The sequence below is a fragment of the Gastrolobium bilobum genome, unplaced genomic scaffold (assembly GCF_033153095.1).
Source record: "Gastrolobium bilobum isolate Gb01-03AN ecotype WA unplaced genomic scaffold, APGP_CSIRO_Gbil_v1 utg2184, whole genome shotgun sequence".
NCBI classification, from domain to species: Eukaryota; Viridiplantae; Streptophyta; class Magnoliopsida; order Fabales; family Fabaceae; genus Gastrolobium; species Gastrolobium bilobum.
Genome location: NW_026899222.1, coordinates 341,033 through 457,484, shown reverse-complemented (window position 1 = coordinate 457,484; position 116,452 = coordinate 341,033). Strand labels below are relative to the sequence as shown.

The 116,452-nt window shown below is 33.9% G+C and overlaps 9 protein-coding genes and 1 non-coding gene across 16 annotated transcripts; 5 read left to right on the top strand and 5 right to left on the bottom strand.

Moving 5' to 3' along the window:
• The first annotated feature begins 8,667 nt into the window (after positions 1-8,667).
• LOC133288496 (GDSL esterase/lipase At5g55050) lies at positions 8,668-12,258 on the top strand. 2 transcript variants are annotated; one of them, XM_061486269.1, is made up of 5 exons: positions 8,668-8,975; positions 9,794-9,933; positions 10,940-11,170; positions 11,321-11,567; positions 11,774-12,258. In XM_061486269.1, the coding sequence occupies exons 1-5, from the start codon at positions 8,726-8,728 to the stop codon at positions 11,992-11,994; spliced, it is 1,089 nt and encodes a 362-aa protein (XP_061342253.1). In that variant the 5' UTR covers positions 8,668-8,725; the 3' UTR covers positions 11,995-12,258. The 2 variants fall into 2 exon arrangements, with proteins under 2 accessions (XP_061342253.1, XP_061342252.1); XM_061486268.1 differs by having other exon boundaries at positions 10,937-11,170; positions 11,774-12,257.
• TRNAF-GAA (transfer RNA phenylalanine (anticodon GAA)) lies at positions 10,828-10,900 on the bottom strand. Its single transcript has one exon. It is a non-coding gene; the product is annotated as a tRNA-Phe (tRNA).
• Positions 12,259-19,308: 7,050 nt separating the features above from the next.
• On the bottom strand, positions 19,309-35,617 carry LOC133288500 (DNA mismatch repair protein MSH5). The gene is made up of 34 exons (XM_061486275.1): positions 35,582-35,617; positions 34,109-34,140; positions 33,191-33,285; positions 32,874-32,954; positions 32,727-32,799; positions 32,086-32,149; positions 31,678-31,832; positions 31,452-31,553; positions 31,351-31,378; positions 31,239-31,270; positions 31,085-31,142; positions 30,799-30,885; positions 30,041-30,097; positions 29,088-29,189; positions 28,966-29,010; positions 28,315-28,392; positions 27,991-28,041; positions 27,802-27,883; positions 27,082-27,155; positions 26,899-26,998; positions 25,452-25,548; positions 25,290-25,379; positions 25,145-25,209; positions 24,977-25,035; positions 22,874-22,950; positions 22,703-22,789; positions 22,374-22,435; positions 22,202-22,263; positions 21,154-21,207; positions 20,979-21,064; positions 20,355-20,386; positions 20,251-20,274; positions 19,533-19,648; positions 19,309-19,433 (listed from the first exon to the last, which is right to left on the bottom strand). The coding sequence occupies exons 1-34, from the start codon at positions 35,615-35,617 to the stop codon at positions 19,335-19,337; spliced, it is 2,442 nt and encodes an 813-aa protein (XP_061342259.1). The 3' UTR covers positions 19,309-19,334.
• Positions 35,618-44,177: 8,560 nt separating this feature from the next.
• LOC133288494 (uncharacterized) lies at positions 44,178-52,031 on the top strand. Of its 2 annotated transcripts, none has more exons than XM_061486265.1 (14): positions 44,178-44,603; positions 44,804-44,889; positions 45,498-45,698; positions 46,051-46,148; positions 46,404-46,597; positions 46,739-46,917; positions 47,484-47,828; positions 47,909-47,973; positions 48,488-48,536; positions 48,649-48,805; positions 49,517-49,601; positions 49,691-49,760; positions 51,111-51,251; positions 51,711-52,031. In XM_061486265.1, exons 1-14 carry the CDS (start codon positions 44,507-44,509, stop codon positions 52,029-52,031), a joined length of 2,088 nt encoding a protein of 695 aa, XP_061342249.1. In that variant the 5' UTR covers positions 44,178-44,506. The 2 variants fall into 2 exon arrangements, with proteins under 2 accessions (XP_061342249.1, XP_061342250.1); XM_061486266.1 differs by having other exon boundaries at positions 51,724-51,867.
• Positions 52,032-52,185: 154 nt separating this feature from the next.
• Positions 52,186-52,977, bottom strand: LOC133288495 (uncharacterized). Its single transcript, XM_061486267.1, has 2 exons — positions 52,637-52,977; positions 52,186-52,452 (listed from the first exon to the last, which is right to left on the bottom strand). The coding sequence occupies exons 1-2, from the start codon at positions 52,882-52,884 to the stop codon at positions 52,323-52,325; spliced, it is 378 nt and encodes a 125-aa protein (XP_061342251.1). The 5' UTR covers positions 52,885-52,977; the 3' UTR covers positions 52,186-52,322.
• Positions 52,978-72,172: 19,195 nt separating this feature from the next.
• Positions 72,173-80,025, top strand: LOC133288454 (dihydrolipoyllysine-residue succinyltransferase component of 2-oxoglutarate dehydrogenase complex 2, mitochondrial-like). The gene is made up of 15 exons (XM_061486209.1): positions 72,173-72,268; positions 72,567-72,662; positions 72,774-72,851; positions 73,773-73,830; positions 73,934-73,961; positions 75,807-75,868; positions 76,472-76,546; positions 76,648-76,703; positions 76,818-76,862; positions 76,987-77,247; positions 77,340-77,434; positions 78,310-78,400; positions 78,486-78,596; positions 78,829-79,023; positions 79,575-80,025. Exons 2-15 carry the CDS (start codon positions 72,612-72,614, stop codon positions 79,764-79,766), a joined length of 1,398 nt encoding a protein of 465 aa, XP_061342193.1. The 5' UTR covers positions 72,173-72,268; positions 72,567-72,611; the 3' UTR covers positions 79,767-80,025.
• An 842-nt stretch (positions 80,026-80,867) lies between these two features.
• LOC133288451 (uncharacterized) lies at positions 80,868-81,784 on the top strand. The gene is made up of 2 exons (XM_061486204.1): positions 80,868-81,150; positions 81,560-81,784. The coding sequence occupies exons 1-2, from the start codon at positions 80,868-80,870 to the stop codon at positions 81,721-81,723; spliced, it is 447 nt and encodes a 148-aa protein (XP_061342188.1). The 3' UTR covers positions 81,724-81,784.
• Positions 81,785-84,323: 2,539 nt separating this feature from the next.
• LOC133288458 (GDP-L-galactose phosphorylase 1-like) lies at positions 84,324-87,333 on the bottom strand. Its single transcript, XM_061486212.1, has 7 exons — positions 86,585-87,333; positions 86,330-86,448; positions 86,121-86,180; positions 85,756-85,998; positions 85,470-85,655; positions 85,104-85,352; positions 84,324-85,026 (listed from the first exon to the last, which is right to left on the bottom strand). The coding sequence occupies exons 1-7, from the start codon at positions 86,706-86,708 to the stop codon at positions 84,697-84,699; spliced, it is 1,311 nt and encodes a 436-aa protein (XP_061342196.1). The 5' UTR covers positions 86,709-87,333; the 3' UTR covers positions 84,324-84,696.
• Positions 87,334-107,523: 20,190 nt separating this feature from the next.
• Positions 107,524-108,072, top strand: LOC133288474 (uncharacterized). Its single transcript, XM_061486229.1, has one exon. The coding sequence runs from the start codon at positions 107,524-107,526 to the stop codon at positions 108,070-108,072; it is 549 nt and encodes a 182-aa protein (XP_061342213.1).
• A 3,341-nt stretch (positions 108,073-111,413) lies between these two features.
• On the bottom strand, positions 111,414-116,339 carry LOC133288484 (ribonuclease 3-like protein 2). Of its 5 annotated transcripts, none has more exons than XM_061486239.1 (8): positions 116,197-116,339; positions 115,929-116,093; positions 114,877-115,393; positions 114,386-114,762; positions 113,533-113,715; positions 112,907-113,417; positions 112,418-112,794; positions 111,414-111,849 (listed from the first exon to the last, which is right to left on the bottom strand). In XM_061486239.1, the coding sequence occupies exons 3-8, from the start codon at positions 115,366-115,368 to the stop codon at positions 111,672-111,674; spliced, it is 2,118 nt and encodes a 705-aa protein (XP_061342223.1). In that variant the 5' UTR covers positions 115,369-115,393; positions 115,929-116,093; positions 116,197-116,339; the 3' UTR covers positions 111,414-111,671. The 5 variants fall into 5 exon arrangements, with proteins under 5 accessions (XP_061342223.1, XP_061342227.1, XP_061342226.1 ...); XM_061486243.1 differs by having other exon boundaries at positions 112,907-113,408; XM_061486242.1 differs by having other exon boundaries at positions 116,004-116,093.
• Positions 116,340-116,452: the final 113 nt, after the last annotated feature.

The following is a 116,452-nucleotide window of genomic DNA, read 5'->3' as shown; positions in this document are numbered from 1 at the left end:
TTAGGTAAGATTTATAAAATCTATGTTTGGTTTGAGGTAAAATATAGATGGGAAAATAAGTGACAATTACGAAAATATCCTCTTATTAAAATTTTTAAAACAAAAAAGAAAAAGAAAAGAAGATAGAGAACAGAGACAATGGAAAAATATCCGTTGGCGAAAATATCCTTGTAAGCAAGTGGCGACGTGGCGTGCCTCTATATATATGCCTAAACTTCCAAACTTCACCGTGAACGTCCTTGGCGATCACCGTCTGAATCGGTGGTTCAGTCGAGTAATCCAGCCGCGGAAAGATGGTTTCCACGCAGTACCTTGGAACAGAGAACCCCCCACCATTGTTTGCATCGGATTGAGTTAACGTCTTGGTAAAAGATGCAGGCTTTTCTGAACTCTCGGAGGCATCACCGTCAAGACCACCACCATGTGATTGAAGAAGAGTGTTGGCTTCCACTGTGATACTCATACTATAGACACACAATCACTATCAATCAATCTAAAGCATAATTAACAAGTCAATAACAACGGTAGTTAAGGAGAACAAGAGGAAAAAAAAGGAATACACAGAGGAATGAAGTCAAAAAAGGAAGATAGTAGAATTAATAGGAAAAAAAAACTGAAATAAGAATGAACTCATGGGATCAAAATTAGTGGGCTGTAAACTGTGAAGTGCAAAGTACAAAATACAGCCCAAAGAGAGAGAGAGAACAGAGACAGATACGTGCATGAATCAGATCTGTGACAAAGGAGGGAGGAGAGAAGAAGTTATGTTGGAACCAAACCAACAGAGAACATGCATGAATTAATAGAGGGCAAACAACGATCAGTAAGTTGCTGGAAGTTCAAAACAGAGGTGGGACAGTGGTTTTTCAACGAAGGGACATGATACAAAGAGGGGTAAAGTGGGTTTTTATTCGCCGGACCAACATTAGAACAAATTCAAATCACAAAAATTTGAAGCTCTTGTAAAAACTTTTGCAACCAGATTCTTCAAAGCAGTGACACAAGCCTAGCTAAATGGCACAAAAGATGCGTCTCTCGAAAGCAAATCAGAGGGTATATTTGGTAAGATTTGTTGTGGTCCATGTGATTTAGCCGGTTATCATCAAAAAACCACCTCCCCCTTTGCTTTTTAAACAGTGCATAAGCCTAGCTAAATGGCACAAAATTGAAAATCCTATGCACTGTGCTTCCCTAGGTTTTGAGCCATTTCTCCCTCCTCCAAACGCATGCTTCCCAAAATCCCAACATCATTTGCATAGGATAATTTAAAAAACCCCTCAACCAAACACCACCTAAGGGTTTTATAAGAGTTATGTTGTAGGAAAAGTGATTGTGTAATGTTATAGAGATTCGTTTTGCGTGCCTTAATTTTTTATTTATTTTTTTGTTTTAAAAAGTGTGGGCCCCGCAAAATGTTGTGAGTGTAGGAAAGTTTGTTGTGTTATGTTAAAGGATAAAACGAAAACCCATGTTTTAAATGTATATATTTTTAGGGAATTGTTATATTAACTATATATTTAATCTTTCTATCTTTATTACCTTTCTATTTAAATTATATTTAAATTAATAGTTGAATGAAAGAAAAACAAGCGAAGTAATTAGTTGAAAAAAATAAGGGGGAGAAACAAAATAAAAAAATTATTATATTTGAGACCATTGATTTAAATATAATCTAACGATAATAAAAAATATAGTAAGGGTAAGAAGATTGAATAAGTAGACAATATAATTGTTCCCATATTTTTTAATTTTAATGGGAATGGTTATATTGCTTACTTATTTAATCTACCTACCCTTACTACTTTTTAGATTGTACTTAAATCAAGGGTTGAAAGATAAAGAAACAAGATATGTAAGTAGTTGATAAAATTGAAGGAGAAAGAAGCAAAATAAAAAAAAAATTACTATATTTTAAATCGTTGATTTAAATTTAATCTAACAATAATAAAAAGACAATAAGAGTAGGAAGATTAAACAGATAAATAATATAATTCTCCCCTAAAAAAATTAAATTATCTAATTATACCACTATTAGATGCGGCATGAGGAGCCAATGGCATGGTACCATCATTATTGCATTAAATCAATCAAACCACAATAAGTAAGTTTGACATTATATATTAACCCAAAATTTTAAGATATTAAATTTATAAATCATTTCATTAATAGAGTTCTCAATTAATCTATTTTTAGCCATATAAAACTTCATTACTTGTACTTTTAATTCCCTAAAAATATGATTCTAAATTGTTTGCCTATTCAACTTTGATTAGGCATTTAATACCAACAAATTAATTTATTCTTCTCAACTAAAGGAGATTCTAGCTAACCCAAAGGCGTAGCTCAGATGGTAAGTGAACTGTAGTTTAAGGGTCGGACCAAGTGTCTGACGAAGTTATGGGTTCGATTTATACGAGAAATACTTTGAGATCATTGGTAAAAATTGTTACGCTCCAAGCCACAAAAAGATTAGTCTCATTCTATAAGGTGAGGTCAGCCTTAGTATACTAAAAAAAGAAGAAGGAGATTCTAGCTTAGCTCTTTAAGGGTGTGTATGACAACCATTCTGTTCTCTGACACTGCTTCTGAAAAGAAATAATTATTTTCTATTTCTGTGCCTTAGAATAGTTTCTGAGAAAAAAAATGTGTTTGATAACATGTTCTATTTTGATTCTGAGAATGAGAATTGTGTTTGATAACATAACAAATAATATAATAAAAAATCATTCCTATTAAGCATAAAAAAATTTGGATCATCGCTTTTCTTTCATGTGTGTGGTGGTTGTGGAAGCGATGGTGATGGTTGTGGTGGTGACGGCAGTGACGATGATGGTGGTAATGGTGGTAATGGCGGTAGTGATGGCGATGGTGGTGATTATGGCGATGGCTGCGACGATGGTGATGGAAATTGGTGAGGTGGTGGAGGTGGTAATGGTATGGTGGTGGTGGTGGCGGTGACGACAGTTGTTGCGACGATGGCAGTGGTGGTTGGTGACAACATGTGTGATAACCCAAGAAAAATAATAATAATAATAATAATAACAATAATAATAATAATATTGTGTAACCTTATGTGTATAATTATATCATGTCAGACATGTTGGGTTTAGCATAAAGTGGTGTTATAAATATTGATATATTTGGTTGACGTTGAATGTTAATGGTTATCATTTAATTGATATTATGAATAGTTATTTTCATTTAAATATGACCTTTACAATATATTAAGGATAATTAACGTAATTATGATGACCATTGATCTTACTTGCAGTTTCAATAATTGAAATAAGTATGATGACTTTTGATATTACCATAATTAACATCTCAGTTACAAAACTTCAGCTATAAATAGGGGCTTAACGTAACAAAACCAAATCACTTTCAATCCTCAACATTTCTCCATCTTCTCCTCTTCTTCTCTTTTTTCGTATTTCAAATTTTATTTTGTTATTATTTTTCTGGCTTCCGACTCTGCTTCTCTTCTCTAATCACTTTTCCTTCTAGAAGTCATCAAACACGGAGACCAGGTAATCCTAATCCCTATGTGCTTTTAGGTTAGTTTTATATGAAATTTGTTAAATGTAATCTTAATCTTTAGGGGATTTTAGGATGTTTTCATATATTATACGTAACCCTTAGGGTATTTAAATTAAATTATTTTAACCTCTAGAAATTAATTGGATTAATTATTTGACTTTGGCTTTACTCTAATAGATGTGAATATTTGAATTTTGGTTTGGAAATTTATGATATGATGATTGCATTTGGGTTTTACTCTTTGAATTCTGATTTGGAAAATTATAATACGATGATTGCATTTGGGTTTTACTCTTTAAATTCTGATTTGGAAAATTATGATATAATAATTAGATTTGGGTTTTACTCTGGTAGATGTTGAATATGAACATTATGATATTTTGGATAATGGATTTGAAAATTATGATATTATTGAAAAATTGAATTTGGAAATTATACTATTGATCAAATTGATGTGGAAATTATGAAAAATATTTGAGAAATTTTTCCAATTATAAGCATTGTGATAATATTGAATTTTATTGATTGTGTGTGATTGTAATAAATAATAGTGGAAAGATAGCTTTTGGGATGGTACCTCTTAAAAGTGATGAACACAACCTTTGGACTTTATGCCTTCGATATTACATGATGTGACAATGATGTTTTTCGTTCTTCCCAAAGTGATATCTGGCAACAGGGTTTTCTGGGGTACTTGTAGCAACTTTGGGAAGAGGTGTGCACACTATGATTTGATATTTTGATATGGCCAATTTTGATTACACATGACTGGCAACAGGGTTTTCCGGCTCACAGGATAAACTGGCAACAGGGTTTCCCAGGTCTACCATGGTTCTCTTCTCACTAAATACACTAAATGGATTAAATAAAGATTAATATAATTAATAACGAGTTGATACTTGATTTGAAATTTTGAGTTATATTATTTGATTGGATTATTATGAGTTATATTTTTATTTATTTATTTTTGTATATTGGATTGGGATTACCAGCTTTGCTGACTGTTTGTGTTTGTGTTTGTGATTGTTTTGCTGCAATGATCCTACGGGGGAGCAGATTTTCAATGAAGCGGGTTGCAAAGGATGGGGCTAGTTGCGGGCAGTGAGGATCACAGCTCAGATATTTCTAGCTAGTTCCTAAGTTTAGAAATCTTATGAGATTTAATAAATGCATAAGACATATTTTCCTTATTTAAACTTTAGTCTTTGGTTTTATTTTAATGTAATAAATCTTATGATTGTTTGTGTTTTATTTTCCATAATACAAGTGCGGTAACATTTTTCAAATTTGGTTAATTTAAATTTCCTAGTTATTTATGATTTTAGAAATTTTATGTTATTATAAATTGTTAAAAATTTGGGGGTGTTACAGACAGTGATGGTGATGGTGAGTGGCTGCGGCGATGGAGGTGGTCGTGGTGGTGATGGCATGAGGATGGTAGTGGTGGTGGCGGTGATGACAAGGTGGTGGTGGTTACGGTAGTGGCTGCGGCAATGATAGTGGTGGTGATGGTGACGGTGACGATAGTGGTGGTGGTGGTAGTGGTGGCAATGATAGTGGTGGTTGGTGACGGTGGTGGTAGTGTTGGCGATGGTGATGGTAACAGTGATGATAATGGTGGTGGTGGCGTGGTGGTTGTCGTTTCGGCGGTGGCTGCGATGATGGCGGTGGTGGTTGGTGACAGTGATGATAGTAATGGTGGTGGTGATGACATGGTAGTGGTGGTGGTAGTGGTGGTGATGGTGGCGATAATGGTGGTGGTGGCATGGTGATGGTAGTGGTGGTAACAGTGATGATAATGGGGGTGGTGACGTGGTAGTTGTGGTTACGACCGTGGCTTCGATGATGCGGTGGTGGTTGGTGACAATGATGGTAGTGGTGGTGGTGATGACGACGACAGTAGTGGTACGATGACAGCGGCGACGATGGTGGCGGTGGTCATGTCGAGATGATGGTGGTGGTGGTGATGATGATAGTGGTGGAGAGTGATTGAGATAAGTATTTCTCATTTTGTGCCCGGGAACAAAAAAACAGAATTTTTTTATTTCTTTTTTCTATTCCTCAGCACAAAAATTAAATCAATTCATTCTGTGAACAAAAAAATAATCTGATTTTACCAAACAATTTTTCTATCCATTTTTATTTCCCGAGAATATAAATTAAAAAAATTAATTCCAAAAAAAATGTCATGCACCTCCTAATCCTCCCTGGAGTTGATTTCAATGCATACATAAGGTGTAAAGTATGTTGCTTTCCTAAAAAGTAAAAACAATTGCAAAGTATGATTCTTTAGGTTTTGTTTACTGATTGGAGATTGGTCGGATACCTTTTGAAACCTTTTGGAAGTATTTTACGAAGCTTTGCACAAAGACATTAGGGTCTTTTATTATTTATGTTTTTTAAATAATTTTTTTTACCAATAATCACGTCTAAAAACTTTGGAGATAATCGGATAAAATTTCTTAAAATAAAAAATTCAGAAAAAGAGACTAAACAAATAACTTTTAAAAGAGTAACAAAAATACTTCTTATAAAAAAAAATTCGAACACAACCTTAATTAATGTCTCGTCTCGTGAGTCCTTTTAAGTGCAACAAATGCTAAATATATCTGTGTCAAAGTCTTAGATTCTTAGGGAAGCTTCTAAAACGGCGTATTTTAATTGAAAGGATGAACATGGAGCCAAGCCGAGTAAAACGACATATCGCAAGAGAAATTAAAAAAGAAGAAGAAGAAGAATTTTAGAGAAGATTTTTTTTCCTTGGATGTCAGAGAATGATAGTTTCCTTTTTTCTTAAAATGTCTTGGATGGAAGTTGGTGGGGGATTACAAACGTATCAAGGGAAATGTTAATTTTAAATTTGCATTGCTGCATTAGTTTTTATATTAATTTTATTCAATACAAATTAGTCCCTGTAGAAAAGGCAAAAACAATTTACTTATGCAAAACTCATATCATTTAGGTTAATATTTTGATATTAATTTTTTGGTGAAAAGGTTAAGATTTAAATTTTGATATACTGTGAAGCCTTATATTTAATCAAGTATTATAATATTATTAAAATAGTTTAATCATAATAATAATAATAATCTAAGAAGCCAAACACTCATAATCATATAACAATACAATTATATTATAGGGGAATGTTGTATTTACAAATTTTTTGTTTACAAACTACATTAAGTATGACCAGTCATACTTCAATCAAGAGTGTATGACCGGTCATACTTAGTGTAATTTGTAAAAAAAAAATTTGTGAACGAATCCTTCTCCTATATTATAATGTAAAAAATAATAATCAGTCAGTAAAACTAAATTATATTCAGTGTCTTGTTATAAAATGCTAGATGTAAGATGACTTTGGTGGTGTTTGGTTCGGGACTTTTAGTTAGTATCCTAGCAAAGTGCATGTGAGTAACTGAGTTCTCCACGTTTGGTTGAGGGATTACCCAAAATTTAGCCATCAAAGTTCCTTCCCCAGCTATCTGCGTTTTAGTGTAAATGAGAGCAATTTCTACTGTTGAAGAAACCCTTTTCAACCATGGTATTATTCAATAATACCGGACAACTTGAAAAGGGGACAAATTTTTTGACAAAGTAGCCCCTCATCTTATCCTCGGAAGAAAATCTCAGCCACATGCCAAATCTAACTAGCTGGGGAATTTTGACTTGGTTCCCATTTGTTTCAGAATTCCAAACTAGGCTGCTATTCAACCAAGCATTCAACCGAGGTCTTCAAATCCAGCACATTCTGGCTGGTGGCAAGAAGCATAAGCAGGGCTGAACCAAACCCATGTGCAGCATTTTGTTTCAGACAGAATATCATATAAGAGTTATAGCATACTGAGAAATTTAAGCAAAATTATGTCACAAAGCGTATACCCCATATGAACTGTGTATGGCTTATCACAATATCTGTTAGTTCTAACAATAGCTCTGGGTAAAAAAGGTCGGTTTGTTTATATTTGTTAGTGGGAGAACAATACTTCGAACCAGTGTTGATAAAACCAGTGTTAACAAATACAGGGTTATTTCAATTGGGGGTTCTTTTATAATTTGATTAAATTTTTTCATCTATATTTTATCTTCAACCAAACACACATTCAGTAATTTAACTCAATTTTTCTGGTAAAATTTTGCTCAACCAAACAACATTTTTTAAACTTTCCTATATAACTCATTTTCTCCTCAGATACCTAGTAATTACATTTCCCTGGCAAAAAACATTTCTCTCGAACCAAACACTATCTCTCTGAAAGAATTCTATTGCTTCTTGTTTCCTTAGAACTTCTAATGGGAACAAAATCATAATAAACATATGGAAGTGGGATGAATATGGGGCGGTGAGGGTGCATCGAATGCGAATCAGAAGCATATTTTGGCTCACCAAAACATAAATGGATGCCAGACTGGACTGGGTGAGGGATAGTGGCAAGGTAGTGTTGTCTGTGAAAAGTTGAAATTCCCATCTAATACTTATAGCTTTCAAAACCAAATTATTATTTATTTATTTATTTTTGGAGGGGTAACTGAAATTGAGAGTTTGGCATGGCTTTAAGTTCAGAATATTATTTATAGAATATAGTAAGTATAGAACCTTTTACTTTGTGCTGAACAAAGCTTTAACTTGTCGGATACTGCATATTTTGATGTGGCTGACTCAGGTTTACAAGCCTTTTATTAAATTAAATCGTGAAGAGCAGAAGGTATACGTAAATATCAATTTGTTTTCAAAGGTCATGAACTGATTCCCTTTTGGCCAATCAGATATAGGATGTCACGTGATGAATGGATGATTTATTTGTGTCTTTGATACATATAAGATCATAAAACTTACAACAACATACAATTGCCTAGTTGGGTTATTAAACAAATTTAGCTTCTTAACTTAGGTAAAGAGACCAAAGCACAATTTAAGATTTTACTTTTGACAACACCAATACTTGTCCCATTAACATCTCATGACAATGAAATAAAGTATCAATCTAAGTGGGTTGAGTATCTGGAGATTTCTCTTTTGCTCCACTAACTCTCACACTCACTACCCTTTAATCAAATTTCTTCTTTTCACACATAAACGTGTACCCTTTATCCACTTTTGGGGTATCTTTAAATATCAATCAAACACTTGTTTACCTCCACACACCCACAACCAAAACCAATTTCAAGCAGAGACATACATACCAAGATGAGTTACAAAACTTTCCTGGGGTGTTCGTTTCTCTTGATCTCTGTCTTTATCTTCAGCTCTGGTTTCTCAAAGGCTCAAATGGTTCCGGCTGTTTATGTGTTTGGGGACTCACTTGTAGACGTGGGAAACAACAATTACTTGACTCTTTCCATTGCTAAGGCAAATCATCGTCATTATGGTATTGATTTTCCTAACCAGAAACCAACTGGGAGATTTAGCAACGGCAAGAATGCTGCAGATTTTATTGGTAAGTGATTAAAAATTTACTCTGTTGGCTCTTCATATATTCATAAAATCTTGTGTTGATTACATATATGATTTGAAAATGACAATAGTGTTATGAAAATTCCAAAACCATATATTGGTCCTTTACAATCTTCTATTTTATAGTCTCATCATTAACTTCTGTTTTTCAACATCCAGTTTTGAGAATAGCACTTCCCTTCTTTAAACAATAATTTTTCATTTATTGAATTCTATCTATTGTCCAATTTATTATTTCTTAGTATTGTGTGAGTTATATATATATTTTATGGCGAGGAATAACTGGATATTTTGCAAACTAAATCTCTGATTTATAATTGGCTACAATTTGTTATGGAATTATATATCTATTGTGGACAAATATTTTTGAGCAAACTAAACTCTGATTTGTTTTCTGCAAATTTTCTTCTGTAAGAAACTCGTATGGTTGATGGAATGGCACCCAAAAAACTTAAAAAAAGACACGAACATGTGAATTGACACCCGAAAAGCATAAAAAAATAATAACATGGGTCCAGATGTAGATGGTTTGGTGCACAAACTACGGAAAACTTCATAAAGTTTCTCATTATAAAAATCAAAACTTTTATAAAGTTAACTATGTGGTCATGGCCAAGAGCAAGACAATAGAATGGTGGTAATAATATACAATGTACATAGATAGAGGTCCAAATCTTACTGTCATTAACTTGTCGCTATTTTATTGAGACACACACTAGTAAAATATAGAGACATATATTGATAATAGAGTTTCCGTTTTTAATTATATTTGGCTGAAATGAATGATGGGGTGGCTTGCAGCTGAGAAATTGGGTTTGGCAACTTCGCCACCTTACCTCTCCCTAATATCAAAGGCCAACAAAAACAATGAATCTTTCATGAATGGTGTTAGCTTTGCTTCTGGAGGAGCTGGAATATTTGATGGTACAGATGAACGTTTTGTAAGTGAGCAAGTGTAGTTCCAGTTTTCTTTTTCCCATATATATATATTTTCCTTTTCTTACTTTTCCTGTGTAGAGTAGTCTTCACGGGTTAGTTTGATTCTGGTTTAGTGTAAAAAAATAAAAATAAATCAAACTGGCCGGTAATTTTTTTTAACAAACTTAATCTAGTTCGGATTATTGGATTAAAGCAAAAATACAAATTGTCCTCGCCCGCAATTTTTTTTTCTTTAAACTAAAATTTTGGTTTCTTGCTCTTTCATTATTCAAGATAGTAATTAAATAAATTTCAAATGTTAATATTACATTTTATTAATATTTTAACTTTTTTATCATATTATATTTCTCTTTATGTAAAATATTATGGGAACGTAGATAGTAAATATAACTAAAGGCATTTGGTAATAATTGAGTACTAGGTGAGAGAACGTTAAAATGAATGAGGAAAAGATAGAAGAAGATAAGATATCTAAAATACCAAACTTTAAAGCTTAAAAAGAAAGTGATTGGGTTGAGAGTTTAAGTCTTGGATTAAAAAATTATGAATGTGAAAACCAAGTCCAAGAAAATTCATTTAAATTAAATTTAATGCCAAATAAACTAATTATCTAAATTAATTTAATTTAGATTTTCAAATTCGTCGCCTAGACGCCTACAGTACAATGTGTGCAAAATACACCCCAAATAGGGTTATGGGAAAATGCTCCGAATGGGCCCAAAAAGTAGGTCATGCTGAGAGAGGGTGACCCGGCGATAGAGATAGTAACGTGGTTCCCTTTGTTTAGAAGTGGACATATGATTAAAAAAAACAAAAAAAAATGGACATATTTGAATTGCCCAAACTCGGCCCACAATAATAAAATTGACAAAAACTAAGAAAAAAAAAAGCCAAATTGCGGTGAGCGTGGATCGAACACGCGACCTTCAGATCTTCAGTCTGACGCTCTCCCAACTGAGCTATCCCCGCATTATACTGTTGTTGCTTATATTATTTTTACTCCAGAAGCAATCAATACCGTTGACAAGACAAGTAGACTCCTACTCGCTTGCGCATGAGGAAATGACACAAGAAGTAGGAGCAGCTGCTTTACAGAAGCATCTTTCAAAATCAATTTTCACTGTGGTGATTGGCAGCAACGATCTGTTTGGATACTTTGAGTCATCGGATCTTCGTAGGAAAAGCACTCCACAGCAGTATGTGGATTCCATGGCTTTCTCACTAAAAGTACAACTACAGGTAACACATGACATGATGCTAACGAGTTATATATAACATTGTTTTACCCATCACATCACTTTGCAAATTTTTTATCCTGACTTAATAATATGTTATTTACTTTGTATTTGTTCTTTCGGTGGCACTATTTTTTTTTTTTTTTTTTGGCAGCGATTATACGATCTTGGTGGCCGTAAATTTGAGATTGCGGGAGTTGGGGCAATTGGATGCTGTCCTGAATTCAGGCTCAAGAACAACACGGAATGCTTGGTAGAAGCCAACTACTGGTCGGTTAAATATAATGAGGGCCTTCAATCCATGTTGAAGGAATGGCAATCGGAGAATAGAGGCATAATCTACTCCTACTTTGACACTTATGCTGCCATCAGCGACCTCATTCAGAATCCAGCTTCCTATGGTATCATCGTTCATCGTACTTTCATGTATCTCATTATTACCTTATAATTAGCCTAGACATCACGACTCACGACCCACATGAGGAGGAGTGTAATAGTTTATTTCAACTGCCACATGTTTTATATGATTATTTTTTAAGAAGTATTATTAATCTTTTGTTAATATTTCATGAAATTGAATTCTAAAACGAATTTATATCCCTTTCAGGATTTGCAGAGGTGAAAGCTGCTTGTTGTGGATTAGGAGTGCTGAATGCCAGGGCTCCTTGCCTGCCTGTGTCAAACCTTTGTCCCAATAGACAAGACCACATCTTCTGGGATCAATTCCATCCTACGGAGGCAGCTTCTCGTATCTTTGCTGACAGAATTTTTAATGGTCCTTCAAGTTATACATCTCCTATTAATATGAGACAACTAGTAGCTGCCTGAAATTGGCGGGTAATTTGTCCATTCAAATGACATTTTTTGTGTGTAACTCGTTATCAAAAGCAAATAATGGACAACAGAAACGAAGAAAACAGAACTAGATTCGCTACCACGTAGAAACCCAAAGTAGGCTTCGTGATGCTCACCGGCAAGTATACCGAGTAATATAATGATAAGTAGAATATCGTCTCCACAGGGATTGAGATCGTATATCAAATAATAGTCCTTTCAAGAATGAAAAAGTTCAAAAGAGTTTGTTTGTTACAAGTAATTGGGATTGTGTGAAAGTGAGAATTGAAAATAAAGACTAGTTTTTGTATTTTTAATTATAAGAAAAAGAATAATAAAAAGAGAATTGATTTGTAAAAATGAGAAAAACATTGTAGCTAGAGCGCACTCACCTTATGATCCCCACTTCTTACTTTGGATTGATTTACAATATTCATTTATAAAATTACTCGGATAAATTATTATCTAAAATAATTAGTTAAATCTCAATCCCTTGACAATTTAACCCTTTAATCTCAATTGGAATCCTGATACCTTAGCCACCCCTCATGAAAATTAAGCGATGAACTCTATAATTTAGGCATCCGCAATTCAATACACATCTATTCCTAGCATGCATACGAATTGTTATCCTACCCCCTTTCAGGATGAAAATCCCAATATCCCTATCTAGGGTTCTAACCCTCAGACTATTATCTACTATTAGAGTGATCAATTCTAATAAAGAAAATATAAATTACGAACAGGGTAGAGATAAAGATAATTATATAAACGAGAATTATAAATCAATCCAGCGTAAAAAGGGTTCACATAGGGCTCGTGACCCAAACTACAATAAAAAGTAATTAGCCAGCCACAGACATAGCTGACATACAATTATAAAATATAATTCAAAATAAAATTACTAGGACAAACGAAGAACGATCCTCTACTATTCTCCTCCCTCACGAATCCTTGTTCTGCTCCGTCGTCAAAAAGTATCCCCAAAGGAACCCTCGCAGCGTCTTTTAAAGTTCGAAATTGCCTCCATGCTGAAGTCCGCGCGGGTAGCGCCATTCTGGCACGGGTCTAGCGCCACTTTTTTACACTACGTCGATTTCTCGCGCGGGTAGCGCCATTCTGGCGCGGGTCTCGCACCAACTCTCTGGTCTTTGTATATTTTCGGCGTTGCAACAGCGCCAAAGTGGCGCGGGTAGCGCCACTTTCCTTTTTTCAATTTTTCTCAATTTTCCTATTTCTTCTTGCTTTAACCTGCAAAGATGATATAAAAGATGAAAAATAAACTGAAATAGGAGAACTAACTAATAAAAGTAATTAATATACAGAAAATGCTCTTTTATGACTGATTTCTTTTTATTTTTGGCTTGGAAAACATCACATTCCAGAGGCACATCAAATCATTCCCAGATTTAAACGTTGCCGTCCGCAGCAATGTACAAGACTTAATCCAGGAAACAATCAATTAATCCAACATAACATCGCACAGACAATCAATAGATCACTATGCTAAGTATGACTGAATCAATGCAAAGAACTCCTAACAATGCCTTCTATTCTCATGAAAATATCAAAATCTAGCTTGAACACCCCTCACCAAGATAAACATATAACGCTCAACACTCAAGTGTTTGGGGGAGTAACAATCACTCAATCCATCACAGCAATAACATTACCATAAGCTTGATCATATTCTCAACAATTCTTAAAAATGAAGAATCAAACACATGGATCAATTGATCAAAAGGACTTCACAGGTTGTAACTTGGCCGGGTTAATGGGTAGGAATATATGGAAAGTAGCTCAAACAACAATGAGATTGAAAAACTGGTATTATTTCACTTTAACACATTCAACTCAATGGTTTTGCTCCACTCAGATTCACACAGAATTTCGGGAATTAATTCCTATCAACCACCTTTTCTTTACATTCACCCTTTTTCTTTTTCTTTTCTTTTAAGGGCACAAATGACATTTTACCTCCCCTAATTACTTGACCTTTGTGGAGCTTACCTCAATTTCTTTATTTTATTTTTCAACACATCAGTAATTCAATCTCAATTAAGGTAAGTCACATGGATATGGGCTAAGCCATCAATCAGGAATTATGAACAAAAAGGCTCAGGCTCAAAAGGGTTAGCAATGGAAAAATTCATACAGGTGGGTTATTTTTAGCTAATAGCTGACAAGAACAAAATGCCTTTATCATATCAACCAATGCATGCATCTCAGAGAAACAGAGCAAGTTCTAGAATGCTATCACAGTGAGGTCTCTCAGAATAAAATAAGTGTTTAAGCACAAAACCTCACCAGCTATGATGTCAAGCTAGACTTCCACAAGAAATATCAGGCATCATTAATCATTCAATCACAAAATTCAGACAAACGAGCAATCATGAAGTCAACTCATGCCCATACAATATCATGCCAGAAGTTCATACAACATGCTTCCCAAAATTCAGTCAAGCACATTAACTAAATAAGCACATTCAAACCTGAAAATTGCTTGAAAAACAGATCATTTTTTTTTTAGATAAAAATAAAGAGCACACAAAATACTACAAAAATAACTACGAAAATTAAAAGAGTTAGAATATCTCCCCTGATAGAAGAATTGCAGCAGTTCTAAGATGCAAGCCTACCATTCCCAGATTTAGAGAATTGTTGTCCTCAGCAATAATTAAACCACAAGAAAGAAGAAAAACCTGCACAATGGAACAAACAGTGGCATATAGGATAAACTATAATGCGCACGTTAAAACATCAGAGAGAGATATACTAACACAAAGTAACTAAAAATACGAAACAGAAAAATAAACTAATATACAAAATCTCCGTCAGCAAGGAGATATAATCAACCCTCCATGTCATCCCCTTCAGCAGCGTGGGATGACTCAGCAAATGGAGGATCCGGTGGTACTGGATGCCTTGGTGTATGAGACCACCATTCCCAGATTTGATTCAGACCATGAATCCATGTGAGGAACTCTTTGAAGCATTGATTTTTCCGAGAGATAGAGTCTCGGTGTCTCTTGTCAAACTTTAGCTCCCGGTGTCTCTTCCAACTCGTATCAAAGAGTTTCACCACTTCCTTTCTCATTGCCTTCTTCTTTGTAGGATTACGCCTCATTTGAGGCGTCCTCAACTCTTTGACATCATCTTTTAGAGTTTGAGGAAGATCCTTCAATTTCACTTTTGAGGTACCATCTTCTTTGTAATCATCAGCTTTTTCAGGAACTTCAAACACTACATTCGTTTTTTCCTTAGCAGGAACAATCTTATGCGCCTCAAGTTCTTCATCAAGCTCTTGACTAGAAGATTTCTCTTCCTTCCCCGCTTGCTCGAGTCTAAAACAAGCGCCCTTGCTAGAAGATTGTTTCATAGAGTCAAAGACATGGATGGTAACAGACTCATCATTCATCCTTAACTTTAGCTTCCCATTCTCAACGTCAATCATGACACGAGATGTAGCTAAGAAAGGTCTAAAACAAGCGTCTTTGCTAGATGAACTTGTACACCTTCACAAGAATATCTTCTATTATTCCACTAGGCTTCCTTACAGACTTATCAGCAAGTTGAAGAGATGCCAAAGTAGGCTTCAACTCGGTGATCCCCAAGGAATTACAAACAGAAAGGGGCATCAAATTAATGCTAGCCCCTAGATCACATAATGCCCTGCCAATTTTAGTATTCCTAATTTCAATCGGAATATTGAAACTCCCTGGATCATTAAGGTTGGGTGGAAACTTTTTCTGTATTATGGCGCTACACTCTTCAATGAGTGTTACTGTTTGGCACTCTTGCAACTTATGCTTTCTTGATAACAAGTCCTTCATGAACTTAGCATAATTGGGCATGCAAGCCAGAGCTTCAGCAAAGGGAATGTTGACATGCAATTTCTTGAATATATCAAGAAATCTGTCATAATGTTGCTTCTGAGCATCCTTCTTGAATCTTTCAGGATAGGGTGCCATGGCCCTCACATATTCGGGACTCAATTCATGCTTCTTCTTTTCCACTGGCTTCACCACTTCAGCAGGTTTTTCAATTTCTTTTTCTTTTTCTGGCTCACCTGCAGTGTCTAGCTTTTCTTTAACCTCGGGGGATGGAAGTATTTTTCCACTTCTAATTGTGATGGCCATACAATCTTCCCTCGAATTGGTGACTGTGTTACTAGGGAAGGTGCCTGGAGTTCTATCAGCAATTTGCTTAGCCAGTTGGCCAATTTGAGTCTCCAAATTTCTGATATAAGTCTGTGTGTTCTTGGTATTGGCCCTTGTCTCCTCCATGAAAGCACTAGAGTGTTGAGCCATTTGTGCAACTAACCTCTCCAAATCAAAGGGTTCGTTAGCTGGAATTGGTGGAGGCTGCAGATAATTATTAGACTTGAAATCAAGTCCAGTTCCTTATACTCTCCTCTAAAAATTATTGCCTCCAGAAGGATAATTCTGATTCCTAGGGATGTTTTGTGGCTGAGGTCTCTGATCATACCAAACGCCATTAACATGCACTTGTTGAGGAGGATCATCAGATAGCAAGGTAGGACATTCATTAGATTCATGACCTTCCTTGCAATATTCACAAATAACAGCAGCAACTTTAGTCTGAATACCAGCAAGCTGCATCTTGTCAAGCCTTGAGGTCAAATTTGCTATCTTCTGAGATAACAAATTGTTTTCAGCCAGCGCCGCATCATTACCTTCCAGTTGAAGGATTCCTCTCTTAGGCTTGGATGACAGCACTTCATTTTCATTGGCAGCCATCCTCTCAATCAATTCAAGAGTCGCATTTGCTCTCATTGACTTAATGCTACCACCTGCTGCACCATTCAAAACCATTCGGATTTCCGGTTTACAACCGTTGAAGAAGATCCTGACCTGATCACCATTGGTCATGGGGTAATGAGGACACCTCCTCATTAGATCTTTGAAGCGGTTCCAGGCTGCACACATAGTTTCACCCTCAGCTTGGGTGAAATTGGTGATATCATTCACCATTTGATTGTACCTCTCCAATGAGAAGAATTCAGCAAAGAACTTGTTTGATAAATTCTCCCATGAGGGAATACTTCTTGCAGGTTGCCTCTCCAACCAATTCAAAGCTTTTCCTTTAAGAGCAAAAGGGAACAGCCTTAATCGGATTGCATCATTGGACACTTGAGGATGCTTGGTCGAGTCACAGATCATCAGGAATCGGTTTACGAACCTATGAGGGTCTTCATCATCCTCTCCACCAAACCGAGCTCTCTCCACCAGTCGAATATTATCAGACTTGAGCTCCCAATTATTGTTGCCCACTTCAGGATGGACAATGCTCGCATTGGGTCTGTTGAATAATGGAGTCAGAATGGTATCCATGAGCGGATTGTCCTCTTCATTGTTCCCTGCCATGGTGTATTCTTCTTCTGACAGAATATCTAACTCGTTGAATACAAGGTTCTTCCGAGCAAATTTCCTGTTTTTCTTCTCTGTCTTTGTGATCTCCAAATCAAGTGAAAACTCGGGCTCTTTACCTCGCATACAACTTGGAAAAGAGATTAGTAGCACTTGTTCAAATATCACAAAAAAATCAAAAATTAAAATAAAAGAAAAATCAAATCTTAAAAATCAAAATTAATTGATACAAGAAAGCCAATCCCCGGCAACGGCGCCAAAAACTTGATGCTCACCGGCAAGTATACCGATCGCACAAGTAATATAATGATAAGTAGAGTATCGTCTCCACAGGGATTGTGATCGTATATCAAATAATAGTCCTTTCAAGAATGGAAAAGTTCAAAAGGGTTTGTTTGTTACAAGTAATTGGGATTGTGTGAAAGTGAGAATTGAAAATAAAGACTTGTTTTTGTATTTTTAATTATGAGAAAAAGAATAATAAAAAGAGAATTGATTTGTAAAAATGAGAAAAACATTGTAGCTAGAGCGCACTCACCTTATGATCCACACTTCTTACTTTGGATTGATTTACAATATTCATTTATAAAATTACTCGGATAAATTATTATCTAAAATAATTAGTTAAATCTCAATCCCTTGGCAATTTAACCCTTTAATCTCAATTGGAATCCTAATCCCTTAGCAACCCCTCATGAAAATTAAGCGATGAACTCTATAATTTGGGCATCCGCAATTCAATACACATCTATTCCTAGCATGCATACGAACCGTTATCCTACCCCCTTTCAGGATGAAAACCCCAATATCCCTATCTAGGGTTCTAACCCTCAGACTATTATCAACTATTAGAGTGATCAATTCTAACAAAGAAAATATAAATTACGAACAAAGTAGAGATAAAGATAATTATATAAACGAGAATTATAAATCAATCCAGCGTAAAAAAGGTTCACATAGGGCTCGTGACCCAAACTACAATAAAAAGTAATTAGCCAGCCATAGACATAGCTGACATACAATTATAAAATAGAATTCAAAATAAAATTACTAGGACAAACGAAGAACGATCCTCTGCTCTTCTCCTCCCTCACGAATCCTTGTTCTGCTCCGTCGTCAAAAAGTATCCCCAAAGGAACCCTCGCAGCATCTTTTAAAGTTCGAATTGCCTCCATGCTGAAGTCCGTGCGTACGTCGATTTCTCGCGCGGGTGCCATTCTGGCACGGGTCTCGCGCCAACTCTCTGGTCTTTGTATATTTTCGGCGCTGCAACAGCGCCAAAGTGGCGCGGGTAGCGCCACTTTCCTTTTTTTAATTTTTCTCAATTTTCCTATTTCTTCTTGCTTTAACCTGCAAAAATGATATAAAAGATGAAAAATAAACTGAAATAAAAAACTAACTAATAATAGTAATTAATATACATAAAATGCTCTTTTATGACTGATTTTTTATTATTTTTAACTTGGAAAACATCACATGCCAGAGTCACATCACTTCCTGAGAGGCGATCACCGGTTAGCCAATAGTATAATTTTAATTGAAGATGGTAAAAGGCGTAACATGGGATGAAGGTGTACCCATGACAAAATGCATTTCCCGTAAGAAAGATGTTTTACGAGTATAATCAATGTAAAAGAAATTCTAATACATGGCCATTTATTCGACCATTAATTACACCATATGAATCATGGTCATACATCGAAGCTATTAATGTTTTCATTGATCAGGTAGTGATGACCTATATTAATAAGAGAACGAAGATCCTGTCTTCAAAGAAAAAAAAAAAAGAGAGGATGAAGATCCAACTGCTTCAAGATGAAGAGTTGATACGAATCCAAGCTGTTAACAAAATCAACCAAAAAACGAGGAAAGAAAGGGAAGGGAAAAAAGTTGTCAATAAGAAAAACATAATAATATTCCCATTAAAACTACCAGCAAAAGACTTCAGTCATGATGCTTTAGAACTAGAGAAAATATATCCTCAAAAAAAAGGTTTATGTCGCCTTTGTCAATATCAAATTCCAACAACTTCTCCATGGCATCCTGCATTCAACTCAGAAATATAAATAAACATGTCCAAGATTAGTAAACAATATCCAAAATGTAATATCTGTAATTTGTCTCTTGAAATTAAAATGACACCTTGTACTGATGATCTTGAGCTGAGATATTCTCGTTGCATAACCGCTCCACATAATTGTTATTTGAAACAGCATCCAACACAACTGCTGCTCTTTTTATAATTCCAACTGGCACACCTGCATGAACGTTGTAGCTTGTTCTATCAGAAAAATAGAGTGGAAAAGCAGACTTATTACACCTATCAGATAGTGCGAACTTATGAAGCTGACTGCATAGGTACAACTAGTGATTGTAAAATCAAGTAATGCTTTACTTTCCTTTTCCTCGCTCTTAAAGGCAGCCAATTGAGGCTGATCCTAGATTAGAATCAGTTATAAGACTTTATTTTAGTGTTTTCAAAGTTCATCACCCCTTGCAGAGACAATAGGATAAGGTAGTTCAAATATGACTTTTGACTTTTGAGATTTAAAACGAGTTTAGAAGTCTCAAATGCCACCCCATAAGAGCATTCTTTAGCAATAGATTTCTCAAGGAATTCAATAATTCCTCAGAAAGGGATTACTTTCTACCCAAGTACAGACTTTACCAATACCTCATGTTCCACCCACCTGTCAGTCTCATCCCTACCATTGCTATAGTTTAAACCCAGGTATGGATTTTTTACAATGAAATAGCAACAAACACAAGCATCGATTAAAATATAAAAGAAGGAGAAATATGCTTTACAGAATTTTTTTGATCAGATAATACATTTTTAAACAGTAATCTTGTAAATTACCTGCAAGCAGTGCACAGTGAAGCCCTGCACGATTCCAAAAGCTACCCGTGTCATTTTCATCAATATTTCAATAGATATAAAATGCTAATAAAGCAAAAGCGTACCATAGCTATGATGTGCATACCCAGGGACAAGCCTGCGTAGGATATGACAATCACAAAGCCAAAATATCCTCAGATAGTAGAACCACTTCAATTATATACAAATTTCAATACTCTAAACAAAGTACGAAGAGTCACTACTATCGAATGAACCAAATACTATCATATGTGTAGACTATTACGTATCAGGTAAGCTAATTGGAAGAAATGTATGCTCAAATATATAAATTTTAGCATTCAGATTTCCATCACCGGAGTCTTCGGCAAAAGCCAAAGGATTGCATTTATAAGGTTAATGAATATATATATAGGGGAAAGTACTTCTTATGTGACCGCAGAAGGGAAAAAGTGCAGCAACACTTACTTTTATCAGGATACGCGTCCGAATCCTGTTTTTTTTTTTTTTTTTTTTGATAGAATCCGCACGTGTATCCTAGTGTTAAAAATTTGCTGCAACTTTTCTCATCAGCAGTCACATGAGAAGCGACGGACCCATATATATATGTTAGTAAAATTGACAGATCAAGTACAATAGCCTTTCTATCAAATTCGTCGACAACAAATGATGTTCTGATGGTAAATAGAATTCTTAGCATACTCTGAATGACAGAACCAACAAAAAGATACCTATATAAAAACACAATGTCTTCAATATGTGTGGAATTGTCGTCAGGCCTCAGGATACTCATTGTGTAAAACTTAATATGCTCTGACTGCAATAGTCCAAAGGAATTATGTTCATGATCACTCGAGAGATTAAAAATTTCAACTCCACAATGATGCACAAGCATAAGTGCACAACCTTGGTCAAGGAACGTCCATGCAATAAATCCATTAGATGAGTACACACAAAAACCTACACAATTCACACAACAAATGGCCAAAATTACAACCTCTCATTAGAAAGTGCTTCTTAGTTTTCAAAAAGAGAAACAAATGCATAACTGCATGTATTCATTTCACCAGTTTTGTAATTATACATTTTAATTACAGTTAAACTCTAGAGTTCGAGGTGCTACTTCCTCTACATAAAATTTCCTGGGGAATTGTCTTCAATAACAACATGGATAAAGGAATGAATTTTTAACTTTTAGTCTCATGATTACTGAACATTGATTAGTTCATAAATATACAATCATATGTAATGAACCTTGACAAGTTAATAATAGAAATAACAAAAAGAGACCTTTACAAGGGAAATACACAGTTGTAAGTTTAAAGATGGGATACGAGGGCCAACTGGCAACACAAAGATGTTCATAGCTGGCAGATGCTATGAAAAGATTAAAAGCATGCTGCTAAGAAAATGATAAGTTAATTACTGAAAAGTTGAGTTAAAATATACACACAGTAGAGAGATCTGTATATTGGTAATGTGAAATATAAAAACATTATCGCCAGCACTAAGGTAAAATGGACAGAGGGACTAGATTGTTGAGATTTTGAAGTTTGATGGATTAAATCGATAAAATAAATCCATGAAGAAGGATATATAATTATATATGTGAACTGTGAAGAATGGAAAATAAATTTTATTCAAAAAAAACTAATCAATATGGTAAAAACCATGTCATTTCTATGAAATTGTTCTCACAATTAATGTATTTCCCTTTAAGACAAATGTAAATTTGAATTATTCAGAGGTTGAGTCGATATATAAATATAGCAAAGCCCAATTAAAATTGCCTTCCAGTAAAGAGGCAAAGTTAGACCATAAACAAATATTGATAAGACTGAACATTTCCTAATAGCAAAAGAAGGGCATAATGAAAAATATATCAATTTTTCAAATTTGAAAGAAAATTAAACTGATGTATCATACATATATTCAGGAATCAAAACTCTTAAACCTTTGGAGGTTCATCACACGTGACAAAGTGATTTAAGGTCCCAGCAAGCAGACCAATGCCATCTGAAAGGAGATAGAAACATTTATTCTAAAAATTAGAATCTGCAATACAGACACACACACATTCCATATAATTATGATTTAGGCACTTCATAAACATTACATAAACTGACCTTCGGTAAGAGTACCTTTACCAAATTCATCCATCAAACAAAGAGATCGTGAAGTAGCATGCCTGCAGGTTTCCACCACATTAAAAAAAATAAATTAAAATCTACTGTTTGTGTAGTAAACCACAAATCTCGTGGAACCGTCCATCTATTTAATTGTTCAGATAAAACCATTTAGAGGAACATCTGCGATTATAAAATATGTTAAGTATTATGGAAAAGAGGGTCATCCCACACAGCAATCCAAATACTAGGAGATTGTACAGATTTTGCCAAAGATCACATTTACTTCAATGTATTGGAGCTATCGATCAGCCTTTCTCTGGGTATACCTGAGCATCATCCCCACTTGATGTAGATCAATCATAAATGTTGATTTTTCTGCTGTCATAAGCCTGCTTCCCGTTGCACAAAATATTCTGCAAAAAAATAAAAATATAACATTAAGATTGTAATTCCAAAATATCAACTAAAAAAATACATGGGTTATAAGAAAATCACACCTATCTGTCAGACCCACGGTTGCTGCATCAGCTGGCACAAAACTACCAATGTGGGAGAGGAAAACAATTAAAGCCACCTGTAAAGCACTTTTCGTTAGTTTGTGATCATAGTGCAACAAGGAGCAAGGACCGTAATGTCATGAAGTAGCCACACTTTAGACAGAATGCTAAGGGATCAACTATCCGAAGAACTGTTCTGTAGAAACCAAGAATTTTATTTTTGTTTTCAACAGTCCCTCACAAAAATCTTTTGGTCTTGAAAGCTGGATAAGCACAGGTAGGGTTGGCAAAACGGGCCAATCCGGCTCAATCTGACTCAACCCGTGTTCAACCTGAAAAAACGAGTCGGGTGAAGGTTGGCTCGAAATAAATGAGCAAGAAACTCAACCCAATCCGACTCGAGTCGGGTTAGGGTTGGCTCGAAAAAATGAAAAAATAAAATAAAATTCCATTGATGCTATAATTTCTAAATTTTTTTCCTAAATTATTAATTTATTCAATACAAAGACATTATACAGATAAACCATAGAAAATTTTGCATTTGGACTTGGACTTATTGGCAGTTGGCACCACATTCATACTGTCACACATACTATAAAAAAGGTCCTTAATGCACGGTTTTAGACTTATTGGCAGCTGCAGGGTATTTTTGTTTGGGTCTTTGGAATTGGAATTTTAGGTTTTAGCTTTCCACTTTACCTTCATTAATTTTTATACTTTTATATTAAAAAAAAAAATAACCCGACGCGAGCCAACCCGTTTGACCCGTGGGTTGGCTCGGTTTTTTTCGAGCTGAAACGAGTTGGGCTGACTCGAGTTACTAACTCATTTTCCCTAACCCAACCCGACTCATTTTAGCCGATCGGGTTGGCTCATTTTTGCCAAGCCTAAGCACAGGACCATCACATAATACAACAAATAGACAATGAATGTTAAGTTTTTATTTTTATTTATATTCATTCATTTTACTTTAAGGTAATCATACATAGATAAGATGATATACAAGAAACATTAAATTTTTTTATAAATTTAATTTTAATATAATGTTTGTGTAAAGTAGTTTTACATATTGTATTATTATGTTATTTAATAAGTTTGACAATTCATTTGTTATTACTCACTAGCATACTTATTAGTATCACATAATACTCACTAAATGTGATAACAAATCATTAACTAACAATATAAAATAATTTTATATTAATGTTACATACAAATTAAATTCTTTTTTATTTTGGATAATAGATGAAAATTTGTGAGGGAAGTACAAAGAATAAAATATCCCACTGACGGAAAACAAAAAAATGCAAAACCCACGACCAAAACAGACAAGTTCGCCATTCTCTCTACAAATCCACCATCACAAGTAAACCCCTCCAAAATATCCATTACCTAAAAGGCTAAAACCATAAAGAGCTTAAAAAGACAACTTCATCCCAGTACGGAGGCCATCGAAATATTGAAGAACTACAAACCAAATAAATAAAGGTATTTTAAGTTTGTAAGTACAAAAGAAGAAAAAAATATATTGTAATTCTCCAAAGAGAATTGCACTCTTTACTGCTCCTGAAATTTCTTTATGATCGAAAATGTTCCATGCTCAATGGACAAATAGAACATTCACCAAATGTACCAAAGAACTACACAACAACTATCTTGCAGCTGGGAAGTGAGATAATAAATGGCTAATTGTCTCACAATCTAGAAACACAACACTGACATTACGATAGAGACATGTGTGGCCCGCAAACCTGTAACAAATCATTCAATTTGTATTTATGATTTGTGAAATTCTTATATAGGAACTATTATTTCTACTGGGATGTTATCTCTCATGGTTTGTAACCTGTTTAGGATCTGTAACTTCGTTCTGTTCAAAATTCATGAACTCTTAACAATTATAGTTTGCAGGGATGTAGGACCAGATGAATAATAACAACCAGAATTTGAAACACTTATAGTTCTGAAACATTCTATTCATTTGGAGACTAGAGATATAGGTCATAAATAAGACCTTTTCAACATTATTGCTATTTAAAACAGTAGGACCAAATGTCCTAGAGCATACACATATCCCAGAAAGACAAATAACTAATAACTGACCTGCTTTATATAGATACTCTTCCCAGAAAAATTAGGACCAGTGATGATATTTATTCTTCCTGATGTAAAGAGCAATTGAACAGGGATTAAACAGTATAATTTGATCAAATCAGATATCGAGGACACAAGTTAGCTATTATTCAATCATGTATGTCTACATCGGTTTACCATCATGAAGAATCTTAGTGTCATTAGGAATAAATGTCTCTACAGTCATTTCTTGCAAAACATGCCTACAAACAGAACCAAGTGATTAATCATATCAATAGTTCTCCATTTTCAAGAGGTTCTTTATCAACTTGATGGTTTGAACCTTCCATTTTTTATCTCAAGCACGTTTTCTTCGGTCAATAAAGGCCTGACATAATTGTTCTGCCGAGCAACCAATGCCATTGACAAAAAACTGAAATAAAATTATCAACAATAAAAAAGTCTGCGCAAGCACCAGGTATTATAATGACAAAATTTCTCTTACCAGTCCAGTTCAGCTGCAAAAGTTGCCACCTTTATCAAATGGGTTGAGAACAATAGTATGCGAGAAAACAAGTCTCTGGTGATCGCCCTCTCCATATCTTGAATGACAGTATTCAGAAATAAGACTTGAACCAAGTGTTATAATTATGAAGGCAAGCTGCCAAGTCTTGAATATATATATATATATGGCAAAATGATTTCTGCAGCTGCTGTACTTACAGCAAACAAAGATCCGCGTCCAGATCCTAGGATACGGCAACGGATCCTGAGTTTTTTTTTTTTTTTAAAGCCGTGGGGCCCACTTTTCTGTGTCAGCGGTAGATAACACTATCTACGGCTGCTGCAGAAATGTTAAGCCCTATATATATATATATATATGTGAGTTCGTTTTTTCTGCGTTCATTGTAGAAATATTAAATATATATATATATGAAAAAAGTGTTTATCCTTTTAAATGACATAACTTGTGTCATTTCACTCTCACAAAGAGATGAGACTCACACCTTTATATTTTTTGTCCACTCTCTCTCCTCTTTTATCTATCTCTTTCTCTCACTTAAAATGACACAACTTTACATCCTTTAAAATGATACACACTTTTCCCTATATATATATATATATATATATAGGGTCCGTCGCTTCTCATGTGACTGCTGATGAGAAAAGTTGCAGCAAATTTTTAACACTAGGATACACGTGCGGATCCTAGGATACACGCGCGGATTCTATCAAAAAAAAAAAACCAGGATTCGGACGCGTATCCTGATAAAAGTAAGTGTTGCTGCACTTTTTCCCTTCTGCAGTCACATAAGAAGTACTTTCCCCATATATATATATAGGGATAGGTTATTCTACCTACCATTTTTTCTGCCTGCTTTTGCCTACCACCCTCCAACATCGTTAGATCAGAATCTTAACAAATTTTTATCTTTCTCTCTCCCTAAACAAATGAGATTCTGATCTAACGGTGTTGGAGGGTGGTAGGCAAAGGTAGGCAAAAAAAATGGTAGGTAGAATAACCTATCCCATATATATATATATATATATTTCAGGGAAGGCCTAAACAATGGAGTGGGCCTTGGGGTGCTAAGTGGGAGAGGAATTAAAAAGGCAACGGGGCACTCTCAACATTCTCTGTGTCAACATACTTTCATATTTTTTATTAAGTTCTAATTTCTGTGTCAACACTTAATATTACATGCTCTACTCCCTAAACAAATTATGTAAATTCATGGTATGCCATAACTAGTTTTAATTCATTCTTCATTTGATTAAAAATGGTTTTAAACTAATGTTAAGATTTTGAAATCATAATCCAATTTGAAATTCAAATATTGAGAGAGAAATAAAAGATAAATAAAAATATATATTTCCAAAACAAAATTAAAATAAACACGCCAAAAAGTTAAAAAAAATAAAAATCAGGGAAATATCAAATACTTAAACACCTAGAATTTTATGATAGATATCTCCTAGAAGATTGTCCAATTCTCGTGTCTTTGGTGTCCGATAAAAGTATCTTTTTGTCTCTCCGTCTGCATCACAGAACTACAAGTTTACGGATTAATATATTTCCATCAAAATAGAACATAATCCGTAAATTACTTAACCGAGTGCAAACACCAACATACTGTGTATTCCCAATCTACAAGTTTCTCCAGAGCGGTTTCTTCAAGTTTTTCTTCAAAGATGCACATTAAATATCCTGCAGTAAACAAAAACAATATGCAATAATAACATGTCAAGTGTTCTTAAACAGGCGTCCAATAAATTGTACAATACAAACTACTCAACTTCTATACAGCTTATATGAAAAATCTTTTTTATTTTTGATTCAGACGCTGCGATTGGTGAACTAAAGAATCCAAACACTCAACTGAGTTCATTTGTTCTAAGACCATCAGATTTTATTTACTCTGGGATGCTCTAATCAGCATTTTTATTTTTATTTTGTAGTATGAGGTGTTGGAAATGGGACTTCCAACAGGAGGTCACTCAAAAAGGAATATAGGAGAGATGGCGAGGAAAAATGGAATAGCAGGTTGTGTAGGGATTTGAACACAAAACCCTGAAAAATTGAAAGCCTAAAGACAGTAAGAGACAAATGGTGAATATTGAGCCAAGTCTCCAGCCCTATTTACTTTCAGCTGTACATGCTTTGGCAGTTGGTATGATAATCCAACAAATATTAGTTGCAAGGAAAGTAATGCTGATATACCAATCGCCTTCTATGAATTAGTTGATTGAAAAATAAAAGCTTCTATTAGCGAATATATTTCAGAAAGGAAGAGTAATGAAATGACCCATTAGCACATTTTCTGGATACAAATATAATTCAGAGTCAAAACTACCTATTTGCTGTATATAAACAATACAAGGAACAAGCTTGTCCTTGCATAGAACAGGTAGTTGTGCAAGTTCCACTGATGAAACCTGCAAAACATTTACCGTGATGAAAAATATATATATATATATATATATATATATATATATATGTATATGTAGTCTTTTACTCAATTAAGATTTGCACCAAAAGCTACCTCTTCCAGGAATTCCGGCAGTTCCTCATATATTTGCCTCAGCTCATCCAACTACACAATAACAAATTTATCCCAAGTCCAGAAATTAAATGTTAGCCACAGTAAAGACAAAGTTTACCTCATGAAGGAAGAAGATTTTATGAATTAGATTAAACTTCAACATCTATGGGTTAATTAGTCTGTTAAAAATCTCATCAAGGCACATGCGCGAGAGAAACAATTTGATTAACACGTGATTTTTCAACTTGAACTGCATGAGCATTTTACCTAAATTCATTATTGGCATACTAAAGTAAAGAAAAGAACAAGGAAATTAGGTTTAACCTCATCACAGAAACCTTCTTTCACCACAGTCGTATATCCCTTCTCTTTAGTTCTTGTTACATCAATAACACCAATTACCTGCAAAAGACACTGTCGGTTATAACAGGAATCCAAATATAATACTCATACCCAAACCGCCAAACGTATTTGAAAAGAACCTTGGGATACACCACCCCAAAAGCTAGCTCAAAGGGTGGGAGTGCCCAAGACCTTATAAACTCCACATTAGTTGCACATACAACCAATGTGGGACTATATATCTCAACACGCCCCCTCACACAAGAGCCTATTGGGCTTGAAGAGTGGACAATGCAACAGGCCCAGCCTACCTGTGCTAAGAAACGCCACAAGAGAAAGTGGGGGGCGGCGAAGCTCTGATACCATGTAAAGAACCTTGGGATACACCACCCCAAAAGCTAGCTCAAAGGGTGGGAGTGCCCAAGACCTTATAAACTCTACATTAGTTGCACATACAACCAATGTGGGACTATATATCTCAACAGTATTAAACAAGTTTCTCGATTGCATTGACTTTTAAGATGCTTTAATCCCCCCCAACATATAAAATCAATGCCTTTAAGCATCAAAGCATTATTATAAACAATGTATTTTTTGCTGCTAATTAGTAGAAGAGAAATAAATAAAACTTACTAGCTCATAGACATAAGCAAGCTCTGTTGTTATGCACGAACTTGCCTGCAGTAATGTTTGGCACCAAAAACTCATTTAAGCTAGGACCTACACAAGTGCACTTGAATAGAACGGATCTGTACCTTCTCAACAATATCCAAGTTCAAATTCTTCAATTCTTCTCGAAGACCTTCGGAAATTCCAACTTCAAATATCTTGTTTACATGCAACAGCGCACAAATACTCTGAAGGATAAAAAGAATATAAAAAACAGTGCTAGAGCCCCAAAATGTGATGTTCACTGCAAATTTATACGATGGTAAACAGTTATGAGCTGCACAAGAAAACTTATTGAACTGTTATGAACATTCTAAGAATGAAGGCATCCTCTTGATATTATGCAACTTACATGTGAAATGGATTCATTAAATTAAACAGTACCTTGTCTACCAAAAAAAATAAACAGTACCCAAATGTACTGCTCATCTATTACATTGATCTATCATTTGGCAGTGAAAACAACGTAAGAGTCTTCCTATCATTTAAGTGGTTCAATTTTTTGCACAACTCTTCAGTGACAAGAGCCTGAGCTCAACATTTCCTCCTCACGTTTGACCAATTTTGTAACTTACTCGTTGAAAATTCAAGCCTGAGTGATGAGTAAAGGAACCCCACATTTATTACGAATGGACTAAGTTAGGACCATATTAGTGGAAATGACCCATAAATTTAATTCCTTAAAGTTTTGGATTAAGATGTGGTGACAAGTCTACTTATTGTGGTTTGAATTTCCTACTTAGCCCATTGATAAAGGTCTCCCATGTTTTGGACTCCCCCTAATGACGTAACTTTGTCATTTTTCCAGCAGCAAGATTTCTTCATTTGTCTTCTGAAGTTTCTGTATATTTTTTCCAAGGACATTGGGGGTCATGCAAATATAAATTCAAGGAACAAAACAATATAGATTTCTCTTAACATGTAGAAGCAAACATAGATTTAAACAACACGAGGGAACAAGACAATATTAGAAAGCATTGTCCATTCAAATCAACAAAATTTGAAACTAAAAATGTAAAGGAATGAACGATAAATTTACCTTCAGAAGAGCTGTCCAATCAGAGCTGGTACATATGGAGCTTGGAGAGTCAAATTTCTTAAATCATTGAAAATCAAATCTTTAAAAGTATGAGTACAAACATCATATCCATAACTGTGATAAAACCGACTGGCTATCTTCACATAACAATATGCTCATAGGATGACACATTATTATTGCAGTATGTAATTGTTAAAAGCATCATGCTTGAACAATTAATTATGTTCAATATTTGTGATCAAGATTAAAAACAAATTCCTGCAATAACCAATATTGTAATGAGCATTCGTCATGCTGTTTTTCAATTAATTATATTGTTGAGATATATAGTCCCACATTGGTTATATGTGCAACTAATGTGGAGTTTATAAAGTCTTGGGCACTCCCACCCTTTGAGCTAGCTTTTGGGGTGGTGTATCCCAAGGTTCTTTACATGGTATCAGAGCTTTGCCGCCCCCCACTTTCTCTTGTGGCGTTTCTTAGCACAGGTAGGCTAGGCCTGTTGCATTATCCACTCTTCAAGCCCAAGAAGCTCTTGTGTGAGGGGGCGTGTTGAGATATATAGTCCCACATTAGTTGTATATGCAACTAATGTGGAGTTTATAAGGCCTTGGGCACTCCCACCCTTTGAGCTAGCTCTTGGGGTGGTGTATCCCAAGGTTCTTTACATATATAAAAGAGAGAGCTTCAATAGTAGACAATGGACTTATAGTCAGACGAGTACAAGAACAAAATTTATTAGACAGAGAGAAACATACCTTCAGCAAGTGGGGGATGTCCTTCACAGATTTCAGGGTTTCGCGTAAAGAAGCAATGAGTTCTTCTGAGCATAGAAAGAAAAATATCTATTTTTCGTCAAAGAAAATCAGTAACTTTCATGATCAAATGATAATTCATTGAAGACATGTGGTAAATACTAAAAAGCCATTTCACCTACAAAGGGACAATAAATTTAAAATTTTATCCAATCTGAAACTTATGATTCTGCAGATTAATAAAGCATAATTAGACCATATATTAATATACTAAACTATAAATGGATACAGAATTTAGACGGTAGTTTAGAGCTTCGAGATCCAGTATAGGCCTCAAGAACCAGTTTCTGATACAGCAAAAAAGATGAAAAAAACATCACTATAAGTTCTTACTTTCGAGTGATGTACATGTTCTTAACCTCACAAATATCTATAGTTGCTACCTCAAAAGTCGTCTACCCATTGGAGTCACGCACTGCATACAAGATAAACGATCAATCAAGTGTGGCAAGAAACTGGCACACACTGAATTGAATTTAATCAACTCCAACAAACCTTATTCATCATTCCAAATACAGAAAATCTGCAATTGAGACATTATCTCAGTTAATTACATATTTTTAAAGTAGAATATCTAAGAGTAAGTCAGTAATTACCCTTCTTTTGCTCTACCAATTCCCATGTGGCTTGGGTGCTTGTCAATTTGGAATATTTGTAATGCTTCATGAGCAGCTGCATCAACTTTGAGGAAGTTATTTCTGTATCTCCATTATAAAGAAGGACAATTTTCAAACCCAACATAATCTCCTTTCAAACAGCACAAAGTTGAAAAGTGGAATATGGATTGCCTTTTAGGATTGAGTAAAATAAGTGCAAGGATACAGTGAAATTTCTTCAACAGAATCTATTGTAATTGATGTATTTCCAGATTCCTTTTGCTCAAGAGTATCTACAATCCTCTCATTTTCTAATATTGCAAGAAGTCCACCGCTAGCACGAACTTGTACTTCACTTCCCATGTCCATCATGGAACTCAACTGCAGTTGTAACAGGGAGGTAGAAGGGGGGCGAAGTTGTAAAGAGTATTGCACTAATAATTGGAAGGACAGGAAGGATTGTTCCCATACCAAACTTTATACAAGCAACTAAACATCCACGAACAAAAATATTTTAATACTAATCTAATTACGTTCATTTGTAAGTAATATCTTAAGATGCTTGGACGATCCAATATTATGATATCCCGAGACAAAGATGATAAATTACAATAGTGGGTAGTTTCGGACTCACATAGTAAATTCTCTCCTTGACGTTTAATCCACCATCCATCCCCGCCACCCGAAGGTAAATTAATCTGTAAAATCAGGAAGTAGAAGAAGCAATAGAATTCTGAAATGCAGCACACTTTTTATTTTTCCTTGTTTATTGGATCTAGAGGAGTTGACAATTCACCAAATAAAATATGTTACACAATAGCCTCATTTCAAATAATCACGAAAATTTATGCGTGCTACAACTAAAAATGAAGATGAAAATTATTAAGATCTTTGCTTCACCCTTCCACTGAAGTTGAACAATTGAAAAACAGAAAGTTTTCTAGGTTGAGAAATAGAGGCAATGATGTCGACTGTATGCTGAAAAGATGACCCTAGTACCCTATTTCTAACGGAAGGTAAGTTCCTAAAGCATTGAAACTTCTTGTGCGTGGGTGTGTCTTAGGGCATGATGAGTTCTAAACATTCATATTTTGAAGTGTTGCATGCATTAGATCAACATGCAACGTAAAAATACAATTTCCATCAAATTTTAATATCGAAAATATTAAGAATCTGAAAAATCTAAACAAAACAATGTCTATCAAGAATTCAATACATAATTGACAAGTGCACCGGAAACACTTGGCTTGAAAATTCTTTTAGCAGCTTCAATACCTATGCCATGCTTGCTCATAGCTGAATATTGAACTTTTCACAAGCTTTACTGTAGGAGCCTCAGCTACTTCACCTGCATGGCTTCAATAGGTAAAAGGGTCCCAGAAACTAGTCTTTCATAACTCAACAACATGATGTGCACCATACCACTTCGTTGCAGAGCAGACAAGAAGGATTCTTCACATTTAGTACTTGTGTAAATGACCAAAGGGTTTGCTTGGTATTTCACTGCACCAGTTGTTGAAACCAAGAGACACTCATATACTACAATTCATAACTAATAAGAAAAGTATTCAACTTTAAGTCAGCAAGTGTATATGTAGCACAATAATGCAACAAGTGTGAAAAGAGAACACATCAGCTCTTAGTTTCAAATTTCAACTATTATGCAACATGGCATCAAGGAGGAACATAGGTACTAAAACTTAACTCAAATTCATCAACCACAAGAAAAGAAACCATACCCAGATCAATAACTGGAAAACCTTTGTCACCATCATCCCAAACTTCAAGCACATAAAGTTGGCGAAGGTTGGAATCATAATAAGAAACTCCTATTCTGTAAAGAATGATTTGAGAACTCACTCATCAAACAAAGAATATGTCATTCAATTTCAGGCAGAGATTTTCCCATGTCCGAGGAGTCAATTTTGCTAATTAAAAGAGAAGGAGTAAAGAAACTTAAGTGGAAAACATCAAACAGGAGCAAGCACATTCAGCTGCACGTGCCTTTTTTATAGTTATCTATCCATTTTTTGCCCCCCTGTTGGCACATTACATGTTATTTTTAATTTTCAATGTGTGTGAAACAATTTGCCACTCAATTTCAAATATCTTCCCCGCAACATCAATTTTCACAGAATTTCACTCCCAACACAAGGAAATCTCATTTTTGTTTTAGCACTGTTAGGATCGCCCGTCACTAGGGTGTATCATAGATGCAACCATAGGGTATCAACACCTTCCTAACTCACATTCCGGGAGCATGAAAGGGAGAGTGGGATTCGGTTATCCAGGGGAGGGGACTATAAGGAGGATAGGGAAGAATGATTTAGCAACTTTTGGGAACTAAGGAAATTGGGCTTGAGAGAGACGAGAAGCTCTCTAATTCTTCTGGATGGTTTTACTTGTATTCGACTTTTCCATTATGTTTCAATTCTCTTTTGTTATCAGTCATCATTTTATTTGTGTTATAGAACTATGTCTTGTATTGTTGATTTGGATCAGTTTGATGCTATTACAGTTAAACAATCTAATTTCATTTGATTCCTTTTCAGTTCAGTCATTTCTGGTCCTGGGTTGTAACAAACACCAAACAGTTTTATACAAGATTGGCATGCAATATTGGGCAACAGATATTTGGGGTATTAAAAAAAGCTTACCTGTGACCATTTAGGATGCAAGCCATGTAAACCTACATAAAGTCCAAAATTTTCAATTAGGAACTAAGGTTGCAGCTAACCAAATCTATCAATTTAAGTAAAAAGGTCACAAGAACCAAGTATTGAACCTGAGGAGTTATTTATGCATAATCCTTAAGAAGTTATATATGAACGTATAGGATATATCCATTGGTTCATCAATTACCCGACTAATCCGGTTCAATTATTGTCGGACCTATTATTGGGGGTGACTCTCACAAGACCATTTTTTCCATTCCTAAGGCTCAAACTCAAAACTTCTAGTTAGGGGGACAAGCTCCTTACCACTTGAACCAATGGTTGTTGCACATACAATGAAAGTATTTTCCCACCAAGATAGTAAATATTCAACACCAATCTAATTTGATTTTGTACCAATAAATTTATTCTGTATTCAATTAAAGTTATCTGTGATATAGCTTATCCTATGACAGTGTTCAATTTAATTTGCATTATTATAAAATTTGTTAATCGGACAAGCCAAAAAAATTTAATACTTTCACATGTTAACTTCTAATATGAAACATGTAAACTTCTCATATAAAACCGATTTACATTACATCAATTTATTCAATACAAAAACCTTAAGAAGACTTGTCAACTTATTTCCCCCTTTTTCCTTCCTTCCTTCCTTTTCTTTCCTTCTTTAATTTTTCAAGTTATTAACCTACTCCACTTCTCGGTTATGCTAATTTCCATTGTATCAGCTTGCAATGCATTACAAAACCAAAAAACTTGCTATAGCTGTTGTAGCAAAACACAAACACATAACCATACCACTAACAGTGAACAGATTTGTTAGTGAAAATAAATCACGTCATGAAATTGAAATTCATTCTTCCTAAACTTGTCCATTCTAGTAACTGGTAGACAGAAGCACAACACACAGGGGAAGACACGGCCATGCCTCCGGTCATAGATGGCTAATAATTGTGACTAGTTATTATACACTAAGCTTGAATTCTATTGTTATAACAAATCTAGCTAAAGTAATTTACAGCGAAGTTAAAAGTCATTAAAGAATAGGATATCAAAACGTTACTTCTGCGGAGGTATAAATATAACGATTGAGCATCATCAGAATGTCTAAATACATTCGATTTGAGCTTCAACTTCAGTTCATCAATTTAAACGAACAAAGTGCGTAATCTACAAGTGAATAATCTATTTGTTCAGATTCGATACTAAAAATTGCAATAATCTCGTTAACCGCATAGAACAACGGCGTCATTTAAGTTTTGACCTCGTTAATCCAAAACAAAGTGTGCGTTGTTCCATTGTCTGATTACTAAGAAAGAGTAAATGAATTAGCAGAAACAGATACAAAAAAAGTGTAGTTTGTCGAATTTTCTTTCTCTTTCTACGCGGTCTTCTCGGTAGCCAAACAGTAAGTAAGAGATGAAAAATTTGAAGCAAATTGCGTGAAAGATGAACCTGCGGAACTTCATCGATCTCGTCCATGTCCTCCATTTTCGGCGATCTTGTTCCCGCGCGCAAGTGAACGAGCGAGTGAACTGTTACGTGAACTGCAAATCAAATGCGAGAAAGTCACGAGAATTTGAGCGGGCTAAAATCGAAATGGACGGTCTCCTTTATATAGTGATGTGGAAAATATCGATCTCAGCAACCATTTATACGGCGTCGTTTTTCGTTTCATGAAGCATGGGCTCCTGATGTAGGACCATTCAATGCCCAATTTCACCGATTTAACCCAAACAGTTAGCCTGATGGTCTACGGTCTGCAATAACAGGTTTTCTTCTTTCTTTTTCTTGTTGTAAGACCATGAAGTGATCTCACATTGGCTTTTTCTACATGAAATTAATTGCTTATTATAAATGTAACCCAAGAAAAAAAATTGAAATTAAGCCGTATATAATTCTTTTTTGTGAGTAGTTGTATGTAAATTTAGGCGAGTCCATATTTTATGTGTTCATTTCCCTTGCTCTAAGTCTCTAACAAGGCAAATATACACGCTGGATTGTGCCCAAAACCACGTGTCAATATTGAGGAAATAAAAATTCTACCCAAATATCGTAAAATTAGATTTCAATTGGCATAATTAGATATAATTTAGGTAATTGAGAAGAATAATAATATTTTTTATATAGTAATACATTATTCTATGGGATAGGTTATATTATTAGGGCATGTTTGGTGTGACGTATAAGGCCTGATGGTATAAGCTTATACTATACGTTATGACATTTTCAGTTGTTTGGTGTGACTATTGTATAGTATAAGTTTATACAGCAGAATCTCTTAATACATCAAAACGATGTATAACTTAATCCGGCCTAAGGAAAGGGATAAGGTCTGATAAGAGATTGATGTATTAACATCGTTGACCAGTGTAATTTTAAAAAATTAATATATTATTTTAATATTAATATATTAAAATAAAAATTATTTTTTTCAATATATTATTTTTTAAAATATTGAATATTTTTATTTTTATAAAAATTAATTCATGTTTTGGACACACAGATCAATAAATTTATATAAAAATTAATATCATATGATATTTTTTGAAGAATTATATAAATTCTTTATTAAAGGATATTTTTATTAAAAATATTTATTTTTATCCTAAATAGTATTATACAGTTCTTTACCAAATACTATATGATATTATCTTATACAATATTGTACCAAACGCTATATAGTATTAAAATTCAATCAGGTCTCGTACAATCAAGCTTTATACTATCAGAACTTATACTATCAGACATTATCATATACTATACACCAAACATGCCTTTATATGATAAATGCCAAGACGATAACTAAGAAAATTATCAAAAGTTTACCAAAAAACAAGACTAAGAAAATCTAATGTTGCAAATTTTGCTCATAGACGAGAGAGATTTACTAGAAATAAACTACTTAAATAGGTACTTAGGGGAAGTTTTTTGTAGGAAATCTCATTCGGATATCGAAACATATTGTTATTAGCGCAACAATTTCCTTTTTTTATAAGTGTGAATGAACTTGATTTGCTATTCCTTGTCTATCCTTATTCAAGTTATAATTGTTAGGTAACAAAGTATCACAAGTAAAATAGAATTGGAGAAAAAAAAATAGAATTTCAAGATATTATTAATCACATCAATTGATCAGGTAAATGTAAATCTAATAGAAATCTCTTTGTGCAATGTAACAATAACTAATTAAATAATTACTAAATTTGAAGTTATATTTTTTAATTACTTTTATAGACATCAACGATGTAATTAATTTTATTTTAATTTTATTAGTCAGGATATCAACAAATATACTAATTAAAGTGACACATAAAATTTATGTAGAAGATCTAATTGAAAAAAATCATGGGTAAGACAAAAAAAATTCACTAAGTGGAAGAAATTATTCTATTCTAATTATAAAAAGATAATAATATCACTTCTTTTTAAATTAGGAGAACATACCACACTTAAAAATAGCATTTAAAAGTTTCTATTTAATTTTTGATTATATTTATCTCATTTTACTTGAAAGAAATAATTTTTTAACAAGAGTCGATCTCAGCGGCAGCCGGCTCAAAAATTTAGGTGGTGCCAAAAAATTTGACATATTAAATTATCAAAATATTTATCGTAGTTACTCAAATTTATCAGGAAAAAAATTTACTATGAATTCTAACATAGTTATCTAAATTATGTATTAAATAATGTCACATAATATTGAAAATTCAAATGAACAATTATCAAAGCAAATATATAAAAATGCACTAACCTTTTTAGTAAACATTTCAAACATAAAAATTTCACTTTCCTCCCACAACATAATAAGTAATAAACCACATATTATACACAAATATAATAATTATATGTATAATAAGCATTATCTTTCGTCTCCTCTTTCATTATCTCTATTTCTTAAAGTTTCAATATCTCACTTTAGAAGTCTTTCTAGGTCAACTATTCATTTTTGTGATTAAGTTTAGAAGTCCTTCTTTTTTAAATAATAGGAGTAAGAATAAATAGTATAACTGATTAGAATAAAGCAAAAAAAATATATATATAGGATAAAAAAAAAGAAGAAGGTGAAACACAAAAATAACCATACTATACATCCTTATTATTTGTTTGCATTTACATGATTTGTTGTTACTTTGTATTGAGTATTTGATTTTCTATTTAGGTGGTGCCAAATTATAATTTTTACCTTAGTTAATTATAATTGATCACATAATATATATAATAAGTAAAAAAAAAAAAAAAAAAAAGTGCCAAGACACCTGCTGGCCTTCACGTGGCTACGCCACTTGTCGATCTCAATCTCTTTTTTTCTCTCTCTTTTTACCTGATCTCACTTATTATTTTATTTCTATAATAAGATAACTATTTTCCCCGTTTAATTTTTTTGTGAATTGTGGGATGTTTTGAACAGATGAGAAGGGCAGTGTCTCTAGGGAAAAAAAGTTTGCTAATGTACTGTAGCTTACTCGTTTCCACTCTATCGCCGCTTTTTGCACATCATCTTGTGCAAACAAATCTTCGCATAAACAGTAACAGTTGAAACTTTCATACAGTGGCTTTGTCATTGAGCATAGTCGTATGTATAATGCCAGAATAAATATATTGCATAATTTAATGTATGATTTAGAATGCCCAACCAAATGCTGGACAATCTCCCTCTTCATGTCCTTGCTATCTCTGCTAACAAGCGTCTTTTTAAAATAAACCAGCAATGATATTCCAAGCCAGTTGGAATCTATGTGCATAGATGCGTTATCCCCAATCAGCTTCTATCCAATTGTTTTCCAAGTTTATAGAATTGATTAACTAAAAGGATAGATAAATATGTAAGGTATGCGTAGGAATGGTCATAAATTTAAATCATATTTTACACTAATTATTTAGGTTCATGTTATAAGAAAAAATCTCTTAAAGTTAATATCCTTACGATTATATTTAAAAATAAAAGACGTGTCACGATGATTCAATTTTATATATTCAATTACATTTTTTTATAATAGATTTTTATTAGTATATTTTTTTTATAAAATAACATATGTCATTTTATTTTATTTTATTTAAATTTGAATTTGTTTTTTTGAATTAATTAATATATTTTATTAGTAATTTTAAATGTAGGATCCTTACTAGTGGCACTTAAGATAAAGCCATTTAGTTAATTCCATGCGTTGGAAGGTGCATATCTATTGGACAAGAAAATTTCATCCCATTAGATTGGAACTTAATTAAAGGCCATTGATCATGAAGTAACAATTTTACGCAAAACTGACATTTATAACTATAGATTATTACATATGGAAAAAAAAATACTTTTATAATAGTGCCTATATTTTTAAATATATAAATAATTTTTATTTGAGATATCGAACTTTTAAAATTTGGTTTTTTGACCATATATTTAAAAAAAAAAATTAAAAGTGAAAAAAGGGGAATTTTTTTTACTGATCTATTGAAATGCATTATTGCGGAATCCAGTCTAGCCAGCCTATTACGGGACGGCACCATACAATCAGTTTTTTTCGCATGATCACCAGATGTTGTCATTTTCACCTGGCACTCTAGCAGCATCCCGATTGAATTTTTATTTTTTTTCTTATCATTTTCTCACATTTCGCATAATTATTAATTGATATCATAAATAATAATTAATATATTATAATTAGGTTGATAAATGATATAATTGTTATCATTTTACATATTGACGAGTCGAATAACAATTATATTGTAAATAATTCTTATTTGAGTGGTGTGATTTATTTATAATTCTTATAAGTTTAAAATTATGAAATTTATTGTTAATAATTATAATTTGATAATTAATATTTTTTATTCTTTTAAGTTTTGGAAAAAAATCAGATATTTGATCTATTTAAGTTGGATGAATGATGATAATTTCATGAAATGTATAGTTATTCTTGAAACATTACGATATGTAATTCTGAATTCTTTTTAGATGTTTTTAGGTAATTAATAAAAATACTTTCTATTATTTTAATTTCAAATAATTCAAGTGTGAATAATCGGTAGAAATTTATATTCTAAGAGAAAAAAAAAATTCAAATGAAATATTTAAACTATATCACATATTTAATTTTTTCGGGCTAAATAAATTTAGTGTTTTGAATTTATATGAATTCCAAATAATCACATAAGGCGAGAAGAATTATTTGCAGTATTAATTATTGTTTTATTTAATGAATTTAATAATAATTTTTTGAACTAATATTTATTATTTATTATTTTAAATAATAAATGATATTTATATGGAATGGGAAATAGAGTGAAAATTGAAATCAACAAATGTTGTCACATGAAAGCATTTGATAATCACATTGGTCCAATGTAATTGAGTCGGGTTGGACCTCATGTTTTTTTTTTTTTTTTTGGTAAAAACGTTGGACCTAATGTTAAAACCAAATGTTGTCACATGACACGTGATCCTATAGCATGATATATTACAATGGATAGGTTAAAAAGGTCTACCCATTGTACTAAAAAAAAAAAAAAAACAAGGTCTACCTTTATTCCCTTCGATTTTTTATTTTTCTAATATTTTGTTCATAAAGCCCTACTGTTTTTATTTCAAAGTTTAAATCTCAAACATTGTGAACAATACTCAAATATGCTCACTTATCTAAACTACCTTTGTAAACAAGATAAAATTAATAATTCAATATATACCAACTCAACTAATACAAAATAACAACAATAAATGTTGTTTGTACAACATTTTAACAGATATAAGAATGGGAATTGGTAAATGCTGAAGGATGACCTTATAAACTATTTTTTTGACATATTTTTCTATGGACATAACACGCCTCAAAAATACTATTATAATTATAATAACCACTTGAAAATTTTGAAGATCAATATTCGGTTCTTCCTATCTTCTTTTATCTCTAGTATATTGCACCACTTGAGTTGATAAACTCGATGCAAATTGTCAAAAATTGTTCTATGAAAGAGTTTCCTAATCTAGACGAGAGAGTAGATTTGCTAGTTAAACCTATTAAATTGATTAAGTCATCCTAATTGTGAATGTGTTTAGTGATGTCATTTCCGTTTTAACAATCCAATGTTTTTTGGGTTCTAACATCTCCAAATTTCTAACAATTTTTAATAATAGTAAAATATTCCTATAATAGAGATATTGGAAAAAAATAACATTTAAATTATTTAATAAGATTGCATAAATATTGCGGAAGCTAAATTAAAATCAATTTGGCAAAATGTTATCACCGCACCTGTAGCAGGACAAGTGCAAAGCTAACTAAAAGATAATCTTATTCCAAAATATATATATATTCAATGTAAATATTTAAAAATTTAAAATATAAATTTAAGAATCTAAATATATCTAATACATTTATAAATCCTAAGCCTAGTTTGAAAAGTTTGAGATGTTATCCTTACTGCTCAATGCCAGCCCCAGATTTTGCAATCTGCTTCACTAAAACTCTGCTACCCGAAGGATCATTGTAGCACAAAGACAAACAATCAGCAAAAGCTGATAATCTCAATCTAGAACACAACAAAGATAGTCATAAGTTAATCAATAATTTAGAACACAACAAAGATATTCATAAGTTAATCAATAATTATAATCAACTTAAAATCAATCAAGACATTTTATTTAGAATAAATATATCTTAATAAATCAGCATAATCAACTCAATGATATTTTAATGAGGATAATCAGCAACTAACATATTCAGCACAACATTACATAGATGATAATAATCACAATCACAACTCAAATCAAGTATCAAATTCTATTATTAATCATATTTAAGTTCATTTAGTGTATTTAGTGAAAAGAGAATCATGGTAGACCCGGGAAAACCTGTCAGTTTACCCTGTGACTCGAGAAATCCTGTCAGTCACAAATAATCAAATTGGTGATAATCAAAACATCTCTCCCTAGTGTGCATACCTCTTCTCAAAGTTGCTACTAGTATCACAGGACTTAAGAATTGGAGGGACTTTAAAGACTTTTTTTACAATCAAGATTTCATAAGATTGGATTTTAAAGGATTTTAATAGAATTCATAAGATTTGAAAATACAATGTGGATTTATAAGATTTTTAAAAAACATATGAATTTTTAACAAACATTCATAATTACAAGAGTCAATAAAAATAATAATAAAGAAATGCAATGATATTAATAAAAAAGTAAAACCTAATATAATTTTTAACGAACATTCAAAATTATTAAGCAACAGTTCTCCACATATCTAAAGCTATATTAGTTCTCCACGCATTAGCATTTTCTTGTTCCTGCTCTTGGGCCTAATGGGTTGAAAATTATTTTCTTCATTTGTATCAGAGCTATGCATATATGACTGTAAGACCCAATTTTTTAATTATCAAAATAATTCTAAATTTGCATATAGAACCTAAAGTTCATGGTAAAAATTCGTTTGGAATTTTTTACAATTGATATTGGAAACCTTGGGGTTTTTGTTATACGTGATGAGAGTTTTCTAACCATATACCATATGCATGTTTTCATTAAGTATACGAAGAAAATTTTGAATCTAAATTTCTCAGTTTTATTACATGAAAATTTAGAAAATTTCTCAAATTATTTTCAATTGATACATTGAAACCTTAAATTGCTTTGGGGTTTTTGAATAACAAGTTTTTAGTTATCTATTGACATAAAAATTGTTTGAAATGGGTTCCTATAACGAAGGAATTTCGTTCATGAATATATTGTTACGAAACATAAGGTTCATATTATGAAAGTATCTTTCTTAAAATTGATATTGTTTCATTGATCTAAAACGAAAATTGGTTTCAAGGTTTTAGTTCTCCCGTTGTTTTCCTACTGTTTTATATTATTTTTAATACAAAAATCACATATTTTTTTGCCAAAAAAAACCACAACCCGTAACTTGAAAAATCATTTTTTAAAATTTCAAAATCTCTCAAAAATATGTTGTTTTTAGATATATTATATTAAAATTTAGTTGGTTTGTTGTTTCTGTATTGTTTCGTAAGAATCGCTAAAAAATTTGTTGTTTTTGAGTTTTGACGAAGCTGTTGTGGCGAAATTTGATTTCGAGCACTGCAATAGAGAAATGAGAAAATATTACAATAGAGAAATCTCAAGAAATTTTAGGGGTTACGGTGAGATATTGAGTGCGATATCCTATTTACATTTCTCACTAAAAAGTCTAACGAAAGTCCACACCAATAGAAAATTCATTAAAATCGTTAGATTTTTGAATTTTACAAGATGATTTTTCCATTGTTTAAAATCTTGATTGAATACCAACGGATTTAGACGTATTTTAAAATAATCTTTTAAAATCCTAATTGAATACCAATAGATTTTTTTATCCAAATATAATCTATTAAAATTCTTTGAAATCTCAATCCAATATACCCTTGTTGTGTCATTAAAAAAAAGGCAACATATTTCAAACACAATAATAAAATACGGATAACTATAAAAAAAAATATTGGATAAATATTTATTATTATGTATACAAAGAGGAATGTTATACTTACAACTTATTTTTTACAACATCTTACAGTTATATCTTAACATTGTTAATTTTCGCCAATCAACGGTTATCATTTATTGTGAATTAATAATTAATTAATGAGTTTAATTTGAGAAAATTATAACCGTTGATTGGCGAAAATCACCGGTGATAAGATATGATTGTAAGAAGTTGTAAAAAAAAAATTATAAGTATAACTTACCTCATATACAAAAGCGCGACGTTGATTTTAAATTGATTTAACGGTAATTAAATAATGGGAATAACATCAATCCTTTTAAAAGATATAAGTTTATATTCTTTTATATCCTAACCGTTGATTTCCGTCCATCAACGGTTATAATCTATTGGATTAAAATTATTAATTTCCCTTAAATAATTAATAAAAACAATAAGAATAAAATGATAATAAATATAACAGCTGCCTAAAAAATTGATTTTAAATTAAAATAAACGAAAATGTTTTCTTTCCATTCTTTTGGTTATTTTGGATGACAGTTTATCCATCTACACTCTACAGTAATTAGCGGGGAAACGAAACGACAGAGCACCATGAATGAATTTCCCGAAATGAATTCGAGGCCGGCCACGGATTAAATCAATATTTTAATTATTTTGACATAAATTAATTTTGTTGTTGTTGCTGATTTTGAATAATTGTAGTGAAGAGTGCAGACCACCGAATTTGTGATCTACCACTACCATAGTGTACTGGAAGCATTATAAGCATCAGCATCATCTTCTTCTTATTATTGTAGACTACAAATACTACAGAGTCATCAGCTATGGCTCTTCATCTTAACGTTTCAAATTGATAGAGAGAGAGAGTGTGTGTGTGTGTGCGCGTTGACGTACGAAGAAAATGGAGGCGCCCACGTTTGTGTCGAAAGCGAGGACCGCCTTCCATTCTGCTGCTGCGAAAGCGGAGAGGGTTCTCATGGACTTCAAATCCGATCGAGGTGCTCCTCACGCCACATCACCATAACCATAACCTCTTCTTTTTTTCTCTATTTTCCATTTTTTCCATTTCGTTTTAAACGGACGTGCTTTCTTTTCTTTTCTTTTCTTTTTTCTTTCTCTCCTCTTTTTTTTTTTAAAAAAAAATAAATAAATATTTGTTTTGGGAATGAGCATTGACTCAATTTGTTGATTGGTGAAGAAGATCATGATAATCAATCGTCCAGCAACTTGACGAGACAACCGGTAGTTGAATCTCCTCACAACGAGAACGAGAACGAGTCCAAGGTAATGGCCATGGGAATTATTGTTAATTGTTCTGCTTTGTGGTTGTTTTTGAATAGGACTTGGATGAAACGTTTAACTGTTGTTTGTATTGGTTTTTTATTTGCACAATTTGATGCTTTGGAATGTGGTGCCAATGTATGCACTTCCGGGAACTGCATTTTGATTACCGAATGGAAGTGTATGTGTTTGTTTTGTTAGGTTCTTGGTGAAGGTCAATAATGGAAGGGGAATTTAGATCAGGATATTGAGATTGGATGTATCCAAGCTCGTTATTTTAAACTAATGAACTATGTTTCCTGTTTAATTCATTCCATCAATGTCATTCCTCAGAATGTATAATAATTGAGCCTCCACACAAAGCATGAAGATGAATTCCCGGTTTGTCCCTGATTAATTTTTAGAATATTTGCTGTAGTCTTCTTCCCTCCGATCACAACTTTCCAAGGGAAAAAGTTACAATCCGAAATGTGTCCTGGCTTGAAGATGATCAGTACCTGTTTATTAATTTGTTTGTGTTAAGCCTTGGTACTTTTTACTTATTAGGCAACATTTGTCCTGCAGTGAGTGATATTACTTACAAAATTGATCTTTATAATGGGATGGTGCAGCTTCGCAGTCAATCAAAGCATAAAAAGTGGAGGCCTCCGCATATAGGAATAAAGCAGGATTGGCAAGATAAAATTAAGAACATTCGAATAGGGAGAAAAGAAGTTGAAGAAAAAGACAAAGTTGGGGATGCAAGCATGGCAATTCCATTTTATGATGAAAATTTGTACATCTTGAATATGAAGAATGATCTTGAGGCCAAGGTAAGAAAATCTGAAACATTTTAACTCAAGGATTTACCTTCCAATTATGTGCAGATAATTGAAGTTTCTAAACCAATCGGTTATGCCTGGATGTTAGCAAAATGAAAAATGCATGCTGATTATGAACATTTTGTTTTCAAAATAGTCACTGTCAAACTGCTTCATCAACTTCGAGTAAGATAGGAATGCATGGTATAATTGTGATGAATTAGTAATGTATGCTTATTAAGCATCTCATGGTTAACTGCCTCTTTCCAGTAAATCAATTGAAAATACAATTGAGATTTTGATTTGCCAATTCAATTATACAAATGGATTGCTCAATGATGTGTGAGTAAAAACTTGGATTTAGGCTTCAGAAGCAATTCCCTCGGTTGAAAGCCTAACTGCTGCAACTAAAGATCCCATTCCTCCGGCATCTGTGCTGAAGCAATTGGCTATAGCTGTCGAGTAAGTTCTTCTTGTTTGCACTTTTTTTGTCTTTTGTTCCTGCCACTTTCCATGAACTACTCAAAGGTTCTGTTCTATGTTGTTGCATTCTATTTCTCTGGTTGCAAAATTCCCTTTTTCTATTTGGCACTTAATTGTTGAATGTAAGTTTTTTTAATCCAAGAACATAAGATTCTTGTTTCTGTTATTCAGAAAGATTTTCAGCTTAACAATACAGCTATCCTCTTCCTTTAAATTTTTGGACCTTTTGACTAGGGCTGGAAGTAAAAATAAGTCAATGAAAGATTTTATAGCTTCATCAGGAGGTTCCTCACCTGCCAGAGAGAGGGCAGGCTTAAGTCTATCTGCAGTTAAGGCTCTAGTGTTGCGTGAAAAGGAGGACAAACTTAGCTCTGAGTTTAGTAGTGATGAGAAAGTTGTGAATTTGATTAATTCTCTGTTTGATCCAGGTATGTGAATTGCAGGTGGCTTATTGATGATGTAATTTCAATAAAGAACCTTTTTATGCTTGTACTTTTTTTTTTTTCATTTGACATATTATCCTGCGATGATCTTTCACTTTCATTGTAATATTTGCAAGATATTCGCAGAGGGAGATTTCCTTAGAAGAAAGATCAACTCGAATCCTGAGGAAACTGCCATCACATCTTTGCCAAGAGATATTCATGGTGCTCCTCCTGAAAGCCTTGTTGTTAAGCTAGCTGAAATCGTTGGAAACTACAAGACCCTTCGAAAAATGGCTCTTTTCTGGTGCAGGGTTGTTGTTGAAGTATGTATAACTTGATAAGAACTTCTACTTTTGATATCATATAAGCACTGTATTATAAACCTAGAACTCTAGATTTAATTTACTCTCCTGAATGTATTTTCTACAATATATAAGCTATTATCTTAAGTAATTGATAGTTTAAGGGCGTATGATCTTAGAAGTTTGGGATTTTTTTTTTATTGTTTGGGGGTGGGGTGGGTTTTTTTTTTGGCCTTGTGATTATATGTTTTTTATTCTGGTTTGCATAAATCATTCCCCACCTTCCCCTTTGGAAAATAAATAAAAAGTGCAAAAAAAGCAGCAACTCATTCATATGCTATTTTATTTGAATCTTGGAGATGCTTTTCAAAACAACTCAATCCTATGTGACCTGTCAAGTTTGTCTTAATTTTTTTCCCCTTTTTCCCCTCAAATCTGCTTGTCGTTGAAAGAAAAGAAAGAAATCCTATACAAAATTCCTGTTTAGAATTTGTGACTTTTTAACTAGGATTCAGTAAGGCTACTCCATTATTTTCCTTCTTATTTACCAGCTGAAAAGGAATATTTAAATGTTTCTACCTATGCAGCTGAGAAAACTTTGGTCTGAAGAACAATATTTACCTGGAATCCCCCTGGACGAGATTCCAGATCTGAAGTCATGTCTTTTGTATCAACAATTTCAAGTAATTAATTGTTGCATCTCTCGGAAAAGACTCCGTATTATTGCCACCGAATCTCTAGAGTCTATGATGAAGCAAGCTAATTCAAACATAGAAGAAACAGTCAATTATAATGGCGGAACTCCTGCAAGCCCTGTTTTATATGCTAGATTAAATACAGGGGACCTTGTTCTTCGACTTGGTGCAGATTGCCCAACTGGAGATCTGGCATTGTTGGAAACTGGCGAGCCTGTGTACACTCCTGTCACCCAGGTTCGATGGATATTTATTAGTGCTATATTACTATTTAAACTTTCTCTTATGCTTGAAATCTTTTTGACCATTTCATGTAGGAAGGACCTTTGCTTACAGAAGATCTTATCAAAGAAACAGAGGAATTTGTTTTGCGGACAGGGAGGTCTGTAAACTAACTGAGATTCATCTGTGACCCTGTCAGTTATATGAAATTCTAAATCCATTTTCTGTTTTCCTTATATGTAGTGTGTTAATCCCAATTCACTATTTTTTATCACCAACATTCTGAATAAAAAATTCACTGCTTGTTGGATGTGTTCATGTATGCCTTTAAAATTGTTTGGCATGATCTAAACCTATGACCTATTGACCTACCTCTTAACATAATACCTTGTACTCGCTGGACTAAGTGTGGGAATCTAAAACCATACCCATATATGTCTACTTTGATCTGTTTGTTAAATAATTTCTAGAAGTTGAATTGATGGACTAGTTGATCTTCAGAACATTCACAGAATGTTATTTTGTAATACATTGATGACCATGTATCTGTTTCTCATGTGACTATTATGCAAATGCTAGCTTCATTTAACTGCAGGTGTGCATTCATTATGTAATAGTTTATAGTTAGCATCACTTGGGCATTTCTTGATTACAAACTTAACTTTTATGGTCAGTGTCGGTGCTGGGTGCTCTCAACTGCTCTCCGATATGCAGGCCTTCAAGGTCAGTCTCTCCCTTGAAGGGAACTTTTGTTACTGATATTCTGAATGCTTCTAACAATTTGAATGTTCCTAATGCTCTGTCTGAGTAAGTTCTTTTTGATATCATATTTTAGGCAGCAAATCCTGGATGTATTTTGGAGGATTTTGTAAGATGGCACTCTCCTCCTGATTGGACAGATAATGAGACAAGTACTGAGGATAGTGATGTTTTTGATGGTGGTGAGCCGTTGTCTGCTAGAGGTCAGCTAAGTCGGCGAATGCAAAAAGAAGGTGTACTGACAGTCTTTTCCATCCTATAGTTTACTTAAATTCTGCTGCAACACAATTTTGTGGTCTTTTTCAATGTCAATGGACCATCGGCATCTTATAAAATAGTGATTTTTTTTGCTAGAAACAAAATATTTTGTTCACCATATCTTGTAACCAGTTGTGTGAAAATTTTTGCTATATGCTTATAAACTTTACCATAATTTATGTGTTTATTATGGCTTTGATTTCCAATGGGGTTGTAGTTTGGTGAGTTGTGAGGAAGGTATGCATGGAATCCACACTATATATGGCAGGAATTGATTAGTGCAGGCTGATGAAAGAACTTTTGTGGTAAACTCTCAGTTTTAGGTTCTGAATGTCTGACAGTAGAATTTGAATTTTTTTTAATGTTGAATTCATAATTTCATTGTCACTGAATTGACTTGGCATAGATCTTCAGGTTTCATATTCCTAACTGCCTCAGTCAAACCATTAAGTTGAAAGTGCTGACATCTTATGTTTGAATCTTTATGGCATTTATATACTATATATATTGCCAAAATTGAATATCATATATGTATGCTAAAACAAACGGAGAAAAGTAAATCTTGAGCATCGTCTTGGTTTTATTATAACATGTATACTCTGTAAGAAACATAGGCACTGTTGGCCACTTATGTTCTTTTGATTTCATATCAGAAAACTTCTCTGAATTTCATTACATGATGATAGGTAATTTGTGGCGTGAATTGTGGGAAACATCTAAACCAGTGCCGGCTGTCAAACAGGCACCTCTCTTTGATGAGGATTTGGCAGTGTAAGTCTAATATTTTTTTTTTTTTGTGTGTTAATTTATATTTTCCCCTTAATGCCATCTCTTGAATCTCATTTTGCATTCATTTGTAGGGAGGGTATCCTCAATGCATTTGACGACATCCATCCTTCTGAGCTTTTTGGACAGCTGTTTGTTTCTTTAGTAAGTTCTTTCTTTTTCGTTTCACATTTGCTACTTTTATTGTGTTTAATTAGTTTTCATCTGTCATCATCACATCCATAATGGATCTCTAAAGTACTAATATTGGTACTCATGTTAATTGTGTACATTAATTTTTTTTTTTTTGGAAATTAAAATGTTTACTTTTGTGGGAGGCTGGTGACTGAATCTAAAGCAGATTGAAGAATGTAGTGTAGACTTGAGTTCATGTAGGTGCTGCTAAGAACTAAACATTTTTCCTGTAATGCGGGTTATAGAAGAGAATGTATTGCTATCTCGGCAATTTATGTGAGCTCAGAATGGTAAGACTGGCATGCAAGTTGGGCATGTCTGCATGTCCATTCACAAAACCTCCTGGGAGCTCTAATATAAGGCAACATGTTATCGGTGCTAATGGTTGAAAGAACTATAGTTAGCTCAGTTTTACTCTTCAAAATATGCATGCTTGCAGTTTCGCACTCTAGACATTCCCGTCAATCTATAAGCAATAGACAACAGCCTTATGTGTGTATGGTAGAGCTGCTTCTTGAAGTGATTGCTGAGGCATTGACTAATGTGCTACCAGATAGGTGCAAACCTTACTGTCCCCTGATTGGTGAGGAATAATAAGTGTCTTCTGTTGTAAGACTGGCATATGTTAATACAAAGAAAACTGTACAAAGTACAAACATACATATCATCTGCCTACATAAATTTAAAGGAGATGAAATGGAGTATTACTTTAATAAATTGCTATACAGGGAGGTGGGATGTTCTTCCTATTACACAGGACTAATAGCCTGCGTCAATCGAAGAAGACTGCTAGCCTCTACTAGAGTCTGTGTGCTGTGGATTAAATAAAATGTTAAATATAGTTGTTTTTTTTTCTTTTCTTTTTTTGGTAAATGTTGTTTTTTTTTCTTGAATCAAGAAAATGTAGAGAAATCATTTAATAAGACTCTGATTAAACTTAAAAGTAAGATGAAATCCTGGCCATACAGACTTCAACGTGTAGGCTATTAAAGTTCTATGAAGATTAAAGCATTTGCTCTTTTATTTCACCAATTTTTGATAAAAAGAATTATAATTGTTCTTAACTTTTAATTATTTCAGTTTTTTTTTCTTAAAGTTACATAAAGAGTTTATTTGTCAAAATATTACTTAATTGATGAATTATCCTAATATATGATCCAGTGATTATATAAGCTTCTTGATAGAATCCTGCCTGTTCTTTCTTTGAACAAGTTGACTATATTTAATTGATAGATGATTGTTAAAAGAAATTTTTTCCATTGATTTGGTTATTCCTTTTTTGTGCCTTTCTAATCATAAGCGTTGGTCTTAATTGTATAGCTTGGTTTAGGATTTGCAATTGCTGAACCTGTGCTGTCTAGTAGCAGTGACTTCTCAAAGTTGTTTTGTGACTGCAAGGACTACATAGTTGCCACGTGTCAAGGCAACAACTTGAGTGAGAAAATTGATGACCTTCTCCAGGTGGGTACTCTTAGACTAAATGGCTGTTACATGAAACTATATAGTATCTGCCCAAATCCTTGTGAGGCATTTCTTTTTTGATTATACCTTAATGAAATGGTCAATATGACAATATGTAACCGAGTGGAGAAAATCCTTGCTTTATGCACCTATTTGAAGAGTCGTTCACTATATAAACTTATGAAGCAGAGTCTTGAGAAAAAACACTTTGGGACTATCAAATTGTTTAAAACTTTCTCTTCTACTTTAACACAGCCTACCTTACAGGACTGTTTAGTTTGGTTTTTTTGGCATATAGGCTCCTTCTGCAAGATAACCCTACCTGTGAGCCCATGGGGATGAAAAATAGTTCCTCTGAAATGTAAATGCAAAAGATACTTGCTGTTGATGATTTTTATGTGCAACTATTTGATAGTAATGTCATTCAATAGAGAAGTTAATGCTCACATCCTTGTGTAGGTATATGAAACAGTGGAGACAATGTTACTGAATCCTGAAGAGGCACTAAAGATGATGAAGCAGTCAGAAGAATCAACTACGATTACTGGTGAGCTAAAGAGCCCGTTTAAGAGGCTAAGGCTTATCTTTGGTGGTAAAGATAAACTATTGAGAAAGTCTGTATCAAAAGATAAGATAAACGATGAAGAAAAGCCAATTCGGCAATCTTTCTCAAACTTCTTTGAGAGCAAGTCATCTTTATTTTCAAAGAAGCCTCCTAAATCTGAAAGTCTATCCCCTTCTGAGAAACCTTCTCTTGAAACTCATTGGACAGCTAATTAGACAAAATTTATCTTCACCCTGTTTATTTAGGATAAGCAATTTTTTATTTTTATTTTTGGTTCCCCTTCCCCCCCTAAGCAGATAACTGTAAATTTTCTTTATACTTTTTTCCAAACACTTGATTGTTGAATTCTGAAGCAAATTGTAAATGACTATGGAGATGGTTTTATCATCTGAATACAAACTAAAGATACAACGAAAAGACAAGTTTATCATCCTGAATGCAGTTCACACATTTTAGTAATCCTGTTTCTTCAGCCTTGAACCCTAGACTACTATGGGTGTGCCTGCCTATTTATCTTTTTTTGCATTTACATCATCAACCTTCTGGTCTGCTTTTAGTTCATCAAATCCGTATTGCTTGGTAAGAAACTCTGGCACGATGAAATTTGCTATGAAGTATACCGATAGAAGCAGAGCACTGCAATGTGTAAAGGAAACTTGAGTACCTTCTGAACTTTAAAGACCAAAGGATGAGCAGAAAATTATCTTGTTTAAGTTTGCAGTAAATTACATTTTGGAGTAAAAGTCAGTTAAATCTTCTAGTGTCAAATATGATGACCATGAAATATCAAATGATGAATAAGGGGAAGAAAAAACCGGACCTCATTGGGAGAAAGGCAGAAAGGTCACCGGATTCGGCTGGGGCAGTAGCAGCAACAACAATGGAATGTGGAAGTGCCTTGGTCCTTAAAGGACTTGCTGAAGGAAAGTGCTGGTTCTGTGGAACAGTCCTGCTTGGTTCGCTGGTTGAAAGCCAAAACAGTTTGGTGGTATGCCCTATAGGATGTTGCTGCACTTTGAGTTTTGTATGCATGGGAAGCAATGAAGAGTGGAGCTGGAGGCACATCATGGGGAAGGTTGTATTTGTTCAGTTGGAAAGCTCCTCCTTAGAAAGATAGTTTTGGTTCACTGTAGTGCGGTCACCCAGTCTGCTTGGGATGATGTTTGGAAGGGGTATATATCATCCTTACAATTCCACAAAGGGTCCCATTTTTGTATGTTTGTTGTAGACAGTTTTAGACCCTTAGGTGAAGTTAGTCTATCTTTTCAAAGCCTATAAAGAATGAAGACATAAGCATATGGAGTTATGGATAGTAAATGGTGGGTGGCCCAATGATGGAAGCGTTTCCTCAGTTCTTAGCTGGTTGGCCTCGATTCTCTATTATTTCGAATTTGCATCTCGTAGTTTATTGGCCATTGCTAGTTAAAATTGAAATTTTACCTAAAATCAGAAAGAAGATAAAAAATCATAAAACATAAAATACTAATAAAAAAAATCGTAAAAACATAAAAGCGTTTGAAATTTTAATAAAATTGTTTTAGTTAAAAAAAATCATAAAATCATAAAATCACATATTTAAATCGAAATTTTAACTACCATGTCTGGTCCAAACTTCTTTTGCATTTTGGATTGTAAATGGTATCTTTTCTTTTTAAAATCAATTTTGTACAAGTAATATTTTATTTTCGTTCATTAAATAGATGCTGGTGAAGGCATTTATGTATACCAAGTACCAACCCCGTGCAGCTTTCTCGGTTTCTTGTTTGCACCGTTGGGAGAAGCTTGGGACTGATCACTCTGGAGCAGTGTTTTAAAATGTTAGCCCGCCTCTCGAGTTGATCCGGATCAATTCTGACCCTTTTCTTTTGAGGGTTGGAGTCACAACTTGGACTCTATATGCATATCGACTCCTCCGACTCTCAAAATTCTACTGGATTTCAGTGACTATCGGGTCAGAAGGGTCACTGCATTTTTTTTTTTTTTTTTATGAAACAACATCGTTTTATTAAAAGAATAAAATAAAAAAGCTTGCAAACCTAAATCTAATCGTTCTCTTCTCTCTCAATGACCTAAACGTCTTCAATCTTCACCTCGCTGCCGTGAATCTTCGAGAAAAGGTAAAAAATTTACCCGTTCAAATGAAATCCTTACTGTCGTCAATGGAAAACAAAAACTCATTCTTACTTCCTTAAAATTTTCCTTTATCAGGGACCTTCTCAAAAGAGGCAAACCGGATCAACATAGTGACCCCAATAGAATATGAGTTTTGTACTTTGATATCTTGATACTTTAATTAGGTTGTGAAATAGTGGCTTGTGGTTGTAATTTGTGAGTTATATTAAGTATATTTTGAATCTTTGATTATTTGTTTTTTAATATTTTCATATAGGATATATATATTTATATTTTTTTAATATATAAAACTGGGTCAGCGTAATGACCCCGTAATCCCCCGATTGAACCCGTGACCCTGTGACACGTGACTAGGGGTGTAAATGGGCTGGGTTGGGTCGGGCTTTGGCCTTCCTGACCCAAGCCTACGTAAAAATTCAGCCTATCTAGCCTATTGGCCTATTAAAGGCTTTATTTGTAGGCCAAACCCGGCCCATTTTTAAAATAAGAAAGCCTGACATGGCCTACAGGCCTTGTAGGCCTCCCACTGTAGATACTAAGCAAAAAAATTAATTGTATAAAGCAAAGAAAGTTCCATTCGAAGCATGAAAACAAAAGAGTGTGCAATAAGGAATAAAATTGCATAAAAAATAAAAACCTTGTCAATTTGTCCAAGAGAGACACCGATCTGAAAGTGTTGAGTGAGTGATTGAAGTCTTCAAGTTCTGTGTACAATGAAGAAGATCACAAAAAAGGGGCTTTTGGGAGGAAAAGAAAAAGATTAAGAGAAAGAGGAGAGAATGAACGTACGCTGCGTAGGGGTGTTCATCAACCGATTCAAACCGCGGTGACCGAACCGAACCGAAAAACAAAAACCGATTAAAAACCGCAAATTTTAATTGGATTGGATCGGTTTTTGGATGGGTTGATGAAAACCGATCCAATATATTAATTTCTCTCTACCTACTTGGGTATTTCCCTAATCATAGCCTAAAAATTTCTAAACCCAAGACCCATTAACCCATCAACTAAACCCAAGAAAAAATCTAGTCATATCTGATCAACAAAATTTTATCTTTGTAGAGCTTCATATCTCATTGTCAAAATTTAAAAAATTATATTATAGTTTACTAATGCTTTTGTATTTAAAAAAAAAAAGTTTACAAAGCCAATATATACAAAAGATGTTATTTGCACAATAATCATGAAATAAATTTTAGGATTTTCAAAGAACCAAAAACCGAAAACCGATCCAATCCAAACCGAAAAAAATTGGATCGGATTTGAAAAAAAATCAAAATCGAATGGATGATTATATGATCAAACCGAAGGGATTGGATCGAAAAAATTTTGCTTCCAAAATCGATCCAATCCAGACCGCGAACACCCCTAACGCTGCGTACCTAAACAAAGGAGCTCCAAGCAGAGGTGGCTGTCGAAAATGGCCGGCTACAAGCACAAGGGTTCTAAGAGAAAAGACGAAGCCGAGAGTGAGAAGCGGCGGTGCACATAAAAATTAGGGTTGGTATTAGTACTTTGCCACATAAAATAAATATTATTTTATCATTTTATTTTAATAAATTAAATAGGCCAGCCTACAAGGCTGTAGGTCGGGCTTGACAAAATTGGCCTATGGCCTATTTGTTAAAAAAATTATTTTATAAGTCTAAGTCTACTCTACTTTTCTGAAAGGCCGGGCTAGACTGGGCTTAATGTAGGCCGGGCTGTAGGCTGGGCCGGGCTGTAGGCTGGGCCGGGCTAACTGGCTCATTTACACCCCTACCCATGACCTCGGCCGAGTCGATGGCCGGCCGAGTTTTTAAACACTGCTCTGGAGACTAAAGGGTTCATTTTGAAGATGAGAAGACGTTATGTTATAGTTTATGTAAATAAATAATCTCTTTTTACATAGGCCTCGAAAATAAATAAAAACACAAGCAAATTATTAATGGCTCAATTATTTGTATATTGAGATTAGCAATATATGCTTGGAAAAAATAATCATTATAAAATAAATGATTGAAAAGACAAAAGTATGGTTCTGATTACGATTAGGGTTAAGAGTTCCAATAAAATAAAATAAAATATAGTAGTTGACATATCTTTATTCATTTTGATCTTCTCAAACTCAAACTCTTTGTTAAAACACTAAGGGCTCGTTTGATGGACAAGATATGATAAGGGTAGGATATGATATGGGGCTGATAAAGGTAGGATATGATATGTCGCTGATAAGCCTATATTGTAACATCCTCTACTACTGACTAGCATAGAGGATATCACATTAATTCTTAAGAGAAATTATAATGCAGTGGATATGAAATAAGACATGACAAAATGCCCTTAAAATGTAATTATTCAGAAGTCAAGTTCACTATTACATCAGAAATACATCATAATCTCAACTAAAAAGAAACATTTTCTTTCTATTAATTTGCTCCATAGTCTCCAAAGTCTTTAGCCATAGTGCTTTATCCAACTCCAAAGCTACATATACTGGTATGTTTACTCAGAAAAGATTAGCATAAAAACAAACACACGTGAGATAAATCTCAGTAATATTGGGGTTTTTGAACTATAACCAATCCAGCCACTTTAGTGGAAAATATCATTCTCACAGAATAAATTTATAATAAGAAAATAATATCATAAATAATAAATATAAGCTCAACCTTTGTGGGTTCTTCATTTAGTCACACCCAAGCCTTTGTGGGTTTTACCCAAACTTTGTAGGTTTCTGTATATAAAAATATATAGGAACGTGTAATCTTTAACTGAAATGACTAATACTCAATTCTGGAGCGCCCAAACTCTGTGGGTTCTGTATGTGAAAGGTTCTATATGTCGGAGCTCAAGCCATAATAAGGCGCCCCTTACCCTATAACCATTCTGATCCCCTTGTGGGCCAGTCACATCAGAATTATTTAGTAAAAGATTACATATTCCATTAGTATTCATTTGGTACCAAAGAAAATCTTTAATTTCTATAAACTTTATTCAAGATTATTCTCATATCTAATATAACTAAATTCATCAAATTCACAAAGCCAATTATAAAAATAAATTAAAAGAGTAGAAAGAATTCATAAAATAATTTTGGCAGAGTAACGACATCTTTATAACTTTAAAGAAAAAACTTTAAAATACCAACTTTAAACATACCATAGATAACAACAAAACAACATAGTTTTCTTAAATATCTAAAAATTAACTTTAAAAGTAAAGGAGAAAATGAGTTGATTACTCTCAATATTACATTTCTTCTTCTTTTTCCTTCTTTTTTCTTCTTCCTCTTTCTTTCCTCCTCTCTCTCTTTCCCTTTCTTTCTCTCTCTCTCCCTCTCTCTCCTACTTCTTAAGTTTTTAAATGGGTGGGGGGGGGGGGGGGGGTATATAGATTTTCAAAAAGGAATGTAATCATTACTTTTTATAAAAATCTAAAGAATCTTAATCATTATGTTTATAAAAATCTAAGGAATCTAATCATTACCTTTATAAATGTCTAAGATATTTTATTCTTAATATCTAAGATATTTTGCTAAATATCTAGGATATTTATATTTTATTATTATTATTATTATTACTTTTAATATTACATATATCATGTCCTGTGTTTGATGAGCACCTGATTAGCAATCTGATAAGATTATGTAGAAGGAGAAAGGAAAAATAAAAAATAAAATATAATGCAATAAATACAAATATATTGGGTGGCGTGGGGACATATTGGGTAGCGTGTGGATATATTGGGTATCCAATATTGGTATCCTATCTTGTTAAATCCTAACCCAGTTGCCCCCATAGAAAAAGAAATCATGTATTGGATAGGATAAAATGAGACAACAGGATAAGCTAATCATATCCTATTGACCCACCAAACAAGAGATAAAAGTATGATATGATAAATTATCTTATCCTATTTCCTTTATCATGTGCTCTAAACAGGCACTAAATCAAATATATTTAGTAAAGCTAAATTACAACAAAACACAGATGATCGTGACTTTTAAAGGATTATTGTATTATATTTTGGGCTATTGTTTTTTTTTTTTGACATTTCCCTATTGGTTCATTGACTAATCTGGTCAAGCGAGACATGACTATAAAGATGTTAAAATTTTCTCTATCAAATTTTTAATAAAGCTACGTATCAAGAATTCAAATCTGAGATCATTGGGTAAGTTGCAACAATGCATTACCAATTTATCGATATGCTTGGTGGTTGGACTTTTATATTATTATCACGCACAAGTTCATTCCATCCATTGGTTATGTTTTATACACTTCATTTTCCATGGTCCACTTCTTCAAGCACATGTTGTACTGTTTAAGATTAAGATCCAATGCAAACATGGGCAAATCCAATGATGTACGGACACGGGATACGACACGACACACCGACACGTTAATTCTAAAAAAGGTCATATTTCGACACGTTGGGACACATTTTGATATTAAATAAAATTTTTAATATATATAATATAATTTATATTTAATACATATAAGAGTCCATAATAAGTCATATAATCAATCAAATATTTAAATTTCGTAACATAAATATAAATATAAATAATTTTTCGTACTTTGTTAAATTTTCATGTCTAATTTCATAACAAAAAAAATTAATTTATAAATTATTTCTTTTATTTTTAGTTAACAAAATAAAAAAAATTAAAAAAAAACGTGTCTGAGCGTTGACCGCGTGTCCGAAAAAGTTGACCGCGTGTGGAAAAACGTGTCGGAACGTGTCGGAGAGTTGACCGCGTGTCCCCAAATGTTGACCGCGTGTCGGACGCGTGTCCGACACGCAAATTTCTCAAAAGAAAGTGTGTCCGTGTTTCACAGGGCAAACCCACAAGCCTTTCGTTTTACCCTCGAACGCTCAACCAAGAAAGTCCCCTCTCTTTTTGGGAGAAAATTTTTAGCTTCATCTTGTACCTATTGTGTTGGGATGGAGAAGCGACCATACTCACTCTTGGAGAGTTCTTTCTATATCATTAATACATTTTAATGATAACATCCGAATCAATCATAGACTTGGCTGGGGTATTAAGTTATTGGGTCATTGGTTCAATTAGTGGGTTACTGGTTGAATCGCATAACCTGAATAGATGCATATAAATTTATATTCTATACTCGAAATTCTTTCATAATACATTTTATCTTGTTTAGCAAAATTCATAATTATATCTATCAAGAATTATCCAAATTTATGTCATCGATTCAATTAGTGGGTTAATGGTTGAATCACATGACCTGAATAGATGCATATAAAATATATTCTCTACTCAAAATTCTTTCATAATACATTTTATGTTATTTAGCAAAATCCATAATTATATTTATCAAGAATTATCCAAAATTATGTCTAGCAACAAATGTGCGACCTAATTTGCAAAACAAGGCCTTGGTATGGAAGCATATATAGTCATCTTTAACCAACCTCCTCCTCAAATGGTTAATTTATTAGATGAGCATTTAATTGTTTTTCGGAACTATATAATTCTTACATCTTTGTAAATTATTTTTTTGGGCTTGGGCCCTCCCTAATTCAAAATAATAATAATTATACACAGGGTCATTATTAAAAAATAAAATTAGTATCACTTTTCATATTTCAAGTTAGCTTTTTATCTTTGTCTTTTATGCTTTCAAATTTCAATCCAACTTACTTAGCTTTTTTGTTTTTCATTTCAATTTCACCATTTTTAAGTTTAAATGTTTAATCGTATTTTGTGTGTGTGTGACTGATATGTGTACATGTGATTCAACATGGTGCGCGGCAACTTAGGGATTTTTTATTTGGTTGTTACTTAAAAAATGAAGTCTTTTAGCTTTAATTTTTTTTTTAAAAAAAAAATATGTATGACCTGACCGGGTTAATAAAAACTGATTAGGTCACCCGTTTTGTCAAAAATCGACTAAGTCAAACTAATTCTCACCAAGTCGATTGCATGACCAGTCCGTTAATTAACTCAAACCGATTAAGTCACTAATTTATCAATTGTTGGGTCAATTCAATTGGATCGAGCCAGATTTAGTAACAATGCTATCGCAACTTAACTGGCCCATTAAGTGAAGTTACTTAAAAACTGAGTGCACTACCAGCTCAAGCAATTTATTATTTCCTTTATTTACTTTAATTATCACTAACTAGTTAAGTTGTCGTAATAACCTATTTTTGGGGTAGAGGTCGTAGCCCGTTTTAAATTAAATAGTTATAACTGGCAAAATTTTAAGCCCTATTATTTAGAACTACTTAAGTTGTCCTAATTTCTTTATTTAAACTACTGTTTATAGTATCGACTAAGCCCTAATAAAATATAATCAAGTGCATATTTTATTTTTAATTTCTCATATGATCAACTATATATATCCCTGCTTAGAAATCATAATTAATATCAAACAATTACTATTATAAATCATGAAAAAAATAAATAGAAAGAAGATGTATTCACACTTCTGATGAGCAAATAAAACAATAAACAATAATGGATAAAAACTGACTAATAATAATTTCGCAATAATTTGTGCTTATGCGACTCTATTTCTTCTTGTTTTATCAAAGGGCTTTAATATTTGTAAAGTGAATGTAGATAAGTTATCTACATTTGCTTCCAAAACGATGTCGTTTTGAGTTGAAAAATTAAAAAATTATAATAAAAGAATTATTATAACCCTGAAATAAATTATAATTATAAAAATATCTTGATTTCCGTCTCAAAACAACGTCATTTTGAGTTCAATGTAGATAAGTTAAAGTAACCATAGTTTTATCTTTTACCTTGCACAAAAATCTATAACCGTACCTAACAAGTTTAGGTAACAACATAAACATTGACTCTCTTCTCATAAGAGTATTGAAAACAAAGACGTTAGGATTTTTTTTTTGCCGAAAACCAAAAATAATTATGTTAAGATATAGTGGTAATATCAAAGTTATTTTTTCTCTATTTTCTATATCAATCGACACTCTTCTGAGAAGAGAAAAAATAGTTTTTAAAATTATAATTAGATATTATCGATAAGACATAATTATTTTTAGTTGCTACAAAAAATCTCTTCTAAGAAAGAAGAAGTATATTTCCCTAAATAATTATATAAGGATAAATAAGATAAGAAATAAATATATTTAATAAAATACAAGAATAACATTGATTGCCGAAAATATAAACTATGATAGTTTGTACATATATTTTTCAAGGCTTTTATAATTCTCATTCAACATGAGAATTTAAATTTTCCTACACAACCTTCGATTTCCGTGCTGACATGGGTCCCACATATAATTTTTTCTAACACATGGGTCCCACATGCTTTTTATCTCTACAACATGAGAATTGAATTCTCATTCAACATGAGAAAATCAAACCCCATTTTTTCAAAGACCGCTAGATACTTGTGATAATTTGCTATATTGGGAGGTCAGGCGTTCTTCCTATTACGCAGGACTAGGAGATGTGTCAATCAAAGACTGTTAGCCTCCTCTAAGATAATTTCATCGTAGAAGTCTATGTGTGGATAAGTTCAGGCACAATAATCATTATAAAACTATGAAGGAATTAAACCCTAGGTAATATAGAAACGGTTGGAAAAACAGGGACATAACACACCAAAAATATAGATAGTTTCACGCATTGACATCTCACGTAATTAACACTCAAAACGAAAATCAAAAGCACAAAAAACACAATGTACTAAAAAAAACAACACAAAAGCCATAACTAAATATGCAACGAGGATCAAAACCATTATCTATTATTCTCCCTCAACTCTACAATTTCAAGGAATATGTCCCCTAACCTCCGTGCTCTGCCTATGTATGAACACGTTCTTTAAAGCTTGACTAGTGCAAAACACAGCTTGTTGTGACTTCTAAAGGACCACAATTGGACCATATCCTGGGCTTTCAGATTATTATCACGCACGAGTTCGTTTGATAGGATGAAAACCTATCTCAAGAACAAAAGGGGGAAAGGAAAGAAGAAAAGAAACAGAGATGAGAAAAAGAACTTTTATTAGAATTTTCTGAATGAAATACAAGCCAAAGAATAGTTCTCCTAATATCCCTCAATTTATACAACTCACAAAAACAGTACAACAAACTCTACTCAATACTCTCCTTCGTGAATCTTCTCAGTAGCTTTCGTCATCGAACCTTCTAGGACATCTTCTGATTCGTTTGGGCCTGCCTTCGTTCCCCTCATCTTCTAATTCCTTCAACTTTGCTGACTCTGTTTCATCTGTATGACTAACATTGGATTGTTGTATTTGTTGATCCAATGCTACCTTACTTCTTTCTGTGTTCAGCCCACTGTTGGGCTCACTATTGGGCTGCTCCACACCAAGGCCCGTATTCCATCCCTTGGTGATGTTGTGCACCACAGCACTCTCCATTGTCCACTTCTTAAGGTCCATGCTGCATTTTTTCGTATTAGGATCCAAAACAAACACAGGCAAACCAACAAGCCTTTGGTTCTCCCCTCGACGCTCAACCAAGAAAGTCTCCTCTCTGTCTGTGAGAAAATTTTTGGCTTCATCTTGAATCTGTTGTATTGGGATAGAGAAGCGGCCATGCCTTGGAGACAAATCACTCTTAAAAAGCTCCTCCTTTTGTATCACTAACTTCACCTCACAACCCTCCATTTCTTGAATCTTTTCTTTAAATGGCAATTCGGGTTTATTATCAAGAATGACTAATTTCTTGCTTTTCTTTGATGGGTGGTTAGCTTCTTCATCCTTTATTTTTCTTTTTAGGTTTTTCTCAAATCTCTTGCTGCATTTAGAAACAAGGATAGGCTCATTATTTGAAGCAAGAAAGTTTACTGATGATGACGTACCTTCCATGAACTGATTTGAGTTTGAAAGGTTAGAATAATTATTCTCGCGCTGCAACTGTTCTTCCTTAGCAAGAATGTAGGCTACAGCATCTGCGAGTATTTTCAAACCTGAATCACATGGATACCTCATCTTTGTTTTCCCAAATACTTTCTTGCATGGACCTGAATTATTTTCCTCCATTGCGATTGGCATTGCAGATTAAAGAATACTGTTACTTTCACTTTCTTTCCTTCTCTTGTGATACATAACCGTAGAGCTTTGGTGATTATAAAGAAGGGGAAAGATACACTTATCACAAAAAAAGTTTACAATCTTTACAGAATTTAAACATTGTTGATTTTCGTCAATCTAATGGTTTAGTTATCAATAGTTGATTTCTATTAATCTACTGATTATAATTTATTAAAAATTATCGGGTCACATTTATTAATTAATTATTAATTCTCAATAAATTATAATCAGTAAATTAACAAAAACCAACGATTGATGATTAAATTAGTTGTAAAAGTGATAAACTGTACTGATTACGAGTAAAAGAAATCACTTTGATATGACAAATATTTTAGCGCGCTTTGATATGACAATATTTTACCGCCTACAGAAAGATACTGATTAATCAAGGATACTGATAAATAGTTTAACATATACATGTGATAAATAAAGAAAGATTTTATTTTTTCAAATAGGACAAATATTTTAGCGCCTAAAGAAAAACACTGATAAATCATACTGATAAATATTTTGCATATATCTGTAATAAGTAAAGAAAGATTACTTTTACATATGACAAATTTTTTTTTTTTTGGACTAAAGAAAGATCCTGATAAATCAAGGATACTAATATATATATATATATAAAACAAATAAAGAAAGATCACTTTTAAATATGACAAATATATATTTTATAGCCTAAGGAAATATCCTGATAAATCAAGGATACTAATAAATATTTTTGCATATATCTATAACAAATAAAGAAAGATCACTTTAGGATACCAAAAAAAAAAATCACTTTTAAATATGATAAATATTTTAGAATCTAAATAAAGATCTTGATAAATCAAGTATACTGATAAATATTTTTGCATATACCTGTAATAAATAAAGAAAGAAAATTAGTTTTAACTGAAATCATATATTATTTATGGGAAAAATATTTGTCATAGCTATTTTAGTTAAAACTATTATTTTTTATTTAATATTTAAATTAAAAAAACTTCAACTTTCTCCCACCATTTATTTTTGTTTCTCTCACTATAAAATATATTAATTTTGATTAAAATAACATGATTTTATATTCTTTAAAAGGATAAACACTGCTCTCTATTCTTTAATTTTTTTTAAAATATAAATTTAACAAGGGATTAATATTTCTAATATTATAGGAGATAATATTATTTTTTGTACACACATTAAAGTGGATGGTCCGTGAATTCTTTTTTTCTTTTGATATATTGAAGAATTGAACATACAACCTCTATGTAGCACCGATACCGACACGGGACACGTGACACGATACGACACGATACTCCGACACGTAAATTCTAAAAAATATTAGATTTCGACACGTTAGGACACGTTTTGATATCAAATAATATTTGTAATTTATGTAGTGTATATTATATTTAATATTCAATAATTTAACAAAAAATAAAATTAAACTTAAAATATTCATCAATTTTGCAAAGAAACATAAGATATTCTAAATATTTATTTTAAATTGTAATTGTAATCCAACGAATCTAATAGTTGAAACTAAATACTCAATGCAACGCAACCTTTGAACTTTTTTTGAATTTATATAATGCGTGTTAGAGTGTCGAGGAGTGTCGGGAAGTGTCGGACACGACACGTCAAAGTTTTTGAAGTGTCGGTGCTTTATAGTACAACCTATTACATAACCATCCGCGTCTTTAGCCACTCTACTAACTCTAACTCCAGTCAGTGGCTATGTTCCATAATCTCTTTGTCATTACTTCACAACACACACCACCACCGTCCACCGGTCTGTTCTCTAAACTCATTCAACTCAATCACGGCCGTTCCTCATTTCTCAACTTCCTCCAATGCTCCATTCATCTCAGCCGTTCAATCATCTCATAGATACCTCTGCATGCTCGCCACCTGTTCACACCCCTCATCAGTCATCACCCTCCACCCAGCTACTTACATGATTATGTGACAAATTTGAGACAAACCCAACAACAGTCTCTGAGTTATTTTCCTAATTTCGTTGTTATTTGCTTATTGGAATTTAGTTTCATGGACTATATACGTTAAGTTGAGAATATATGAGAAAAATTCAAAAACTCCTCTCTCTTGTTTCTGCTCCCTTTCTGTCAAAACTCCAACACTAACATACACAAAGGATCACAGAGAGAGTTACTGAAATATTTTGTATTCTCATTTATAATTTTTCTCCAATTTGGAGGTACATTTATACAGCTATGACATCCTAAAAAAATGGAGCTACTAACAATATCTTCAACAACTTTCTACTGAATCAAATCAAATCAGAGGATTCTATCTAAACATATACAAACAGTAATTCAAATATTTATAACAAACTCTATATTTAACACTCCCCCTCAAGTTGGCGCATAGATATCTATCATGCCCAACTTGTCAATTACTTCCTTCAAACTTTTTCCGGATACGGCTTTGGTCAACATATCTGCTATTTGATCTTTGGATCTGATATACGGAGTGCAGATTATTTGTTGATCCAATTTTTCCTTGATGAAATGTCTGTCTATCTCTACATGTTTTGTTCTGTCATGTTGTACGGGATTGTGAGCAATTTCTATGGCTGCTTTGTTGTCACAATACAAGTTCATGGGCTGGTTACTATTGAATCCTAACTCACTTAGCATAGTTTTGATCCATAATAATTCACATGTACCATAGGCCATACCTCTGAATTCGGCTTCAGCACTTGATCTAGCCACTACTTTTTGTTTCTTGCTTCTCCAAGTAACAAGATTTCCTTCTACGAATGTAAAATAGCCAGAGGTGGATTGCCTGGTTGTTTTATCTCCGGCCCAATCTGAATCTGTATACCCTTCTATGATTTCTTTTTCATGTTTGGCAAATAGAATACCTTTACTAGGAGACCCTTTTAGATACCTCAGAATACGGAACACTGCTTTCAAGTGTTCTTCGCTAGGTGAATGCATGAACCTACTGACTACACTGACAGCATATGCAATGTCTGGTCTTGTGTGGGAGAGATAAATTAGTCTTCCTACCAATCTTTGATACAAACCGATGTCAGCTTTAGTCTGGCCTGGATATATGCCGAGCTTATGGTTCATCTCCATGGGTGTGTCTGCAGGTTTACAAGCTAACATTCCTGTTTCTGCCAAGAGATCTAAAATATACTTTCTTTGAGACAATACAATTCCTAGTTGTGATCTAGCAACTTCAATTCCCAGAAAATATTTCAGTTGTCCCAATTTTTTCATTTCAAACTCAGCAGCTAATTTTTGTTCAAGGGATTTCATCTCTTCTTCATCATCTCCAGTGAGCACCATATCATCAACATATACTATAAGGATGGCTATATTTCCTTCTTTTTTCTTGAAGAATAGTGTATGATCTGCATTACTTTGGGTATATCCAAACTTCTTCATTGCGAGTGACAGTCTACCAAACCATGCTCTTGGTGATTGCTTGAGTCCATACAGTGCTTTCCTCAATTTGCAGACTTTATTTTCGTTTGAAGATGAGAGCTTTACTCCTGGTGGTATGTCCATATACACCTCTTCCTCCAAGTCTCCATTTAAAAAGGCATTTTTTACATCGAATTGTTTCAGGGGCCAATCTCTATTTGCTGCCAGAGAGATCAAAATTCGAATTGTGTTTAGTTTGGCCACCGGAGCAAAAGTTTCTTGGTAGTCCACGCCATATTTTTGAGTGTACCCCTTTGCTACTAGTCTAGCTTTATATCTGTCGATGTTCCCATCAGCTTTCAGCTTCACATTAAATACCCATTTACAGCCCACTGTCTTCTTCCCTTTTGGCAGAGAAGTTAATTCCCAGGTATAATTATTCTGAAATGCAGTCATTTCTGTATTTATGGCTTCTTTCCACTTGGAATCATCCAAGGCTTCCTGCACACTATTCGGAATGCACACACTAGATAATTGATTAGTAGCAAGCATACATGGTTCGGCTAAATTTTGTGTGGAGATGTAGTTGCTAATTGGATATTTTGTTTTTACTTTCGGGTCAGCTTCATACATATGCTTTGGTATCCCTTTGGTGGATCTAAGAGATCTTCTTATTTGCATGTGGGGTATAAGAGATGAAGTAGAGTTAAGGGGAGATAAATTAGAAGTAGAAGGATTAGTGTGTACCTCGGAATTGTCATCTGGTTGCCTTTCAGGGAAGTCCACAGGAGAGATTTCGGGTATGTTAGTTAAGCAAGGTGTATCACTTGGAGAGGGTGCTGCATGTTCGGCTTGGACAGCTGTATTTTCAGATTCAAGGACTGCATTTTGTTGCTCAGATTCAGAGGCAGCACCTGTGTCTGAGTTGGTTGGAACCGAAGGTGCAACTTGTGTGGATAGCCATATGTCTTCTTCTCCGAGTGAAGGTGTAGATGTCTCCCCCTGAGAAGAAGAAATAGGTACTCCCCCTGAATAAAAAGGTTCTGACTCGTGGAAGGAGGCCTCCATTGTGACAAACATTTTGTGAGCAATTGGGTCAAAGCACCTATATCCTTTCTGAGTGGTGGAATAGCCAACAAAGATACATTTACGGGCACAAGGATCTAGCTTGGTTCGTAAGGGTTTTGGAACATGAACATAAGTGACACAACCAAAAATACGAGGTTCCATTTTAGACAAATGAGGAATAGGGAAAAAAGATGCAAGAGTTTGGAGAGGTGTTTTAAAGTGGAGGACACTAGATGGTGTTCTGTTTATTAAGTATGCAGCGGAAGTGATGGCTTCGCCCCAATAACAGGTAGGGACGTTCATTTGAAATAGAGAGGCACGAACTACTTCTAACAAGTGGCGATTTTTCCGTTCGGCCAAACCATTTTGCTGGGGTGTGTAGGGACAAGAGGTCTGGTGTTTTATACCTTTTGATAATAAGAAACTAGTGAAAGCACCATTAACATATTCAGTTCCATTGTCAGATTGAAGAGTAAGAATAGAGGATGAAAATTGGTTTTGGACCATAGCATGAAAGTGTTGGAAAGCAGAAAAAACTTCATTTTTTTGTTTTAACAACGTGATCCAAACCATACGTGTACATTCGTCAATAAAGGAGACATAGTAATAGGATTTAGAAAATGAGGGGATTCTTGCAGGACCCCAAACATCAGAGTGCACAATTTGAAAGGGAATAGAACTTTTATTCATGCTTGGGGAAAAAGGAATTCTATGGCTCTTGGCCAATTCACAAACAGAGCACTTAAACTCAGAAATTGAAAGACTGGAAAATAAACTAGGAAACAAATGCTTAAGATAACCAAATGAAGGATGTCCAAGGCGCCGGTGCCACAACCAAATTGCCTGCCTTTCCCTGTCCAGTGTAGAAGTGTGAGCAGCAACCACAGCCGAAGCACCATTATTGTGTGATACATCCAAAAAATAAAGCTTCCCTTGCCTAACACCATAACCAAGAATCTCCTTGGAGTGGTTTCCCTGAAAGAGACAGTAATCAGGCCAAAAAATTACACGACAATTCAAGGCAGTGGTTATTTTACTAACCGAAAGCAAGTTGCATTCAAGATTAGGTACAATAAGAACATGATCAAGAGTTAACAGAGGGGATAATTGGATAGAGCCTTGACCAGTAATAACGGAGGTGCCACCGTTTGCAGTGGAAACATGTGATTTGTCACAGGGAAAAACAGAGGTAAGGGAAGAGGGATCACGAACCATGTGATCCGATGCACCAGTATCAATTATCCAAGTTGAATTCTGAGAAAGTGTAGAGGAAGCGAAGGACTTACCTAGAATCCCTTCATAAACGGTATTAGCAATAGGGAGGGAAGAAGAGTCACCGTCGGCAGTGGTGGTCAAGGTGCGGTTGAGAACCTTCCGTCGGGGACGCTTGGTGAAGTCCCACCAATCCGGGTAACCGATGATCTCATAGCACTTGATTTTGGTGTGACCCACATCACCACAATGAGAGCACTGAAGGGAGCTGGACCTGGACAAGTCGCGTCGGGGTCTGGAGGATTGAGACCCAGAGGGCGGACGCGGCGAGTGGGTAACCAACGCTGCTGGATCCAAGGACGCAGAGGGGCGACCCATGGTGATACGTTGCTGAGCTTCACGCCTCACATAGGCGTAAGTTCGTTCAAGATCCAATTTGGGGTCCTTGCGAAGAATTTCTCCACGGACAGATTCGAACTCGGCATCCAACCCACTTAGAAATATATGGACGCGAAGCCTGGCCATAGAAGAGTGCAGGTGAAGAACATCAGCCACAGAGCCCTCCTGAGCAGTCATACGGTGGTCGATTTCCTGAAAAATTGACAGCAAGTCATTGTAGTAGATGGACAAGGACCTCCCATTTTGTTTAGTGTTGAACGACCTCTGGTTAAGATCAAACAAACACGTTTCATCCGAACCATCATAGAAGGTCCGAAGGGCAGCGTCCCAGATTTCGTGAGCAGTCTCCAAGCGAAGAAACCGTTTCATCAACGAAGGAGACATGGATTCAATAAGCCAACTCTTCACCCTTTTGTTTTCAGTGACCCAGGCACCATGGGTGGGATCTGCGACGGGTGGTTTGGGTGTGTCACCGGTCAAAAAACCGGACTTGTTGCGAGCGCCTATGCGCATCTCCATCAATTGTGACCATAGCGGGTAGTTGGTGTCATCCAGGACCACCGTGATGGGGAAGGACGCATTGTCTTGATGGATTACAATATTGGAGGGGGGCAACTGATTTGGGTTTGGTTGGGGTTCGGCTTCGTGGTCGGCGTTATGGTCAGAACTAGGGTTCTCCATTTGGGGAAAAAAGAAGAAGAAAGGAAAGTAGGAATTGCTGAGGCGGGTCGGGTCGAATTAAAAGAAAGGAAAAAAAAACAGATGCGGGCAAGACTAATACGGGTGGGATAAAGACGTGAAAGAAAGGAAATGGGTTCGGGTGGGGTGAAAAAATTGGGAAAGGTACGGATGGAGTAAAAGAAAAATGAGAGTTTAAAGAACACTTCCCAGGATCAGAACGAACCTGATACCATGTCAAAACTCCAACACTAACATACACAAAGGATCACAGAGAGAGTTACTGAAATATTTTGTATTCTCATTTATAATTTTTCTCCAATTTGGAGGTACATTTATACAGCTATGACATCCTAAAAAAATGGAGCTACTAACAATATCTTCAACAACTTTCTACTGAATCAAATCAAATCAGAGGATTCTATCTAAACATATACAAACAGTAATTCAAATATTTATAACAAACTCTATATTTAACACTTTCCTTATTATTTTTTCTTTCTCTTCTTTATTTACTAATTTCTGCAAGAAATATAATATGGCCTTGTACCATCTCAACCTAAAATTTTAAAAAAGTGAAATCTTATTATGCGATTTTCCTTCCTTGTTACTTTTCTTTGTATTATATTAATTTTATTGAATACAAAAATAATAAGAGATTTTTTTTTTCTAGTGTTCCATAATGTCTTATTTTTGTATAATATCATTTAATGTGTACTTTTTTTCGGCAACATGAAATGTAAAATTATTTCTCTTTTTGTCATCATGGAAAGCTCCTAAACTAAAAGTAAGAAACAGCTTTCAAACAGGAAACTACTACAAAGGAGTTGTTAATATTTTCATGAAATATTTATTAAATTTTGTAATTATTGTAATTTTATTAGTACTAAATATATCTTAACAAAATAGTCACCATCCTCGTATACCAAAAAACAAAATCATGAACTTCATATAATATATCTATTTAAATTGTATCTTGATAAAATAAATTTATATAAAGTTATACTAATTAAACAACTACAAATTACAAAGGAAAAGGATAATAGAAAAACAAAAAAGAAAAAGAAAAGTAAGATCTAATAGAAAAAGAAAAAAATATTTATCATTTTAAAGGATACAAGCTAGGGGTGTTCGCGGTCTGGATTGTATTGGTTTTAAAAGTAAAAATCATCTGATCCAATCCCCTCGGTTTAATCATGTAATCATCCATTCGGTTTGAATTTTTTTCAAATCCGATCCAATCCAATTCAATTTTATTCTGTTTGGATTGGATTGGTTTTTGGTTTTTTGAAAAGCCTAAGATTTGTATGATGATTATTTGACAAATAACATATCTTTTATATGTATCGACTTTGTAAAGTTTGTATGATGATTATTTGACAAATAACATATCTTTTATATGTATCGACTTTGTAAAGTTTGTATGATGATTATTGTGCAATCTAGAAGCATTGTACAACAAAAAGTTAAATTATAATCTTTTATTTTCAACAAAAAATTTATAATATGATTGTCTGAGATACGAAGTAATCCAAATTTTTATCCTATAGAGGAGCTGCTGTACAATAATAACCTATGTAATAAAAATATATTATGTATCTTACAAAAAAAAAACATAACATAGATCATACACAATCCACCTTCTCCCACATGATGGGTTAATGAGTTTTGAATTTGGAATTTTGCTATATGATTTTTGGGCTATGATTGAAGAAAAGCCCAAGTAAGTAGATGGCAAGGTTGAGGAATAATTGGATCGGTTTTCATCCACCCATCCAAAAACCGATACAATCTAATTAAATTTTGCGGTTTTTTTTTTTCGATTTTCGATTTTTCGATTTTTGATTAATTCGATTTTCGTTTTTTCGATTCGATCACCGCGGTTTGAATCGGTTGATGAACACCCCTGATACAAGCTAGTGTATTTTGATATTTTTTACCTTCTTTCATCCACAATACTTAATTTATGTTTATTTCAGTCTATTTTTATAATAATTATTTTTTAAAACTTTAAACAAAATAAAAAAGTGAATTTTTAAAATAAGGCTAATCAAAATATTTATAAGATGTATTTACCATAAAAAGAAAAGAAAAACGTTTGTTCTTTCTAAAGAATATAATATCATTTTAGATTTTAATCGTTGATTTTCGTCAATCAATAGTTATAATTTATTGAGTCAAATTTATTATTAATTAATTAATAAATTTGAACCAATAAATTATAATCATACGGAAATAATAATTAGAATATAAAATAACGTAACATTATATTTTTTAAAAGGAAAAATGTTTTTCAAATAAATAAATAAATATGTTTATAAGATGTATTTAAATGCGAGAAAAGAAAAGTATTTAAAACACGCGATTGTTGACTTTGAAAATAAGGAAAATATACGAGACAATAACGAAAAGAAAGGGAAATTAGACAGATACAAATACAATAATAAATAGAATAAAGTATATTATTCTTTGCATCCATTCGACCATCAACCCTACCTTTCGATCTGCAAAATCTCTGCGTTTGGCACTCAGGTTCTCCCCTCTTCAATCTCTCTTCTTCCGTCTTTCATGGCAGCATTTTCGTTTTATCCGTTTGGTTGCTGAGAAAATCGCATTTTCACTATTTTCCTGCAAAATTCTTCAATTCGTAGAAATTGTATATCCGCATCTAGAACAGCTGAAACAGGAGAATACATCACAACAGTTGTATTATTATTATTATTATTATTATTATAGTTTTGAAACGAAGTGGATCATGCGTGCATTTTCTGCTCACTCAAGATGATTTGTCAGTTTATGATGTTGTTGAAATTGTTATTTGTTAAATTAGGTTTGAATTTGAAAAGAAGAGGAAGAGATACCTGACAGCCTAATCATGTTTGGTGTCATAAGGCGAAGGGTTGCATCTGGCAGCTCATCTCCTTTGGTGAGAAGTCACTAATCTTTTATGATGAAATTTCAATTTGAATGTGTGTTAATCCATGGATTGAAGTTCGATTTTAAGTGAATCCTGACACCTGTTCTGCATTTGTTCCAGTTTGTAGGTCAGTCAGTGCAGAAAATCCGGTCTGGTCCATCAGTTCCTGCTCGAGTTTCTTCCAGTGTGGAAAAAGAGGTATTTTTCTCAATTTGCTGCATCTTACTCTCCTAATGTGTTTTTTCTTCCTGTAAGATATGTATGATTACCCAGGTGTTATTTTTGGTATATGTGTTTAATGCACAACCTGCACAAACATTTATCACTTGCATAAATAAAATGTTCAACTATTGGGTCCTTAGTGGTAATTCCCTAATCTTGCCAAATGGTTGTAACTATCTTGATAAAATCATCTTTCTTAAATTGTTAGGCTCCCATGTTCATTTGGTGAGTTTCATTTTCTAACTACTTTTTTTTTTGTTCACATTGAAAATAGTGTCTACATGGCTTCTAGATTTTTCAACATTTTGAAAAGAAATTGGTCATCATCATTTCTGTTTATGACTGGTTCTCTTCTGTGTTGTTTGAATTTTGTTCAAAATTTTATTGGATTCACTGATTATTGTTCAATTTCAACATGCTTCGGTAAGGGTTTTAATTTTACTCGATTAAAATCAGTAAATTATTTTATTTCCAGATTGATATATAGGTTCATCTTTGAACTGCCTACATTTGTTCATCAGAGACTGCTTAGTTTATAGACCACCCAAAGTGAATTTCTTCGGAGTTGGGACAACTTATTTACTTTGGAGGATGGCTTATTATCACTGACACTGTTATTTTGTTGCTTCTCTTCTCTCTATGGAATTCTTCTTTTATCTATATAAATATTTCTTGGAAACAGTTAGCATACATGCTTATGTAATCTATCTTTCCTTGATAAAGTGTATCATTTACACATTTTTTACCATGGGGGAATATGGCCTCATTCTTTTCTTTTCTTCTTTTTTTCCATCTTTACCTAGGGTCTATCAGTCTATGTCATTTTAGAGGTTTAGGATTTGTTATTAGTCATATCCTTGAAAGGTTCTTACAACTAGTTTCTATTGTTTTTAACAGATTGCATTTCATCCAAGAGGATGTGGAAATGTCCGAAACTTCTGCCATATAACACCTGGTAACTTTGGATGAATTATTGTTTTAAAATTTGTTAACCGGTATTACCTCAAATGATTTATGCAATCTTGCAATTTGTATCATCAATTTTTTTGCTGTTGCAGGATCCTGGATTAACTTAAAGCCTATGAGGTTAGTGGCACATATATTAGTCATAGGCTTTAAGTATTGCTTTAAGATTCTATTTATTTAATTTATTAAAAAATGGCTGGCTCTAAGCTAGAAAAATGAGTCAGTAAGGGTTCACTTGGTTAAGCATTTGGTTTTCTTTCTTTTTTCCCTATAAATATCAAACACACTTATACGAACCTTGGGAGAGATCACCCCAAGAGCTTGATTGTATTGTAAGAGAGCCCAAAGTGCATATAAGCCCCCACAACAGAACCTTATGTTTCCGATGTGGGACTCCAAGTCCCGTACCTTGCAATTGGATCGTAATATCCTATCATGCTCCACAGCCTCGGCGCCCACACGGCCTGCCTTGGCGCTAGTTTTTTTACTAGCCTTGGGGGGGACGTTGCAATGTCAGTGTCACCACTCGCTCCGCTTGATTGCAACTGGGAAACATAGTGAAAGCTCTAATATCAATTCATAAAGATCCAACCAATAATAGAAAATTACAGAACACAAATAATGATTCGAATGAGAAACAGAGCTTGTGTTACTGGCATGAAACTCAACGATACAGAGAATGGAAACAACTGATTACAAGAAACAAACTGAAATGAAGGAAATTCAAGCAAAAAGAAAATGGATGATGTAGAGCATTTAGGGAGGCTCTACTCTCTCCCAAATCAAAGGTCCAAGCCAGATTTCGGATGCCCCTCAAACACTCCCACTTCCCTTACTTATCCCTCATTCGCCGTACCAAACTCTTCTAACTGAATTCTGTTGAATTCTTCTGGAATATTCCCTCTCAAACTGGCTCTTTGCTAACTCAGCATAAGCTACCATGCTCTTGTATTTCCAACGTGAATACATCTTTAGAGGAGGGTCCGTACCACACCTAAAAACATGCTTGTTGTAGTTATAGCAATCTTTAAAGTTGGCAAAGTCAGGAAACATAAGATCGAGCTCTCCTACCAGACCTTGAAATGTTATAACTAGATTTGGAGGCTTCAACGATGTTCTTATGGTTTAAATAAATTGCTAGAATGAAAATAAAATAATTTGGAAACATTTTCTGTTTCCTAACAAAGGTGCTTTTCAAAGGGAAAAATAGAAAGAAATGATAATAACAAATTATGGTGAAGAAAATGAAAGAATGAAATTGCTTTCAAAGCCGAGTAAACCCTAAATTTTTGTTGTGATAAATCTAGTTTTAGGCTTTAGCATGATTTCCTTGCCTTCTTTGGTTTTAATTTAGTTGCTAATTTTACACTTTTTCTTGTATGTTGCTAGTGCTAGCTTATGCATCTAAACATGCACATCACAATTCCATCTTCATATAAAAACCAAGTATTTCATTTTCATCCTCAATTTTTTCATACTTTTCATTTGGGTTCATATGCCACCGACCCCAACTAGTTTGGCATAAAGGCGGTGATGATGTTGATGTTGATATAAACCAAGTATTTAAGTTTAGTGTTGTTATTAAGGGCATTGGATGTCCCAGCGGTACAAGTCTAAATGACATTTTTGCTTTTTCTTTTCATTTCTTTGTTTTTTTAAAGGAAGCAGAATAATCCAAAGATGCATTTACTGTAACCTTTTAGTTTCATTTGTACTCCATCAAATTCTGTGATGAACTCATCACATTGAGTTTGGGGTGCAACAATAACAGATTGACTTGGTTATTTCCCCCTGCTTCTGCCGTTTTGTGTCTGTGCGAATGTAATCATCTGAAAATGTATGATTAAGAATTTTTCCTGATTCTGTTATTCCAAACCATTGATTAGTGTGTGAATCGAATAGAAGGGTAGTTACTCTCACTCATTGTCAGCGGTACTGTTCTGATTACCTTATATTGCTATTTAGGGAGGTTTTTCGTCAAGAGGCCACGATGCAAACTTGGAGGCGTCCATTTTCTTCAGAAAGTGGTGAGATATTTATGTGCCTAACAGTTTTCTTTCGTTTTAGTTGCTTTTTTAGTCAAAGTTCCTTTAATTCATGAAGAATAACCGCATGCATATCATGCTTATTACAAGAGGTGTAACTTTTTGAAAATGAAATATTTCACAATATCAATGGTTGTGATAGAATATTGCATGTATGTAATTTTAAAAAAATTAGCTACTGTATAACTGATTTATTATAATAGAATATAGAATATAGAATATAATGGTGCGTCTTTTAAGATTCAGTATGGTAAAGAATGAATGGCAATCATTGGGTCATTGATATAGTGTCATGTACAAACTACAGGACTACACATTACATTTGAGAAGTTCTGTTCTATTTTTTGTGCATTATGTCCATTGAGGTTATCCGTAGGAATTTGGTGAATGTTCTAAAATGCAGTTTCATTTTGTTAGTGAGAGTCTAGAGTCTCGGACCAAATTTTTCCTTCTGCGAAGGTCAAGAGTTAATTAATGTAGCTTTCATTTGCCTGGCAATTACGTTGTTTAATTAACCTGTTTTTGTTTGGCTTTTAATTGCTAATACTTTTAAGATATCAAATGTTATTTATTTTTGTGATAAAGGAGATACGGTTGATGTTGTGGTCCCTCCGTTGGCTGAATCTATCGCTGATGGAACACTGGCGAAATTTTTGAAGAGTATGTTAACTACTTTTATATGTTTTTGTTTACATTACTTGAATCGCTATTTTCAATGGTTATTGGTGATTGACTGTCATGTGTTTGATGTATGGGAGCAGGGCCTGGTGACAGGGTTAATGTTGACGAACCAATTGCTCAAATTGAAACAGATAAGGTGCTATGTTGAAACATGCGAATGTTTGTGAAGGATCATGGTGGTAATAAGAGGATCCAATTTTCTAGATTCCTAAATAATTATTGAGGTGTCTTTTTCTTATTCCTTTAATAGGTGACAATTGATGTTTCAAGTCCCGAGTCAGGTGTGATTCTGAAGGTACTTTTTAATACTTTTAGAACGTTGTACTCCCCACAAACCACCCCCAAAATGATTGATATTTTTAATCTTTTATTTCTTTTTAATTTAATTTGGTTTGTGTGATCTATTTAATGATTTGCAGCTTCTAGCCAATGAAGGGGATACTGTTGAGCCAGGTAACAAGATAGCAATCATTTCAAGGTCTGCTGATGCTACAACTCACGTTGCCCCATCCGAGACTACATCTGAAAAAGCTGCTCCTCAGCCAACCCAAAAGATTACTGAGGAGAAGAAAGCACCTAAAGTTGAAGCTGCTCCTACTAAAGAGAAGCCCAAAGCTCCTTCTGCTATACTCAGCTCTCCAACTGAGCCACAGCTTCCCCCTAAGGAAAGAGAAAGACGAGTGAGTTATTTCGATTTTGTGATTATTACACCCACCTGAATTATGTATAGCAATCAGGAAAGTTGTTTTGATGACTTCCTTCATTATCAAAGGTTCCTATGACAAGGCTTCGGAAGCGAGTTGCTACACGGTTGAAAGATTCCCAAAACACATTTGCTATGCTGACAACCTTCAATGAAGTTGATATGTAAGTTTTATTGATTGTCAAATTGTAGCAGAAGCTTTGAATATTGTCTCCAGCTTAGGGTTTTTTCATGCGTATAAATATTCCCTATTATGCATTATTTGGTTACGCCTTACTTTGAATTAGAAAGGGAACCTTGGCACAACAATTGTTGTTGTCGTCATGTGACCCGGAGGTCACACAATCGATTCATGTGATCAGCCTCTTGCAAATGCAAGGTAAGGCTCCCTACTATAAAGCCTATGCAATCATCAGTTTGACCCTTTTATAGACTCCGCTCATCGCGGGAGCTTTATAGAACCAAGCTGCTCTTTTCTGCCCTACTTTGAATTACAATCTTGAATATTGTGGGCACAGTCCTTGTGGAACACATCTAAATTTAGTGATGTCCCCAACCTATGGTCTGTCTGCTACACCTATGATGCATTGGAAAACATGGTATTTCTGTCAATTATTCTTGGTATTTATGTCAGAACAACAAAACCTGTTACAAATTCTCCCAAATCCTACATGTCCTAGTAGGTGTGCATTTTTAATTTGTTGTTGTTTAGAAGAAGCGGGAGATATTGGCATACATTTGCATTTGGGTTGAAACCTTTTTCCCTTCTTTTTAGATTTGTACTTAATTTTAGCTTATCTATGTTATTTACATTATGCCACTTCACAAGTTTCCATGTGATAACACCTGTATCACGGGACATGCCATTGATTGAATTCAAGGAAAAAAAGGAAATTCAGTTCTTATGTAGACTTAACATAGAAAAGGGTCTACCCCATTTGTGAAATTGTCAGATTATTGATGCCGTGTTTCTTGTCATAGCCTGATATAGTGGATTACCATTGTCATTCTTTCCCTGATTTCTCTGCTCTTATGATAGGACTAATTTGATGAAGCTCCGTGCTGATTATAAGGATGCTTTTGTTGAAAAGCATGGAGTCAAGTTGGGACTTATGTCTGGGTTTATCAAAGTATGCTTTCAAATTTCTGAAGTATAGAGTAAATGAGCTTTCAATTTTTATTTCCTTATGTAATTTATGTTGTCTTTTATGTTAGGCTGCTGTCAATGCACTCAAACATCAGCCGATTGTAAATGCAGTCATTGATGGGGATGATATTATATACAGAGATTATATAGATATCAGCATAGCTGTTGGTACTCCAAAGGTGTTTATCAGTCACCTTAACCTTTCTCTTTTATTTTGTATTATGATGTAGAGAAATTGTTGGGGTTGCATGTATTATACTTTTGATGAAACTTCACCATTTCTCATTGACCTTCGTCAATTGATGTTGTCATGGTTGGATTAAGGAGCTAAGTAACAAGTATATATTGTCATGTCATCATGCCTGACGTGTTTGAGCTACAACGAATATTAACCTTTAAATGCCATCCCAGGGACTTGTTGTGCCAGTTATCCGCAATGCTGATAGCATGAACTTTGCGGATATAGAAAAGCAGATCAATGCTTTTGCAAAGAAGGCAAATGATGGAACTTTATCAATTGATGAGATGGCTGGAGGCACTCTTACAATATCAAATGGTGGTGTTTATGGGAGTCTTTTGAGTACCCCTATTATCAACCCCCCTCAGGTTTGGAAGTTCTTCTATGATAACGCCCATTATGTTTTCTTTTATTTTATGAACCATTCTTTGATATATATTTTTGAATTTGTTTCTCTTTCTAAAGATCATAGTACTTAATCATTGACTGCTTTCCTTCCTCAAATGATTCCTATGGGCTATGTTTGATGATATAGGAAAGTGGGAACAAACAAGTGCCTTTTATCTCTCGGAAGTTTTATGCATTATTTGTCATATCATGAAAACAGACAGATGATAGGAAGTGTGAACAAACAAGTGCCTCTTTACTTCTATCTTTCAAAGTTTTATGCATTATTTGTCATATCATGAAAACGGACACTATTTTTGTCACCAGTAATTCTTCAACATGCAATTTTTTTCATAGTGCGATCAGTATAATTCAAAACATCGTGCCAAATATTCTGATCTATTCCTTGCCTGCAGTAAATTTTGGATAATTGATTTTTTAATGATGCCTAATAATTGTGAGCAATTTGTGAGATAAAATATGAATATAATCATTTAGAAAGAAAACTCATGCAGTTATTGTTTTTGGGCAGTCGGCAATCTTGGGTATGCATTCCATAGTGAGCCGTCCGATGGTTGTTGGAGGAAATGTTGTCCCAAGGCCAATGATGTACACTGCTCTAACATATGACCATAGAATAATTGATGGAAGAGAGGCAGTGTTCTTTTTGCGACGCATCAAAGATATTGTGGAGGATCCTCGCAGGCTTCTGCTTGATATATAAAGTGCACTTCAAGTTTACTGGAGTAAATTAAACATCTGAAAATTCAAATACCTTAATGGATACCGTTATGTTTGGTAATGAATTGCGGCTGGTCATAATTTATAATTTGTAATGAGCAAACCCTTTTGCGTGTTTGTGTTTTGTCTTCCTACTATTTCTCTCATTTAATATGAAGAGGATCACAGTTTTTGGCTGAGAAATTGTATGAAACAACAATGAACTATATTTTAGGGATTTTCCCTGAAGTAATAATGCGATTTCATTTGAGTACTACTATGTGCTACAATATTTTTTCACTTGTGAAAATTTTCAGATACATCTCATAATTTGATATCCAGAATAAGATAGGACCCTCGGAAGTGGGGATGATAATAAGGCATAAGCATGTAGCCCAATTTATTTGTAGCAAAATTACACTCTGCCGTTAATTAAACTTATGTAAGAATTCCTGTGATCTTAGGTTATGTGTATCCATCCGTGCATACTATAATGAATAATGCACTGTCATCCTAGTTTGGTACAACGTTTCCTATGAGATGAAAAAGAATGAAAATTAAAAATGAATTTTGTTATGGAAATTTCAATGCCCTTCTTTTGATCATGTCTACCAATACATTTTTGTCTCATAGCAATTCGAGTCAAATCATGTCAACTTTTAGCATAACATTATATTATAAAATTTTAAAAGATATGCTATTTGTCAAAAGCTTCATCTGATACATTTATTTTCTTTTAATATTGTAATGTTTTAAGAGCTTCGTCATATTTCGCTGGAAAACTATGATATATATCACATATGATGTATAATAGACTATCGAATGATTGGACAGGAGAACATAACCTAAGCTTGCAGGTAATGTTCAGTTTTATTCTCATCAAGCGTGCTGCCATTGATTCCTCATGTTTTAAGTTATTCTGTGCCTCCTGCTGTCTTGGAAAAGAAAGCATGGTATAATTCTTTGCCTAACCTCACAAATCTCCAAAAGTAGCTTATAAACACATGGTACCAAAACAAAACAAAAAAGACAATAAGTTTGTTTTCTATCCAGGCTCTCATCTTACCTTTACCACAGAAATCAACATTCAATCAGTTCTGCAAAGATGATACAACTTTTATTTCCACTTTTGATGATCCAAATGGCATTCATCATCACACTCTCTTTTGCAAATCCCATACGGAAATTGGTGGTCAAGGGGCTAGACCTCTTGAAGCAGGGGAAGAGCCCATTAGTCACAAAAACTGTAGCAGCAACTATGCTTGTGGTCTTTGGCTCCACCATATATACCATAACCAAAATCCAAAAGCGTTCATCAGAAACTGGCATAGTTAATCCAACTGATGAGGTTCTACTTGCTCAACGTATCTTGGAAGCATCTCTCATGGGTATAATTTCTCAAAACAGAATTCCTTATTTGATTCCAATACATGCATTACTATTTTCTGTTACAAAACAAAGATGAGTAATTGCTCAAGCTTCATTACCTGTACGTGTATGCATAATGCATCTGTTTAGTTTCATAACTTTTCTGAAAGGTAATGTGAAGGTTGAAATCATCCAAATTCCACTCTAAAGTTTTACATAAAAACGCTATTCTAGGCTTGACTCCGTTAGAGATATATAATATAAACATATAAGACCATTAATATGCATTCACCTAATAGCTTAAGTTTTTCGATTGAATTTGTAATTTTATATGATATCAGATCATGTGTGACCAAGTGATCACAAGTATAATATTATACTCAGAATCTAATGAATTTCAAATCCCATAAAATGGAAACTATTGGGCAGGATTCTCTCTATTCCTTGGATTAGTGATCGACAGACAACACTACTATATTAGAGAGATTGCTTTACTGAGGAAGAACTTAGAAACAGTACAGAAACTGAAACAGAATCAAGAACAGCAAAAGAGAAGAGGTTCAGAAGAAACTGAGAAGACCAAGGTTAACTAAATGGAATGTGAGACAAAAATTACTAATAGCCAATGCAGCAGCTCTGAAAAGGAAAAGTTAGGAGGAGGCCATTAACTGTCTTAAAGTTTGAAGATGTAGCATGTCTTTGTGTGAATGTGAAATGCTCAGAATTGAGTTGAATGTGTGTATATAATTGTCCAAATCGTGTTTGTAGTTCATATTAATGATTTATTTTATTTTTAAACAACAATTACTGAATATACAGAAATTTCAAATTTGAAGATATGTGTTCTAGTCCAAAACTTATTTGATATTTGATTATAAACCATGACATATTTTTTTAGTTTTATATAAAGCGCACTTCAAAGTATCCTTCTTCAAACTCTATATGAATGGTGATTCTTATTCTGGAATTGCTTATAAGAGACCAATGTGCTTTACCATTTCCGCATCTACATAGCTTGTATGAGACCAATATTCTTTTCCTTTTGTGGAAGAGGAGCTAGGAGTTTTGTGTTAGAACGCCTGGCTTTGGAGTTGATTAAATTCATGCTAAAAATCAGAAACATCCATCACAGACAGAATAGCAGATGTAAAATCATCAATATTTCTTATTTTTAAATATGTCTATCATTTGTACTTGTAAATTTCTCTTGAAATTTATAAGTTTGTGTAAAGAACCAATTCAACCTAAAAGTTTTAACTATTCGGTGAGACTACATTAGTGGTTTTATATTTCTCTAACACGTCCCTTCATACGAGAGCTTATTGGGCTTGAAGGTAGATGATGCATCAAGCTCAGCCTATCTTTGCTAAGAAACTTCACAATATTTAATTATTTTCATTAACAGAATGGGGCAATGAGGATCGAATTCGTAACCACTTAATCACATCAGCTTTGATATGTAAAGAAGGATCCGCACCAAAGTCTCTGGCTGCGGAAGCAAAAGGCTCCCAAATTAAAAGTTCTGATACCATGTAAAGAACTAATTTAACTTAAATACTTAAGAAGCTGTTGGGTGAGGCTACATTAATAATTTTATATTTCTCTAACAGTTTGCCTTGCCTCAATCACCATAAAATCAAAATTTCATTTCTAGAAAAAGAATATTCCACGTTGTTGAATGCAATGTTGTTCTCTTTTAAATGAATATGGGATTGTACCCAAATATCAGAGTGAGAAATATCATAAACTGAGATTATGAGCTGGGGCCTTATCATGTTCCATGCTTGAGCAAGCCAAACTCTCAATTTTCATTGTGGTGTGGCTCAAACAACTAATAAAGCATTGCATGTCTTCTAGCCATTTCACTTCATTCATATGTGACCCCAGAAATGATTTCATATATAGGAATTTGTAATTTTTATAAAAGAAATATTAATCAATTACATAAGCTTAATATAACATTGCCATGCTTTTCTACTAATATAGAAAGCATCAAACCCAACAAACTAATATAATATGTAACAGCAATACCACACAATTCATACCAACATTTACTGCACATGAAGACTTGAAAACCGTAAAACAAAGGCATAAACTTGAAACCAGGGAGACATAACTATAAAACACCATCCACAATCTATTAAAATTTAGTCCATTGGAGGTGGCTCTTTGGGATATAGAGGTTGTTGGGGCAGTGGTTGTGGTGGCTTTTGCTCTGGTAGCTCAGGAGAGAATAGTGGTTGCAATGGTTGCTGAAAGACACACGTCCCTAATATGCATAACCTCCCAATGGGGCATATTCTTCCACATTGACCACAGTTTAAAAGGCTTATTCTTATGTTAACGCACCTACGTCCGCAACATTGCAAATTAAATTGGCATTTATAACCACATACCCCACAATTGTATGTGTCTTGAGTCACATCCACACACCTGTTATCACAGCATAGATATCTTGGTGGAAATTCTCCCTGGCTACACGTCCATGGTACATTTGTGCATCCATCGTTTTGGTACACAAGTTTCTTCAGCTCTGACGATGATGATGATGATGAGGCAGTAGTGGCATTTTCGTACCCTGCTTTTGGAATTGAATTCCCCATTACTGTGACCAGAAACAGCAGCAGCAGCAATGTCACAAGTGATGAAGATTGTGCTTGTAGAGCCATCTTGAGTAAGTGTTAATAAGGCTAGGATATTGAAACCTAAATATATAATATATGCAGATTTATGTTGAGATAACTTGGCTTTTCTAACAAGCCAGAGGGACATGTTTTACTTGCATGGCCTTGTGCTAAGGGCGGTGGACATTGTCTATATTAGGTAGTTACACTTTTTATCAACTTTTTGCTGAGTTTTAGTAGCTTAACACTTTTATGTTGATCAATCCTCAGAATAAGATAACTTTCTAGCGTAATTCAGGTCCTAGTATTCTGGGACCATCAATTCACATGAAAATGGCAATGCCTTTAGAAAAAGATGGTAACTGTCTTAGAAAACTGCATAAATTATGAACCTGCTCGGTTGGTATCCCATTCACGCATTATATTACCTCAAGTGATAAAAGCTCAATGTTGATGCTTAATTTTAACTTATTTTATAAGAATGAAAATTTAAAAATAAAAAAAATTGGTTAACTTGAAACAGAAGTTAAATAACATTAAAAGAACATTGTTGAAGCTATAACAACATAGAACCACAACAATATATAACTAGATTTAATAAAAAGTGGACCCAGAAATACAGCAACATCATCCTTAAGAACTACATGTGGCAATCTGATTTAGCCAAGGAAAACCAGACACCTGTACTTAATATTTCTCGCAGTGAGATAGTCAAGCACCATCATACACCAAATCACTAACACTAAACAGACAAGAAGCTCATGAGAGCAGTTATTACATCGTACTTCCACATAAACCAGAGAATAAATAGAAAACATGACCCAGAGGCACAACATAGTATTACAACTTTAACAACTGCTACCATAGATGGTAACATAATTCAGGTTTTTTTTTTTTTTTTTTAATATAGCAGAATCACTGAAATTGTTCATTGGAGCCTTGTTACTGTAGAACAACACATTCTTGTGAACCAGCCACCACAGCAGGGGGTGTGCTTGAGTTGACTGCATCACCTTCCTCGAGACATTGAAGATTGACATCTAACTCACCAGAAGCAATGGCTTCAAAAATAAGATCAATGACTTCTTGAAACCTCTCTTCAGAGAGGGAAACCTCAGCAAGAAGTCTCCAAGCATTGGCTTCAGAAGCCTCATCATAATCCTCCTTCCTCTTTAAAACCATGTGCCCACTAATTTCCCACACAGCTGGATTCACTTGGGTGTCAAGAAGCTCAGCATTCACTTCACCAAGAGCTTGTTTCTCTGCATAACACTGTTAAACCATTTGATTAATACACATGCAACTAATGAAAGTGGATTTGGAAAATTTTAGTTCCAGAATTACTTTACCTGTGGTAACAGAAAGACTTGCCTTCCACAATCAGAAATAAGAACATTGTAAGGTATGTTGTTGTTTTGAAGGCAGATACAAGCATCTGAAACAATGTTTGATAAATCTTCCAGCGTATCACCACCCTCAAAGACAAGACCTCTAACTGGATACTTCAACAATTCAGATATCTTCACACCACCCTTTGAATTTGCAATTTTCTTAGTAGGAGCCTTCTCAATGGGAAAGGGCACAGCCAAATAATAAGCCTGCATATGTCAAAACCAAAGAATTGCAATCTGATCATTGACAGAGCACAATCATAAACAATGAATATCAACATTGACCGATGAGGCGGTAATCTTAAGATGTTAAGTATCTAGTACCTGGAAGTGAAGATGGTTAATAGTTGCAAAAGCACCCAAGCTGTTGTAACCCAATCGAAAATACGGATTTCCGGCTTCTGCTGCCATGTGAAGTGCAAGCAAGAAGCTCTCACTATCAATCCTTTGAGGCAAACACTCAAAAATGCGCGGAATCAGCAAAACATGCCCATACTCAATAGGACTGACCTGTTAAGAAAACAAACAAACAAAGATCATCATATAAAACACCTACTTTAGCATGATGAATTCGCAAAGAAAAAATCCGAACAAGAGCTGAGAACTATACATTGATGGCAACAAAACTGGGAGAATTGTCAACATCAATTGGAGCATTAGGAAAGAATTGCACTTCATCATCGTCACTAGCTTCAAATTGAAACAGGACCTCCTCTTGCCCAACTTTAGTAAAGTTGAACTTGTTCTCATCAAAGGGCTGGAGGACCTTATCAACTCGGAACTCAGTTGGTCTCTTCTTGAGGTGACGACCCTCGTTAAGCTGAGCAATGAAACCATACTCACCCGGAATCACCTATAACAAAATTACCATAAAAACACATCAAACAAAGCTCATACAACACATCTATGCATCCTCATAAAGCACAACACAACCACAGAGTGACAAGATTAATAAAAAGGGAAAACAAATCAGACCTTGGTTTCACAGGCTGTAACATCATAGCGAAAAAGTCCTCTCTGCATGCGATCTTCCCACTGCCATGAAATAGTAAACGACCTTTAACACAAAACATAATAATAATACTGATAATAATAATAATAATAATAATAATAATAATAAAACTTGAAGAGAAAAAAAATTAAATCTTTTAAAAAATTCTCCATCATCAAAATTCCATAATTACCTCCCCAAGAACAAGCGAGTCCAAAAAGGCCAAGGGGGGCTCCCCACATTCATGGAGAGCCAAGTCCTTTCCAGTAACCTTGTTAATCTTTTTAAAAGCATACAAAGGGAGCTTTGCATCTGTTAAGAAACCAAAAACCAAAAAATCACACACAAAAATAAATAAATAAATAATAATAATAATAACCGAACAATCGTTCCATGCATGCTAACCAGAAAAACACAAATATAACCAGCAATTAACATAGACAAATACCTTGAATGCAGCAATTTTTGAGACAATTTCGACCACAACCCCCGACACGGCGAGCAGCCTCTCCAGCCTCCTCTTTTTGATAATTTGAAACCACAGTGGGAACTCTCTTAATTCTCAACATCATTTTTAGCAAACTAAACACCCAAAACCAACAACAGCAACAAAACTAGAACAAGAACAACAAAAACAAAAACAAAAACAACAACAAACACCTTGAACGAGATCTTATCTTACTAAATCTCTCTTTTAGTAGCTTTACCTTGTAATCTTAACTACCTAAAGCCTAAACTAGCACGCTACCACTACTACAACAATGGAAGAAGCACCACCACCAGCAAGAAAGAGGAGGTCAGAGGGGCTACCACCTTCGGAAGGCAAAGCACCACGCCCACCGTGCGGCGAAGGGTTGCTCTCTACACAACCCTTCCGTCGTACAGTTCGGACATGAAATAGAGGCCGAGAAATTCCGTAAAAAGCCGTGATGTCTACAATGCGTCAACACAGGGTTTCAACCCACACAAATTTATCTCTTTCTTCTTCTTCTTCTTCTTATTTTCGATGAACCCAAATACTTTGCTTCTCCAAATCTCAAATCCTTGAGCAACCCAACATGCAAACAGAAAGAAAGTTGCAAACTTTAGTACTTGTTTTGATAGAAGGAGGTGATGGGCAAGTGAGGAATCTGAGGATTTGGTGATGGGGTTTGAGAGGAGGAGAAAGGGTTTGTTATATAGATAAGAGAAAGAGAGGAAAGTGTTTAAATGTGGCTGTGAATATGCGTTGGATGAGTGAATGGCCTTAATGCAAATGAAGATGTTGACGGAATGCAAAAAGAACATGTACCGGTACAAGAGAAGAGACAAACAACTATTGAAAAAAGGATTGAGCTATATCAATCAAACTGGGTGGGGTGTGTGTACGTGCCATGTGGGGTTCTTTCTTTCTCTTTTGGTTTGACCCTATGAACCACGGTGGGCGTAACAAATGGGCACTGAGGTTGTGCTGATTGCTCTCAACAACTTCCCAATTACTTTGGGAAACAACGTTTTTTATTTCTTAATTACACCCCATCCTTTTACTATTACGTTCTTGGTCTTCTTCATAGTACTGATTCCAACCCCACTATAATTTTTTTTTGGGTCATGAGATTCAATGACTGTCATATAATTATTAATATTATCTTTCTTTGAAAGTATAGTCAAAACTGACAATAAAGGAGTTTATTGTTTATTTCGTTTATATTTTATTTATCTTTCTCTTTTACTTACGTAGGATTCTATATGGGTTCGTTTTTTCTGCCATCATCTCAGCCTCTTGTTGTTTGACAAGCCCTCCACTTCAATTGGTATTTTTTCACGAAAAGCAAACATGAGATAATAAATCCACACATAAGTTATTTGCATTAAGCTTAATACGATATCGTTTTATGACGAAAATCAAGATGTTTTTATAATTTTAATTTATTTTAGAGTTATTATAATCTTTATAATTATAATTTTTTGATCTTTCAATTTCAAAACGAAGTCGTTTTGAAAATAAATGCAGATAACTTATCTGCCGTAACAGCAGAAATATTTTTTTGTTTTATATAAATAAAAGATAAAATATATCTTTTGTAACACAAGAAATATTAATTCTAAGTTATTATACAATGGTAAAATATTTCTCTCGTCAATGGAGCTGATGAGCTCAAAATGAAATTATTTTGAGACGAAAATTAATTTTTTTTTTGTAATTCTAATATATTACAGTGTTATATTTGTCTTTATTATTATAATTTTTTAATCTTATAACCTTAAAACGACATCGTTTTGAGTTCACTTGAGATATTTTTATAAAGTAATATTTTTCCCAATAATTATATCACGTTTCGCAACAAATAAATATGTATATGCATCTATGACCTGATCAAATGGTAAGCATGCCAATCGGATCACGGCTTCAAAATCGAATTTAAGATTTATTCTGCAAAACATTGAATTTTGCTTTGTAGATGGAAAGACAAAGGGGAGTAATTTCATAATTTCTTAATGAAATACTTAACAAATTTATTATATTTTCTATTTTTTTTAATTACTATTTGGAATTTGTTGATGTACCTATAGAATAATGGTTGAAGAAAGATAATTAAATAAAAGAGTAAACATCATTTTTAGTCCCTGTCAATATCTACGAAGTCCTTTTTAGTCCTTGACAATAAAAAAGGACCAAATTGGTCCCTGAAATTACAAAAAAATGGTCATGTTAGTCCTTATGTCAACTCCTAAATATGTAGAGTGGCCTTTTTCTTGTACTTTCAGGGACCAATTTGGTTCTTTTTTATTGCCAGGGACTGAAAAGGACTTCGTAGATATTGCCAGGGACTAAAAAAGGTGTTTACTCTAAATAAAAAGTAAGTTATTATTGTATTAAAATAAAAATATATAATACTTACTACTTTAAATAATGGATTTGATGTTTGTCATTTTAAATGACATAAGTTATATCATTTTAGGAGAGAGATACAAAAAATAGAAATCAGAGGGGAGAAAGTGGATGTTTATTTTTAATTTGGGATAGGTTATTCTACCTACTCTCTTCTTGCCTACCTTTTGTCTACCTCTTTCATCTCCATTGGATTACAATCTAATTCAACGGTCCATAATTGCGAAATAAAATAATCTTTTTTTTTTCTTTCTCTCTCCTCACTTTCTCCCACACCCTTTCTCTCTCATCCCCTTTCTCTCTTCCTCTGCTATCCCGACACATCCTTTTGATCTCTCAATACCTATTTTTTTTCTTTATCTCTGATCTCCGTCGAGGTGAACGCGCGGAAGCATTATGCGATTCATCCACCACAACATTTGAAATCATCGTTCTTATAAGGTTTATTTTTTTATTTTTATTTTGACCTTCTTTTTAAAAGGCAATTCTTGATTCGTGAAGAAAAAGAAGAGATTTTTCTAGACTACCAGATTACAATAGACTGTACAATTGTAGAATTGATAATCTACAATATTTGGGTTCCTTCATTATTCATGTAAGTAGGAAGGTGCAAAATCATTTTTCATTCTTTGCCATCAAAACCTTGAATTCTATCCACGCGGCCATAGAATCTCGTAAACCAAAATAAGCTATGTGCTTTGTTTGCATCCACAAGTGCAATTCTCAAGTTCATTGTGAAGCTTCTGAAAGAGGGCGAAAATAAACCTGATAATGACGATGGGATCGCAGAGGAAGAAAGAAGGGGAGGAGAGAGAAATGGTGTGGGAGGAAGTGAAGAAAGAGAAAGGGAAAAAAGAATTATTTTATTTCGCAATTATGAACCGTTGGATTAAATTGTAATCTAACTGTGATGAAATAGGTAGGCAAAAGGTAGGCAAGAAGGGAGTAGGTAGAATAACTTATCCTAATTAATTTAAATTTTAAATAAAAAATATATTTTGTGTCTATCTCTCTCTTAAAATGACATAATTTTATGTCATTTAAAATGACAAACATTCTTCCCTTAAATAATTTCAAATAGTTAACAAAAAGCATTAATATCCGTAAATTAGCAAAAAAAATTATTTTATAGTGGTTACTCGTTAATGGGATATTATATTTCATTACAAAATTTTCTTTGTATATCTAAAACTAATTTTAATATCTAACTATTCCAGTGCACTAAAAAATAGAAAAATAATAATATTTAAAGTTATATAGGATTCTTCTAGATTAAATTTATTTGGTAAGTTATTATTTTGTTAATTTAATATGAATTTATGTTATAATTCAATCGTGTAATAATTGAGAGTGTAGCTTACCAAAAAAAAAAAAAAAATTTGAGAGTGTAGTTTGAAATTGTTTCACTGTTTTTATCTGAGGATCTTTCCCTGATATCTTTACTTTTTGAGTGAAATTAAATTCGAAATATCAAACAGTCTTCGTGGTTTTTATTATATCATTACATTGCTTTGTTTTTCCCTGTCTAATTATCAAGGGCGTTCTACTGTGTTAAGCTTTTTCTTTTTTTAAGGGAAAAAAAAACTAATGCCCATTATTGTTCTTTGCATAGAATTTTACTTGAGTATTTAATGACGTCAAAATGACGACATTCAATAAATAAAGATAAACTTGTTTACCAAAAAAAAAAAACTTAGTTGGAAAAAAATGCAACAACTGGGATTCAAAAAAAAGAAAAGGAAATGAGCCTTTTTTTTCCGGTCAAAAGTTATTTTTTTTAAAAAAAACACTTTTATTGTAAAGTGTATTTGGATGGCTACTTTTAAAAAAGCAGAAATTATAAAAAAGTCAAAAAATTATTTTTTTAAAGAAGTCAAAAGCCAATTTTTTTTTCAAAAACTAAACTTTTTTAAAAAATCTAAATAATTTTAACTTTTATAAAAAAACACTTTTAAAATAAGCAGAGCATAAAAGTAGCTTTTTTTAAAAGGCCATCCAAATGCACTCTAAATGAGTTATGAATAAGTAGTTAGAAGAGTCGCGTCTCTTCGTTTGCGAATAGTCAAGCCTTTTCATTTGTGAATAGTCGTGTCTATTCGGTTGCAAACATTCGCATCTTCTTGCTTTTGAAAAGTCACGTCTTTTCGTTTCCGAATAGTCGTACCTCTTGAGCTTGTTACCGTTCATCTCCTATATATATGTAGGGTTTAGTGTTTGTCATTTTAAATGATATAAGTTATGTCATTTTAAAAGAAATACAGACACAGAAAAATGAAAATCATGGGAGAGAGTGTCTGGTTTTTTTTTAATTTAAAATTTAAATAAATTTTTTTTCTATGTCTGTCTCTCTCTTAAAAGGACAGAGTGTTATGTCATTTAAAATGACAAACACTTTTCCTATGTATCTATGTCCAAATGAATTCAAATGATTAGTTTTCCTGACTCTTTACCAAAAATTCTACTAAGATTAATCCTCCTATATTGCCTTTATGTGTGATTGATCAATGTTCATTGTGTTTGCTGATATTATTTTTTCTTGGTAGTGCCATCATTGAAATAAGACATTTGTCCACGAACCTTAGACACCGTTGAAGGAACAAAATTGTTTTAAGGACACAATATTCAATATTGGACTCGGATTTAATTTTCTGCAATTTTTATGCTTTGATATTGCATTTCTGATTTTCTATGATATTGTATACAATTTTATATTTTCCTGATATCACCATAATCAACCAGACAAATTTTTACAATAGCTGTCACCGAAAGATTCATCTAATTGAGCTTGAGATTGAGGGAGAGCACCTTATCCTCTTTGTGAACTTAGTTCCTAAGAGAAAGATGATTCACGTGTTCTGCATATGCCTGGTTTTTTTATTTATGAAATTTAAGTAATAAGATAATATGATTTTAATATTAAATTAATCTAAGGATTGATATTTAATAAAGATTTTCCCTCAAAATTTATTTATCATTAGTGAGATAACATTTATTTGTTTATTGTAAAGATATAATAAAGTTTAAATCTTAATACACTTTTTTCACCATATATATAGGTTCCTTAATGGAGCAAACATTCTAAAAAAACCTGCAGTCTTCTAGGACAAATTCACGATACTCATTTGTGTTTTCTTGACCTTTATTTATTTCCCCAACCATATATCTACTTTAATATGTTAATCAGCATATTAAAGCATAAACTAATTAATTCTAAGATTAAATTGACAAATACATTAATTACCATTGACTAGAAAAACGGTATGAACATGGTTTCTTTCAATGTTTTGTTTTGTAATAATGAGTCTCCATCAATTTATTTTCTACAAATCCTTGAACGCCAGTTAAACTTGTACAAGAAGAAAAGAATAATGCGTTAATATAAATACACGTAAATCTTCTCCCACACACGAATATAATTCGCTTTTCATATAAAAATATAATATTTATGTGGACTTGAAATCTCTTCGTGGTAACATAGCTTTTCTGTTTCGATGAGGAATGTGTGGCAACCTAAAACGCAGCGAAGAAGCTATGAAGTTTCTCTCTCTCTCTCTCACACACACACACACAAACACGCTCTTTACTGCAAACACAAAACTCCAGACAGTGAAACTTCCTCTGATGAAATGAATGGCCACCAAAATAACTTTTTAGGGGTGGCATTATCCAAAGAAAAAAAAAATTTATGTGGTCCCCCCCAGCCCCCACAAACAAAGTTCACCGATCCACAACTCCACGTGATGTGTGCACCAGATAAAAGCACAATGTTGGAATCCAAACCGTAATCAGTGTTATCAAGGAATGTTTTATAAAAATATATTTAATTTAATTTTAAAAAATATGTTAATTTTAAAACATAATCTTCACATTTAAAATATTTCGATGCTAATAAATTATATGTGAGTATCTAAATATTGTAATTATAATTTATTGTTCTAAACTTATAAGGAAGTCTAAGACAACTTCACTTCTCAATATATTACATGAATATTATTTAAATTAACTTAATGAAGTTTGTGGAAAATTTGTTATAATAAAATCTATATAAATATTATTTGTCGTTATATTATAAATAAAGGGTAATATTTTGTTATGTTGCATGAGAAAAATATTATTTATTGTACTTATATTTTTTAAATAGATTCTACACGAATTTTTTTCTCTTCTCCAACTCTTTTCTCTCTTCTATTCATTATTTGAGTAGGAGATAATATTTTTCTTATGTAACACAAAAAAAATATTACTCATAAATAAATTTAGAAATTATTGATGAGTGACGACATATAAGAGATTTCGGAAGCGCAATATAAATTAACTCAAAATATCATCTCCAATTTTAGTTTACTTTTTTCAGCGAAATTGGTTTTTGCCGTGGATTATCTATCATCTATGCATGTGGTTTGGTTTGGTTTGTTTGGGGAGGGAGATAATCAAGAAAGAACAAAATGGCAAGAGAAAAAGCGTGCTTTCCAAGATTCGGAATCTACGGAAGGATCATTCCTATCTATGACTAAGAAACCCTCATGTTCGTCTGTTCCAATTACAAGACAAAGACAAGCACTGCGCTCCGTTTGGATGATTAACATTTAATAACCCCACTTATCATAACTACCCCTCCTTCTTCTCCAAATTGTTATTAATATAAGGTACACTTTGTCGCCATTCCCCGGATATTCAACTTGGGAATCCAGCATTCACATTATAATTGTTATTTGGATTTTCTCTCTCCCGTATTATAAATATTTTTTTATTCTTTTCACTCAATCCCACGTAGATTTTACATCTTTTTATGTGCATAAAAGATGAAGTTGGATTTTCCCATGTTGTGACTCAACTAGTGGTAGACACTATATTTATTAAAAAATAAAAAATAAAGAAAACTTTGTACGCAAATAGAAGAGTCACAACATGAGAAAATATTTTTTCATGAAAGAAATAATTTTATCTCCTATCATATGAGAGATATCAAGGCTCTTTGACCCATATGAGATTTTTACCTCTTTAATTTTTTAACTTGGTATTCGATTTACGATATTTATCAATGGAGACCGTCGAGTGACGCGATGGGGACCCAGCGACACTAAGTGCTGCGAACCAACCCCTGCGTCACTTACACATTCATTTTTTTTAGTTGAGTGACGCCCCCTTCCCCTGGGGAACTCATAGGATTGTGCCAAGTGGCACAAAATCGTTAGTCATGTTACCGTAAAATTTCGGAAGGCAATTATCCAAATAAATGATTTTTATTTCACATAAATTTTCGAGATCTACGCAATGACACCTCATTTGACATATTTTATCTCTCACAAACATAGTTCAAATTTGTAAAAATGTGGAACTATGTTTGTGAGAGATAAAATATGTCAAATGAGATGTCATTGCGTAGATCTCAAAAAGTTATGTGAAATCAAAAAAAAAATTAATTTGGATACCCGAGTCAAAAGTTATTGCCTTTTAAAATTTTACGTTAACGGGACTAACGAGATTGTGCCACGTAGCACAATTCTATGAGTTCCCCAGGAGAGGGGGTGTTACTCATTTGGAAAAAAAAAATGAATGTGTAAATGACGGGGGGTGATTTGCGGCATTCAATGTCTGGGTCCCCCTCGCGTCACTCAATGACCCCATTAATAAATATCATGAATCAAATACCAAATCGATATATTAAAATCTCAAAAAATCCCAATGTGCCAAAGAGCTGAGATATCGAATCCTTATTATTTCTAAGATTAATTTTATATAATAAAAATTGATTTCAATTACATTTAAAACTACAATTCTATTCACATCAAATTTTTATTTGTCTCAAACACAAAAATTAATATTCTTAATCATTTCAGTTCTGACAATATTAGAATTAAAGATAAGACTTTAAATAGTAATCCAAATTATATCAAGAGTAATTGCACTAAACTCCATTAAAGTTAGCACTTATCATACTAACCTACTTTTCTTGCTTAAGATTTGTACGTAAAGTATGTGAATTATTGTCATGTGCTTGATTAAAAGAAATATTAGATATAAGAATATTATATAAAATATAAAATATAAAATAAACAATACAAATATCAATAGAATAAACACTAATCTAACACAAGGAAAAGCCAATCAAACGAAGAAAGCATTGAATAAAATATTCATTTGCAATCTCACATCCCTAAAAAGAAAGCTATTTTTCTTTTGTTTTTAGTCCTGAGGGACAACTTTATTTCTGTAAAAGAAGTTACGTCAAACAATAAATGGATTTGGGTATTAAAATTCTACGATTCACCTAAAAGAAGAAGAAAATAAAAATTTAAAGAGGCAGGAGATTTTCATCCAAGAATTTGAAGGCTTGTTCGTATTCCAAATTAATTCTAATTTTCAATTGCTGCAAATGGAATACTCATTCGGCGATACTCGTTCAACAAACAAGAGGAAGTTCAATATCGAATAATTTTGTTGCCATAAAGTAATTATTTTATGAAATTATATTTTGATCTCAAATTTTATTTACTGTTAAACTGTCTATGAAAAAAGAAATTATAAATTATCCACTTTAACTTTTAAATTATTGAGTACATTACTTCTAGAAGTTTCAAATTTTCGAATCTGATTGCTTGATTTTTTGTTTTTTTTATACATTGATTGCTTAAATTTTAAACATTGAACAATTCATAGTTTCTTCAAATTTTTGTATATTATTGAAATCAAATTCTTCAGTAATTTTATTTTTTATTTTTGTAGCCAAATACTTCCTATTCTTAAGAAGTAAAAAAATTTCATGAAATTTAGATTCGAGTGTCAAAGATTGGATTACGTAGGCCAGATCGAATCGGGCTATATTTTGATGCTAACATTTTTGTTAGTCATGGGCCAGCAAATTGGGCCATCAATTTTTTAAATGCAATAAATCTAATATTAACAAAAATTATATCAATAAGAATAAAAAAAAATTGAATGGTAAAGAATTTATTCTTAATTGGAGGTATTCAATTCAAGTTTTCAAAATGAAAAAAAAAAAAAAAATTAGTTCAGGAAGACCCATCCTCAATATGGGTCAAACATAGCTTAAACTGGATTAATAAATAATCGATGGAACGATTAAAAAATTAAAAATTTGAGACTGAATAATTCTACAAAACAATGTGAATTCTTTAATGTTTAACTAAATAGATAAATCAAGTGACTATTTAAACGACGTTTAGTAGAGGAGAAATTTTTTTTATCCGACAATCACGATTTTCAAGAATATAATGGGAAGATGAGTTTTCTGGAAATGTTAACAAAAAGTTATTTGTAGACTAAAATATTCTCAGAAATACTGGATTAATTTTCTTAATTCCATGTTTAGTTGTATTAAATTTTCCCTTGTCGTAGAAATCCTAAAATACCACCCCCTGGATAATATTATCGGATGATATTTTCAAAAAAATTTACAAACAAAATAAAATTCCGAGAAAATCAGATACCCGTGTAAAATTTTAAAAATCTTGTACCAAATGTGGGTAAATATAATTATCACTTTCAATTTCTCGAAAATTCTAAAAAATACCTTGTACCAAAAATCCTAAGATCAAAAGTTTAATTCTTGAGAAACACTCTTGGGGAAAGCTTTAACTTTCGGCAAAAAAATTAATTTATTACTTTTTTAAAAAAAAAATTACGAATAAGTTGTCGTTTTGCAAAAAATTACGAATCTATAGCACCCAAACACGCCCACATGGGGCGTGTTCTGATGGAGAGAGACACGTCCATGTGGGGCGTGAGCTTGTGAAAGAAACACGCCCAAGGTAGGGCGTGTGTGGCAGGAGAGAGACACGCCTAGGGTAGGGCGTGAGCTTATGAAGCAAGGCACACATTTTTTTTATTAACAGCAATTAATATATGATAGTTATTAGCGACTTAGATAATTGTTAGGGGGTTAGAAAAATATTTGTGACTTTATTTAATTGTTAGGGAGTTAGAAAAATATTTGTGACTTTATTTAATTGTTAGGGGGGTTAGAAAAATATTAGTGACCTATGTAAGATTGTGATGTGACTTATATATTATATGGACTTACAAATTAATTAGTTACTTCTAAATTGGTATATATTGGTTTTATGACTTATTTACACACTTAGAAATTAGTTTGTGACAATTAATTTTTTTTTATGAATAACACTTGCAAACATATTGACCTTTCAATTAACCACATTATAATTAGGGTTAAAGACGAATGAATAACGTATGCAATATTAATTTAAATTGAATTTGAATTAATATTTGTATTGAAATATATTGATAGAATAATGTAATGTTAAATGAATTAATTGTCAATGATGTTAATGTAATTGAAATTAATATAACAATTGAAGTTATTAGTTAAATGCTATTTAATTAAGTGCAATTAAATTTTATTTAGTGTAAATTAATATAATATCAATACTAATTTGGGTACATCTTTTTCATCTGTAGTAGTTTCTATTATGGCCCATTCGTCTTCATCAGAGTCCTCGCGCTCTGGATCCGATGGTGATCTTGAGCCATCCGATCCTTGTACGCATGTACTTCCTGGTCCATATAGGTGGGAGGTACTCCGTAAGAGGACACAGCGCAGTCACATTTCACAAGTTGTGTGGAACGAGGATACGGTTAGGGGGTTAAAGACGAGGCGAGGGAAACTTCAGGGGGGACCCCATCACGATGATATACCAGACGTTGTCGCTGACTATTTGACACAGGCTGGGTTCATACACGTGGCACGTATGAGTCATGTTGAGGTATGTAATGTTCAAATAGCTTAATTAAATTACCGTATGTGGACTTTGTATAATTGTTGTTTTTCCTTCAGATCGATACCCCCTTGATATCTGCTTTAGTTGAGCGTTGGAGACCGGAGACACACACATTTCATATGACGCAGGGAGAGATGACCGTTACATTACAGGACGTGGCTGGTATACTTGGTTTGCCTACTGACGGGCAGGCAGTTACCGGATCTACAACGTTGGATTGGATTGCTATGTGTCAGGAGGTTTTTGGGACTGCCCCAGTTACGGGCACAGACATTCACGGAGGCGATCTACGTATATCTTACTTAGACAAGATATACGCTGATTGGTTTACAGTAGCACACAATCCAGAGGAGGTGAGGCGTTACACCAAGGCACACATTTTGCGGCTATTAGGCTCATGGTTAGTGTGTGACAGATCAGGTGGCAGCAAAATTGATTGTCGTTACGTTCCACTGCTTGCAGGGGACTTTACCGACATTGGCAGATACAGTTGGGGGTCTGCGGTTCTCGCCCATCTCTTTAGACATTTATGTGTGGCAACAAACCCGCGGACTGTAAATCTGGGTGGTTGTCACGTATTACTGCAGATATGGGCTTGGATTAGATTCCCCCCCATTGCACCACCTATCCCGCAGCCTACCCACCCGGAGTGGCATTTTGGTCACAGGTATATTTTATTAACTCATATTGACTAATTTATTACATGTTCATTTGTTGAATGAGTATGATAATGGTTTACACATTCCATTACAGGTTTAATTCCCTACCTCCCTTTAAGCCACATGAGCAGTCTTGGTATCGGGCAAACCTTGACACGCTTTATAGAGACGAGGTTTGTGATATCTATTATTAATTATTTTTTATTTATTTACATATTATAGTTGGTGGTAATTGTGTTTTCTGAATTACTAATTTTTTTATATGTAGGTTGTGTGGCAGCCATACGGAGAGTACCATACGGCATTGTTTGTATCTGATCATGAGCGGTACTTATGGTTGCCCATTACTCCTATCATTTGCTTCCACACAGTTGAGTACGCTCAACCGGATCGATGTATGCGACAATTTGGTTTTGATCAGCCCATACCGCGGAGACCAAGAAAGCTTAAGGGTGTTCATGATCTAACTCTGCGAGGGAAGAAGGATGATAATTGGGAGCGTAAGTTGAGGCCCTTCATACATCGATGGACGATCAGGGATACGTCCATACGTATTCCCCCTTCAACAGCCGATAATATGCTAACATGCCGGTCTGAAATTAGACATATATTATCCGCTTGAGTGACGTGCTGACGAAGATTGGCAAGGAAGTATGACCAAGCCTACAATGTCTCACCCTCAACAACGGCAAATGCAAGTGGCACACATTCATTATTACCATCTTGAGCTGTGGCAATCAATAACTTTCCCTTATATTTCCCGTATAGATGAGTGCCATCAATTTGTATCATTGGTTTGCAAAATTTAAATGCCTCGCAACATTGTCTGAAAGTCCAGAAACAACGAACAAATACACGTTTTCCGGTAACCAACTGCCCCCCAACAAAACAATCCTTTGTTTGAATATTGTAAAAGGAACCTGGTGAAAAACGAAGCATATATTCACACCAGTTGGGTAAAAATGCATAGGACTCCTCCCAATCACCATATAACATTGCCATTGCTTTCTGCTTCGCATACCATGCCTTTCGATATGAAACTTTGAATCCATATGAATGCGTTATCCTCTCCTGAACGAGCGAAATGGCCACTGAATGTTCCTTTTTTATCATCTCTGAATCACAAAAGCTGGATATAAACATTAACAGAACAACAGGTATATCAACTGCAATTTTAATCAGCTTTTTAATTTGAAATTACGTACCTACTACAAGTGCTGCAATAACGTCAGAATCAAGTTGTCGATGATCTTGAGAAATATGGTCATTCAAGCAATTGTGCTTCCCACCCCATTTCGTCACCTTCCAATTTTCACCATACGTTGGTTTAATTACCCTGACCCTCCACGGGCAACCTTGGACGTGTGCACAACATTTCATGCTTAATTTTGTGGGAGTGCTCTCAACCACAATTGCTTCTTGATGTTCCTTCATGAGGTAGCGCTTGATTGCCATCTGAGCCTCTTTTTTGGATGTAAATTGTTGGTTAACAAACAACTTTTCTCCCAATTGCCAAGGACCCTGGATTGAACCCGAACTCTGCGTCCATGATTGTGCCTCACTCGGATAATCCCAATCAATATATGTGTAATGTGGAATTTCTGACCAAAAAGGATCAACAGGTGCATCGCCTACATGTACTACGTAATAATAATAATAGAATTGAATTATTTTCTTAATCAAAAATTGCAACAACCAAACTGTCAGTATATTAATTGATAGCATACCTTCAGGATGTTTTGGTACTTGACTCGATGTTGTGCCATGATGTACAACGATACGAGACTCCCCCAAATCATGCACTGGTTGAAGTTCAGTACCAGACCTGCCACATTCTTCGTCATTGTCCGATGCACTCGCATCCTCTAAAAGAAGACGATCCTCTATTGCAATATTTTCCTCATCATCTTCGTCATACTCCTCATCCATAACCCAAGTAGGGTCATGTTCATCTTCCTCAGACATGTTAACAGCAGGAACATTAGGAACAACAGGAACAACAGATGATGATGCATTAAGAGGAGAAGTAGACCTAACTGACCTTATTGGTATGACAACTTCCTCCGCGGTTGTAGTATCCACATACAACTCTAAGAAATCCTTTCTACACTGGTTCAAGAACTCTTCCATTACCATATCGATGTCTTCGTCATCGACCACTTGCAAGCTAATGTATTGTTCACGTTGCCATAACCTTGTCGTGACAAGAGTGATCAATTGGTTGTCTTGAAGACATAATTTTTGACGTATTTTCTGATGCAGCTCAGCAACCGTTGAGTTTCATTTAATACGTGATGGCCTTTTCTCCCCTACAAAAATAACACCACGACGACCTTCTTCTTTCCTACCGTTAAAATATAGAACGACACGAATAGTATCAGAATTCGCACTCATTTTTAAAAACAAAATTTTAAAAGATAAAACAAAATATGAGTAAACAAGTGCAAACTATCAGAGAGTTTAGCATAACAATGACAGAATTGTGAAGAGTGTGTAGGGGGGTGGGTGTTTAAATAGCAGTCAATTTAGTCACCCACGCCCATATTTGGGCGTGTCAATCCACTGAACACGCCTTATCTTAGGCGTGACCACACACGCCCTACGTAGGGCGTGTTTCCTTCACAAGCTCACGCCCCACATGGGCGTGTCTCTCTCCATCAGAACACGCCCCATGTGGGCGTGTTTGGGTGCTATAGATTCATAATTTTTTGCAAAACGACAACTTATTCGTAATTTTTTATTAAAAAAGTAATAAATTAATTTTTTTGCCTTAACTTTCATCACATACGAATCAAATTGCAAAAGCGAGGTATATATTTTTATAAAAAAATATAAATAGATAAATTGAAAAAACTAAAGCTTATGACTTATGAGCTGGAGGTTATTTTAACTGATATATGGACTATATTTTCTTTATCTGTTCATATGTTAAAGGTTTTATATAATAGTTTTAAATAATTTATTTCATTGACATATATTAAAAGATTTAAGTTTTTACATTAAAATATTTTAAACTGATTATTTTTTTAACTAGAACATTGATTGTTAAAATATATGGATGTTAATCTTAAAATAAATTTTACGTAAACTTTAAAAAAATAAAGAAAAAAAAACTTAGATAATCTTAATAGCTAATTCTAACAATTATCGAATTTATAAGCTAGTAAGCCAGCCCCACTATTGTGCTGTCGGCTTAAAACAAATTGGATTATGTCACACGTGGTCAAAATATTGTTCAACTTATTTATTTATTTTTGGTGAAAAAATATTGTTCAACTTAATTTATTAATTTAACCCACAAATCATCACGAAACATTGTTGAGTTGAGTATTTAAAGTTGAAAATATTGGGGTTGGTTGGGCCACCAATTTCTTATAGCCGAAGTCCATTACGTTATATTTTTCTATTACTTGCAATTTAAGCAGCCAGCCCTTGACTTTTAAATAACAGCCGCCACACATTAATCTCTTTTTAAAATAAATATAAAAACGGTTGGTAGAAAATGTCAGCACCCTGCGGAGTTTCTTAGCAGCACTTTCATTTGACCAAGGTACCACCAGATATGGGTGATTGCTGCCACTCCACACTGGCGAAATTCTAAACCCTTCCACCAATACATTATTGCTGATATTGCCATAACATCTTTGACCATTTAAATTTCAAGAGACAATTGTAGTCAAAGCCACTAAACCAAGGATAATTTTTAGGTTTTTTTCCCCCTGCCACCCACCATGAGTTTATAGGGTATAAAATACATTGTAGTATTGTCTTATAAGTCTAAAAGTTTTTACATTTTTTATTAATTACTAATTCTACGTGTATTTAATTATTATAATTTATAAAAAATATACAATCAAATATGATTCCTCTCTTATTATATATATATATATATATATATATATATATATATATATATATATATAATTTGATTTTTTTCTTGTTGTAGAAGATAAAATTATCTCCTACATACACATAAAAATGTATGAGGCCCAGGTGAAAAAAAGAAAAAGAAAAAACTATGGTTCTCATACATTTTTATATGTATGTAGAAGATAAAATTAGTCCTCACAACATGAAAAGCATTAATCTCATATATATATATATATATATATATATATTGTTTTATTTTTCTCATTTTATAGGAAAAATACTGTTGATTTCTGCAGAGAAAATTTTTGATGTGGGCCCCATATAGAAAATAGGCTTTCTTTAGTTTCAATATGTTTTGTGACATCAAATTATTGTTGAAGAGATCGTAGACTTCTAAACTCAATCAGTTGTGGTGGGATGGTATCCATGTGACCAAAGTAGTTAAAATCAAGATTTTATGTAAAATTGTAAAGGGAATAAAAATTTGTAAAGCATAAAATCGTAACATAAAAAAATCATAAAAATATAAAATTATAATGATAAATCGAGATTTTAACTACTATGCTTGTGATAGTGCAAAATTAACCATAGCATATGATTTTTATTTTCCAAAAAAGAAAGAAACATATGATTTTTTATAGTCGAGAAGCACGTTTACCTCATAAACTCATCAATCTAAAAGGTAGCCAAAGTAGCTACATAAGGTAACGACATGAGCAAAACAACAAAATGTGTCAGTCAAATAGCCAAAGCAGCTATACAATGTAGCGACTTTGGCAAAAATAAAAAAATAGACCAAAGTAGCTACACCAGTACACCATATAACGACTTTGGTTAAATAGCTGACCAGGTTTCTACAGCCGGTATAAACGTACCACGTATCTAGAATATAGTTGCTATATTACCTACGATACCACTGCAGTAACAATTTGGAAAAAAAAAAATTGAATCCATGGCATTCAGGTGTTTTTTATAGCAAAATGTGGCACAAAAGTCAATACCCCAAATATTGTTCACGTCTTTAATAAAATTGGCATATTTTGAGAGCTAAGATTTGAAATGCGTATTAAGTTACATTCAGTTCCAAAAATTTTCCATTACTTATTGTGGTTGATTTAATTTTAATTATATTTTTATTATTTTAAGTTTGTTTAATGTTAATTGAATTGTAATCAATTATCTTTAAACTTCAATTTTTCTTTTTTTATGCATGTTTAATCCGGATTGGGCTGTAATTGATTTATAAAAATGTATTTAAGAATTCTATGGGAAGAAATTGAATATTTTATCATTTCAATAATCAAATTAAGAACATATGATTTCTCTTTTTCTATCACAATTTTCTATTTGACCTACTTTTTTTATCACTTAGTACAAGATCATTAAGTTAGCTTTCACCAATAGCTGAACAATTTGTGATGGTCATAAATAACGAGATTGCGGTAGTAGAGAATGTAAAATCACCCTTGAAAAAAAAAATGATCAATTAAGTCAGATATATTTATGCAACATAGAAAATTAAGAATAAGAAGTTAGATCCATAAATTTGAATGACTAGTGATTAAAAGGTAGATCCATATTTAGAATTACAACTTGCGCAAATAAAATTGGACATTAAATTCAAAGAAAGAGTAAAGTTAGAAAACAAATTTAATGACAAGGGGAAAAGAACAATAGTTTTGGGACTTGGATTGTTTCTTTGAGTCAAGTTTGAGGTGATATGGGACCCACCACTAGGACAGTTTTTGAATAAAGGACAACAAAGTGACAGTAGAAAAGTTCAAAGAGTGGTAACCTTCCCTTAAAATCAAATCAGGTGTAACAAGGTTAAGGTTATTAAGTCATCTTCTTGTAAATATTTTGTGCCAAAGCTTAGCTTAACTCAATATTCTGTTTCTAAAGTGGTCATGCAGATAAAATACTCAAATCAATTCTTAAGCAACGACACAACAAAATAAAGAGTAAGAAAAAGGAAAATGGTTCAATTGTTTGAGAAACTGCCATGTAATTTTTTATTTTATTTTTTTGGGGCTAACATTGATAACGTTTTGGTTATTCTTCATACAATAAAGAAATTTGTTTGCAAGTAGTCAATGTGCCTTTGGCTTCCCTCCAAATGGGCTTAAATATTATGATATCATTCACATTGATTTGGTGCATAATATTGAACCCCTAGTATCAATATTTGCCTATCTACCCGCTAATCAGGTCGGAAGCTGATAATTGACTTCAGTCGTGACACAAAATATTACTGGATTGTGTCATCCGCATAATAAATATACTACTTTTAACAAATATGGCACTCTCTAGTACAATACAAACATGATGCAACATTTAATGTTATTAATGAAGTATTTAATGATGGAACATCTTTTGTCAACATAAACATCAACATTAACAATACTTTTATCTCTAACAAGTTGTCATTGTGGAAAAATTACTTTTTTTATTTGGTTTGATATGATGTAGTGGTTAAATTCATGGTGACAGATTATATTTTTTATTATTATGTATGACATAATTGATGACCTAATGGCAAAAATTTAGCCTTGTCCATCAAGCAATTACGGAAAAACAAATAAACAATGGATAAACACAATGTAGTTCAAAACTAAAAGAACCATTGCTATATCTTTTCCTTGGGCATGGTAATATCCAACTTACATAGTTTAAACAATATCATAATCTCTCAATACCCTGTCCCGTTCCGTGCTTTCTAAATCCACTTTTTTCTTTTCGGGAGGCAAAAATACAATCCAAGGAAATATTGAGTACTATCAAAGGAGGACTCTTTGCATGTAATAAAAAAGAAAAAGACTCAGAGACATACTATTATGGACATATAGAAGAAGCCTATATTCTAAAAGGCCTAGGAAATAGTACAAGAGGAAATTAATACAAATTGTTAGAGATATATAAAATTATTAATGTAGCCTCATCCAACAGTTTAAACTTTTGGGTTAAATTTGTTCTTTATGTGGTATCAAAGCCTCAGTGTCCCAGGTTCGATCCTCGCCGCCCCCATTTTCTTTGTGGAATTTCTTAGCACAGGTAGGTTGGGCGGGCCTGATGCATTATCCATCTTTCAAGTCCAGTGGGCTCTCTTGTGAGAGGACATGTTCGAGATATATAAAACTATTAATGTAATTTCACCAAACAACTTAACCTTTTGAGTTGAATTTTGGTTCTTTACACAAATAAAGGAAAGCATGAAGAGTTATCCAAATACGATAGCAACGAACCTGGACATGTGCTCTTAGAAGAGTTATCCAAGATTCATACTTCTTCTAGCCACAGATAAACTCTGTAAATAAATATATGATCATTTTTTCTTTATTACTATTGTAAAGAACCAATTCAACCCAAAAGCTTAAGCGGTTGGGTGAGGTTAACTTAATGTTTTTATATATCTCAACACGCCCTCTCACACGAGAGCCAACTGGGCTCGAAGAGTGGACAAAACACAGACCCACCTACCTGTGCGAACAAAGAAATTCCACTTGAAAGAAAGTGGGGGGCGACGAGGATCGAACCCGGGACACGAGGCTCTAATACCATGTAAAGAACCAATTCAACCCATAAGCTTAAGCTGTTAGGTGAGGGCCTCTTTAATGGTTTTATATATCTCAACACGCCTCCTCACACGAAAGCCCACTGGGCTTAAAGAGTGGACAATGCACAGGCTCACCTACCTGTGCGAACAAAGAAATTCCACTTGAAAGAAAGTGGGGGGCGACGAGGATCGAACCCGGGACACGAGGCTTTGATACCATCTAAAGAACCAATTTAACCCAAAAGCTTAATATCTCAACAACTATTATGTTGTTATTGTGCACACATACCACCCCTTTGACTAACGCCGTTATTATTAGTACAGAGTAATTTGCTAAACTCAAAGATATAATCCATAGATATCTAAGAGAGTTCATGAATCCAAAATCAACACACTAATCTCTTGACTAGATATTTTTGTCACCAGAAGAGAACACATACCATTATAGAGTAGAATAATGTTTTTCACATTCATTTACAATAACATCAATAGTTTTCCCACTTTGCAGTTAGTCTCACCTAAATTTTTGCCATCTATATGAGGAGATGTGACTCCTCCTGATGTCTATCAAGCATTTTTTGCTCATAATATCCTTAACAGAACAATCCTATTACACATTATTACTTTGACCCATCCAAACTATGGCTAGAAAGGGCTCATCATTGTGTTAATTGTTGGGCTTCGTACGGGTAAAGGTGGCCCAAAGTCAACAACAAAGAGGGAAGTGGGACCCACCACTAGGACGTACATTCTTCCCTTAAAATAAAATCAACGCCCACGAAAAAAGTGAAAGGCTATTGGAGGAATATGCTTTCACCGGCCTTATCAAGCAACGTCCAATAACATTCAAAATTAATTTCCCTCTTGCATGTTCTCTTCTCTTGTCCCTTTCTTTTATCTCATCTATCATGGGTGTAACATAGCTATATTTTCCTCAACTTACAAAGACTATAATGTCACCTTCTTGCCATAATTTTGTACCAATGCGTAGCATTAATTAATATTCTCTTTCAAATGTGCTCATGCAGACAAAATACTTGATCAGCTCCTAAGCAAGGACACAATAGAATAAAGAAAATGGTTCAATTGGTTAAGTAGCTGTCATGTGATAGGTTTGCAAGTAGTAAATCAGGCTTTCATTTCCATCCAAATTGGCTTTAAATATTATGATATCATTATCATCAATTTGGTAAATAATGAATAACCACTTCTATCAATCATCTACATAGCTGCTAGCATCTAATCAGGTCGGTTGCCGAAAATTGACTTCAGTCATGACAGACAAAAGATTACTGGTTTATGCCATACACATAAATACACCACTTTTTACCAAATACCTTATTTTGCTAATGATGTTTTGTTCATTGCCAGTTGCATTTATAATGTGTCAGAATTTTCTTAGAATTTTCAGCACCCCCAGATTTATTTATTTTTGTACTTTTGTTGCTGACACTGACAATAACTTTTAATCTTATATCCTGTTGCAAGCGTCAATTTCTATTGTTAGTCTCTCTCACTCCCTCTCTTTGTTTCACTCCAGTTTCATGTCCCCTATATATATATATATATATGTCCAGAACCCCACTCTTATTCCTACTACAACTAATTCCTCTCAAATCCTTCTGATCATTTTTATCTTATTCTTTGTCACATTTCTTGACATTCATCAAAGTCATGAACAAATTTAAGAAATCTCAAGTTCTAGTGCTCTTTGTCCCAGCTCTTCTTCTTGTCTTGACCCCCTTGTTACCTTCCTCTCTAAGGCCTACCTACCTTTACTTCATCTTTAACGTCCTCATCATTGGACTTGGAGCTGAAGCTGGTCTTCTTTCAGCTTTTTCTAATCCTTTTGAAGACACAAAGCAGCATGTTTCTGTTACACAGAAACCTATAATGCCCCCAGAAGTCATAACTGGTGGAAGTGCTGTCTCAGAACATAATGAAAAGAAGCCTAAGGTTGTTGAAAAGTCTGCATCTGAGAAGATTGTTGGTGTCACTAAAGTAGATAAGTTGAAAAAGTGTCCTTCAACGCCAAGCCTTTTGTTCATAGGAGGTGGAGAAGTTGATGGTGAAGTCATGGACGAGGGACTTGAAGCAGAAGATGAGAATGGGGGAGTAAATGGGCAAGAGCTGTTTGTAAAAGCTGAGGCCTTCATTGGGAACTTTTACAAGCAGTTAAAGATGCAGAGAGAGGAATCTTGGTATTATCACAAAGCCTTTTAGGACTGCATTAGCTTTTTCTCTAGAATAAATTATTCTATGGTGTTAAATTAGAAACACTGGTTCTGAGATTCTATTAGTTGGAGGCCAAAGATAAACCATATTATTCTGCTTTGGTGATTTTTCTTCCTCTGGGTCTGTACAGATTTTAATTTGGAATTAGATGTCAGGTCTATTTGCCATGTTCAGTTTGTATTATCATCAGATAAAGTTCCCGTTAAGAAAGATATTTTACTGCGCTATACTATCCTGATGTTGTAAGATATTCAGATATATATTTATATATGGATTCCTGCATGACTATCAATGTTTGACTGGGGTCTATTATATTTTGTAAAGTTGGAGTACAACATGCAATATATAAAATTATATGATATCCATGCATCAACTTTTAACCAATTTTATCTATGATTAATCATACTTTCAACCAACTTTAACCTCTTAATGTAAGTGATTAGCTCAAAGTATAAGGGGTTAATTCAATTACAAATGGCTAGTTTTGATATAGTTATTGAAAAATTATTTTTCATTAACCACTGATGAGTTGAATCAACTACTTAACTTCTAGCAAGTTAAAATAGACTAGTTTTTGGTTAATCAAACACATTATTGGTTAATGTTACGAGTGACATTGATGCAATTAGTTGTAGCTTAGAGTTCACCTATTAAAAAATACATAAAGAATTTTATTTCTTTTATGGCTACTAGAGTTGCTTTCCTATTTTTCTTGAGTCATGTGATGACTGATGAAGGGACTAACTTGTGGGATATCAATATCATATCACAAAAAGCATGTCCGAAATTTTTTTATGCAATTGGATGAATTTTAATCAAAATCATGAAGAAGAACTCTAAAAGTGTTATTTCAATATTTCATACACCAAAAGATTAGGGGCCAGGTAATGTTTGATAGAGCCAGCTACATATAAAGCAAAGAAAGATGAGGAGTGTTTGATTTGACAGAGATCACGCCTTATTTTAATTATACACCTGTCAAGAATCTGTCGCATCCATCTTATCAACTGTGAAGCAAAATAGCTGCTGGCTCAAAAATGTTAATCCCCGTTGCTCTAATTAAGAAGGGGACAGAGTCTTAATCTGATGGGTAGCCATGTAGATGTAGGTGAGGTAAACACAATGTGAGAGATCCAATATCTATAACATAGAGAGAAACATTGTTAATATTAAATTGTACTATATTAATAGATGTTAGACACTCACTGGATGTTTAATATAATTTTTTGTTACAACCTCCTAATATATCAATCAAAGGAATCGAAGTCTACCATCTGTTATGAATGTGGCCTTATGATTATTATCTTATTATGGCCATTTTTTTTACTAGCATGTGGCATTGTGACACAGGCAAGTCATTCCTTATTCACTCGATTTACCCATAGTCCAAAGTCTGCATGCATGTTGCAGTGACCTATATAGAAGTATTAGTATAGCACCAAATTCTTTGCTAAAAATCAAGCATTAGTCCAAACAAGATTGTCTCTTTCTTTCTTTATCTCTCTCTCTTGAAAAGAAAGGCATTGCGTACACATGCTGTGTTGGTGTTTTCTCTTGGGTGCCTGGAATGTTGATTCAGAATTATTATTTTTTATATAATGTTATCTTTTTGGGTTTTATATGTTTTATCTCTCTTATAATTAAGTTTCATATTATTTGTTTATTTTGCTCTAGGTCGGTATGATGATGGGGTACTGCGTCCAAAAAGGAACTGCATATTGTGCAGTTCTCAATTCAACGATTCAGATTCATTTAGCTATGTTGGCAATTGTGTTTTAATTATAGAAATAAAATCAATTTTAATGATTGAGATAGTGTGGTGTTTTCTAAAAATTGTGACAATCTCGATCCGTGATGATGGGGTCATCAATCAAGGTGTAAGATTTTTTTTTTTTTTTTGAATACAAAGGTGTAAGATATTTTTTATTCTCTTTGGAACTAGAAAATTCCATTTCTCTTTTTGATATGTGGCCTTCGTGTGAAGTGAGGGGAGAGGGGTCCATAATATATGCAGACGCTGCTTGTAAAGATCCTGTTCTTACTTTTGATGGTTTATTCCTACCAATATTCTTAACCTCCCTGCATTAACACAAAGGCAAACAAAATTCCATATTAGTTTTATTGTCCCATCTCAAAAACTTTCACAGAATTAAGCTACTATGTCATTTTATGGCAACACTAATTTCCAAAGTAGAGCAAAATATTAACCTTTTCTACTAAACAGTAAGTGAAGGCAAAAGCTTATGCCATAGAGAAATTTCCAAAACAAGTAGGCGTAACTAAGTTCACACATTTTCGTTGTTGTTAGTGGACATGAAGAAGATAACCGCTATGTTACCAAATGATGGTAGCTCAATTGATGTATGAGAGTTGAGCCGGGAGGGAGGGGGAGCATGTGTTCGATCCTCGTCAGTACCATATTTGTGAGAGATTTAAAGCTTTAATGATGGATTTGTCCCGAACTCCAGATTAGTTCATAGGAAACCTATGGGATTACCGGAGGAGAAATCCAAAAAAAAAAAAAAAAAAGATAACCGCTACGTTTCACAGTTTGGCTAAACACATTTTGCACAAATTATGGATATTTTCCATGTAGACGCAATTCTTACATCAAAGATTTGTCCATCCCTTTTCTGAATAGTATAGTTCAAGAATTGAACTCTTACGGTGTTCATCATACATTATTTTATATAACGATGGAGAGTTTGAACTCTATCCATTCCAAGTTTCTAACTCAAAATTGTGTGCATGGAGTAGGAGTCTAAATTAGGAGACGGCAAAGGAGTCATCTTGTGTGCAAGCAGAAGGGAGAAGTCTTGCGTGCGTGTAAAGAGATGAGTCTTGTGTGCAAGCAAAGTCCATTCATTAGTTTTCCCAAAAAAAAATAAAAAATAAGTCCATTGATTAATCTTGCACATATTTCTGGCTAATCATTTCTTGCCTGCTGCACAATGAACACAATTTCTGTTATCTAGATTTTACAACATAAATTAACAATCAGCTTGATAAATTTGAAGTTATTAAAAATTCGAAAATTTATTTAAGCCAAATAACTAGTTGAACCATGGGTTGAATTGACTTAGCCTTGAGGCATGCTTTCCAATTAACTTTCTATATTTTAAAAAGGTCTTGCCTGATTTACTTGTTTAGGCGTTAATTTAATGAGGTTAGAGCAGTGTACTAATTATTTATCCAATGGGATATCATCAAGGTGCACCATTTATTCAGTACGTGTTACTGTCCGGAGAACTCGCCTAAAGGTTATATTACCATGCTTATTGTTAGTAGGTAGCCTACACAACAATGTTAAATTGTTTCTAGGTGGTCCATACAAAGACAATAATTACTTTGCATACGCTCATGGAAACGCCAAATTTCCAGTTATCAAAAATCCGTTGGGAAGTTCACTGCAACTACGGTTAAATTGTGTCATACGAAGTAGCAAAACCACATACTAAGTAACCATTTCCTGTCATGTTGTATTGTAACAACTATGAAGTCTTCCTTCATTGTGGAGGTGAAGGATCTTGTCTTGAAGCTACCACGGGAGATGAGAGACACACTATACAATAATTACAACACAAATCTCACAGACAATAATTACATTCTTGTAAGGCTCGAATCATCAAGGAAGCTGCAGAATTCTCTGCATCTTTCACCCGAGATTTTTCATCCCCAGACATTTGGAGTGCACCATTTATAGTCGCTATCTGAACAGAGCAGACAAATTTCTTTTCATGAGGAGGACCTGCATCTTTCTCAATGCTGTGAACCATTTGCATAGGAGTAAGAAGTTAGTTTACAAGGAGGATCAAAAGCATGACATATGCAACTAAACTGAAAAAACAAATTGAAATTAGCAAGGAAGATCCATTAGTAGTAAAAAATTTGCACCACTAACATATACTAAATCCAATACCCAATACATAAACCAAATGCTCACAATAAAAAGCCAATAAGAAAGCTTGTCTGGCACAGAGACTGTTAGTGACACCGAAACATAATTTCCATTATCTGAAGAGAAAGAATTAAGGATTTTGACAAAATTATTTTAACCTGATTTTAAATTGGGTAAAACACAAGGTAATATTTTTACTGAAAAACTCTGGATTAGTAGTAAAGACACAAGTAAATGAAAACAAAATAATCATGCATGCCATTGCTTGAAAACTGTTCTGCCCAACGAAAGTGAAAATAACAGATAATACCATCATCTTCAGACATTATTGGTTACTCGCACCTCACATTATACTTTTAAATTTGGCTACGAGAGAAAATCAGAAAAAAAGACAATGCACTGTTATATAAATAAATCAGTACTCAAAGTGGTTACCTGTATACTGGTTTGGGCCATTTTTTCATCCCACAAAGCTCGTGTAACTTATGTTTGGCTGCTTCAATCTCAAAGGTACCATCAATGCCAGCACAATAGTTGAGCGTCATAGTACTTACAGGCACCAAATTTGCAAGTTTATCCAAGGCAACCTTAGCAGCGTCAAGCCTAGCAATGTCCTTCTGGTCAGAGGAAGCAGAGGCAACAAATTGTCCATCAACATAGACACTGGCAATGCTTTTGTCTCCATTCCTCCAGTGTTTGATATCAACCTGTTTCCCATTCTTTTGGCAGATCTCGAAGAGCATTGTCACTGGTTGGGGTTGTTGCTCCAAATCATCTGGCGTTACAAAAGGCTCCAAAAGACCTCTAATTATCTGCCAACAACAATTTAGCTAAAGTTTCTCATTTTGAATTTGAACACCTAATAATCAAATCATTAGCATTATGAACTAATTAATAAATAGATTGGTTAGAAAATAAACATACCGCCCATGTTTTTTGTAGGTCAAAATCGAAATCGACATAAACAGCAGCGGCGGCCACAGACTCAACAACATCAGCAAGAACCTTGGGAGCTTTCACCAATCCACCATAGGTGACAAGATCATCCTCTTGAGCCACAACCTCCACAAACTCCTTTACCTTGTGAACAAGAGCGGGGGCGTTATGGCGGACGAAGCGGTGGAAGCCATGGCGGATGGCGACCCGAGCAAGCTTCTCGGTGCTGACATTGGCGGAGCGGAGGAGAGAAAGTTGGCCGGGATCAAGGGTGGGGTAAGCAAGGAACAAGTGACTGATGATGGCCAAGCCCAAAACGGCATCGCCGAGGAGCTCTAGGCGCTCATAGGAGACAGCGTCAGGGAATGAGGAGTGGGTCAGGGCTTCTTCAAGAAGCTTCTTGTTCCTGAAGCTGTACCTAATTATGTTCTCCACCGCAAGCACCGACACTTCCATTTCCGCAGATGGACAAGATGATGTTGTCCTGACGCTACAAAACCTGTCCTATGAATGAAGTAGAATGACTTGTGCACTGATGGTGATGTTATAAGGGATAGTCTAGTGATATGAAAGGAAATTAAGATAAATATTGAAAGAGTATAGTATAATCTTACCTCTTGGAGTTATTCTTGACCCGTTCTTGTAAGGCCCAAATCATAAAGGAAGCTGCAGAGTTCTCTGCATCTTTCACCCGAGATTTTTCATCCCCTGACATTTGGAGTATACCATCTACCGTTGCTATCTGAACAGAGCAGACAAATTTCTTTTCATGAGGAGGACCTGCATCTTTCTCAATGCTGTGAACCATTGCAGTGGAGTAAGTAGTTTACAAGCAAGATCAAACGCTTGACATACACAACTAAACTGAATGAATAAATTGAAATTAACAAGGAAGATCCATAGCTAGTAAAAAAATTGCATCACTAGCATATACTAAATCCAATACCTAATACATCAACCAAATCCACACAATAAAAATCCCATAAGAAAGCTTGTCTGACACATAGACTGTTAGGACACCAAAACACAATTTCCATTATTTGGAGAATTTTTTTTTAAGGATCTTGACAAAATTATACTAACTTGATTTTAAATTGGGCAAAACACAAGTAAAAGGCAAGACTTTTACAGAAAAATGTGAACAAAATATGTAAGCCGAAAACTGTCAGGTGATCTCTTGATTAGTAGCAAAGATTTAGCTAAATGCAAACAAAATAATAATGCAAACCATTGCTTGAAAACTGTTCAGCTCAACGAAAGTGGAAATAACAAATAATACCCTCATCTACATATATATTTTTTTTCTCATTCCCACCCCCACCCCAAAAAACCCCCCTACATTTTACTTTCAAATTTGGCTATGAGAGAAAACCAGAAGACAATGCACTTTTATATATAAACAAATCAAGACTATAAATGGATGTTATTCTTTCGATATGTCATTGCAAAATGCTAGCAGCGGTTTACCTGTATACTGGTTTGGGCCATTTTTTCATCCCACAAAGCTCGTGTAACTTATGTTTGGCTGCTTCAATCTCAAAGGTACCATCAATGCCAGCACAATAGTCAAGCATCATGGTACTTACAGGCACTAAATGTGCTAGTTTATCCAAGGCAACCTTAGCAGCATCAAGCCTTGCAATGTCCTTCTGGTCTGAGGAAGCGGAGGCAACAAATCGTCCATCAACAAACACACTGGCAATGCTTTTCGCTCCTTTTCTCCAATGTTTGATGTCAACCTGTTTCCCATTCTTTTGGCAGATCTCAAAGAGCATTGTCACTGGTTGGGGTTGTTGCTCCAAATCATCTGGCGTCACAAATGGCTCCCAAAGACCTCTAATTATCTGCCAACAATATCTGTTTAGATAAAATTTCTCATTTTGAATTTGAACATTTAATAACCAAATAATTATCATTATGAATTAATTAGTAAATAAAGATTGGTTAAACAAGCATACCACCCATGTTTTTTGAAGGTCAAAATCAACGTCGACGTAGACAGAAGCAGCGACAGATTCAACAATGTCAGCAAGAACCTTGGGTGCTTTCACCGATCCACCATGGGCAACAGGATCATCCTCTTCACTCACAGCCTCCACAAACTCCCTTACCTTGTGAACAAGAGCAGGGGCATTGTGTCGGATGTAGCGGTGGAAGCCATGGCGGATGGTGATGCGAGCAAGCTTCTCAGTGCTGACATTGGCAGCGCGGAGGAGGGAAAGTTGGCCGTGTTCAAGGGTGGGGTAAACAAGGAAGAGGTGGTTGATGATGGTCAGGCCCAAAACGGCATCACCAAGGAGCTCCAAGCGCTGGTACGAGATGGCGTTGGGGAATGAGGGATGGGTCAGGGCTTCTTCTAAAAGCTTCTTGTTCCTGAAGCTGTACCTGAGTATGTTCTCCACCGCAAGCACAGACAATTCCATCTCCGCAGATGGACAACATGGCGACATCCTGATGGTACAGTACCTGTCCAGTCTATGAACAAAATAGGACTAACTCGTTAAATGATGATGATGTTACGGGATATCTGTATGAGGATGAAAGTAAAGTTTCACAAATATTAAAAGAAGTATAGTGTATCCCAATATTACAAAACCCGGCTCAGTCATGATTTCGGGTCACTGGTCCAACCAGTGAGCCACAGATTGAACTGTATGATTCGGATAGATAAATATAAGTCCATATTTTATACTCAAAATTTCAAAAAATCATAAGACAATTTATGAAGCTTCTGAAATAATGGGGACTGTATAAACCTAAACCCACACTCTTAACATTTAGTTTGCACAGAAGAGACCGCCATGTGCTTAGATCGTATTCTTCCCATAAAGGGAACTAGAGATGTAATTGCAAGTAGCTGCCTTGTCTAATAGCATATCAGTGACATAAATTTCTCAGTATTTTAGTTCGTACGACAAAAGGAAATCAAATGGGAGCATACTTTGTATAAGACTACGTATAAGAAGATTACAAGAAACACAGTAAACAGAGTTTCAAACTGAATAACCACCTCAGACAAGCACTCGGATTAATTCAAATTCCACGATAACAAGGTGAAAGAAACAGTTGAGGAGAGATTATACACGGTTGAAAAACACTTTCCGTAGTGCAATATCAGGTGGTGCTGAATCATGTAGTCTCAGCGAGTGCAATAGCTCCCTCACCAATGTTGCATCTACAAAAGATATATATAAAAATAAAAAAATAATTCAAAATAAAAAGGTTAATATTAGGATTGACGAATAAAGGAGGGGTTAGGGTTCTGGAATAAAGAAAACCTGAACCAATGAACCAGGGTCTTGCCTTCACTAAAATTAATCCTTCTTTTAAGCATATTTCGTCCCCAGTTACTCAGCAGAATCGTATCGAAATTCTAGTCTCATTCTGCACCGGTTACTTCAGACTTGTTGGTCCGGTTTTTGCAATATTTATGTTTCTTTTGATATTATTCCTCACCCACAGTTTTATTTGAAGTTTGAATGTTTTTTTTTTTTAAAAGTTTGCCACAAAATTTGATAAAATCTCTTTGATACC

Excerpts from the sequence above, each read along its gene's own strand:
- LOC133288500 (XM_061486275.1), bottom strand. The coding sequence starts at position 35,617 with ATGGAGGACATGGACGAGATCGATGAAGTTCCGCAG. Across the intron at positions 31,833-32,085 it reads TCAAGGAGAGAATTTACTAT|TTGAGTTCCATGATGGACAT; the intron begins GTGAGTCCGAAA and ends TTACAACTGCAG. Across the intron at positions 25,210-25,289 it reads CTTGAGATAAAAAATGGAAG|GCATGTTTTGCAAGAAATGA; the intron begins GTTCAAACCATC and ends TTCTGTTTGTAG.
- LOC133288495 (XM_061486267.1), bottom strand. The coding sequence starts at position 52,884 with ATGATGTGCCTCCAGCTCCACTCTTCATTGCTTCCCATGCATACAAAA. Across the intron at positions 52,453-52,636 it reads TCTGCCTTTCTCCCAATGAG|TGCTCTGCTTCTATCGGTAT; the intron begins GTCCGGTTTTTT and ends TACACATTGCAG.
- LOC133288496 (XM_061486268.1), top strand. The coding sequence starts at position 8,726 with ATGAGTTACAAAACTTTCCTGGGGTGTTCGTTTCTCTTGATCTCTGTC. Across the intron at positions 8,976-9,793 it reads GAATGCTGCAGATTTTATTG|CTGAGAAATTGGGTTTGGCA; the intron begins GTAAGTGATTAA and ends GGTGGCTTGCAG. Across the intron at positions 11,171-11,320 it reads CACTAAAAGTACAACTACAG|CGATTATACGATCTTGGTGG; the intron begins GTAACACATGAC and ends TTTTTTTGGCAG.
- LOC133288451 (XM_061486204.1), top strand. The coding sequence starts at position 80,868 with ATGATACAACTTTTATTTCCACTTTTGATGATCCAAATGGCATTCATC. Across the intron at positions 81,151-81,559 it reads CTTGGAAGCATCTCTCATGG|GATTCTCTCTATTCCTTGGA; the intron begins GTATAATTTCTC and ends ACTATTGGGCAG.
- LOC133288454 (XM_061486209.1), top strand. The coding sequence starts at position 72,612 with ATGTTTGGTGTCATAAGGCGAAGGGTTGCATCTGGCAGCTCATCTCCT. Across the intron at positions 76,863-76,986 it reads AGTCAGGTGTGATTCTGAAG|CTTCTAGCCAATGAAGGGGA; the intron begins GTACTTTTTAAT and ends AATGATTTGCAG. Across the intron at positions 77,248-77,339 it reads CTAAGGAAAGAGAAAGACGA|GTTCCTATGACAAGGCTTCG; the intron begins GTGAGTTATTTC and ends TCATTATCAAAG.
- LOC133288494 (XM_061486265.1), top strand. The coding sequence starts at position 44,507 with ATGGAGGCGCCCACGTTTGTGTCGAAAGCGAGGACCGCCTTCCATTCT. Across the intron at positions 44,890-45,497 it reads AGAACGAGAACGAGTCCAAG|CTTCGCAGTCAATCAAAGCA; the intron begins GTAATGGCCATG and ends GGGATGGTGCAG. Across the intron at positions 45,699-46,050 it reads AGAATGATCTTGAGGCCAAG|GCTTCAGAAGCAATTCCCTC; the intron begins GTAAGAAAATCT and ends ACTTGGATTTAG.
- LOC133288474 (XM_061486229.1), top strand. The coding sequence starts at position 107,524 with ATGAACAAATTTAAGAAATCTCAAGTTCTAGTGCTCTTTGTCCCAGCT.
- LOC133288484 (XM_061486241.1), bottom strand. The coding sequence starts at position 115,368 with ATGTCGCCATGTTGTCCATCTGCGGAGATGGAATTGTCTGTGCTTGCG. Across the intron at positions 113,716-114,385 it reads TGGCCCAAACCAGTATACAG|CATTGAGAAAGATGCAGGTC; the intron begins GTAAACCGCTGC and ends AATGGTTCACAG. Across the intron at positions 111,850-112,417 it reads TGGCCCAAACCAGTATACAG|CATTGAGAAAGATGCAGGTC; the intron begins GTAACCACTTTG and ends AATGGTTCACAG.
- LOC133288458 (XM_061486212.1), bottom strand. The coding sequence starts at position 86,708 with ATGATGTTGAGAATTAAGAGAGTTCCCACTGTGGTTTCAAATTATCAA. Across the intron at positions 86,181-86,329 it reads ACTCGCTTGTTCTTGGGGAG|TGGGAAGATCGCATGCAGAG; the intron begins GTAATTATGGAA and ends ATTTCATGGCAG. Across the intron at positions 85,027-85,103 it reads AAGTCTTTCTGTTACCACAG|TGTTATGCAGAGAAACAAGC; the intron begins GTAAAGTAATTC and ends ATGGTTTAACAG.